Raw genomic sequence first — 124153 nt, 5'->3', positions numbered from 1 at the left:
ATTATAAAAAAAAAAAAAAGAAAACTTTAGCTTTGTGATTTTCTTTATTATACATCTGTTTTCTTTTCTTTTTTTTTTTTATTATTATTATTATTATTATTTTTTCCAGTGGGTTTTGTCATACATTGATATGAATCAGCCATAGATTTACATGTATTCCCAATCCCGATCCCCCCTCCCACCTCCCTCTCCACCCGATTCCTCTGGGTCTTCCCAGTGCACCAGGCCGGAGCACTTGTCTCGTGCATCCCACCTGGGCTGGTGTTTTCTTTTAAAATTAACTGCAAATCCTTTATTGCTATCAAACAGGAATCAATTTTTTTTTTTTTTTTTGGCTGCACCAGATGGCATGTAGGATCTTAGTTCCATGACCTGGGATTGAACCTGTGCTCCCTGCATTGGAAACTTGGAGTCTTAACCACTGGACCACAACTGAAGCCTCTATACATTTATTTTCCATCCTATTTATTCCCTCTCTTACCATCATCATTTCCTTTCTTCTACTTTTCTCAGTGTGTGTTACTTCAGTTTACACAGCATGTTTTGTTGAAGACACTATTCTTTCCCCATCATATATTTTTGGCTCCCTTGTCAAATACTAGTTGACTGTACATCCAAGGGTTTAATTCTGGGCTCTCTATTCTATTTCAATGGTCTGTGTGTCCATTTTAATGTCAGGCTATACTGTTTTTATTACTATAACTTTTTGCTATAGTTTGAAATCAGGAAGTGTGATACCTCTGGCTTTGTCCTTTCTCAGGGTTGCTTTGGGTATTCTGGGTCTTTTGTACTTTATGATTTTCTTTTTTTCTTTTTTGCTATCCAGGCTGGCTAGTCCTACCTTTATTCACTTAACACTTGGCATATTATCCCTTTGCATGGCTAAACTGCAATTCATCTGTTCTTTCTCTGAAAATTAAGACTGATTTTTTCTCTTCAGTGACATTTTTAATATGTCATCTTGGGCACATATGTGAGAATTTATTTAGAATGTTTTTAACTAGGATGGAAATCTGGGATTATCTGACTACCCAAAGGGGTATACACCAGTATTTAATATATTTTATAATTTTTTAACATACATAATATTTATAATCAAGACAAGTTTATAAGTTTCTCTCTTAGAATTTTGAAATAATTTTACTATTCCAAACCCTGGTGCCACAAACATTAGAGTAGAGATCTCTTTAGGCTCATGTAGGATTGTTCCTTTAAGACAGACATTGTCTTAGTTCCTTCAGGCCCCCAGAACCAAACACTATAAGTGGGATAGGTTATAAATAACAGAATTTTATATCTCACAGCTCTGCAGGCTGGGAAATCTGAGTTCAGGGTGCCAGCAAGGTCAAGTGCTGGTGAGAAACCTCTTCTTGTTTTGCAAACTGCCAACATCTCACTTGTGGCCTCATATGATAGAAAGGGAAGACCCTGGTCTCTTTGGTCCTTTATAAGGGCATTAACCTCATTCATAGGGGCTCCATCTTCAAGACCTAATCACTCCCAAAGGCTCCACTTCCTAATACCATCACATTAGGGATCAGGTTTCAACAGACACATTTTGTAGAGGCACAAACATTCAGAACATAGATATATAGATGTGGATTTTATTGTTGTTGTCAATCATGCAACATTTGCACTGTTAATTTTAATGAATGTGTTAACTGCTCAGCTGTGTCTGACTTTTTGCGACCTCGCGGACTGTAGGCTGCCAAATCCCTCTGACCATGGAATTTTCCAGGCAAGAATTCTGAAGTAGGTTGCTATTCCCTTCTCCAGGGTATCTTCCCAACCCAGAGATTGAACCCAGGTCTCCTGCATTGCAGGCATATTCTTTACCATCTGAGCCACAGATACAACCAACTTCATGATGTTACTAATAATATTTGAGAGGATCCATCCTCACAGCATCTTCTAGATCCTTTATTTACAAAACCAGACTACTACACTTGCCAATTTTGGGGAGAAATGTTTCATCATGTTGCTATCTGAATTTATATGTTTTTTCTTTAGGAAAAAAAAAGGTTATTTTAACAAATCTCCTGAGGTGTAATTAGCTTACCACAATTTCATTCTTTCTACATGTAAAATTTAATGTCTTAGTAAATTATAGATTTTTTCTTGTTTTAAATTTATTTTTTATTGAGGTAACATTAATTTAGGAGGAGAAGGGGATGACAGGATGAGATGGTTGGATGGCATCACTGACTCTATGGACATGAGTTTGAGTAAGCTCTGGGAGTTGCTGATGGACAGGGAAGCCTGGCGTGCTGCAGCCCATGGGTCTCCAAGAGTCGGACACAACTGAGCAACTGAACTGAAATGAACATTAATTTATAACACTATATAAGTTTTACATTAAAACCTTATATTTTTACTTTTGTGTATACTAGAGCATGCCAGAAATTTAGTTTCCATTCACCTTCATACAGTTGATCCCCTTTACCCATTTCACCCTCCTCCCACTTCTGGATACTTATACAAAGACTATGAAACACTATCTCAAAAAATACTGTATCCACATGTTTATCATAGTGATATTTGCAATAGTCAAGATATGGAAATAACCTAAGTGTCCACCAACAGATGAATGGATTAAAACAAGATGTGGTGTGTGGTGTATATATATATATATACCATACATATCATACTATATCAGCCATAAAAAAGGTGAAGTCTTGCCATTTGCAACCACATGGATGGACATTGAGGGTATGATGCCAAGTAAAATAAGTCAGATGGAGAAAGATATATATTGTATGACTTGACTCATATATGGAATGCAAAAACAAGCAAAACAAAATAAACAAAACATATCAAACAAAAATAAATGCTTAGATACAAAGAACAGAGTAGTGGTTACCAGTGGTGTGTTTTGATTGGCTAATTCAACTTATTTACATTGAGGGTGAATATTGATAGATGAGGACACAGTACTGTTATTTTATCTTTTGTTTTCTGGTTGTTTTCTGATCTCTATTGCTTCCCCTTTCCTTGTGTTTCTATCTGCCATTTTATTTATTTATTTATTTTTTTCATTTGTTTTTATTAGTCGGAGGCTAATTACTTTACAATATTGTAGTGGTTTTTGCCATACATTGACATGAATCAGCCATGGATTTACATGTGTTCCCCATCCTGATCCCCACTCCCACCTCCCTCCCCATCCCATCCCTCTGGGTCTTCCCAGTGCACCAGCCCTGAGCACTTGTCTCATGCATCCAGCCTGGGTTAGCGATCTGTTTCACACTTGGTAATATATATGTTTCGATGCTATTCTCTCGAAACATCCCACCCTTGCCTTCTCCCACAGAGTCCAAAAGTCTGTTCTATACATCTGTGTCTCTTTTTCTGTCCTGCATATAGGGTTATAATTACCATCTTTTAAAATTCCATATATATGCGTTAGTATACTGTATTGGTGTTTATCTTTCTGGCTTACTTCACTCTATATAATGGGCTCCAGTTTCATCCATCTCATTAGAACTGATTCAAATGTATTCTTTTAAATGGCTGAGTCTATCTGCCATTTTAATCTGGTGGCTTTATAGTATGTCTTCTTCAGTTCCCTCTTTTTTAATGTTTCATATCTCTGCTCTAGATTTATGTTTTGTGGCTACCATGAAGTTCGTATAAAACATATCGTAGATAAAATAGTCTTTTTTCTTGCTGATAGCATCTTATCTTCATTTACCTATTTGACTTCTGTACTTTTTCTCTTCCCTTTTCATAATTTTTGTTGTCTCGAAAGAGCCCCTTTGGTCTTGTGTTTGTTCCCAAGTTGAAGTAGCTACAGTTATTTTTCTGCCTTTCCCCTCTTTAGTCTTTATGCTGTGAGAAAACTGTGAAAACCCTGTTCTGATTACAGAGTTGCAATTTCCTGCTTCTATGTCTCACCTTACTCAGATTTGTTGCTTTTGGAAAGTAGCTCTTTGGCTCCCTCCCTGTTTGCCCACTTCTGTTCCTCTCCAACCTTAAAGGAACTTAATTAGAGGAATGAGATCAGGGAGCAGTTGAAACTGACTTACGCTGTCATGAACACACACCATGCCTTGTTTAACATGTACGAAGATTCCACTCTCTTGTATTTCAAAAAATACATATAAATAAATGTGGATGGAAGGAGGCAGCAGGGGTAGAAAACAAAGAGGACCAGGAAAGAATGAAGATAAGGCACTGGGATCAATCCTGGGGACTTCTGGGTGCAGGGTAGGGCCAAAGAAAACACCCAGGACTTTTTCTGCAGAGTCATTCAACCCAGAGCAAAGATCCTGGGAAAGCACTCTCGTTGTGAGGAATGAGCGCCGTGTAGCGGAAGGGAAAGCAACACTGCAAATCAACTATATCTCAATAAAACTAACAAATAAAGACTGCCAGGCCAGCAGCCACCAGAGGGGCATCTCTTCAATTAAAAACTCTAGAAGGAATAAAATAAGGGCCCATGGTCTGAAGTAGGAAACCTTTTCAAGCTGCGAAGAAGCTGGGACAGAAGGTTCTCGTCCGAGTGTCACGGTCTCTGCTCCAGCTCAGGAGACCTGCAGGGGCAGAGGAGAGGGCTGTTTCCATACCTACCTCTTCACGCTGCTTCTTCCCCCTTTCTGGGGCCTCCCCTGAGAGCTCTGCAGTAAGAAGGCGGAATCAGTCTTAAGCCTCTCTGAGCCACAGCTACCTCAGGCCATGGGCCTCTTATTTTATTATTTTTAGAATTTTTAATTGAAGAGATGCCCCTTTGGTGTCTGCTGGCCTGGCAGTCTTTATTTGTTAATTTTATTGAAATACAGTTGATTTACAGTGCTGTTTTCATTTCTGTTGTACAGCAAAGTGACCCAGGTATACACATATATACAGTTAAATTTTACTTTTCATTTATTTATGGTTGCACTGGATCTTCGTTGCAGGGCACAGGCTTTCTCTAGCTGTGGCTGGTGGGCTTCACACTGCAGTGGTTTCTCCTGTTGCAGAGCACAGGCTTGAGGGTGCATGGACAGTAGCTGTGGCATGCAGGCTTATTAGCCCTGTGGCATGTGGGAGCTTAGATCCCCAACCCCGGATTGAACCTATGTCCCCTGCATCGGGAGGTGGATTCTTAACCACTGGAGCAGCAGGGAAGACCCCACATACATACATTTTTTTTCCATTTATTTTTATTAGTTGGAGGCTAATTACTTTACAATATTGCAGTGGTTTTTGTCATACATTGACATGAATCAGCCATGGAGTTACATGTATTCCCCATCCCGATCCCCCCTCCCACCTCCCTCTCCACCTGATCCCTCTGGGTCTTCCCAGTGCACCAGGCCGGAGCACTTGTCTCATGCATCCAGCCTGGGCTGGTGATCTGTTTCACCAATATAATATACATGTTTTGATGCTGTTCTCTCGAAACATCCCACCCTCGCCTTCTCCCACAGAGTTCAAAAGTCTGTTCTGTACATCTGTGTCTCTTTTTCTGTTTTGCATATAGGGTTATCGTTACCATCTTTCTAAATTCCATATGTATGCATTAGTATACTGTATTGGTGTTTATCTTTCTGGCTTACTTCACTCTGTATAATGGGCTCCAGTTTCATCCATCTCATTAGAACTGATTCAAATGAATTCTTTTTAACGCCTGAGTAATATTCCATGGTGTATATGTACCACAGCTTCCTTATCCATTCGTCTGCTGATGGACATCTAGGTTGCTTCCATGTCCTGGCTATTATAAAGAGTGCTTCGATGAACATTGGGGTGCACGTGTCTCTTTCAGATCTGGTTTCCTCGGTGTGTATGCCCAGAAGTGGGAACTTAAGAGTATATCTACCTAAAGAAACAAAAGACCTATACATAGAAAACTATAAAACACTGATGAAAGAAATCAAAGAGGACACAAACAGATGGAGAAATATACCGTGTTCATGGATTGGAAGAATCAATATTGTCAAAATGGCTATACTACCCAAAGCAATCTATAGATTCAATGCAATCCCTATCAAGCTACCAACGGTATTTTTCACAGAACTAGAACAAATAATTTCACAATTTGTATGGAAATACATACATTTTTAAAATGTTCTTTTCCATTATGGTTTATCTCAGGATATAGAGTTTCCTGTGCTGTACAGTAGGATCTTGGTGTTTATCCATCCTGTCTATAATAGTTTGCATCTGCTAATCCCAAACTCCCACTCTCTCTTCTCCACCCCCTCCCCCTTGGCAAACACAAGTCTGTTCTCTTATTAACTGATGCAAAGCTTTACTGCAATCAGAATTCAGTCTTTCTCATTTTGTCTGTCTCCCAACTTGTCATCTCCACCACTGTTCCTAGGAGACCAAATCTCTCTCCGAAAGAAGATGAGAGGGCGTTACCTTGGCTGAAGCCCAAGTCTCCTAAGGAAGGAGAGGCAGGATACACACTCCCGGGATACAGTGTCTCAGCCCCTGACCACCCACTGAGATTTCTGGACAACACAGCTCGCATCACCGAATACCAGGGTGGAGAGGGGAGCAGATCCTGGAAGGCATATGACTAGGAAGCTCCCATCACACAAACCCAGCATCGTTTCATCAGCCTTAGGGTCTATTCTTGCATTTGCTCCAGAATTTCCATCTGAGATCTCCATGCATGCTAAACCTTCTCTTATCTCTACAGGCCATCACCTCTTATATTTCACCCATAAGTACTTTCTGTATTTCCAGAAAAGTTGATATCAACTACGCAAAGGTTGTATTGCGAGAACTTCATCGAGCAAAGCCATATTTCTTCCTCCAAACAATCAGCGGGGTGTCTCAGCTGCCAATAGGTCCCTTACCTCCTGACGTAGAAGAGCAGCCCCATTCCAAGGAAGAGGAGACCCAGAACACAGGCCCCGATTCCACTCAGCATCTTTTCTCGTGAAGATTCGTCCTGTGCCCCTGAGAAAAGAAGCCGGTTTCTGAGTGATTGTTATCCCAAATCCAACTTCTCTAATTGCGACTGGGGGGGAAGAAGCCTGCTCTGAAAAAACTGAAATAACTGGCCATTCCTAGAAAAGAGATGAAAATTCAAGCTGAGTTGCTACAAGGTTCAGGCAGTGAATCATTTAAATACCCTAGCCCTGATAGAAGGCCACACATCTTCGTCATCTGATGGATGAGCAGCCTGGGGCTGGATGAGGTGGGGAAGTCTGTCTCGGTTGACAGAACTAATAAAAGGCAGAGCTGGGACTGAACTTCCCGCAGGTCAGGAAAGTCCCTGGAGGGGGTGCACCCTTTCTCAGATCACAGTGAACAACTCAGGGCGAGAGTGTCTGAAGCACCAGCCCAGCTTGACACAGGGGACTGGTGCCCAGGACCGAAGAGGGACCATGACCTGTGAGGTCACAGGAGGCTCAAGCAGAAACATCGTCTTCCCTGCTTGTCAGGAGAACTGGCTCCCCAGGGGGCCCAGGCATTTACAGAAACCCATGGGATATCTGCAAACTATCGGAGGAGCTCCATCACAGGACGTCACAGGGCAACCCCAACAACCTCAGCTGAAGGAGAAGAGAACATGGAGCTCACGAACACTTGTGTGGGGAGAGCTGAAACCTGACATTCGGGGGTAAGTGGGCCCCCCGCTTGGTGGCTGAGAAACATGAGATCAGAGAGCTCCTCACTCCATTCCACTGTGACGGGGCTCGTCAGGCTGGGGTGCTCCACGTGGCAGGCATAGACCTCTCCACCCTGAGGAACTACTTCAAGCATCACCATGATCTGGAAGGTCCAGTCTCCGTTAGGGATCAGGCCGGTGGAGACCACCCCAGCCTCCTCTTCCCGGCCGTTCCGGAACCACCTGACCTCAACGTGGCCTGGGTAGAAGCCGTTCACAGAGCAGACCAGGAGGTTGTGCTGCCGCAGGGGCCGGGTCTTCGCAGGATACACGGTCACCGCGGGCTCCACTGGGAGAGGAAACGTAGCGGGGGTTAGTGCGGGAGACGGACTACGTCTCCTGACCAGGCTGCAGCCTCGGACAGGCCAGGCTGCCCATGTGGCTTAAGAGGACGTAGTGCCAGGAATATCGCTTGAATTTAACCCCGAAACCTCCAACCCCTATTAGAGTTGAGAGATGCTGAGGAAAGCTGTGGGGTTTCTTTTCATAGCTTGAAAGAGTTACTTATTGCCGAATTGTAGTATTTACACTTATTGCAGAACACAGGGTATATTCATTAAAAGTGTGATTTCTGTAACTAGGCTCTCCGGGTTCAAATTCAGGCTCTGCTTCTAACTGATTAGTTCTGGAAGCGTTTTAAAATTACTTTGTGCCTCAACTTTCTTATCTCCAAAGGAGGATAATGATACGAATTTACCTCTTTGAGTTAAATGAGTCATATATAAGATGGACTACTACTCAGCCCTAAAAAAGAAGGAAATAATACCATTTACAACAACATGGTGCCCCTAGAGAGAATCATACTAAGTTGTCAGTCAGAAAGAGAAGGACAAATATCACATGCTATCACTTATATGTGGAATCTAAAATATGACAAAATGAACTTATTTACGAGACAGAAACAGACACATGGACACAGAGAACAGACCTGTGGTTGCCAAGGCGGACGGGCTTGGGGGAGGGACGGAGTGGGAGTCTGGGGTTGGTAGATGAAAGTTATTATATATAGAACAGATAAACAACACAGTCTTATTGTGTAGCACAGAGAACTGTATTCAGTATCCTGTGATAAAGCATAATGGAAAAGAGTATTAAAAGAAGAATGTATGTAACTGAATCACTTTACTGTACAGCAGAGATTAACACAACATTGTAAAGCAACTATACTTCAGTAAAAAATACTGACCATCATATTTTAAAAAAAGACTTGATGGACCTAAACCATGTTAAGAAATGGCTGGGTTGTCCAGTGGTTAGGACTCTGCACTCTCACTGCCAAGGGCCAGGTTCAACCCCTGATCGAGGAACTAAAGTCCCACAGGTTGTGTGGAGTGGCCAAAAAAAGGCTGGAACTTAGTGCTCAATATATGTTAGCTACTCGTTGAATTTTTTTGTTTACTATGAAAGAAAATATGATTCAAAGCTTAAGGATAGATGTGAGAACAGCAGTGGGGCTGGTAGAGATGCAGAGCTGCCTCCATGGACGCACGCCTGAGAAGAGCATGGGACCTGCTCGTCCCCTGAGCAGCAGAGACGGACCACAGGGGCCGTTCTCCACGAGGGGTGCCTCAGGAAAACACCAGTCCTGCATAGGAAAAGCAACAAGGAGAGCTCATCATTTTAAAAGTTGTTACAGCTTTATACTCAGCTGATGAATCTCTCCTTTTGTCTCCTTTTTTTTTTTTTCTTTTAAAGATCTCACCAGACACCGAATCTGCCAGTGCCTTGATTTTGGACTTAGTCTCTAAAGCTGTGAGAAATAAATTTATGTTGTATTTAACATAAAAACAGTTTATGGGATTTTATTATAGTAGTATGACCTGATTACAGCTGTCTGACATTATATAAATGGCAGAGTAGGAGGACGCGTGCTCATCTTTTCCTGCGAGAACACCAAAAGTGCAACTAGCAGCTGAACAACTATCAACAGGAGGCTGTTGGAACCCACCAAAGAAAAGATACCCCACATCCAAGGACAAAGGAGAAGCCACAAGGAGATGGTAGGAGGGGCTCAATCAGAGACTCTTGGAGGATACAAACAAAACTTGTCCACACCAGGACCCAGGAAAAGGAGCAGTGGCCCCACAAGAGACTAAGCCAGCCCTGCCTGAGTGTTTGAGGGTCTCCTTCAGAGGCACAGCTCAGCAGTGGCCTCCCACGCGGACAGGGGCTCTGGCAGCAGCAGTCCTGGGAGGCATGGTGTGTGGCTTATGTCCACTTGGAGGAGGTCGCCATTAGCCCTATCCTTAGAGCCCATAGCCCTAGCACAGAGACTGCAGACTCCAGGACTGGGCTGCCTCAGGGAGTGAGCACAGCCCCAGCCATTAGCAGAAAACTGGATTAAAGATTTACTGAGCATGACCCTATCCATCAGAGCAAGACCCAGTTTTTCCCACAGCCAGTCTCTCCCGTCAGGGAGCTTGCACAAGCCTCTTATCATCATGCATCAGAGCTCAGACAGAATGAAAACTATAAACACAGAAAACTAACCAAAATGATCACATGGATCTCAGCTTGTGTAAGTCAATGAAACTGTGAGCCATGCTGTGCAAGGCCACCCAAGACAGACGGGCCATGCTGGAGTCCTGACAAAACAAGGTCCACTGGAGAAGGGAATGGCAAACCACTTCAGCACTCTTGCCTTGAGAACCCCATGAACAGTATTAAAGGCAGAAAGAATGACACTGAAAGATGAGCCCCCCCAGGTCAGAAGGTGTCCACTATGCTACTGGGGAAGAGTGGAGGAACAGTCTGAACTGTAGTGCTAAAAAAGACTTTTGACAGTCCTTTGGACAGCAGGGAGGTCAAACCAGTCCATCCTAAAAGAAATTAACCCTGAATTCTCATTGGAAGGACTGATGCCGAAGCTGAAGCTCCAATACTTTGGCCACCTGATGTGAACAGTTGGCTTGTTGGAAAAGATGCTGACACTGGGAGACTGAAGGCAGGAGGAGAAGGGGGTGACAGAGGATGAGATGGTTGGACAGCATCATTGACTCAACGGACATGAGTTTGAGCAAACACTGGACGATAGTGAAGGACAGAGAAGCCTGGTGTGCAGCAGTCCATAGGGTCGCAAAGAGTTGGACATGACTGAGTGACTGAACAACTACAATGTTTGGAATTGTTATCATTTTGGAATTCTCTCTCCTTCTAAACTGACATTTGTGATCAGAGTACGGCCTGGGACTCAACATCTGAAACAACGTCTAACACTATCAGGCCCTAGGTAAATACAATTATTTTAAAAGAAAGGAGAAGTGGAGGACACATTTGTACAGAACCACAAAATAGTAGATTTAAGATTGATGGTAAACCATTAGTCACAATTTTCCTGTTTCTATTTCAGTAAATAAAAACTGTTAAACTCTTAACATGGAAATATTAAACAGACTCTAATAGAAACCACAAACTGGAGAAAATGTTGACTCAAAATGTTAATAATCTTACTGCATAGAGAAGCCATAAAATTACTGAGAAAAACACATGGACCCCAGCGATAACAGATTAATAGATAGTGTTTGGAGCAGTCACTATAACTGGTAAAAAAAGTGTGATAAAATAGAACTTTAGAAATAAAAGAAATATAAGTTAAAAACAATAAGATATAAATTTCCAACTAAGTGGCAATATGGAAAATAAAATTTACAATGGGGAATGCCAGGTAAATTGTTTACAACCATACAAAGGGTTAATATGTAACTACCTAAGTACTATTAGCATTATAAACATGGTAATATTAGTATGTTAATATTAAGTAACAAAATTATATCCAAAAGTTGGCTTCACAATCATTTCAAATATGTAAACATGTACATACCAAGAAAGCAAAAAAGTAGTCGGAAATTTAGAACTAAAAGCAGCTTCAGAAAGGTCAGAGGGGTGTGGGAGGTTCCTCTCCACTGCACCCCTAGAAATTAGTGCCCCCACTAATTTATTCTCAACCCAACGCTCCTGCACACAGACACCAGCGCACTTACTGCGGAGGGTTTGGAGTGAGGGGGTGTGCCCAGAGCAGACTGGGGCTCTTCTCACAGTCTTCCAGTCCTTTTACATTCCTCAGCTCCCCCCCAAACCTCCCCCAAACCACGGACACCTTGAGGCCCCTTCCCGAATCTGCCCCCCCTTCAGCCAGCGTTTCCCTCCCCACTCCCCCAGCCTCCCTGGGTGGCAGAAGGTTTGGACCCCCGTCCCCCGCATGTTTTCCCACCTCGCCCCTCTCCCCCTCTCAGACCCCAGTCCGCTCCCCCACCACACCCCCTCTCCCCCCACCGCACACTGACAAAATCGCACACAAGCTTTCTGACAGCAGGCTCTCACACGGGGACCCCGTAGCCAACACTGTCCCCCACCATCCTACTCACCCACCGGACTTAGCCTAGCTCCATCTCTCTCTGTCTCTGTCTGTGTCTCTGTCTCGCTGTGTCTCTGTCTGTGTCTCTCTCTCCATCTCTCTCTCTGTCTGTCTCTGTGTCTCTGTCTGTGTCTGTCTCTCTGGGTCTCTGTGTCTCTGTCTCTCCATCTCTTTCTGTCTCTGTGTCTCTGTCTCTGTGTCTCTCTCTGTCTCTGTCTCTCTGTGTCTCTGTCAGTCTCTGTCTCTCTCTCCCTGTCTCTCTCCATCTCTGTCTCTGTGTCTCTGTCTCTCTCTGTCTCTCCGTCTATGTGTCTCTGTCTCTCCATCTCTGTCTCTGTCTCTCCATCTCTGTCTCTCTGTCTCCCCATCTCTCTCTGTCTGTCTCTTTCCATCTCTGTGTCTCTCTCTGTGTCTCTGTCTCTCTGTGTCTCTCCATCTCTGTCTCTCTGTCTCTCTGTGTCTCTGTCTCTCCATCTCTGTCTCCCTGTCTCTCTGTCTCTCTGTCTCTCCATCTCTGTCTCTCTGTCTCTGTCTCCACGTCTCTGTCTCTTTCTGTGTCTCTGTCTCTGCATCTCTGTCTCCGTCTCTGTCTCTCTGTCTCCCCGTCTCTGTCTCTGGGTCTCTCTGTCTCTCCATCTCTGTCTCTCTTTGTCTCTCTGTGTCTCTGTCTCTCCATATGTGTCTCTCTGTGTCTCTGTCTCTCCGTGTCTCTGTCTCTCCATCTCTGTCTCCCCATCTCTCTCTGTCTCTGCCTCTCCATCTCTGTCTCTCTGTGTCTCTGTCTCTCCATCTCTGTCTCTCTCTGTCTCTGTCTGTGTCTCTGTCTCTGCATCTCTGTCTCCATCTCTGTCTCTCTGTCTCCCCGTCTCTCTCTGTCTCCGTCTCTCCCGCACTCCCCTCCCCTGCACCGCCCTCTGCCCCGCCCCCGGCTCACCTCTCCTCTGCACCGTGAGGCTCGCAAAGAACCGGTAGTTGCTGGCGCAGAAGGTGCGCACGGCGGCGCGGGCTCGCTGCAGGGCGTCGGGCCAGCGGTTCCAGCGCTCGGCCGCCGGCCGCCCCATCTCGGTCCGCGCGCGGTACTCGCCCACAAGGCTGTCGAAGCGCACCTGCTCCTCGCGGTTGTAGATATACCTGTCCAGGAAGCGCACGTTCCCCGTGCCGTTGGCGAAGTGACACTCGGACTTGCCCTGCACCATGAAGAGCGCTGCGGGGCGGGAGCGCCCTGGTCAAGGGCGCCCGGGCCGCGGCGCAGCGACGGCCCCCAGCGGCTCCCCGGCCCGCGGAGCCCGGGTCCGCGTCCCCCGCCAGCCGCGCAGGGAACACGAGCTCTGCCCCTGAGCCGATCGGGCTCCTCTTGGCCACCCGGCTCGCCTGGCGTCGCCACGTGCGGCCTGGCCGGGGTCCCACCACCGCCTCCTCCTGGGACCCTCCACCACAGAGACACCCCCGCTGAGCCCCCCACGATCTCTGCCTCCCCGCGGCTGCCCCTTCCTCCTGTGAGTGCTTGGTCGGGAAGCCCGCCGGCAAACCCTCGCTGCCCCTGAGATTCCAGGAGGGGGAGAACGGGCACCGGCACTTGAGATTTAGTGAGAGGGATGGACAGAAACCAAATGCACAGCAATTTGTAGGGGAACGAGGAATGTCAGGATAACAGGGTGGGGCTCTATGAATGCTAGGAGGACCTAAGTTAGGTTAGGGCGTTGGAGGCAAGTCTCTGAAGACAGGTAAGGCGTGAGGTGTAAGGGGAAGTGGCTGAGAGCTCTAGGAAGATTGTGTGTGTTTAGGGGAAAAAGAGACACATTTTAAGTAGAAAAGTGGAAAAGAAGGAGAAGTGTGGAAAAGCTGAAAGAACTGATGAACTTCCTCAAGAAGACAGTTCACTGAAGCACGAAAAAGTGAGAGAAAGGAGGCTACAAGATGAGACTGGACAAATTACATGGAACCGGGCACTTGTAGGTAATATTAGGATTTTGACTTTATGCTAAATGTAATGAAAACTGTTGATGAGTTGTAGGAGATTAAAACTGTAACCCGAGGACAGGTCCCCCATTCCTTTTCCAAGTCTGGACAGCTCAGAAAGCCAGATTTTCTAAAAATTTGGTGCCACGATTCATTTGGCAATTCTGACCTGCTGAGGGAAAGGGTCAGCTGGGTCTCAGAGCTCTTATTGGTTACACATGGCTCTATAGCTTCACTGTGTATAAAGATACAGAGATACAAATATATACATACATACCATATGAGTGTATATATTTTAAATTTGGGGGGTCTTTTCTTAAATTGCAGTATCGTTGACTTACAATATTATATTAGTTCCAGGTGTACAACACAATGATTCAATACTGTTATAGATTATACTCCATTTAAAGTTATTACAAGATAATGGCTATATTTCCCCATGCTGTACTATATGTCTTTGTTGCTTATTTATTTTATACATAATACTTTGTATCTCTTAATACCATACCCTTGTCTGGCTCTTCCTGCCTTCCGGTTTCCCACTGGTAGCCACTAGTTCACACTTTGTGAGTCTGTTTCTGTTTTGTCATATACATTTGTTTGTTTTATGTTTTGGATTCCACTTCTAAGTGATAACAGAGCATTTGACTTTTTCTGTCTGATTCCTTCCACTAATCTTAATACTCTCTAGGTCCATCCATATTGTTGTAAATGGCAGAATTTCATTCTTTTTTATGACTGAGTAATATTCCATTGTATATGTACCACATTTTTATCCATTCATCTGTCAATGGACACTTAAGTTGCTTCCACATTTTGGGTATTGTAAATAATGCTGCAGTGAATGAACACTGGGATGCATGTTCTTTGGGATGCATGAACCTCTGCAATCTAATCTCTATGTGGTAGCTAGAATTATTAAAAAAAAAAAAATATATATATATATATAGGGCAGTGGTTCAGTGGCTAAGACCCTAAGCTTCCCATGCACAGGGCCAGCATTCACTCCTTGATTAGCCAGCTAGATCCCATGTGCCACAACTAAAATCCCACATGGTGCCACTAAAAAAAAGATCGTGCATGCTGCAACTACAGATCTGCATGCCGCTACAAAGATCGAAGATCCTACATGCCACAACTAAGATCCAGTGCAGCCAAATAAATAAATATTTAAAAAATATACAAATGGACTCACTTTGTAACTTCCCTTAGTAGCTTCCCTACAGTATCTCTGTAAATAAAAGTCAAATTTCTCATCATGGCCATTGGGGCCTAACATGATTTGGCTCCTCACTTTCTCTCCAACGTCATCTTATTCCACTCCCCCACCTGCTTTATCTGTTTCAGCTGCTCGAACCTTCTTTCTGCCCCTTAAACATAGCAAACATCTTCCCACATTTCTATCTTTCCCTTGGTTCCTGGAGTATTTGTCCTTTAGATGTTTCTCATGATTGTTTTCTTCTCATCATTTATTGGATGTCACTTTCTCAGGAAAAGCCCCCTAGACACTTGCACTGAAGTCAGATGGATACTCTCTCTCTCTCTCTCTCTCTCTATATATATATATATATATATATATATGTGGCTCAGACAGTAAAGAATCTGCCTGCAATGCAGCAGACCTGCGTTTCATCCCTGGGTCTAGAAGATCCCCTGGAGAAGGGAATGGCAACCCACTCCAGTATTCTTGCCTGGAGAATCCCAGGGACAGAGGGGCCTGGTGGGCTATAGTCCATAGTGTGGCAAAGAGTCAGACACACCCACACTCACTCATCACATATAATATATATATATATATATATATATATATACATATATATATGTATATATATGTATATATATATATATATATACACACAGAGCATTTACTACTGTTTCAAATGTTTCTCTTCGTTCCATGTTTATTGGGTTGTTGTCTTTCTTTCTCGTCATTGGGTAACTTCCATGATCTTAACGGACTTTTCTATATTATTCAAATAGAATTCACTAGTCTAGTACATAATAGTTGTTCAAAAAAGTATTTGTCATTTATGGTTTTGGGAATTAATCTTTGTGGGGTTTCTGGAAAGCAGGAAGGGGCTCCAACTCCAACACAGTTTTGTAATCATGACACCTTAGTTTCCCAAGCCAGAGTCGAACCTGTGCCCCCTGCAGTGGAAGGTGGAGTCTTAACCACTGGGTCACTGGGGAAGTCTCTATATCTTATGTCTCTTCTATATCCTGTGAGAAATTCAGACTAACTTCCTCTTTCTCTTCTTTCTACTGTAAAGAAACATTCACAGGTGATTTTAAGAGACAGGGAACTCTTCATGAAGTTTCATCTCATCCAACGGGTCTGTTATAGTGCTGAAGGTTTGTGCAAACTTTGGGAATTTTCAGTAATGTGGTGACATGGTTGGGGAAAGAATACAGAAAAATGGAGGGAGAGGTAATCAAAGATGGCTGATTATGGAAAACTGTTGGCATGATGAATGAACATATGAAAATTGGGCTCAAGACTCCAAGAGGTAATGAGTTCCCTTGACTTCCTTATTGGCTCTCAGCCCCATGGGATGGAAACAGCCTTGACACTCTCAGTATCCTGCTCAGGGTATTCGGTTTGAACCATATGAAATGGCTGGTATTTGACTATTTGGCGGTTATAAAGAAAGTGAAAGTGAAAGAAAGTGAAGTCGCTCAGTCATGTCCGACTCTTTGTGACCCCATGGACTGTAGCCTACCAGGCTCCTCCGACCATGGGATTCTCCAGGCAAGAATACTGGAGTGGGTTGCCATTTCCTTCTCCAGGGCATCTTCCCGACCTAGGGATCGAACCTGGGTCTCCTGCATTGCAGGCAGACACTTTAACCCCTGAGCCACCTAATTTAATATGGTCTATTCTATCCCGAGATTTCCAGGTAGCACTAGTGGTAAAGAACCCACCTGCCAATGCAGGACACATAAGAGATGCAGGTTTGACCCCTAGATTGGGAAGATCCCCTGCAGGAGGGCATGGCAATCCACTCCAGTATTCTCGCCTGGAGAATCCCTTGGACAGAGGAGCCTAGTGGGCTACGGCCTATAGGATCGCAGAGAGTCACACACAGCTGAGTGACTGAAGACGCACACATGCATTCTATACTAGTTGAATCTCTTCTTGTGGGTTCAGGCCAGATCAAGAGGAGATGGAGCAGAAACTGAGAGGGTAGGTTCAAAATAGTCGCAATAAACACTGACCTGTCCCAGGTTTTCAGTTCTTCCTGAGTTCTTTACGGCGTCACAGAATGCCCCTTAGATGGCCTTAACTACAGGGTCATTCCTAGTACTGAGGATCCCCACTCTAGTTCCAGAGTGCTTTACACTGCAGGAGAAATGAGAGAAAACTAACCCCAACTTGTGCCAGAGAACCTCCAGTCCAGGGACACGGGCCTTATAAACCGCGGGGTTTAGGGAGAAAGAAAGGGAGACAATAGATAACCAACAAGGACCTACTGTATAGCACAGGGGATCCTGCTTAATATTTTGTAATGACCTAAAGGGGAAAAGAATCTGAAAAAGAATATATATACTATGTATGCATATTATATATACACACACACACATATATATGTAACTGAACTGCTGTGCCGTATACCTGAAACCAACTCAATATTGTAAATCAACTCTGAAAAAGTGGAAGTGTTAGTTGCTCAGTTGTGTCTGACTCTTTGAAACCCCATGGACTGAAGCCTGCCAGGCTTCTCTGTCCATGGAATTCTCTAAGCAGGAATACTGGAGTGGGTTGCTATTCCCTTCTCCAGGGGATCTTCCCGACCTAGGGATCGAAGCAAGATCTCCTGCAATGCAGGCAGATTCCTTCTTGTCTGAGCTGCCGGGAAGCCCAGTATATACGTATCACATATATGTATGTATAGCTGAGTTGCTGACACAATATTGTAAATCAAAGATACTTCAACTGCAAAAAAGAGGAGACAGCGGGGAGGCCACTTGGTCCATCCTCACATACTGGGGAGCGGAAGCAGCTCACAGATCCCGTGCAGGACACAAGAAGGGTCTTCCAGGAGAGGTCTTTTTAATTCCTTCTGAATCCCCTTAACGTTTTCAGAGGATTGTTCCCATTTTCTGGTATAACTCAATAGAATAAATGGAATAACAAATGGGAATTATTTTGAAATTATTCATAATCATTACTAATCATTTTGAATTATTTTTGAAATTATTTCTAAATCCTCTCAAAACCTTGAGGGAATAGGAAGTGAGACTGAAGAGGTTTTATTAGAAGAGAGTTGAGAAGAAATAGATTATATGCATATATATGAAGGCTCCTTGGGCAGGTCTCCTAAAGAGGGCAAATATCCAGGTTCCTTTTGTTTGTGGAAGGAATGGAGGATTCATATGATAAAGATAGGGCTTCCCACGTGGCTCAGTGGGTAAAGAGTCTGCCTGCGATGCAGGAGATGTAGGAGACGTGAGTTCGATCCCTGGGTTGGGAAGATCCCCTGGAGGAGGGCATGGCAACCCACTCCAGTACTCTTGCTTGGAGAATCCCACGGATAGAGGAGCCTCGCAGGCTACAGTCCATGGGGTTGCAAAGAGACACGACGGAAGTGACTGAGCGTGCATGCAAGCGCTCATGATAAAGATAAGCAGTCACTGGAGAAGATGCTGAATTTTGAGGGATGTGGCCTGGACACAGAGGTAAAGCTAACTCCCTCCCTCCGCCTCCCTCCCCAGCAGCTCACCATCCAAGGTGGGCACTTACTTCGGTTACTTCCAGCCCAGGCCAGGAGCGGGCTCAGCACCATCAGTATCACTGGCAGAATCACTGTCCAGGAGCCTGGGGGGAACCAAAGGCACACCATGCAGGAGAAGAGAAGAAGGCAAAGTGCAGGGAAGCAGAAAAATCTCAGTGAGGACTAGGATCCCCCTCCACCCACATCTCAAATATTACCAACCTAGGAACTCATTGCTCTGTTCCTGGATTGGGTCGGCTCAGTATGGGCGAGCCAATCAGATTCATCCGCGGATAGCATCATCAGTTGCTGGTCAGATATTCAGTATGCAGTTCCTCTTTCGAATCCTTAGGAGGATTGTTTTAATTTCGTGCTTTAAAAGTTTGATCCGTTTGTAGTGGTAACATTTTAATTGGGGCCCTATCGTGAGCCAGCTCTGCTGGTCACCTAAAGTTTTTCAGGATCATCTCCCAGCGCTGCCTCTGCCTTGAGTGGCACCTCCAGAATACACATAAGAGAAAGCTGCTTATAGCGAGTGATCTGTGTGCAACGAAGGGTCTTGAAGCTACCTTTGCAGTGTGTGTTACTAACAGTGTAACGGGGTCCAGGTCCTAATCCCATCCTGCAGGGGCTCAGAGATAGGTCTCAAATCAGCAACTCTGCTTTAGAATAATTAGCATTTTATGTGAAAAAGTGATTAATCCCCTCCTCCCGGTTCCCATTTTTGACTCTCCTCTTTCGACTGGGGACATGCCCCCTTCTCTTGCTTTACCCGAAGCAGATACAAGCAGATGTTGCTCAGAACACATTGTAGAGTGTTCAGTAAACAGAACCCTATGGAAAAAACTATGAATTACCTCCTTTGAGGCAATCATATGACTTACATATATCATTCTACTTTTAGGTTAATGATTACATCTTATATTAATATATGCAGTATCTGTGATTTAGAATGGACTTGAAAGGAAAGCTGTCTATCTAAAGTTCTGCATTAATTCTTTTTCTACCACAATTCTGATAAACAGTCCATCTTTACGTGCTTTAATGTATCTAGTGACAGGAAACTCACCATGCTCCATAAAAATGACTAGAACTGGTACTTTCCTGGTGGCCCAGTGGCTAAGACTCCATGCTCCCAATGCAGGGGGCCCAGGTTTGATCCCTGTTGAGGGGACTAGATCCCACATGCCACAACTGAGAAGTCACATGCCATAACTAAAGATCCTGCTTGCCACAACTGAGACCCCATGCAGCCAAATAAATAAATGTATTTTTAAAATGACTGAAATTTATTGAGCAGTTTTTGAGCTGGCTTTCTGTATCATCTTTTTATTGAATTCTCACGTCATCTCAGTGATTGAATTACCCGAAGATGGACAGAATAAAATGGTGGAGAAGAACGACTTTTGCCAGGATGAAAATCTGGTGAGTGACACTCTCCAGACTCAACCAAGTTAAATGTGATCCCAAACCCCACAGGATCAGCTATTACTTCACAACAATTTACATTCAATTTCTGAAGAGAACAGGGTCCTTAGATTAAAACAATTTTTTCACTTCCTCTCAATGGAAATGTGAATCCACGAGAGGCCCATTTTAGTGAATGACAGCATTTTATATAAACTGAGGCAGTTGCAGTGTTGCAATTCTAGTTCCTCCAAAAGTTTCCCCTCATCTTCATTGTTACTTTCCTCTGGAAATGACAAACTTGGCATGGAACTCTTGTAATGACACTAGAGCTCTTGTCCAAGTCTCCTTCTTATTGAAGATAAAAGTGACCTTAACATTCCTAAATCCAGTCCATTGGTCTCAGTTATTATTCCAGATTTTTCAGCATGATGTAGTGCAAGTTTGAGCCCTGCAAAAGAGAATCAAATGGTGCCTCACTTACTTTGGGAAAAAGATTTCTTTCCCTGTGGAAAGTTCAAACTTTTCTTGGACAGGGAGAGCTTGAGGAGCAGTCACTATTGTCCCTGGACTTGAGGAGCATCTATGTCCCCAGGACCCCAGTGATAATTCAGTACTACCAGCAGTTGTGCAGTTGCCACCAGGAAACTATTAGGTTTAATTTGACAAACAGAGAATCATAATTTATTCAGAATTCACCAGTTGTGACAATGTGGAAAGCCTAACAGAGGTTCACCTTAGATGATAGGATAGAAGGAATGCCGAGGAAAAGTGATTCATTATCACAAACATACCAAAGCAGCGTGAAAGAGGGCACTACCAAAACCTATTCATATAAATCTGACACACAGTTTATAAAATCACACAAATTTCCTTTCAAAACGGATGGGTTGTATATATTTATGAGTAACCAGGATCTACTGCTTTAAATGTTATAAATCTCAACTTTTCTTCAATACTAATTAAACATAAGGACAATTCAGGTAAAACAATGCAGTAACTGTCACCACACCATCATCCCTAAGGTGATCTTGAGGCTGAACTTCTTCACTGAAAGCAGGAGGAGAAGCAATCCTGTTAAGCTCCAACTGTGTAAGAGAAGTCTCAAGCAACAGCTTATCTCCAAAGGAAAAGGCAGTTAATTTGCTTTCTGGAATAAAGTGGTTCTCAGTGTAGAAGTTCTAGTCTCTGCTCTCGATGCATGAGACCATACGCTTGCTTCTGTGGGCAATAAATCAACACTTGGGAACAAACAAGTGGCATCACATGCACAGACCTTCACTGAACAACAAGCAGGTGGAAGTTTGTATCATTACAGGATGCTTAGAGTCCCACTAACTGTCGCAGAATAGAATTCACTTGTAGGAAGCCTGGAAAGTTGCAACACATCTGGGAAAAATGGGTTCTTCATTATCGGCAAGCTAGTTAGCATATAGAATCTCTCTCTCTTCTCCAAGTAGTTTAATATATTCTCTGTAGTTTTCAGAAGCTATCAGCCCTAAGCTGGAAACTAAAGTGAGAAGCAGGTCAGTGGTTCCTTTATTTAAGGAAAAATATTAATCACAGGGAATGGATCAACAGGTCCCATTTCTTCTTACCAAGGAAGACACGCATCCTCCACAGAAGACGGTGTCATTTACAGGCTGCATCAGCCCTCAGCAGGCTTAAAAGGATGCTTTCCAGTGAGATTTTAGCGATGCCCTCCATTAGGAACTTTTAAAAAGTATTTGTTTTTATTTATTTATTTGGTTGTGCCAGGTCTTAGCTGTGGCATGTGAATCCAGTTTCCTGACCAGGGATGGAACCCATGCCCCCTGCATTGGGAGCTTGGAATCTTAGCCACTGGACCACCAGGAAGATGCTTAAAGATGATCCGGGGACAAAAAAACCAAACAAAAAACCAACAAACTAACTACAACCGCAGCAACAACAATAAAAAAAAAACCCCTTTTCTGCGCCAATAAGTGTCGCGTGCCGCCTGCTGGCCGCCGGGCCCAGAACCGGACACCTGCTGGAGAAGCTTGCGGAGCCGCGCCCGCCGCCGACCGAGGGGCGCGAAGCGGCGACGACGCGAGGGGGCTTCAGAGCACGAAGCCGAGACCCCCGAGCTGCCGCTGGGGAGGTGGTGCGAGCGGAAACCCGGAGCGCTAACGGGAGAGACCCAGCCCCCACGCCCCCGGCGTCCTGGCGCTCTGGACCCGGCGAGCCCCGGAGCAGGGCGGACGCCCTCTGGTTCTTGGGAGCTCGGCGGCGGGCGGGGCGTGGTGTGCGGCGCGGGTCGTGGAACTTCTTTTAGAGAATGAGGCTGCAGATGGTCAGGCTTCCCAGCTCCTTCTGTCAGGCCGAATGCCTTGGGTCTTAGGAGGGGGGCGCTGATGAGGACGGGGTACCCAGGGCATCTTTCAGAGCAGCACTGGGTAAATGTGCACCATGGAAAATGTCCGCTGCCCATTTTTAATGTGTTTTTTTCCCCCTATTGAGTTGTATGGATTTTAAAATATATTTTGGATATTAACCCCTTTATCAGATACATGATTTTTCTCTCATTCGGTAGGTTGCCTTTGCTGTGCAAGAATTTTTTAGTTTGATGTAGTTCTACTTGTTTATTTTTATTTTTGTTGCTTTTGGGGTCAGATTTAAAAAAAATCATCATCAAGACCTATGTCGAGAAGCTTAACACCTACATTGACTTTTAGGAGTCTGTGGTTTCAGGTCTTGCATTCAAGTCTTTAACCGATTTTGAGTTAATTTTTGTGTATGGTGTTATTATTGATAGTTGTCTAGTTTCATTCTTTTGCATGTGGCTGTCCGGTTCTCCTTACACCATTTACTGAAGAGACTGTCCTTTCCCCATCGTGTATTGGCTCTTTTGTTTTAAACTAATTGACTGCAGCCATGAAATTAAAAGACACTCCTTGGAAGAAAAGCTATGACAAACCTAGACAGCATATTAAAAAGCAGAAACATTACTTTGCCGACAAAGGTCCGTATAGTCACAGCTATGTTTTTTCCAGGAGTCATGTATGGATATGAGAGTTGGACCATAAAGAAAGCTGAGTGTTGAAGAATTGATGCTTTTGAACTGTGGTGTCTGAGAAGACTCTTGAGAGTCCCTTGGACTGCAAGGAGATCAAACCAGTCCATCCTAAAGGAAATCAGTCCTGAATATTCATTGGAAGGACTGATGCTGAAGCTGAAGCTCCAATAGTTTGGCCACCTGATGCGAAGAACTGACTCATTTGAAAAGACCCTGATGCTGGGAAAGATTGAGGGCAGGAGGAGAAGGGGACGGCAGAGGATGAGATGGTTGGATGGCATCACCAACTTGATGGACAGGAGTTTGACCAAGCTCTGGGAGTTGGTGATGGACAGGAAAGCCTGGCATGCTGCAGTCCATGGGGTCACAAAGAGTCGGACACAACTGAGCGACTGAACCGAACTGAATTGACCATGTATGTGTGAATTTATTTCTGGGCTCTCTATTGTGTTCCATTGATCAGTTTTTATACTAATTCCATGCTGATTACCACAGCTTTGTAATGTGGTTTGAAATAAAGCCTGGAGGCACTATTGCTCTTACTGCATCTTCCATACTTCATGGGCTTCCCAGGTGGTGCTAGTGGTAAAGAACCTCCCTGCCAATGCAGGAGATGTAAGAGACACAAGTTCAATCCCTGGGTTGGGAAGATCCCCTGGAGGACAGCATGGCAACCCACTCCAGTATTCTTGCCTGGAGAATCCCACGGACAGAGGAGTCTGGAGGGCTACAGTCCATGGGGTTGCACAGTGTCAGACATGACTGAAGTGACTTAGCACGCATGCACATACTTTGTAATGTCTCATTTCACAAAATGTTAAGAATGAAAGGGGCTTTAGGGACTATCCAGCCAATTTCAGCCTCCACTTACTATAAATACAAATAATATCATAATGCAAATACAGCAAATCCCCTATGTACAGACCTTTAAGTTTTGAACTTTCAAAGATGCAAACATTCCTTCCATCACAGTCAGGCTTTAGTGAAATTGCAGCTTGTCCTGTCTCCTATTGCTGAACCTTCCGCTCTACCATCTCCCACCTTCCCTCCCTCCTCGTAACTCTTCCTGCCTGTTCACTTGATGCCAGCCCGTGTATGTAAGCCAGCTGTTGTCCTGTACTGCAGTCCTTTTCAAAGGACTGTACTGTAAGATTAAAAATGTTTTATCTTTGTGTTTGTTTTTTCATGTATTATTTGTGTGATAAGTATTACAAACATATTACTGTACAGTACTATATAGCCAATTTTGCTAGTTGGGCATCTAGGGTAACTTTGTTGGACTTAGGAACATATTCAGAACATGAACAGAACCTGCTCGTGTGTAGGAGACTTACTAGAGTCTGAGGAGTGCATCTTTCCCAGCCAAGGTCACCCGCTGAGGCCTCCTCACGTCCAGTTCAGACAGTGGTTCCCTTCTAATTTACACTTCCCTAAATATCACTTGGCATGCATGTTCAGAAGCATTTATAGGGAATGTTAAATATTTACACAAAAGCATAATGAAGAGAGAGCAGCTGGTAGATCTCAGTGGCTTATCTTCAGGGAACGTAGGCACGGGGAGCCTTAATCTAAATGGAAAGTTTATTAGCAGCACCCCTAAGAACTCTGCCGATAAAACAACCCCTGTACAGTTCTGAAAAGGGCCCTTCCCCAGCAGGGAACCTTGACGCCCTGGAGCCCCACATCCCTTCCCCCCACATCTGACACCATCAGTGCTTGAAAGATGCTGTCACATTTTCTCTCTGCAGGAATCCCAAGAAACCTGCAGAGATGTGGCCTCATGCTGGGTTTCCACACTTTGCACTTTTAGTTAACTTCTGTGTAGGTGCTAGCTCAGAAGGCAGTGGCCTGGGCCAGCTCCCTCCAGAGACAGAAAGGCTCGCCGACAGCCAGGGCCTGGGCGGCAGACAGAAGCATCCTGGGGCCGGGCCGGGCCACGAAGCACATGGGATCTTAGTTCCCTGACCAGGGATCGAACTCAAGCCCCCTGCCTCAGAAGCTTGGGGTTTAAACAACACGAGACCGCCAGGAAAGTCCCTAACGGGCTTCTTTGTAAATTTTATGTGCTTTTTCCAGCACTGGGTCTCCAGGGCTGCACAAGCTTTTCTCTAGTTGTGGCAAGCGGGGGCTACTCGATTGTGGCGCGGGCTTCTCACTATGGCTGCGTCTCTTGCTGCAGAGCGCCGGCTCCAGGGCGGCGGGTTCAGTCGTGGCCCGAGGGCTGTGTGGCTCTTGGGCTTAGCTGTCCTGTGGCATGCGGGATCTTCCTGGATCATGGATCAAAAAACCCGTGTCTCCTGCAGTGGCAGGAGGATTTGTCACCACTGAGCCACCAGGGAAGCCTCCTTCACAGGTTTTGTTTGTTTGGAAACCTCTTGTAAATCCAGGAGACTTGATGGGTCAAGTAAGGGCCAGTTGTATTCTGAGTGAGTGTCTGGGCTCAGCCAACGCTATTTCCACCAAGGACGAGGCACGCTTTGCTTATCTCACTGTTTATTGTTTTGCTCCCAAAGCCTGAACCCTCAGCTGTGTTCAGGAGGAAAAGGTGATGCTTTGTCTAGGATAGAGATATGGTGCTGCTATTTGATTTTCAGATACACATGAAAGATCAGTGTTAGCCGAGACTTGGAACGGATGTGTGTCTGAGGTGCAGGAGTGATCTAAGTCCTTGTTTCTCAACACGGTCCACAGACCAGCAGCATCGGCGTTGCATGCGGGCCCTCACCCCAGCCAGACCCAGAGTCAGGGTGCACTTCGGTCAGAGACGTGTATGCAGATTCGTTTGACAGCGAGCCTGCCCTAGGATCATTCAGATAAATAAAAGCAGACCAGCAGGTGAAGTTGAGAAAAGTGGATGGACTAGATGAACTAGGGGTTGGGGGTAGGTGAGAGGTGTGTGTGTGAAGATGTGGGTGGGCAATGGCTGTCTGCCAGGCCTGCTGAGCCGGTCTGAGTGGATTCACCAGTGTGCACACAGCACCTGAGTTACTTGCCTGTAATTCACCATGTGATCACTGACCCAGCACGGTGATGGTGTGGAATAAAAGGAAAATTCATGTCTGGGGGTCACTGCTGCCCTCCTCACAGCGCTTGAGGGCTCCTGGGGAGGCCAGGCATCTGGTTCTCATCACTGTGCTTCTTTCTAGAAAGAGCTGAGGATGGAGCATGATGAAGAAATCACTTTCTGGCGTACTTGGGCTAATTTGAAAAAAAAAAAAAAAATCCACCACTATCTGATTAGTTGCAGAACTCACACTTTCAAGAGTTTTCACAATGCCAATTCCATTCTTTTATTTCCTCATACCACAAACATTTTACTGCCTTTTTACAACCTGAATTTACATAAGCAAATTGCAAAGGAAAAACAGGCATTCTTTTATCCTCCAAAATGCATGTATGAAATATAGCACAAACTCTAGTACATAAACAGGTTTAGCTGAAGCTTTATGGCAATTTCTTAAAATGAGCATGACAGTTTAAATATTTATGCCTGTAAAGGTCTGCATAATCTACTATACATAGTTATTTCAGAAGCAGTTAAGACATTTAATTAATTGGGAAAAAATGTCAACAACAAAGCTCTAACAATTGTGTGCAACTTATTTACAATTAAACATTTAGGGTCCTGATTCACAAAACTTAGTGCATATCATGATTTTTGCAGAGAAGCTAAGTAGTATGCAGAATATTCCTTGGGTAAAATCTAGAATGAATGGCTTTTAGAAGAATGTTTGTAATATGCTTATTGGAAACTACAGAAAAAGTAACAAAAACTTCAGCAACTGCATTTGATGTGAAAATTTAAGTAGACAGCAGCAATCAGAAAAAAAACAGAGGCCACAAGAGAAGAGCTGGTTGCATTTTTGATATTAGTTTTGTTATGTACAAGGAGAAAACCGATACTCCCCATTTTTTTCCTTAAAAAAAAAAACAAACCCCAATAATCACTACATGTGAACTCAGAGTCTTTCTTCTTCCAGAGTTGTCTTTAAACTTAACACCAAAATTAGCAAATGTGGATAAAAAGTACCATCAGTTCAGTGGGTTTTGTTTTAGTAGGGAAAGCCTGGGACAGGGTTACCAAGGGATTAGCTATTCAAATTACGAGAGAATTGTCACAGATAAGGCGCCAGAACCCCAAGCTTCCCCTTGAAGCACTTTGGTGGATTCAAAAGTGATTTTACACATATGCCAAAGGAGGTGATGCAAAGGAAATGAGCAGGACAACCTGTTCTTAAGGTAAAGTGACAGGATGTTCAGTGAATCAGGTACCAGGTTAATGTCTTAAAAAAAAAAAAAGCCAAAATTTACAGTAAACATTTTAAACTCTGGAATGCAGATATAGTACAGTTACCGGTAAGTTACATTTACAAAACTGCTTCAGACAGTAGTTGCTCCAGAGTCAGAATTGAAAAATGTACAAGCCAGCTCACGAGAACCTTAGATACAATGTTATTAAAATACATTGTTAATCATAAAAATACTTTACTATGTACATGTACACTGTATAAACTCTAGGCCTGCTTAGACCCACTTCTGCCAGGGCAGCGCGCTATTACCACCCGCTCTTCACACAGCCGGTCCAGCCGTCAGATCTCCGGGAACGCGGGGAAGGGCTTCTCGTCCTGCAGGGTGTCTAGGTGGGAGAGTCGGTTTTGCTTCCACTGTACCTTACTTTCCTAAATGCTGGTCCGAGTAACTCTGGGCACTCACATGATTCGTTTGCGATTTGATTACACTTTAGAAGAAGGCTATAGTTCATCTGGTCAGTTATTACACTGTCCTGCTTGTAGTCGGGATGCTTTGAGATAAACTCCCTCATCCATTTGGCAACTGTCATTAATTCTCCTGGGGGAGAAAAATAAATTTTTTTAAAATGACAACTTAGTAGTATTTTTTTATTTGTTGGGTTTGGTTTTTATCTTTAGTAAGCTGACACTTAGCGGCTAGACAACACAACCCTGAAGAAGAATCAAGAGTGGCGTCTGGGCCGAGCCACACAGCCGGGGCTGGGAACAAGACGTTTTTCACCTTGTTTGAAGAACTCCTCCTGGGCAGGGTTTCATGTTGCAGGCAGGCAGCGAGAACACACGTGTCCTGCTGCTATGAGACCTGTGAGGTGCCACCCATACGGGGACGCCGCCCGCCCTAAGACACAGGAGCCCATGCATGTTGACTAGTCTGTGTCCTCCCATCCAGCCAGGCCTGCCAGTGTCAGAGACTGCCCTGGACGGGGGGCTCTGCGTTCCCCAGAGCGACCTGATCAGAGAGGGACACAGAATAGTGAGTAGATGCGCTCAGAGAGAAACCCGCAGAGACAGCACTTGGGGGGTTATCCTCTTGGCTCTGGAAACCTTACAGAAGCCTCAAGCAAAATACACAAGCCGCTGTCCTTACTCACAGCTGACGGCTCCCTGGCCACCGGGATCTCAAAGCTGAGAAAGCAGGGGTCCCTGGGCGCCCCTACAGGGAGGCAGGCTAGAGGGCCTGAGTTCAAGCTGTGTACTTAGTTAGTTCACCTTCGAACTGGCTTAGACTCACTATAGAGAGTCCGGGATGCTGCAGAGCGCGCACAGTTGAGTATTAATGACAAACTACCCACATACAGTATTTTATCACCTAAAACGCCATCGGGTTATAGATACAAGACTCGTTTATGAACCAGTAAGAGAAAATGTGCTGCTGATTCAAAGGTGACTGTCAAAGACAACAAGGTGTATGTAACTGCAGAGATGGCACTATCTGGAAAAGTGCATTGATTTAGGATGGTGCATACTTTAATAAAAGACCACTTTAAAAACTGAATATTTTAAGACTGTGAGGTTCTGCCTGTGTTAACGAGATTTTTTTGTTTTAAAAGAAAGAAAAGCAAAGGATGCCATACCAGATGCTCTCTTCTTGATCAGCTTCAAGTAGTTCAGAATGCTGCATCTGGTGTCCACATCCACCTCCATGTTCTCCAGGTAGGAGTTCAGGATGGGGATCAGCCCGGGGAACACACCTTCCTGCGAGGAGCAGGGCGCGGTCAGGCAGGGGCGCTTGGGGTTGGGGGGCGGATCTGGGCAGGCAGTCGGGGCACAGGCCAAAGCGGGCCCTACCTTGCCATTGATGATGGTGTCGATGGTCATGAGCATGTACTCCTCGGCCGCTGGCTCTGCGCTGCCTGCGGCCTTGCCGCAGCCGTCCACCACGGCGTTGCCACCTGCTGGAGGGGCGCAGGGCGTGTTAGCAACCGGTGTGGCCTCCGGGGACCCCAGAAATGCAAGAAAAGGCGGTACCTTTGCAAATGTCTTTTCTGAAATAAAACAGTCCCTGCAGGACGGCATCTCGCTTCTGGGCGACCTTCATGTTCTCATCAACCTAAGGAGGAAAACCATCGCGGCCACGTCAAAATGTTCCCGAATCGGGGACACTCCTGCTCCCACGGGGGTGGGGCCGCGGACCCGCCTGTGATGAACCCTCCCACCCCTCAGCGCCGGCTGCGGCCGGAGAGGCTGCACAGTCACGTGGGGTCATGTCCCTCAACCCCAGCCTGGGATGCGCTTTTCTATAATGGGGCAACTCGAAGAGACTCGCGCCTTAGAAATCCACGTGAAACTTACACGTGTGGAGGCTGCCTGGGAAAGCCTGGGGGGGCGATGTACGGTGCTGGGGAGGCACGGGGCGGTCCCGGCTCACAGCTGGAGGGAAGCGCAGAGGCCCTGCTGCCTTGGGGGTGGGAGGTCCTCTGTCCTCCCTGCCCCCAGGGCTTTGCTGCCTCACCCCACCACCTGGCAGTAGGCAGGCCGCCAACGCTGCCTGCCCGCCTGGGGCTCTGCCCACTCCCTCGGGAGCTCCAGCTCCCTCTTCGTGAATTCTTCATTTATTTCAATCAATATAATGAAATCGTAGGGGACACTCCAATATACAAAATGGACACAAGTCAGAGGTCACAGTGGAAGGGATGGCTGGGACAAAGTCTTGGATCCCTCAGCTTTGCCCTTCACACCCATTAATTCCTACAGTTATTTTTTTTTTTAAAGGTACATATGACCTTCAGATTAATATAGATAGTTCTAGGAACATGTTCAAATAATAATCTTCATACGTCTGGCTTAAATCCTAGTCAACACTTGTATTTTTCTTAGTCTTGACAAAAAGTCACAAAGATCAACAGCTGTAATTTCTGCTTTTAGAAATTCCTTTTTCAGTCTATTTTTACTACTGCTCTTTAGATTCTTAATTTGACTACTTAGGTTTATTTTTAATCTTTCTGTTAAAGCATTTAAAGCTACGGTTTTTTCCTTGAGCCCAGCTTTGCCAGCATCATTTTCCTATACAACCTACAGTTCTAATTTTGATTTAATGTAGAATCTATTAGGAAAACAACTTAAAATTTCCAACAGTTAAATTTTTCCTGAACATTTTCTTGATGAGTTTCGGTGGAAACGTGACTTACTCTATTTTCCTTGATTAACTTTTGATATTCTTCCTCAGGGCATTCAAAAGGCGTGTGTGGTGTGAGATCTGTGGTACAAGTGACAAGCCAAGCTTGTGGAGCGTGTCGTTTACGTCCCCTGTGGCTTTTCTCTTCCTCTGAGTGTGTGACCTGTCAGTTACTGGGTAACAGGACAACTTCTCTGGTAAGTGGTCTACTCCACCGTCCCGACACGGCCTTGGGACGGCCCGCGGTCCCCTCTGCACCTGCACACCGGGCCGCGGAGGACAAGCGGTCCAGGTGAAAACGCTGCCAGGCGCTGCAAGTGACTGCGCGCTCACCCGGACCAGCATCTTGCCCTCTGCGCTTCGGTGCCCTTAGAGTCGTTTATGCTCCTGAGAAGCTATGCTTTCTGGTCAGAAAAAACAAGAATCGTGGCTCTAATGATCCTGGATGAGCAAGTGGACAAACTTGCTTTCTGTATCTCATTTAAGACTTTCTCATATTTCTCTGTTACAACTTTGCCATTCCTGTATTCTTTTTAAAAGGCCATTATGGAGCACTTTACTGTCAACATCTGTCCTTGTTTTAGGTGTATCTTATGCAAATTACACTATTTTAGATCACTGCTTTCAGTATTTGAATAGGAAAATATAGTCTATTCAAATTTGTCTTCATCTTATTTTCACCATCGTGTGCTCTCTTGGGCATACTGTCTTACCATGCCCATAGCCCGAGACCTACTTCTGTGGCATTGGAAGTTTTCTTTGTCCTTTCCCCACCCCCTTTAGCTAGGAGATTAGAGGCGACAAATCCTATTTCTAACCATTAAGTGTTTCTTCTTACTTTCAGACAGTTCAGTCGCTCAGTCGTGTCCGACTCTTTGTGACCCCATGAACTGCAGCACGCCAGGCTTCCCTGTCCACCACCAACTCCCGGAGTTTACTCAAACTCATGTCCATTGAGTTGGTGATGCCATCCAACCATCTCATCCTCTGTTGTCCCCTTCTCCTCCTGCCTTCAATCTTTCCCAGCATCAGGGTCTTTTCCAATGAGTCAGCTCTTTGCATCAGGTGGCCAAAGTATTGGAGTTTCAACTTCAGCATCAGTCCTTCCAATGAATATTCAGGACTGATTTCCTTTAGGATGGACTGGTTGGATCTCCTTGCAGTCCAAGGGACTCTCAAGAGTCTTCTCCAACACCACAGTTCAAAAGCATCAATTCTTCGGTGCTCAGCTTTCTTCACGGTCCAAGTCTCACATCCATACATGACTACTGGAAAAACCAAAGCCTTGACTAGATGGACAAGTAGTTTCGAAATTCTTTCTCCAGATGTCAGCCATTAAGAAGCATCTACTATTCCCCTCCTTCCACTGACCCCTTGCTAGATAAGATTTCTGGCTGACTCTGAGCCCTAACTTAATCTTTTTTGTTATAATCACTCGGAATTTAAAGACTAGCTCAGATGCCAGAGATGTTCACAGTTCTAGTTCTTTACCTTCAGGATTCTGGAGACTTCTCTCCATCTGTTCCAGCGTTTAATGTTGTAGATGAGAAATGAGACCAACTGATTTTTCTTCTTTTTGGCAGAAAGCTAAGTAGCCTAATTTCCTCTCCTTTCTGGACAACTGAACTTTTTTTTTGAGATTCTTTCTAGATTTCGGTTCTTCTTTATCTATTTCTGTCTCATCCTTAATGGATTCTTACTCGGGGAAAATTATATTCATTTATTGTATCTCACATCTCTTTTGTGTAGACCATTCTCTTCTTCTAATTATTAGACAAACGCTGAACTTTTCAAAGAATTTCTCTCTTGCTTTTCCCATGATTTCCGTTTCTCTGCTGTCCTACAGGGATGAATCTCACTTTGGTTCCCGAAATCAGTGACTTTGACCTTCAACCACACCCGCTTACTGGGGAGCATGCTGAGTTTTAAAAGTGTGGTGACCACGTCCTTTTTTCTGAGAACTCCTCTCATCTCCAAAAGTTCTTTGATCCACAGGGCTTGTTTATTTAAGATGCAACTCTTCTCTAGGATTTCTTCAGGGGCACTAGTGAGAATTTCTTTAAAAATTCTTTCCAGTTTCCAAATTAACCGTGTTCCACTGAGGATAATACACTTTGGGGGTCCATGGTCTCTTCTCTTTAAGACTATTGAAAGTTCTCAAGTTTCTCCTGCCTTTCAGGTGTCTATACCTGACCCTGGAACAACGCAAGTCCCCCTACATGAAGGTGCTCTTCAGCAGTAAACATCACAGTACCCAACGATCTGCAGGTCGAATTCTCGGATACAGAGGAACCGACTGTTAGTTACATGTAGTTTTCTGACTGTGTGAGGTCAGGGTCCCCAATGCCTGTGTTGTCCAAGGGTCCAGTGTATTTACATTCATAAGCAAAGGCTTAATTAGACCGGCAGCTCTCGTGGACCCATCACATGGTCTGATCTCCCCAGGGGGTGCCCCACACGGCTAACAGGGGTCCGCAGAGTCCTGCCGGTCACCTTGGGCCTGGGTGCAGAGGGCAGGCAGGGTCAGCCTGACCTCCAGACTTCTTCAGGGTGCGTGTGTGCACCGGCGGGAGTGGCCCCCACGGAGAAAGGGAGAACGGCGTGTGGGGGCAGGTGCTGGTCCTCCTCCATGCTCGCCGGGACAAGCAGTGTGCCCCGCAGACCCCACTCTGCCCGCAGCCACTCCCAGCCCCGCTCCATGCCCAGTCCTTCAGCCAGGAGCCCAAGGCCTCCACACTCGCTTGACTATGGCCCCAGGGCCTGCGGCGTTGCAGCCTTAGAGCCTGGAGCGGTTTCAAGGCCCCAAACGGCTTCCACAAAGCTCCGTCTTGGTCTTAGTCGGGCTGGGGCGGATTCAGGTCTGTTTTTCTGATGGTGCCCTGCCATCCTCATTCCCCAGAAACCTCCCTAGCTCAGCTCCTCTGAGGCACCCCCTCCCTGCACTGAGCAAGGTCGTGACCGGCCTGGGAGGTGACAGGATGGAACACACTGGGGGCACCCCTCCCACCACCACCTTAAATCCAAAGTCTAGACATTAGTGGTTATTCAAATGTAACCCTAAATGTCCTTCAAATGGGCCGAGTAAGGAGCTACCATCAGCGCTTTTTTCCAGGAGTCTCCACCAAAACGGTCCCCAAATCTGTAGTATAAACTTTAGTTTGAAAGTAAAAAAAACAGGGTGGAAGGGGAACACTCTTTCTAAGGAAGAACAGGTCTAAGTGAGGTCAGAGTTGAAACAAGTATTATACATACAGGAGCATCAGATGATAATCCAGATACCCACAGCCAGCCCTAAGCTGAAAACCATCCTTACCTTCGACAGCGGGATGAGAAAGTCCAGCTTGTAGGACAGGATGACCCTGGTGAGCAGCACCACAAACACCACGTATGCGGAGTTCTCGAAGTCTGTCAGCTGAACCTGGATGTGGGGCCAAGACGTCAGGGACCCCCTGTGCCAGCGGCTCCTCCCGAGGGGCCCCCGCGGGTCACAGCATTCCCATGCACCTCCCAACCCCCACTGGGGCCGGAAGCCTCTGCCCACAGTCTACTCCCAGAAAGCAGTCCTCCCGAACCGCTGGGCTCGCATGTGACATGCACACACATGTGATCTGTGCTGCTGTCTGGGTAACCCGGGCCTCTGGTGCACGCGCGCACATGTGCACACACACACACACGTGCGCTCGATCTGTGCTGCTGTCTGGGTAACCCGAGCCTCCGGTGCATGCCCGTGCACACGTGCACACACATACACACACACACACGCGCGCGCGTGATCTGTGCTGCTGTCTGGGTAACCCAAGACTCTGGGGAGGGTACAGGTGGGTGGGTGGCGGTCAGGTGGGAATAGGTTCAACTGAGTTGGTTCCTGCCCATAGCCCGCGTACCTCCATGGGCCGGAATTCCACTCTCCACCCAATGTCAGAATTTGGAGGCGGCGGCTTGAATCGCATTGTCTGCCAATTTGTGGACTGAATATTCTGTAATCAAAAAGCAGAGAATAAAGCCAATTTTCCACATATCTGGGGAGATCCTAAGGTGATTTCATACTTAACATGTGGAGCAGACTATTTACTGTGTACACCCTTCGATTTACAAAGGAAACTAAACAGCGAGCGTTTAACAGAAGTGAGGTGACACATCGACTCTGCAAGTAGCGGTCATGTTCTTATTTTTTAAAGCATTCGCTGCAGGTACCTCAAAGTGGTCGGACTCGTTGGCATCATCCAGGTGGATTTTCTCTTCAAACAGAGTCAGCGGGTCTCTGATGAAGAGGTGTGCCACGTGCTGGGCCAGCAGGTGGTCGAGGCCTGCGGAGAGGTCACACCAGGCTCACTCCAGAGCCGCTCTCCACGCCCCGGGGACGGCAGACAGCTCGGGGGGTTGAAGAAAGGCAGCTAGGAGCTTAGGAGACGCTGGGTTGTGCAGGATTCTTGTGTCGCCCCGAGTTTATCCTGCAGACCCGAGGGGAGTGTCGGAGTTGTGTTCACCCCTTAAACGATGCCCGTGGGGATCTCAGGGACACACCTCCAAAGTCAGTTCTTTTTGCTACAAGTTAAGCTCTCACAAGTATTTGGGACTTGAAACTTTAGGGAAAACAGCCTCATAAGAAAAGTTCAGAGACCTCACATTAAAAATAGAAGCCAGATGGGAGTCAGCAAAGGAGTTTAAGAGAGTGTTGAAGAACTAAAGGCTTACAGTCAAATCTAGACAAGGGGAATGGAGGCTTACCTTCCTGCAACAGCTGTTCGTAGATTTCTTTGTCTTTTGTCAGGTCAATGTCATTGTATTTCTCACCGCACTCAGATAAGTAACTGTCTATTGAATCATATCGGGACTTACTGATCCTATAGTGGTTGTTCTTCAGTGGCTAAAATTGAAAAAATGCAAATGAATGCCATATAAAGTGATGTGGAAATAAACTAATATCCCAAGTAATTATATTAGAAGCTTATATACTTTATAAACAATTACCTAAAAGTGTCCAACCTGAACATGAGATCCTGAAAAATAGCTATTAACTCTGAAAAGTATTAGAATTAAAAAAAAAAAATTTTGGAGACAAGACAATTTAATCTGTTCTCAGATCTGAGTTAAATATGTATACATATATATATTCCTTTTTTTTTTTTTAACAAGTGGATCACCATTATTATTAAGACTAGAAAATGCCCATGTTGAGAGCAAAAATATAAACCCACAGTGTATTCTTGCCTGGAAAACCCCAGGCATAGAGGAGCCTAGTGGGCTATAGTCCACGGGGCTGCAGAGAGCCAGACATGACTGAGCCACTAACACTTTCATAATGTAAACCAAAAAATTTGGTTTAAACCATTAAAATTTCTGCCTTAAACTTATTTCTACTCAGAAAGCATGGTCAACAATTTATGAACAATTACATAGAGACCAAGGCAGCAGCGGTGCAGCCCTGGTCAAGACCACGAGACTCGCCTGTGAGGACCCTCTACTAACACGCACATCTGCGTCTCAGCTCTGGGCTTTCTCTGCTCACTGGGTCTGTGGGTGGGCAGGGCTGAGTGAGTATTTTTAAAAAGCTCTAGAGGCGGTTCTGATGCACACTCTTGGCTGGAGAGATGCAGGGTCAGAGTTCAACATGCAAACAAGAGGCATAAACCTACCCTTCTTAGGCAAAACTCACCCTTTGTAAGGGGCCAGGGACTCTGACAACAGATCACGCTTTCCCCAGCAGAGAAAGCGCCATAGACAAAGCACTCTGGTAGCGCCAAAAAGCTTTCTGGTAAAAACAGCCGTCAGCACTGACTTCCAAAATAAAGAAAAACTGTTCTACCAATTTTAGAGGGCAAACATACACAGATCTCAACAAATGATGGAGATTAACTTGGCACCGCCCTCCCCCCTCCAACCAAACCACATTTCCCACGTTCTCACCCCAGACACACCATAAAGCCACAGACAGGCTGATAAGCTGTCAGCTTCTTCCATGTGTGACTAACCCACTCAGGATAAAATCGGTTTAAAGGAGACTTCAACACTGTGAGTGGTGACAAGACCCCCACTTCACCTGCTGGATTCAAAAGGCTAATAAGGAAAAGCGTTCCCACCTCCAGTCCTCTCTCCTCCCGAGTTCTATCATCTACAGATGCAGAAATCACGCCCCAGCGACAATCAATGTCTGACACATAGCCTCGGTAAAAAGGCGACGCAGCGCTCAAAGCCATCTAGGAACAAACAGAAGTCAGCATCTGCAAGGTCAAAGTGTCACCAACACGCTGAAGAAGGCTCCGTGCAGTTACCCCTGGTCTAGAAGCACCAGCTTACGCCAACCCCTGCGGGCTCTAGCACATGTACTGCGCCTGCCTGCTCCTGGGGAAGGACAGTGGGAGTGACTCCAGCCCTGGCCTCCGCTTCCTTGAATCATCCTCTCTAGACGGTGAGGACAGGCGGGATGAGAGAAGGAAGACAGCTACACTTGAACTGGACGTTTAACGCATAAATGCCTCGCTAGCTAAAGCACTGCTAAACTCTTCAGCTTAGCTCTTCAGTATGAGCTCCACGTCTGCAAACTAGTTGTGTTAGTTCAGTTCTAAATGAAGTCTTAACTGGACTTAAATAGCACAGGGTCAGCAAATTTTGCACATGCAGTCTTTATCTGATACAAAAGAGTAGTTAAAATTATGTGTGATTTCTACTTACAACAATTGGGCAAATGGTAGCCAACTGATCATAAAGGTATCTGGCCTCAGATATGCTGCAGGCTTGGAACGTTACCTGTTTAAGAATCACAGATTATTAAACAATAATACAAAATCACCACCATCCTCCCCAAGGAGCCAGTCCGAGAAGGAAGGTTGTTGCTCATGGCATGTGAGGTCATTCCACTGATCCCAACACTGAAGCCAGTTTTAAAAGCTGCCTGGAATGAACTTGTCTAGAATATGGCTTTAATCATGTTTGCATGGGATATAAATAATCATGTTCTAATGTTAAGTATGATTAAGAAGTCAGCAAAGAAAAATAGGACCTATGTTAACAGAGAAGTTCAGCCAGGCACTTCTCTTCTACAGCTGGCTACCCATGTCCGGCTGGCTGCGGGCTTGTATAAATTTTGGTACAAAAGGAGAATCTGCAGATGCGAATAATGGACTTCAAAGCTCCCCACTGTGACACAATGGGGAACAGCCTGGAAGGGGACAGGACTGTAGGAAGAAAGAGAAGGCAGTTAAAACACTTCAGCTGCCCAGGAAGAACTGTGGGCTGGTGGAGGAGGCACAAAGGGCCACAGCGGGCCTGGAGCCGGTGGGCACAGACGAGAGGAGACCTGGGTTTGGGCCCGGGTGGTCCTCAGATGGTGGGGAGCCGCAGCACTGGGACACGGCGGGCGTACTGAGCCACGGAGAGACCAGGAGACCTGTAAGCAGGCTTTCTTCTCAGTTTTTTGATTAGTGCCTCTTAGATGGTCTAGTACACACTACATTTACAGGCAAATTCTGGAAAAGTCAACCCTAGAAAAATATGCTTAAGAAAACCGGCAGCTGGAATTCAATAACCAAGTTACAACCGTGATACGGCTTACAGCTTAGTTATTTTAAGTACATTTAAGAGCTGGCTTCCTTACCCCAGGATCGACAGAGCCACAGCCAAACCAAAGAGGACATCACTGCCGTAACGATGGAAAAGGAAAAAAGAATTCTTAACACCTTAAAAAGGTATGAATATATGAATGGTTTTGGCTTCTGGTATCCTTTCAAAGTATCAGATAAAGAAAAGAAGCAATTTCCCCTCAGGAAAATGAGGAGTGGGAAAAAAAGAAGAAAAATTGATTTTAGAAAACTAAATACCTAAATTTTCTCTAGTATCCAGTGTTGAAATCAGAATTTTTTGGGGGGTGGGGGGAGGAAGGGAGCCTATCATAACATGCATGAACTTATTAAATGATTCCTTAAAAGTCCCCTAAGAGTCAAGAATTTGAATATGGTTAAAATACTTTTTGTTCTGTACAGTGAGTTGCTAAAAAACCTTAAAACAATACTTTGAAATCATTTTGCCCTGCTTTCTTGTAATGGGTAGTTTCTAGGGTTCCACTTAAGAGATAACAGAGAGACTTCTGTGGAGATTGGTAGAATATGTTTCATTTTCCACTTACTCACATTAGCTGGGCTAAAGACTTTTAAGTGTATTACTGAAAGTGGGGTGGCTGGACACACCATTTAGAAAAAGAAAACAACTTTAAACCCATGACAATGCTTAAATTGGATGGAAAACTGTATCTACAAGCAATAAAAATGTAAACTACCTATCATCAGGACATATTTGTTTGTATAAACACTGTATCAAAGCAAAGAATGATCCCTTTGGAATGGGGTAACAGTGCAGTCTTAGGCAAAACACCTGGGTTTAAAAGTAAAGCAACGAAAAAAGGCAACTGGCCCTCCAATAGCACTGCTACAATTTTAAAGCCATGCACTGTTAAGTTCTAGAGTTTAATGGCTCTCTTCAGAAATATTTGTAATTAAGATAGTTAAGCAGATATGCAGTTAAAAGTCAAAAGGTCTCCTTTTTTATGCCGTGTGCCTAGCTGGAAGGAAACTCATGCCCTAGGTTTGTTCGGCAGACACGCTTTATACCACTTACATCAGTGAGTCGGGAAGAACGGGGGCGGGGGGGGGGGGGGGGATGAGATCCTCGGCCATGGTTACTTAAACACACTTAGCATGGATACATCTGACTGTCACATTCAATTCTGATTATACATAGCTGTAAAAATGAACGCATCTGAGATCCAGGTGCAGGCAGGCATGCCTCTGTGCGAAGCTGCCCGAGACGGTGGGACAGAGGGTCACCAGCTGTGTGTGCAGGGCAGGGCCACCTCGCGTGGGGCCAGGCTTCACGGTGTTCCAGCCAGCTAAGTCATCGAAACTGGACACAATCTCCTTGAATAATAATGAGGCTCCCCTTTTTATCGGAGATTTTCAGTTTGAAACATCTAGTTTTGTGCCACTCCTACTTCTGTTCTGACATTTTATTTTTTATTTTTTTTTTCATTTTATTTTTTAATATTTTTATTTACTTATTTTTGGCTGCTCTGGGCCTTCGCTGCTGTGCATGGGCTTCTCATGGCAGCGGCTTCTCGTGTTGCGGGGCACAGGCTCGAGGCGCACAGGCTCAGCTGCCCTGAGGAGTGTGGGATCTTCCCGGACTAGGATCGAACTTGTGTCCCCCTGCGTTGGCAGGCGAATTCTTAACCTGGTCTTTAACCTTAAGGTGGTCTTTTCCTGGACCACCAGGAAGGTCCCGACATGATTTTAAACAAACTGAAGATTGAAACCAGTACTGCTGTTACTAAAAACAAGAGTATGAGCTCAGTCAGACTTAGAAGGGGCCGCAATATAAACTCTTCTTTTATGATGAGAAAACCGAGGCCAGAAGAAGGGAAAGGAGCTAGCCCAGTGCCCGAGAGATGACAGCTGAAGCCTGGATGGGGGCTCGCGGGCAGCCGCAGGGATCCCCCGCAGATCTCCTATGGGATGGGGAACCATCGCTGCCACAGGCACCAGCAATCAGATTAGACCCGGGGGGCAGTTTTAATCATGTCATTAAAAGAGAGGCTCTTCTACGTCCTGTGAAACAGCCAGGGGCAAGGCAAACCGGGGCTGTTAAATATTTATTCTTTTTATACCACTATACAGCCTTATAGGAAGATAGAAGTTTAAAGTCCAAACAATCCTTCCCTTGGACCATAAACTCCCTGGGGTGCATCCAGGGTTCATTTTCAGAAATTAAGATCTGAGCGGTGTTTACAATCTCAAAGCTAACCCATCACTAGATGGCAGCAAAAATTAGGCACAGAAAGAGCTGAGACAGTGACCCTGGAACATTCCACGTGTTAAGTTCATGAGCAGCTGTGTCTTTGCAGTGAGCTGAAGATTTTGCAAATTCTGTTCAGAGATACCTTCCAATGAATTTACTAACATAACCTCAGTGGGTTTCAGAAAGATGTCACTAGTTACAATAATATTTCAACCTGAGGAAAATTTTAAAAACAAAACATGCGCATCTCAAGAAAAGAAGGTAATGAACAGAAATGGGGGGCAGCTCGCCTCTCTGGGTCTTTGCACGGTACCTGCAGGCAGCAGTTGCCCATCCCGAAGCCCATGGCATCCATGTAAATGTGGTCGGGCTTAGCAGCCTTCGCGGCCTCCTCGTCCTCAGGAAAAGTCTCTATAAATGGAGCTGGGGTGTTCTTGTCCTTAAAGACTATAGTGATAAAACCAGAGAGAAAGAGGAGACAGCAGGGCGTGAGTGACAGTCAGCATCCGCAGCGGGCAGGGCCGCCCCCTCCCCGCCTGCGGACTCACTGGGCACGTTGATGACCACTTTCTCGCCCCTCCGGTGACGGATGTTCCTGGTGAGCGTGCTGAAACAGATGACAAACGTCCTGAGCGGGCCGCCCAAAAACCCTCATGCAGAAGAAGAATTTGATAATACAGCGCTACGCTGTAGGAGGAGGCCGGCTCCTCCCTCAGACAAGTCCCCTAAGGCAGCCCTACAGAAAAATCACAGGCGCCCAGACAGAGGGATTTCCTGCAGCCTCGCCTGCGGGCTCCTGCTTGAGAACGTCACCCTCTCTGCTGTCCAAGCCCCCATCCCAGACTCTGTGTGACTGACCAAACCGAGCTCAAGTGTTCAAGGTCTGCCGTGGTCTGGCCTCATGCTACGTTTCTAACATTTTCCATGTTAAGTCCAAAACCTGAGCCGAGCTGAGGTCCTCACATTGCCTGCGCCTCACGGGACCCCGGTACCTCATTGCTACCCCCATCCAACCTGCGCCTTAACACCATCTAATGGCCCACCTTGTCTGACCCAGAAGACCCCAGGCACGCTATGGCTGTGAGCACTGAACATGTGGCCAGTCCTTAAAAAAGTGCTCTGAGAGCAAACTCACAGCAGATTTTGAAGACTTGGTTTAGAAATAAAGTAAAACTTACTAGTAATTTAAAAATACTGATTACAAGTTGGATGTGTGTGTCATTAGTCACTCAACTGTGTCTAATCTGTGACCCCACGGACTGTAACCCGCCAGGCTCCTCTGTCCGTGGGATTCTCCAGGCAAGAAGATGGAGTGGGTAGCCATGCCCTTCTCCAGGGGACCTTCCGGACCAGAGTCAAGCCTAGGTCTCCCGCCTTACAGGCAGAGTCCTTACCGTCTGAGCCACAAGGGAAGCCCTCTAGTTGGATATAGCTATAAATGTAATTTATTTTTTTATTACTTCTTTAACGTGGCTACTAAATTACTATTAAAATGACATGTGTGGCTCGCACTATGGTTTCACCAGGCAGGGCCGCTGTCCGCGTGGCGTAACGCCTCCGCTCTCGGGAGGCCTGCCTTTGACCCCTCGGTCAGAAGCACCCTCTTCTGTCGGGTGTTGCCACCTTTGGACATAACCTTCCTTTTCTTGCAGCTGACCATCTCCATGTTGTCCTTGGCGCACTCTAGCCCTAACACCGGGAACTAAGCTCCTGTGTCCTCCTCTTCCTCAAAGACTCCGCGCGTGGCATGTGTGCAGACGTGTTACAGGAATGGACCCTGAGCTGCCACAGGTCCCTAACTCTAGGTCAGGAGCCCGGGTTCAGGACAACAGGTGAGACTCAAAGGGACAAACCTGAGACCAGACCGGTGCGGGCCCTAAAGCAACCTGAAACCCTGGAGTTAGAACTACAGAGCAGAAGGTAGCACGTGCCTATCACACACACAGGCGTTGGACGCGTGTCCCTTATAGTCAAGGGACACGAGCGGGGTGAGGAGATCACAGACACTGGAGGTAAAGATAAAAACAACAAGAGAGCTTCTCAAACAGGTGTTAACAGACCTGGGATTGAAATGAATTTGCAGCTAAGTGAACAACTTTAGGATGACTTGGAAAATGGGCAGATCCAGCCCTGAAACAAGAGGCAAGGGCCGTGCAGCTGCGGGGGACGGAGGGTGTGAACCGGCGCGTCTGCTGGCTTCTGCGGAGCTCAGGAAGCCCGCGGGAGGGTCTGGGGGGACGCACCCCAGGGCAGGGCCGGCGCTGAGCCTCGGGCACTCACCTGAAGCGCGGGTGCTTGTTGATCGCTTCATCGGGGAAGAAGAGGGACTTGGAAGCGCCTCCTTCCACCGGGCTGGGTTTGAACTCGGGCAGCGTGAACCCAGGGCAGCCTAATCTACAACAAATTGAAGAACTAAAGAGATAGAATGTGTCTCCAAGGATTAACAACTCGCAAGTGCAATGTTGGCCTTTTTCAGGGGGTCCAGGTGCTCTACCAACCCTGGGCCCCTTGCAACCAGCCCGTTGAAACCTGTCTTGCTCATCAAGCTCTTCTCTTGTGATCGCAGCCTTGGGGTGATTTTATCAGAAGCCTCCGTCCACCCAGGGTCTGCAGGGCCCAAGTCACAGGGCCTCAGCTATTTCCCCCAGGAGCTTCTGTCTTGAGGCATGCTCCTGTGCCGATGTCAGCCCTGCACACCCTCACTTCCCGGCAGCGTGGGTGGGTGCCCTGGGAAGGGCCTCCTGTTTCCTGCCTCTGCCCAGCACCTCCGGAACCCCTCCGGATCAGGCAGGTCCCCCACGGGTGACCCCGTTTGCCCCCAGGTTTCCCCCTGGAGGCTGAAATCGAATCCTCTTATCTCACCTGACCTAAAGAAGTGCTTTAATTCCAACACAGAAACAAAGGTCCACATTCTCCCCTAAACGTAAAGCTCAAATTCCACATCACGGGCAGCGACGTGCTTTAATTCCAACACAGAAACAAAGGTCCACATTCTCCCCTAAACGTAAAGCTCAAATTCCACATCACGGGCAGCGACGTCACCAGCCCTCCCAAGTTTAAGGTCACTGCTGAGTGTGCTGGGGCGGGGGGGGGGGGGCGGGCATGGGGACCCACGGAGCAGGGCAGCAGCTGCTGGGGGTGCGCAGGGCCAGGGTGGGGAACTTCTGGCCTGAGCGCCAAACCTAGCTGGTGCCTTCTTTATTTTCAGCCTCATCTTTAATAAAAACCGGTTGCCCACAACCACCTTGTGAAGAACAGTGAAGCTGCCCATCATATCTGGAACAGCCCCAGATGTGATGGGGTCTCGGGAGGGTTCCTGCAGGAGCCTGCGTTATCCACCACGAGCCTGAAGCCTTAGGAGAAGCCCTTGCAGAGACTGACAGACTGAGACCTGGGGATTCTCTGCTGGCCAGGATCGGGCCGGAGCGGGGAGGTGAGCGCCAGGGTGCTGGGCGGGAAGTGGGCGGCTGGGGCTCAGACCTGCACGCCCAGCAGGGCTTCCCTCTAGACGACCATCCCACCATCCGATGCGCCTCCAGGGGTGGGGACGCCCTCCACCTGCCCTGCCGGGCGAGCACCCGCAGGCAGAGGACCTGGACTTCTGGTCGCGTCAGTCTGAGTAACTGATGTGTAAACAGTCATATGACCACTGGGTCACAGGGCCACACTACAGTTGCACACGTTTATGAACAGAGAATCCCCCTGTTTACGCTGATAAAACCCCAGTCTTCTCTCTTGATCCCCAAACAAAACCTTCCTCATTGTTTAACTGTGGATTTAAGGTAAGGCTTTTACAAACCAATAATTATTACTCTTGTTTTGCTTACAAATCCAAAAATACCCTCCCATCATAAAAGATAAACTTTAAAAAAAAATTAGATTTTTAGAATAAAACATATTCCTTGCTCAACTTTTCTCCGTTCATAATGTCAGAAAAAGATATTCTCTAAAATATTTGATGAGCTGCTTCAATAAGGCCTCGATTGTTTTGATGTGATCATGGAGATTTTAAAAGAGAAAATTCCCTTTAAGTGTCCTAAGACCCACCCTGGCCCTGAGCACTGTGTTCACAGTGGACATTTACCAGGAAAAGGAAAAAAGGTATAAAAATAGTTCCGCATGTTCCAGGCTTTGGATACCAATCCTCAGAGCACTTCTGAACTTTGGGGAGGTAAGCATACTTTGCCACAACCTGAGAGATCTCTCGCAGAGATAACCAGATTTACGATTTGGTAGAACTGCATTCTTGTGTACAGGTCCTACACAAAACCCTGTGACATTTATGTACCTCATTCTAAGCCAAGGACTGAATCCCACTGACTTTATATTCACTCTTGTGAACTTTTAGCCATAACTGGATTTGACGAGAAATCCTAACTTGTTTCAGCGTGATCCGAACACGACCCGCCGGCTCCTGTGTTCTTCGTGTGTATCGCCCATCCCAGGAGCACTGAGGCCGACCCCCGATCTGATCTGGGGGGCGGCGCACGCCCTTCCTTATACAGTGCTCCCTCCCCTCGGCCTGGGGAGTGTGTGGCCCTCGGGTCCTCCCGCAGTCCCCCCACCCCGCCCCCCCCCGGAGGCTAGCATGGGACCTGGCCTGCGGCTCTGACATTAGATGCTATCAGATGCGGCGTGACGCAGATAAACGGCCCAGACTGTGAGAGCTGTGGGTCAAGTGCTAGGTTGTGGTCTGCTCTCCGGACACCGGATGCTCTGAAACGCCGGCTGCGCGCGTTGACGCAGGCACTAACCTGGGAAAGGACGTGATCGTGCAGAGGGCCTGGTTTTCCCGCAGGAGGGATGTGGCCTCTTTGCGCCGTTTCCTCATGTTGTCCTCAACCGTGTTGAACTCAGACATGGTCCCGCCATACGGCTGCCCCGGTGTCCCCTCGATCATGTAGCTCCCATATTCTGGTCTCCAAAGGGTCGGATGGCTGCGGAGGAGACAAGTTTCCGGGTCCCTCTTATTCTTCTGCGGCAGTCTGCTCCCTTTTGAGTTTTGAAAAAGCGGCTTCCAAAAATTTAGAAACCAAGTATACAAGAAGCCAAGAATGCTTTATGGCTCCCAGAGCCTGTTAACCTTCCATAGCTCTTTAATTGTGTAAGGGCTACAAGTGCTGGGTCCAAAATATTTATAAATAACTGAGCTGCACGCAGGGCATGCGCTGTCCAAGACAAACAAGCCCGTCCACTCTGCGCGGAAGGGTGTGAGGGCTGAAGGCTCCTTCAGTTTAACGCTGGGCTCCAAACTCAAACCCAGACTCCCAAAATTTAGTGGGCAGAGAAATGAACACGCCCCCTTCACCTCTGTCTACTGAAATAAAGAAATATTTAAAAAAAAAATCTTTCCAGCCAAACAAAATCCATCTGCAAGTTTTCTCTGGCACCATGGTTTGTGATCTTGGGAACATGTCACCAATTTTTTTCTTTTTTTTTTAATATTTAAATAGTAAACAGACTTTATGTGGCATTTACTCTTCTAAGCTCTCACTAATGTATTTAGAGTGTCAGTACCCTAAGAGGCACCCCTGATTTACCGAAGAGGAAACTGAGGCACAGAGAAGCTAAGCCCCTCACCTAAGGTGCTCAGCTATTAAGTAGAGGGAGCAGGATTTGAACCCAGGCAACTGGGAACCAGAGCCTGAGCCCTAAACTGCTGGGATCCCGTCTCCTGTACGTGGAGGAAAGATGTCACTCCAGTGGTCCTAATAATTTCAGAAACTCGAAAACAAGCCTCCTGTCCATCAGCTTACTTTGGGTTTGTCCTTTCCCCTTTTTCTTGCAGAGTTTCAAGAAGTTCCTCTCCAGATAGGACCAATTGGGCTTTTTTCTTTTCATGATCGAAAGACACCAACATGTACTCCACCTATTGAGAATAAAGGAGAGCAAAATGAATGTTCCTCCATCCAGATTTGTGCCTGATGTGACCTTCAGGAGAGAGAGAAGCAGGGAGGTTGGGAAGGGTCACAGGGAGCCGGCTCTCATATGACGTGAAACCCGGAGAGAGCGGCCGACAGAGGTCTGGGAGGAGGACCCAAGCTCACACTCGAGTCCGTCTTCTCCTGTTTTACGTAGTCCCTCATAGAAAGGTCAACACGCCCACTGTGACAAACTACTTCGAGAGAGAAATTTTGAAAATAAGATTTTGTAAATCGTGGCTCCAAGAAGCAGTTGCATTTTACAATGTATTTCCTCAGTGGACTTACTATAAATTTATGAAAGGGGTTACCTGGGCATACTCATCAAGGTAGATGATACTTCCTCACTGGTAGGTTACTTAATCATCCCATTATAAGCCCTGCTAGTGGACAGTTAAATCATAATCAAACATATCAATATAGAAGTGTTAGCGTAAGAGTTTTGGCAATTTCTTTTTTAAAAAATAGACATTTCTTCATTACTTTTATTTTTTATTATTTATTTGGCTGCACTGGGTCTTAGTTGTGGCAGGCGGGATCTTTAGCTGCAGCATGCAAACGTTTAGTTGGGGCACATGGGATCTAGTTCCCTGACCAGGGATTGAGCCCTGGTCCCCTGCTTTGGGAGCGTGGAGTCTTTGCCACTGGACTGCGAGGGAAGACACTTGGCAATTTTGTTTTGGTTTTTCAAGAGTAAATTAAGGCCACTTCCCCACTCTGAAGTGACACAGAATTTACAATTCAAGGGGCACTAGTGCATTTGTAACAATACCTGGTGGAATTCTGATAAAAATCAAGAGTGAAATACCAAAGTAAGACTTTTCTGGGCTGAGTATAAATAGAACCTGCTTTTGTTTTCCCTGAAACTGTGTGCTGTAAGTCATGAGAGCTGGTATTAATTATGAAGGTTGTGAACCACTCTTTCTGGTTAAAACTAGACACACATCGTTCGTAAGTAAGTGAAAAGATTGGAGCTGGAAGGTTCAGCGGGACACGCGACAGCGCCGTTTGCACAAGGCCCCAGACTTGTGCCTTGAGGCAGCCGGCTCTCCAGAGTTACTGTGTCCGGCTTATCATAAAAGAGGCACGCAACAATGCACCCATTATTGGCCTTATCCACCTGACATTCTGCATGTAAATCCAGATCCCAGCCTTAAAAACAAACCAAAGTCGGGAAGCCCAGCAGCAGGCCTGGGGCGGGGGGTGGGGCTGGTCTGCTCCCCTTGGGGGGCGGGGGGCGGGGGGCGGTGGGGGGGGGGGGCTCTGGCCTGTGCCTAATTCACAGGGACCAGCTGCCCCAGCCTTGCAAGGTGCCTGAGTCAGACATCCCTATCAGAGAAATGGTCCCATTCAAAAGACTGTTTGGCCCTTCAGCTAAAAAATACAAAAGGGAAAAAATGTTAGTAACCATAGGGAAACAGCTTGACAGGCTTAAATGACAACAAAAAAATAAACTTTAAATTAACTTTTATTAGTTGCTGTTATGGACTGAATGAGTGTCCTGCACCCCCAACCATATGTTGAAGCCCTTCAACCTGATGTGACTGCATTTAGAAGTGAGGCCTTGTGGGGGTGGGGGTGTACCTAGGTCAGGAGAGTGGGGCCCTTGTGATGGGACCTGTGACCTTCTAAGAATTGATGAGGAAGACAGGTTCTGTCCCCCATGCAAGGACAAAAACGAGAAGGTGGCCGACCACAAGCCGGGAAGAGGGCCCTCACCCAGAACTAAAACTATTCGCATTTTTTACCTTAGACTGTCTGACCTCCAGAACTGTGAGAAATAAATGTCTGTTGCTTAAGCCACCCAGGCTGTGGTATCTGTTACAGCAGCCCGAATGGATCGAGACAGCTGTCTTATTGATGAGTTCAAGTCCCTACTCTTGCTTCTCTATTACGAATTTTTTTAGTTCAAAAAAATGAGTAAGATGGCTTGATTTACGTACATGAACCAGAAACTTGAGATCTGCACCTGTACACTCAATGTTCAAATGCTGGGAAGCTGCAGGCTGCAGAATCTGGAATTGCTCTCAACATTTACAAGTTTTCAGGTAACACCTACAGATTCGGGACTCCTGAAAAGCTAAAACCTGATGGAACAGGACTTAGTTAGGTCTCAGGGGGGATATATGAAAATATCCTAAATATGATATTTATGAGTATGAGAAACAACTTTACCTTTAAACAAGCACAACGAGAAGTGGCCTGCTAGGAACCTCTGGATCCTCATCTTACTCACCACGCATGGTAGGCACGATCACCCACTTCGCAGATGGACAAAGAGGCTCAGAGGGGCTGAGCGGCCCGCCCAGGGCAGCGAGTGTCAGCAGCGGTCTGAACCCGGGCCTGCCTGGTCTCAAGGACCACAGAGGATTTCAATCTTGGATAAGGATGGGGATAAGCTTTCTAAAAGAACTGTTGTAAGGTGTGAGGCAGGGAAAGGTTCTAATACTGGCTGCAAATCTCTCAGACTGAATTATACCTCCACTTTATGAAGTAGGCCTGATGTTACATCATAGAAGCAGAGCTCACACAGTTCCAGGTAGAGATCTAAACTGATGGGTTGGCTTGCCTCTTTAGGCCCAGCTCAGATTGCCGTTGCTCTGTGCTGCATTCTGAGCCCCCCACCGTCCCTGCCGCCACCCCGCCCCCACCCTCCAAGCCCCCCGCCGCCCCCCCGGCCCGGGGTAGAAGGAATCCTCCTCCTTTGATCACTGGTTCCAACACATCTGCCTTGCACCATCTGTTGGGGTGAAGTTATCTTCTTAACGAGATAACATGTTTCTTCCGGAAACAGAGATGAAGAGATACTCCCCTGTTGACTGGGTTCCTACTGTCTGTCTATTCATCAAAATGAGCAAGAACTTTGGTACCAATTTATACAACCTATATTGCAATTACTTTTGTTAGTTTCCTGGTTTTGAAATCATTGAAATCCTCAGTTTTCAGAATCACACTTGGCCCAGAAGTTTAAAACTTGGGTAGGGCAGAGAACAGAAAGCTCAAATTTGGTTTGAGTTTTAAATATCAGCCAAATGGGTGACATTTAAAATGCTAACAAACCAAACCCTCCTTAATTAACAAATAATCACCCATGATCTCATTAAGCAAGTGAAACAGAAAAACAGAATATTTACAAGAGGAAGAGAAACTTTTGGATAAAATTGACTTATTTTGGGGATAACATCTAAGTTCAGTTAGAAGGCCTAGAATTCCCTGAACATTTTATAAACTCAAATTTAAGGCTTTCTAAATTATCCCCTACAACCTCCTCCATTTTTCCGCATCAGGGCTCAAAAAGCTTCTTTAGCCTCTCAGCTTTTTGTTCACTTATTTACGCCTTCCTCCATCCCAATATATGTACGTTTATCTCCAATTCTAGTTCATACAAGCCCTCAAATAAACAACTCGTTCTTTAGGAGCCAAGCTAGAACTGTAAGGGAGTTTGGTTCAGTTAACAAAAGTGACACAGTAGAAGAATGCTTTCCCAATATAAAATACCTAAAGCCACAGGGAGTTAATTATTTCCGGATTTTTGTCCCCATCCTAAACTTCCTATTTTCATACAAAAGATGAGAGAAAAAGACAAAATCACAGGGAAAACAAAACAGGACATCGCGGCCCTTCTGTACACAACATGATTCTAAGGACTGGCCTCTGCCTCCTAACTTCAAATAGCATCTACGCTGGCGTGGTGCCGGGTCTCCCTGCGTGCACGGCACGCAACACGGCTCTAAGAGCAGACACCCAAGGAGCATTATGAATGGGTACAGAGCGACGACGACGAATTCAAATCTGCACCATTAGCATATCATTTGGAAGGAGCAAAAATAGCCATCTGTTCTCTGAACAGATTACAACTCCCTGCAAATAATTTAAGGCACTACTATTTGGTGTCCATCAGCTGTCTCTTTAAATGTAAGGAGAACAGGACCAACAGAAATGCCCAATTAGTTTTTGAGACATTCTACTTAAAATGTGCACTGCATCTTCTACAAATAAAATTAAAATCCTTTAAATTTCTATTGCTAAAAGACTGAATGTCATCCCACCAGGATAAAAGTCACTAATATTTCTGAGCTGCTGAATCAAAGACAAAGGCACATTCAAAAGACTATTACGTGGTTTACTAATGATAGAGGGTTGCTAGGAAGGACCTGGACACGGTATAGCCTTCCAGCCATTCAACGCAGGTCTGCACAAGCGGGAGGGGCTGTGTGTTCACCTGAAATTAGGCCAATAAAAACAAAGAACTTTAATTGAGGGTGATGTAAGTCAATGCTGAATACAGACAGTGAAATGCTTGTGGCATTAAAGCTCAAGTTAACAGTACTGTTAACATAATATTAAAATGCTGACATTTTTAGAATTCAAGTCATTAAATGGCACTAACTAGTTTAAAATTAAAATGTTCTTTTCTTTTTTTTTTTTAAAGGCATTCTGATACTCTACCATGAAGGTAAGGGTTTCAGGAAGCTCAGAATTTGAGGAATATTAAGTTTTAAATTTCTGCTTCCCAGAGATGAAAACAGTGCTTGATTCGGAATCTAGATCTATAAGACTCAGAATCAGCTATAGGCAATTTCCTATTTAGGGAGACAGTACTTTAGAGAAAATTCCTCTGTCAATTTCTGTGTACATTAGAAAAAAGGAATTTTCAAATCTCTTTGAAACAAAGTTATACAAAGGTCCCTGGGCCCTGGGCCACCACTCTAAGCGTCTAACCGATCATGTGCCTGACGTCTGAAGAGAGGGAACCCGTCACCACATCCTTGGGGACAATGAGGTCCTAACTGCTTCCCAGGCACTGGGAGAGGACTCCACTGCTATACACCTGTTCCCAGGAGGTCAGGCCAAGGAGGGCAGGGTGGGAGGAACTTAGACAGCCACAATTCAGGACTCAGGGCCAGCTCCTCCTGTTCACCTGCCCAGGCAGGGGGTACTCTTGATTCCTACTGGAACCACCTGCTGTTTCTAAGAAACCTGGTTTTCTCCTTACACTGATCTACTGAACAAGCCTGAAGCCATCCTGTGATCAGGCTCTAAGCAGCCGATGACCCCTGAGCGCCGAAACGCAGCGTCCTGCAGCCCCCACTCCAAGTTCTTTGACTCAAGTCCTATCTTCGGCAAGTGCTGGGAGCAACGCAGCTGCAGAGCCAGGAGGATGACTCCTGTTCTCAAGCTCAGGTGGGGCCTGAAATGACAGTCAATAACCCAAGGGAGCTAAACGGTCTGGGCAGGAGCTCAGGACGACCATCAGAGCTGGGCCTGTGTTAACAGGAGGTCCGGTCCCGCCTGAGGGATCAGAAGGCTTCCCGGGGCAAGGGGTTGGCCAGGCAAAGGAGGGGGTCCTCATAAATACAGCCCCCCACCCGACAACTACCCTGACTGCAGTGTAATCTCCTGGCTGGCTGCCCAGAGACACAGATAAACTGAGCACACCCCCCAGGGTACCACGCCCGATAGCCCCACCGCTAGATCATAAACTGCTTTAAAGCAAGAGACCATGTCTTCTGCCCAGGAGATGGTTCCCTCACACAGCAAATATTAATGACCAATGTTTCTGAGCACTTTCAACCACCCAGCTGGATGGCACCCAAGGACGTGCCAGGCACGGCAATGCCACTTGGTTTCAGAACCACCTGTGGTGAAACAGCGAAGACCTGGGCAACGAGATCCGAACAGCTGTGCTTGGAACGGTGGATGGACTTGAGGTGACCGCCACAAGTCCAGGAACCACCTGTAAATGGTGATATTTTAGACTGTAACTGTAGAGATGTTCTTTTAAAAACTGTCCTATTTTCCCCAAAAGGAAACGTTTTAGGAGCTCACTCTAAAGTTACATCAGGGAACTATACTCAGTATTTCGTGATAACCTCTAAGGGAAAAGAATCTGAAAAAAAAAAAAACATAAACATATATGTACGTGTGTGTATGTCTATACATATATGTGTGTATATATATGTACATATAACTGAACCACTCTGTTGTACACCCGAAACACGACATTGTAAATCAACTATTCTTCAATAGAAAAAAAAAAGAAGAAACACACAGGCCAAAAATAAATAAAGTTACATCCAACTCTTAGAATATCTGTTGTATTTTGACTTCTTCCCTACTATGAAATGCCGTTTCATACCACGGAATGACACAGCGTGCACACCAGGGAAGTTTACACAAAATAAAGTGACCTTGGCCTGGTCTTCCGCTGGCGTGTCTCAGACCTGGACTTCAGCTAACAAAGCAAGAGGCTCTCTATTTATAATACGTTAATCTCAAATATAACACTGCATAAAATGACGAATTTCCCATATGATTAAGTCAAGTTACTTCCTTGAATCACTACCAAAACAAATTCTTCCCAGGCCAAGATTAAGATATGAGGCCTTGGTGAAAAACTTTTAAGATTCAGGACGAGCAGGGAAAACTGTGATGGATCTCAGAAAGGGGACGAGACCTTTCAGTAAAGGGGGAAAAAAATTTTAAAAAGCCATCCTCTTCTTTATTGGAGACACTAGGCAGGTGCGACTTCTTGGATTTAAAATTAAATAAAAATTTCAGTTCCCAAGTTCTTAACTGGATATTGCAAACAATTCAATTACTGCAGCAAGTGGTACTGGACAGCACTGGACTTAAACTTGAAAGAACCCACCTCCCGGAATTATATCTGGACACACTTACTGATGCATTGCTGCTGGTTCAAAGGGAATCCTGCATGCAGATTGGCTCTTTCCTGTCCTACAAATGGTGTGAGACCTCTACCTTCTGGCCTCTGAACTAACACTGGCTGATTTTTTTTTTTTTTAAACCATGCCACTACATGTCAGGCATATGGTTTTAATCTTCTGATGGTTGGATGGCATCACTGACTCAATGGATATGAGTTTGAGCAAACTCTGGGAGATGGTGAAGGGCAGGGAAGCCTGGCGTGCTGCAGTCCACGGGGCGCAAAGAGTCAGACACGACTGAGCGACTGAACAACAAGTGAAGGCCAAACTAAGGCACTCCTACCTTATTTCTGAACCAAACTGGCAGAACCCAACTGGTCTGCTCTTACCAATTAAAACTCAGAAAAGACAGCACATTGTGTGAAGTCATCAAAGGGGATGTTTGCTGCGGCCACCAACATCGGTACTCTGCAACTTAGAAACCTAAGCCAGAAGACACTTCCTCCTAAAGAGACAATATTGTGAATATAAATAGTTCTCGTGTGCTGGGCTTAGTTGCTCAGCTGTGTCTGACTCCCCCATGAACAGTAGCCCGCCAGGCTCCTCTATGGGGATTCTCCAGGCAAGAATACTAGAGTGGGTTGCCATGCCCTTCTCCAGGGGATCTTCCCAACCCAGGGATCAAACCCAGGTCTCCTGCGTTGCAGGCAGATTGTTTACAGCCTGAGCCCCCAGGAAAGCACACAAGTAGTTCTTATTTATCTCAAAACACCTGCAGGCTAGAACCTTCCCGATTCTGAGGTTCCTTGGCTCTTTCCCGAGAACGGGGTCCTGGTCACCAAGTGGCTGACAAGAGAGGGTGCCGTGGACATGCTCTGCAGGAGCAGCTGGGGAGAGGGCAGAGAGGGAAAACTGATGGATCTCATCAAGGGGACGACACCTTTCAGTAAAGGGCAAAAAACACACCATCCTCTCCTTCACTGTAGACAGCAGGCACGTGTGACTTCTTGGATTCAAGGGGTGAGGGCCCCTGGAGGAAGCTCACGAGGTGCAGGGGAGCTCCGAGCTCGGGAGGGCGGGCTCTGGGCTCCAGGCGAGAGAGGGACAAAGCAAGCTGGCTGCTGTGAGCGTGCTTAGCGGTGAACTTGGCCCCAGTTCAGGGACCACCGTGGAGACAGGAGAAATTCAGGGGTTTCGTTCTCAGGAACTGGTGGTCGGTTAACCCACCCGACAAAGGAAGGGGCGATGCTTTCTAAGGAGACTGAGAGCTGGTGCTGAAACAGGACGTCCAGCTCCGAAGTCACTGCTGTGTTCAGAGGGCCCCCTAGGCCCCCAGGATTCCAGACCCAAGTCAAATGTCCTTCCATCTCAGGGAGGGTCTCTCATAACTGCATCTCACAGAGGTGGTGCCTGGACGCTGTGGCAGGTCCCACCAGCAGCTCTGACCTGCTGAAGACGGGGTCTGGGGGACGGAGATACGCCAACCCAAGCCCCTTCCCACCAAGCCTGGAATTCACGGGCAAAGGTTACAATCTCAGATACATCAGAGCTCCTGACTTGGGGTGCTGACGCTGGCCTGCTGCCTTGGCATAACTATCAGGTGAGGTCAGCCTGATCCCCAGAGAGGCTCATCGGTGTCTGCGCTTTTCCCAGGGCTGGACTGCCGGCAGAAGATTGGCTGAGAAGGCTGCAGCCACATCACTAAACCTGTTAACATCTGCCCTGTGGACAGAGAAACCGACTGCACCTTCTCCATGCTTCGGACCTGGAAGCACACTGGCGTTTCATCGGGAGGGAGTCTCAGCCATCTGGGAACCAAAGGCACGCTGCACAGCCGCTCTCAATGCTCGAGACCCTCACCAAAGCAGCCCCGCCCCCGGCGCCCACCCCTGCCCCTTCCACCTCCAGCCTCGGCTCGGAGCCTCATTTAAATCTGAGTAAGGGCTGTATTTTTTTTTTCTTGTATAAAACGAGGATAACACCTACCTCAGGGGGTCACTAGTGAGGATGACAAAGAATAGTGCCTGTCTAGTGCCTAAAGCAGAAGTGAGTCGACTATATCCGCCTGTGTTAACCTGTGTTGCTGGGGATTACTTTCTAAGGTCTCTCACATACTGAGGCAGAATGGTGTCTTGCAAGTGTTCTTAGGGGGCCATGATGGCCTGTAATCAACATTACCAAAAAGTCTTGAAACAGAGCAGAATATCACAAGTATTTCACCCTAACGCTGCTTCCCGTGGCATTTATCTTGGGTACTCGGGGTCTCAGTAAAAGGAAAGCCTTCTGGCACAACACCCACTAGCACTGTGAAAGCAGGCTCGGATCAAGTCACTCCCCTCCCGACCACTGCCAAGGTCTGAAACTCAGAGGGAGGCAGCACCACGCCATGCGGCCGCCCTGCTGCTCCAGCCCACTCCCTCCTCTCCAGTCCCGCCCCCCAGTGACCGCTGGCCTTGATGCTCCTGGCAACCAACCACTTCAGGGCCTGGACGGCACCTCTGCTATCTGCTTGGAAAGCTCTGGCTGCAGGCCTTCGGGAAGCTGGCTCCAGTCAGGCTCTGGTCAAGGACCCACTCTTCAGAGGACCCTTGGCTGACGCCCAACACCAGGACCCCTCTTGGCCCCACGTCCAAGGGCGCCACGCACACTTGGGCCTGGTGAAGTTGTGGAAGGTGGTTACCCTGGCCAGGGCAGTCGCAATTTCCCCTCTCTCCTCACAAGCATCACAATCATGGACATTCAGACATTGTTTTAATCTCTGGAAAATACAGAAAAAACCCACCGTGTCCCTTCCAAATCCAAACTACTATTTCTGTAGTCACACGCTTCCAGAAACTCTCACAGTATAGGATCATCTCTTTTTCTTTTCCTCTCAAAGGCAAGACACTGCATATTCTGTATTGCCAGGAAGGGAGTTTCTTTTCAAATGCACTGTCTTGCTACCCAAGGCTCACCCTTTCTAGCACATGATCTCTTAAATTGCACGCATACATCAGTGGAAATCTTTCTAAAGCTGATTCCGTCTTCTTGTGCTACAACAGGAAGACACTGGACACACTGCCATTTATTAAGGCTTCAGACTCCGGGCAATTTCATTTCTTTAACGAGACTGGTAACAGAGCAAGGACCTGGGAGGCAGGCACCAGCTACTGCGCTTAGATCTGCTTCTCCAAACTGCTCTTGGCATTGGTCTCTCACTTCTGCTTCAACTGGCTTTTGCTAGTTCATCCTGAGTGGAGGAAGGAGATGACCAGCATGCAGGAATAGTGTATAAAGTGGGTGATCTCTGGGTGAGGGCTTGGGACAGGCTTCCAGGAGTAAAGTGCACGCCCTCTGTGCTGCATACTTGCTTCCTAGCTGTGGCTGTTTGCATTCTGGGGCCAGCAGTTCCTGACCCCTGGGTCCCTCTCACCCAGCCAGAGTGGCCCTGGGCCGAGGCAGCATTGCAGGCTGTGTTGGACGGCGCGCCTTCCAAGCGCCCAACTTGTGTAAACACGTGAACACTTGAGCGGGAAATGAGGGGCGTGCTCCCAAATAACCTCTCTAGGTTGCTCTGAGGCTTCCAGGGCTCAGCATATTCTTTCAAACAAAAACCGTTTTTAAATTTAAAAAAATGTAAACGTTCGTGGAGGCTCTGGCCTCTGGGGTTTGTTTAAAAACACTGCTTCTTCAGCACGCAGTTCAAAAAGAAGTTAACTGAATCCACAGGACCGAAAAACGGGCCTGGGGCATGGGAGACAAGACAGTGGGTTTGTGTGAACATCGATGTAATTAGGAACATCTGGTTTGGGGGTTCTTTTTGTAATCTTGTTGTGGAAATAAGTTTAATTACTAAATCCTGACCGTAGCAGACACACACATCTAAGGACACTGAGAGCTCTCCAAACAGCATCCAGCTAAATGGAGCCACGGCTATAGGAACTCTCCAAAAACACACCGACACAGGGAGCCAACCTTTCTGGATGCTTATAGAAGGTGTGTTCTTTTGGCTGGACATCTAATGCTTATGATTCCTTAATTTCTCAAACAAATCTGAGAAACTCAGCCTTTAAGGGGCGGCGATTCAGGGTCATCGTTCTAAGTTACTCAATCCTTTATGATCAGTTTCAGTATACAGTCCCCTTGGCTACTAAGTTCAGTGACTAAAACGCATACCCTTTCCGAGCTCAATTCTATTTCTTTCTGAGACTCATAATCAAGATTTCAAGGACCCTACAAGCTGTGAAAACACGCACGGGCTTTGTGCCATTTATCTTGGCAGGAAACCAATTCTTGCTCTTTTCCCAAGTTCCTAATATGTTCGGGATCGGTCGCTGCCAAAGCCTCTGGTCCCTGCCTAACCAGTCAATTCGGGCTCACTTCCGTTCCCATCCCCAGACCCCCTTGAAAGCCTGCCACCCTCCCTGCCCCCAGGGTGACCCACTGCCCCCGCTGTCATTCTTGGGGCCCCACACACGCCCGGGTGCTTTGTGGGGGTCCATGGGGTTCAGGGGCGCTGGCCAGGCTTCCTCTCTGGGTCAGGCATCTCGCCCTCCTCAGTTCTAGCCCTGTCTGCAGGTCTGCGGCCGCCCTACCACACACACACACACACGGCCAGCCCAGACGGTGCCCCGGCTTCCTCTGCACGTCTCCCCAGTGTCTCTGCTACACCAGCACGGGGCTCCTTCACCTGGAGAGCCCCAACCCAGAGGGCCCAAGCAGCTCCCCAGGAACCAGCCCCTGGCCCCCACTCCAGGTTACGCTCTCTCCCCTCCCCCAGTGACGAGGCGCCCTCTGCAGTGGGAGCTCCAGGCCTCCAGTTACCTTCCCAGGCAATGTTCCCACCCGCTCCGAAGGGACCCGGGTTTCCCTGGTGGCTCAGCTGGTGAAGAATCCACCTGCAATGCGGGAGACCCGGGTTCGATCCCTGGGCTGGGAAGATCCCCTGGAGAAGGGACAGTGTTCTGGCCTGGAGAGTTCCACGGACTGTATAGTCCATGGGGTCGCAAAGAGTTGGACAGGACTGAGCAATTTCACTTCACTTCTGAAGGGACCCAGGATTTGTCTCCCTGCACCACCATCCCTAGACTGACATTCCTAATGTCAGGCGCTGCCGCAATGCAAGGCCCATCACAGAGGCCCTCCTACAGCCTCAGCCTCTACCCTCCCCCTGTGCCCTGCTCTGGCCCCACGCCATGGCAGAGACCCTCAGCTTCAGGAGCTCCACAGGGGCACGTCTGGACACGCCCCTCCCTGGCCCCCTGGCCACCTCCATCCGAGATCCTCCCAGAAGGCCCCCCATTCCACCCCCATCTCTAAGGCTCCCAGGACTTGCAGGTAGAGAGCAAACTTCTCCCTCCTCCCTGTGCCCCCACTGCCCCCCACCAGCACGCCACTGGAGCTCTTCCAGGGCAGAGCGCGCCTCCCTTTCCTCGGTTTCTCTCTTCAAGCCCATGACCGACCACAGGAAGTCCGTAATAAACAGGTCACTTGACAAATGCATAAAAGTCATCCATCATGGAAATAAAGCCATAGTGTTTTGCCACACGTAAGTGAAGCTGAAGTCTTAGCTTATCTGAAAGAAACATTCTGCAATATCATCTTGCTTTTTTAAACAGAACCATTGTGAGGCTCAAAGAGGTTTATGTAGGAAATTAAAAGTTTCTAGAAACCTAATATCAATGGGTTTGTAATTAGATTACTTTTTCCAGTAGCCAGTAAAACATGTTCTCTTTGAAAAATGCTAAAACCCAGAAAGGTAACAGGATAAGGAAATGAAATGGATTCTATCATCTCCTGTACACATTTCCTGATTTTCGTAAGTTATGTGGAGTTTTTTTCTGAAACAGTTAAATATCTGAAAAGATACAGCTGAAATTGTAGGGCTTCCCTGGTGGCTCAGTGGTAAAGAATCTGCCCACCAATGCAGGGGACACGCGTTAGATCCCTGGGCTGGGGAGACCCCACAGGCCACGCAGCAGCTAAGCCTGCACACGACTGAGCCTGCACCCTAGGGCCCAGGAGCCGCAACTACTGGGCCCGCATGCGGCAACTGCTTAAGCCCTTGTGCCCTGGAGTCTGTGTTCTGCGACAAGGGAAGCCCCCGCACCGCAACTCCAGAGGAGCCCAGTGGCCTGAGGGCTTTCTCCAGTTTTGCAGAGCGGGGACTCCTTGCTAGCTTGGTGCACAGGCCATTGCGGGGGCTTCTCTTGCTGAGGAGCACAGGCTCCCGGGCCCGCCGGCTTCAGTGACTGCAGCGCGGGCCCTGGAGCACAGGCTTAGGAGTTGTGGCGCACGGGCTTGGCTGCTCCGAGGCATGTGGGGTCTTCCCAGACCAGGGAACGAACTCGTGTCTCCTGCACTGGCGGGCAGATTCTTTACCACTGAGCCACCAGGGAAGCCCGATAAGTTATTAAAAAAAACAAAAAAATTGTAGGGGCTTCCCTGGAGGCGCAGTGGCCTGCTTCCAATGTGGGGGCACAGGTTCAATCCCTGGTCAGGGAACTAAGAACCCACAAGGCATGCAGTGCGACCAGAAGGTTTCTGTTTTTCTGAATTGTACGTGTTGCACTCAGACGCTTCAGTCATGTCCGACTCTTTGTGACCCTATGGACCATGGCCCACCAGGCTCCTCTGTCCATGGGATTCTCCAGGCAAGGATACTAAAGTGGGTTGTCATGCCCTCCTCCTTTGGATTGTATATATACACATACACATATATATACACAAGTAAGCACCCAATTCAAAACCAAATGATAGAAGTTTTTGATTAGTCTTACAGATGAGGAAATTGTGGTCCTCACGTTCTGTACCGAAGATCACACAACTGTTTGGAAGAAGACCTGAGCTGTGCTCCCACCTTGAAGTTAGCCCATTCTTACACACATATGCAAACTTTAAAATAATTGTGTTTTAACCAAATATGAACAGTGATACTAAGTGATGAACATTACAGCATAAAGGCAAAGAAAATCCTGACTAAACATTTGGCTAAATCTAGGTTGCTGGAGATGGAAGCAGGAGGGCTAGCTTCTGGACGAAGTTTATAGACAAAGGAGAGCAAAGCTGAAGGAAAAACAAAAAAGGTGCAGCAAAGACTTCCAGCTCTGATCAAGATGGAGTAGTAGTGATCAATTTTACCCTCCCACATGAAACAACAACAAAAAGAGAGGGAAAATACATGAAAGGATTTTCAAGACACTGGACTTTAGAAAACATAGGGCAGAGATACCTGTGATACAAGGAAAATGTGTGAGTGAGTGAGACCGACGAATGCCCCAGCTTCCGGCCTGCAGAGAGGCATTAGACCCTGGGCAGGAAGGTGAGGCAGAGCCTGTTGGGGAAGGCGGCTCCCTGAACTGAAGGCAGAGAGCTGAAGGTCTGAGCGAACCAAGTCAACTAGAGGTCACAGGACCAAAGAGAGCTGCGCAAACAACCCCGGAGGTCTGCAGAGGGTGCACATCACGGACTCGGCGCTGACCAGGTCTGCATGTGAGAGGCAAGGACCCACAGCTGGGACAGGGTGCCTTCCCACCAGCCAGAACGGAGTGACTCCTAGCTCAGGGCACTGCAGCAAGTCCTCCCGAAGGCCTTGCCTCAGCAGAAGGGAATAACTAGCCCTAAGCTGAGACTTCTCGGCCCAATAAATTGTAAAAAAAAGACCTGAAAGGATTAAATGTGCTTAGTCACTCACAGTTGTGTCCGACTCTTTGCGTCTCTTTGGACTGTAGCCCGTTGGGCTCCTCTGTCCATTGGATTTTTCAGGCAAGAATACTGGAGTGGGTTGCCATTTCCTTCTCCAGAGGATCTTCCTGACCCAGGACTGAACTTGCGTCTCCTGCATTGCATGTGGATTCTTTACTGGTTGAGCTATCAAACCATCTCCAAATAATGATATTTCAGAACAAAGCTTTTAGGAAAATACAAATATCAAGCACCCAAGAAGGATCCAAAGATTATCTGTCATGCAAAGAAGCAGGGGAACCTACTGAAAATAAAGAGGGAAAAAAGAAATCAATTGAATCTTACCTTAAATGACAAAGATAGAATTAGCAAAAACATTAAAACAGTTACTAGAACTGTACGCCGTATGTTCAAAAAACAGTTTTAGCAAGGTTGCAGGATACAATATAAATACACAAAATTCATTTTATTTTAATATATTAGCAACAATCAGAAATTGTAACTTAAAGATAATGCAATTTACAATAAAAAATATGCAACCGATAAATCTGACAAAAGACACAAAAGACTTGTCCACTGAAAACTACAAAACACATTGAGAGAAAAACAAAGACGTGGAGAGATGTCCCTGGGTTGGAAGCATCATTGTTAAGATGTCAGTTCTCCCCAAATGATCTATAAATTCGATGCAATCACAGACAAAATCTGAGCAGGGTTCGTTTTGGGTAGGAACTGCCAAGCTGTGCTAAAATTCATGTGGAAATTCAAAGAATCTAAAAAGATCAAAACAAGATGAAAAAGAGCAAAGTTGGAGAGTTAACAGTACTTGGTCTCAAAACTTATTGTAAATTGTAGCAATAAAAAAGAGTGTGGTATTGACATAAAGAATAGATCAATGAACAGTGCACAGAGTCCAGAAATGAAACCACACATGCACAGGCAACTGACAGTGAAAGAATGTTCAAAGACCTTCAGCAACGGAGAAAGGATTTTTCAACAGGCGGTGCCAGAGCACTGTGCAAAAGCAACCAAACCCCGAAATCCACACCCGGCATCATATACAAAAATTAACTCCAAAAGGGTCACAGACCTAAATGTAAAACTAGCGAAAGATTTCCTTGATACCAGACCAAAAATATGATCCTTAAAAAAAAAAAAAAGGACAAATTAGATTTCATCAAAACCAACAACTTCTGATCCTCAAAAGACACAATTAAGAGAATAAAAATAGACTGGGAACACAAATGCGCAAAGCATGTACCTGATATAAGACCTACATCCAGAATACGAAGAGCTCTCAAAATGCAGTAATAAGAAAACAACTCAAACAGACAAATTATTTCAACACACTTCACCAAGAAAAGATAAATACACAGATGGCAAACAGGCACATGGAAAAGTGCTCAACATCAGCAGTCTTAGAGAAACGCAAATAAAAAATACAATAAAATACCACCACACATCAATTAGAATGGCTAAAATTAAAGAGACTAATAGTAAGTGTTGACAAGGATGTGGATGAGCTGGAACTAGCATATTCTGACGATGGGAATGCAAAACGGTACAATCACTCTGGAGAAGTTTGGTAGTTTCCTTCAAGAGTTAACGTACATCACTCCTACAGAATAAACAAGATAGATGAAGGCATAAGTCCATACAAAGACTTGAACCTTTACTTTCATGGTTTTGTTTGTAATAGCTAAAAACTGGATACAATTCAAACAGTGAAAAGATAAACAAATTATCGTGTATACTTAACAGTGGAATACTACTCAGGAATGAAAAGGAACCAACCACTGATACATCCAACAACACAAATGAGTCTCAGAACAAAAGCTAGACTGAAAAGTACATGCTGTGTGATTTCCTAGATATAAAACTAGGAAATGCAAATTGAGCTATGGTGACAGAAAGCAGGTAAGCGGTTGCCTACAGAAGTGAGGGACAGAAAGCGAGTTATGAAGAGACACAAGGATGTTTCTGAAGATGATGCATCTTCATTATGTTGACTGTAGGGGCTGTTTCATAGGTGTATGTGTATATATATATAGTTTATACATATATCAAGACTTAGTAAATTGTACAGTCTAAATATGTGCAGCTTATGTCAATTATATCTAAATAATGCTGTTAAAATACACCTAACTTGGTCAAATGTATAAACAGAGAATATGAATAAGCAAGCTCATTAGGATAATGGTCTATCCAGTTGATGCAATAGCAGTAATGCCCCATATAACAACATACTCAAATGCCTCGGGCGTCGAAAGAAACTTTCAGAAACACAAATTCCGTGTGAGAGGCTCAAATTAATATTCTGCCATCTTTTCTTAAGATATGGGGTCTTACACTGAACTTTACTGAGGTTGCTCCTTCAAAATGAAGCTACCCACAGAGTTCTTGTAAGTACATTTGCTAACACCACTTCTAGACATTTCTGGAAGTGGCACCACTAGAAACGGTATCCTGGACATTCCTCTTCATGGAGAGGAATTCAACAGGGATATGATGGGGTGTTAGTAACTCGTTCAGAAGTCTGGAAACATCCTCAAGGTGAGCCGGGTGTACAGAAGGAATAAATCTTTCCTTCCATTGTGTTTTCCTCATGCCTTTAAGGTACAGCAGAGCTTCTATGTATCCAAAGATCCCTGCATGCTAATCCTGCAGTTCACTACACAGACACCACCAGCAGGCACAGAACCTCTCACCGTCTCACCTTTATTACACTGCTCGCTGGCCTGGAATGACTTCCCTTTTCTTTATCTAGATAATTCCCTAGGGCAGCTTCCCAATGACGTGCTGAAGCAGAAGAATCACCTGAGGGGTTGTGAGTCACATGTCTGCAAAGGGCACAAGGGAACTTCTGGAGAGCATCAAAGTGTTATATACAATATATATGTTTCATATTTTAAATTTTGACTGCGGTAGGCTGTATACACTTCTTAAAAGTCACTGAGCTCTACATTTAAAATGGGTATGTATTATTATATGTAAACTATAATTTAATGAAACTGGTTTAAAAAGAAAGTCCACATAAAACTGTACAACACAAAATGAACAAGGGGAAAAAAATCCCAAAGTGAGATGGACACCAGAGGAGGTACCCAAACTCAATTCCTAACATACAAGAAATTGACCCTTGAACCAGGAGGGGGTCAGCGATGCTGACTCTACCCATAGCCTGACATATGCATGTTAACTTTACAGTCTGGATCACGTAGATCATATTTACTGAAAAAATAAAAATAAAAATAATAATAATCCATGTATACAGTGGACCGGTGCAGCTCAAATCCAGCTCAAAACCTCAACTGTACACACAGGGTCAGTGATCTGGTTCTCTAATCTTCAAAAATGAACCTCTTGGTTGAAAAAGGTAATTATGGGGGGAAAAAAATCACCAGAAGGCTCCAACCATGTTTCACTCTTTTCCCTGGATTTCATCGCTGAGCTTTAAAATGTCAGTAAATGCTGTTAATGCCCATGATGATAGTAAGAGAGGGAAAGATACAGAAACTGCACTTCATGTGCAGAGAACACACGATGACTGATGGACTCTGCATGACTCTCAGAGGAATTTGTGCTCAAAACCATACTCTAAGAAGTCAGTGTCAAATAATGCATTTAAAAAATACAATTTAAATTCTGAAATGCAGTTCAGAAATACAATAAACCATGACTAAGTTTATGGAACACCATTATATGTGAACAGCACATTTCAGTTAAAAACCCACAAAAATGGAATGCCTCATTCCCCAAAGACCATGGCTATTTAAATGAGACATTTTAAATGAGGTATCTTGGATATTTAAACATTTCCAAGTACATAACTTAAGCTACCATTTATGAGTCTTACTTAAAAGACTAGGCACTGACTTGTAAGCCATTTCACCAACATTATGTCATTTAATCTTACTAACTCTATAAGGAAGGTATTACTCTCTCTGTTTTATAGATGACAAAACTGAGGTTGAGAAAGGTTAAGCGACTTGTCCAAAGCAACACAGAACCTTCAATCGGATTCAAATGACTATGCTTTTGTCCATTCTAGATTTATAATTCAGGATGTTACTTTTGCTATAAAATCATAAGCTTACTAACAAGCTATGCATTTTCTAATTAGTCATGTAAGCATCCTCAACCTACACAGTAATTTGAAGTTCAATGAGTGATATGCCAGCCCTTTATAAATCGATCTCATGGTTTTATGCATGATACCAATGCACTCATAAATATTAAAGATGTATTTTCCTCTTAAAAGTTCACATGCACTTATATCTGCTAATTAGAGGACAACTGACCTTCTTTCCTTTGAAAGTCACTATAATACTGGGTCAAAAAAAAAAAAAAACACACTCAGAAAAACGTATGTTTCCTTTAAAACGTTTTTCTGATACCTCTCTAACCAGGAGAGTTTGAAGAAATTTGATGAAATCTCATACATTGTAAATAATCCAAAACCTGGTATAATGTGTTTAAGAAAGGTACCTGGAGTCAGACAGATTTCAATTCCGATAATGCCTGTGCCACCAAGTAGCTGAAAAGGCTGGCAGGTAGCTGACGCTAGAGGGATATTGGAGTCGTGTTTACTGCAGCATGTGCAGCTTTTATAAACTTCCTACGTTTGTCTTTTAACGTGCATACTCCAAGTTATAAACAAAATCTGTACCTAAATGTTGTGTGTGGGCTGGGGAGAGAGAAGTGCTTTTTTTGGGGGGGCATAAAAGAAGGCTTAATAGACATCAGGGCCCCCAGGAACACCCATCTCAACTTCCCCAGACCCCCATCCTGGGCCTGCATGAAGTATCTTCTCTGTACCTGGGAGTTAGAACTTTGATTCCCCCCAGAAACAGCAAGATCACTGGTGGCTGGGGTTGGGACCTACCACTTTCAAGGCGAAACCTGCACCTGTAAGCTGACCTGGGAATCTGTCTGTTTCTAAGGTTCTCACGGGAAAATAATCCTGAGCTCCAAAAAGCCAGCACACACATTTGCACGATACAACCCCTTTCGCCAGCCTTCTCTCTCTCCAATCAGCAGTCTAAAGATGAGCTATGCCCAGGGGGATTTCAAAGAGAAGCAACTCTCTCTCGTTCCAAAGGAGAAAACTGAGGCTCATGACCACATGGGCTGTTGGCAGGCCTTGGAATACAACACAAGGGCCGCTCCAAGTGCAAGTTCTTTCCAATAACCACTACCAAACACTGCCCTAGCACCAGGCATTTCCAAGATGGCAGGCTCTCCTTCCAACCATGGGCTTAGGCTCCTTTTTTCTTTTTTTTAATCCAAGTCCATGGTCCTGTAAGCACAACACCAAAACCTCCAGAAAGAGCAGAATTTGGTATCACACCAACACAGCCCAACCTATCAAGTCCCAAACACCCCTTTCTGTCTGGTGGGGCCAACTTGCATCTCCGGGGCCACAGTCCCCACCACACCCTTCCCCACTTTTATCTGCCTGGCCTGATTCCTGGTTGTTGCCTAGGCTTCTGCATACAGACAAGCTCCCCTGCGGGCTGACCCTGCCTGCAGACGTCACTCAGTACTTGCGACAGGGAGCTCCCACCAAGTGCAAGGATCAGTGCTAACAGGGTTAACTTCCGTCCTGCTCTCAGTACCCCACCTCACACAGAGGTCTGCCATGATCAGTGTGGGACCCTGACCTCCAAACTCCTTTAGCTGCAACCACAGTAATACTTTACTGCAATACAGGCACCCAACATACCACCCCCCACACACTCAAATTATTCAGGTTTGACATAATATCCTTGCTATGTATGATAAACTGATACTCTTCATCCTACTCTTCATTTTTTACAGTCTCGGAGAGACAAAAATCTAGCGGAGGAGGAAAGACCATAAAATACACACAATACATAAATGAAAATACAGTCATCCCTCAGTATCCATGAGGGGCTGGTTCCAGGACCCACCAGACACCACAATCCACAGATGCTCAAGGCCCATAGTTAGCCTTCCATTCAGCATCTGTGGATTCAACCAACCTCGAATCAGGTCATGTATCCTTTTCGACAAAAAAATCTGTTATAAAAAAAATCAGATTCCTAAAATCTTCTATGTTTATTTCTCAACCTACTAACGGATCATGAGCTCCAGTTTGAAAAATAATTTTCGGTAACATAACAGTGATTACCTTTATATAATGCCAGAGGTACACAAACACCAGCAAATACTTAGGTATGAGATCCCGCACCCCCCTCCCCTCCCACCTGGCAACCCTCAAGTCACATCTCTCTGCCCAAAGATGCAGAGGTACCACAAAGGAGAATCAGCATTTGGATGCCCCAGGTCAAGGAGAAGAGAGGACGGACCTGGAGCAGACTAAGGTGTCAGTCAAGTGCCATTCCAGGAGGAGGAAGAGTGCGGCTTTTCTCTTCCTCACCTGGGAAGTCTACACACTCTCAAGTCTTCCCCTTAGGTCAGGCTGCCCTTTTCCCAACTGGACTATCAGTGCTGGCAGGCAGGAATTTCTTTGCGAAAATCCTACACTCTACCCAGACATGACTGAAGCACAATTTAAAGTAATAATAAATGATCAGTGGGTTATTTCTTAAATCTAAGATAACTTTCCTAATTTGTGGTTTCTGTTAAACAGTAAACTCTTCATTGCTAAGGACACTGGTTTGTTAGCGGGGAAAAAGGAAAGGGAGATGTGGGAGGGAAAAAAAAAATCTAGAGAGAACACAAGAAGAGATCATAAATACATACAATACACAAATACATAAAATGTCGGATGCTGTTAAAAACAAAACCAAGGAGCTTGAGACTAAAACTGAAGAATTATCACCAAATATATACTGTACCCCTCTTCTGTCCAATAAAGTATGGCAAGCCATATAGTAGAAATATGAGTTACAAGTCAAGTTACTTTTCTAGCTTACAAGAGCACAATTCCTTCAACTACTATGAGAGACAGAGGCATTTTCAGATCACAGAAAAACTAACTTTTTGCAAGGAGACAGATCTGGCACTGGTGTAGCAGCACCCTGACACTTAGTTCAAGAGTGATAACACCGCCGAGAAGATAAATAATTTACACCTGAGCAAGCCATGGAGCGTAAAACACGAAAAACAGGTGGACCTTTTGAGAAGTCACTTGATTCAAACTGTATATACAAGCGATTCTTAAAAACAGGAAGACAAGGAAGGCACAGAAAGCTTTGGCAGAAAAGACTCTTAACAGGAGGTAGTGCTTTCCAGATCCTTCCAATAAATAATGGTTCAACACTGAAAATCTAGAGGCATTTCACCTGGAAGCCCACACATGGGGAAGCACGGATTCGGAAAGTTTACAGGCTAAATCTGAGCCATGGAAAGGCACTAACAAATCCTAATTCTGAAGCTCTCCGAGTTTCCATAATTTGTTTTAATTTACACCTATAAAGTTGTGGTCGAGGGGTGGTTGATGAGAAGCTGGAGACTTAAAAGGTACCTGGATGAGGTGGGGAGGAAATGAAATCCTTTAGACCTGATCCCGAAAAGCAACCGGCCTTCTGAAACCAACCTAGTCCCCTTCACGTTAGTGGCATTCTGAGACGGGACGGGGACAGTGGATCAGTAGGCGGCGGCGGCAGACACCCCAGCCTGAAAACTCCTCCAGGGACACGGTGTCACACTCTGGCACGCTCACGCCTTCCCAGAGCCCGCTCCGCGTTTGCTGAATGGAGAGGAACCCCAAATGAATGAATGGGAGAGAGAGGTCTGGCTAGAGGCTCTGAGCGGGCAGGGCCCTGGACAGCGCCGGGCGCCCGCGGGCGCGGGGGGACCCTCGAGGCAGCGCGGCGCAGGGCGCGGACCGAGGGGGCCGGGGCCTCGCCGAACAAAGGGGCGCGGGGCGGCGGGGGGCCGGGCGCTCACCTCATCGCCCCACTTGAGCACGTCCTTGTGTCGGTCCTTGACGGCGTGGTAGATGTGCAGGAACTGGAGAATCCCGTGCCGCCGCACGTGGTCGGCGTGGCGCTGGGTCTCCTCCCAGCTCAGCGGCGAGCCCTGGGACAGCAGCCCCATGGCCGCCCCCTCTCTCCGCCCTCCGGGCAGGCGGCGGCCGCTCCGGGCTCGGGGCGTGCGGCGCGGGCCGGACGCTCAGCTGCCCGCAGAAGGCGGCGGCGGCACAGCCCCGGGGTGGGGTTGGGGGGGGGGCGCCCTCGGGCCCCAGCCGGCAGAGGGAGGGTCCGGTCCCCTCCGGCTCCCAGGCGCGGGGTCCTCGCCGCCCCGGGGACCGATCCAGGGGTCGGGCGCACCGCGCGGGCGGCGGCGGCGGCGGCCCCGAGGCCGGGCTGGCTGGCTGGCCCTCCGCCCGACCCCTCGCCCGTTCTGGCTCCCGCACCGCTCCTGCTTCGAGGCGGCGGCGGCTGGCGCTTCTCTTTGCCGGTGTCGTGCACTAGCTCCTTCCTACTTGTGACCAAAACCTGCGCCGCCGAGCATGCCCAGTGCTCCAGTCCGCCGGTCGGCCGCTCCCGGGCGCGAGAAGCCGCTCCGGATTTTATAGGCTGCGGAAGGGGCGGGGAAAGGGGCGGGCCCGGTGAGGGGGCGGGGCCGAGCCCCCGCGGAGACTCGGGGGCCCGGGGTAGGCGTGCGGAGGCGTGGTTAGGGCGGAGTCCAGGGGGAGCTTCCGCGGAGGCCGCGGTCTGCCTGGCTTTAGGCAAATGATCTCTGTGAAATTCCTTTTTTTGTAATCCGAAAAGAGAAACTGAGTTGGGGAAGAAAGTTGATTATCCGAGCTAATGAAGAATCCACCAGATTATTTTTTAGGTGAGAAAGGCCTCACACTTATAAAAACAGGGTGAGAGCATTATGGTGTGGCAAGAAAATTTGTCTGTAGGCTTTAAGACGTGAACATATTAAGTATTTGTATAGTCTCTAACTATTTGATGACATAGGTTCTTTGGATGGCACAGACACCATTCATCGCAACCACAGGGTTGCAAGTCACCCATCAAGCGATTAAAACGACGTTCCTGTGAGCTTACCATGGAGGTGGAAGATATTAGGAACTTCTGGAGTGGCCCAATCTTGGAGGGAAAGGGAAGGAATGAGGTACGTCGCCACCAAATAATTGTTCAAATAATGTGTTAACAGAGAGATGAGATGACAGATGAGGCTAAAAGTGACAGCAGCTAGATCATACACATACTGAGACCAGAAAGTGTGTACTTACTGTGCCAGCTTCCCTTACACCACAACTAACATTTAGTGAGCACTGTGTGGATCACAACAAACTGTGGAAAAGTCTTCAAGAGATGGGAATACCAAACCACCTGACCTACCTCCTGAGAAATCTGTATGCAGGTCAAGAAGCAACAGTTAGAACTGGACCTGGAACAATAGACTGGTTCCAAATTGGGAAGGGGGTACGTCAAGGCTGTATACTGTCACTCTGCTTATTTAACTTATATGCTGAGTACATCATGAGAAATGCTGGACTCGATGAAGCACTAGCTGGACTCAAGATTGCCAGGAGAAATATCAATAACCTCAGATATGCAGACGACATCACCCTTATGGTAGAAAGCGAAGAAGAACTAAAGAACCTCTTGATGAAAGTGAAAGAGGAGAGTGAAAAAATTGGCTTAAAGCTCAACACTCAGAAAACTGAGAGCATGGCATCTGGTCCCATCACTTCATGGCAAATAGATGGGGAAACAATGGAAACAGAGACTTTATTTTTGGAGACTCCAGAATCACTGCAGATGGTGACTGCAGCCATGAAATTAAAAGACGCTTGCTTCTTGCAAGAAAAGTTATGACCAACCTAGACATCATATGAAAAAGCAGAGACATTACTTTGCCAACAAAGGTCTGCCTAGTCAAAGCTATGGTTTTTCCAGTAGTCATGTATGGATGTGAGAGTGGACTATAAGAAAGCTGAGTGCCAAAGAATTGATGCTTTTGAACTGTGGTGTTGAAGACTCTTGAGAGTCCCTTGGACTGCAAGGAGATCCAACCAGTCCATCCTAAAGGAAATCAGTTCTGAATATTCATTGGAAGAACTGATGCTAAAGCTGAAACTCCAATACTTTGGTCACCTGATGTGAAGAACTGGCTCATTTGAAAAGACCCTGATGCTGGGAAAGACTCAAGGTGGGAGGAGAAGGGGATGACAGAGGATGAGATGGTTGGATGGCATCACGGACTCAATGGACATAAGTTTGAGTAAACTCTGGGGAGTTGGGCATGGCAGGGAGGCCTGGCATGCTGCAGTCCATAGGGTCACAAATGAAGGAGTCTTTTGGGCCTAGAAAAGAGAACAACAGTCTCAAAGGCCCCTTGCTGAATCATCTAACTTTGGAGAAAACAAAGCATAACTTTAGTTCCATCCTGATGCTCCAGGCCAGCTGCATCTATCTGGAACTTATCACCCCCTGTCCAAAAACCTACCACCCCCTACACCCACCCAGAAGACTTATCACCCCCTGCCCAACTACAAGTGTCATCTCAACAAAAGAATACTCAAAATATCCCGTCTGATTGACGTTTCCCTTATCGCTTCCACAAACCTCACTATAAGTATGAAGCCTCCCTGATCCCTTTGGGCGCTCAGCCTGGTCGTTAGGCCGACTGTCGCCCCTCCTTGCCTGAATAAAGGTAACCTACTTCTGTTGAGGTCGTCTTTCCTTTTCTGCCTCGCAGGAACCATGCCTTACAACAAAGAGTTGGACATGACTGAGCAACTGAACTGAACACTTACTGATTGCCAAATGGATAAGTGATCATAGGGGTCTCTTCTCCCCACCCTTCATATTGGACTTGCCCATCTCAGAGTCTGGGGACATGAATATCCAAGGTCTGGCTGTAATGTCCACAGGGATGTGTGTGTGTGTGTGTGTGTGTGTGTGTGTGTGTGTGTGTGTGTGTGGAGTGTGAGTGGGGATGTGAGGGTATTTGAAGCTCAGAAGAGAATGTTTCAATCATCTGTTTCAACAGCTGGTTTAAAAATCAAGCCTCATTCTACTTTGTCCATAGCCCAATCTTCCTTGTGCTCTCCCCACCAATCACAAGACCTGTGTGGTTCTGACTTTCTGCTGTTTTTCTCTGGTTGGAATTCTCCACTTGACACAATCCTATTCTTTCGCTGGGTCCCAGTTACTCTTCTCTGTATTTTGGTTGCATTTGTACATATCACTGTTTCTACATTATGATAGAATCACCACGCTAGATAGTGACTTCCTCTGGGATAGAGTTGATTCAGGCCTCTTGTATCTTTAGCACTAAAAAAGTGCTTGGTGTAACTGGAAGGAAGGCGGTATGGGGATGGGGAGGAAGGGATAGTGTTGGTCACTGTTTCACATCCAAGCCAGGCATCCAAAGGATCATTTTGTAATTCTTATAATCTGATCTCACTTATGCATACCCTGGCATTGTTCAGTACAATAGCCATTAGCCACATGTGGCTGAGCACTTGAAATGTGGCTAATTGGAAAAAGTGAATTTTACTTTGATTTTAATCCATTAAAATAGAAATTTTTAAACTGATGTCCTATGTGGCTACTGGAAAACTTCTAAGTAAATCTGGAACAGATTGGGAGTGTGAAATCCACTTTTTCATCTGTTAATTTTGTGAACTCTAAATACAGAGCAAGTATTTCCAAAGAAAATTTAGTGGACTGGAGATGGCTTGCGAGGGTAAGACACATACCAGATTCAAGGTGACACACACAAAGAACGTAAATATCTCATTAGTGATTTTATTTTGATTACATGTTGCAACAGTAATATTTTCAATATGTTATATTACTTAAATTAATTGACCTCCAGGGTGCCTTGTAAAGACCAAGGGAAATTAACGACATTCATTCTCCTCCATTAGTATTTTGCATTTTTTGGTTTACTTCTCGAGTTTGTTTCGTAGATTGCACCACGGTTGGCTTTCGACTTCTGGGGGTGGGTTCTCAGCGGACAGCCCCACACAGAACGTTCAGGGCTTTAACGATGGCTAGGACGAAAAGAAGGCTCTTGTAGCCTGCAGAATCAGCCTTCTCCAAAGGCGGATTCCGGGTCAGTTCTGCAGAAGAGAGCAAGACCCACTGGGCCAGAACCCGCTGACTCTACGGACACCGCATCCCGCCCTGCAGGAGCCGGGTCCAGCCGCAAGCCGCGCCCCCAAGGCCGCGCGGAAAACCCGGGCTCCGGAGCCCGGCGCGGCGCGGCGGCTCTCTGCGCAGGCTCCGAGGGCCGGCGGGTCGCGCGGGGAGGCGGCGCGGGCGCTGCACGCCGCGCCGTTGTTGTGGTCCGGCCCCCGGCACGTGACCGCGGCCCGCCCCCGCGCGCGGCACCGCCTCCCCGTGACTCAGCACTTCATGCCGGCTCGGTCCCCGGGGTCAACCCGGGAGAGGCTGCGCGGGGTCCGAGTGTGCTCCGCCGCTCCCGCCCCAGAGGCGGCGGTGGTCGCGAGTGTAGCCGCTACCCTCGCAGTCTCTTCGTTTTTCCGGCCTCCGGGCAAAGAGAAAAAATATATAGTGTTTCCCTGCAGCCAGATCGCTCTGGGTTTCCCCTGAGTCAGCAGCTCCGCCGAGAACCCGCAGCTGGCCTTGCGTGAGGCGATGAGGGAAGCAGAGGGCCGTGCTTAGGGGTCTCTGAGCCTCAAGTCGTTTGCAGGTGACCTGTCCAGTCCTTACTGCTCCGTTTGGCCTGAGCATCCGCTAGATGGTCTCTTGGGTGGTGTCATTTCAGCTCAGTCCAGTCGCTCAGTCGTGTCGAACTCTTTGCGACCCCATGGACTGCAGCAGGCCAGGCCTCCGTGTCCATCACCAATTCCCGGAGCTTGCTCAGACTCATGTCCATCGAGTCGGTGATGCCATCCAACCATCTCATCCTCTGTCGTCAATACCTTACTCTTTCTGCCTGCTTTCTACCAAGCTCTTTGATCTGGAAGTCTATGAAACAGCCAGCCCTGGTTGTTTCCTTGTTCTTGGATGAGACTGCAGAGATCCAGTGAACAGGTCGTTGCTATGCAGAGTTGAACTGCAGTGTGAATTTCAAAACCTGTGCACTTCCTGCTGCATCTCGAATCCTGCCTGAAGCTGAGGGCCTCCTTCCGCGGGACTCTTCTTGGGTCTTGATACCACCCACCACAGCCTTCCTGTTTCGACAAACCTCTCCCCCAAAGACCTGGTCTGCCAGTGAGGGGCTTAAGATTTTCTTCCTTTTTACTTAATTATTGGTAGAAAATAAACACACAATGCTATTTCTTAACTTCAGCATACATGATGCAAATGATGTGGAAAGGATTTTTCCCCTGCAACTGCATGGTGTTCAGAATTTGAATTGATTATAGCGAAGGGAGGGAAAGGGGCAGGACACAGCTTTTGAAAGAAGCTCAGAAGAGAATGTGGTATCTGGTTTTAGGACCGAATGAAGCTCAGGTTCTTGATGTCTCATCGCAGAAAGAATTCAGTGAGAGACAAAGTGATAGGTAAGAAGTGGGTTTATTCAGATTCAGAGAGAAGCAGACTCCATATACAGAGTGTGGGCCATCACAGAGGGTGCATGTGGCTGTGAAATGTGGCATGGTTGGTTTTTACAGGCTGGGTAATTTCATATGCTAATGAGTGGGAGAACTAGTCCAGCTATTTTTGGGAGGGGGCAGAGATTTCCAGGATTTGGGCCACCGCCCCCTCCTTGGTCTTTGACAGGGCCTTGGAACTGTCATGGCGCCTCTGGGTGTGTCATTTCACTTGATGATTGAGGACCAAGGTCTAGTCTTGTCTGCCATCTTGGTCCCATTTGATTCTGATCGGTTTATGTCATGTCCTTGGGCTACGTCCTTCTTTCAAAAGCTGTGTCCTGCCCCTTTCCCTCCGGTTACAAAAGGATGTCTTTAGAAGCAGGATGTCTCAGGAGAGGGACTTCCCTGGTGGTCCAGTGGTCCATACTCTGTGCCCCTAATGCAGGGGGTTGGTGTTGGATCCCTCGTCAGGGAGCTGGATCCCACCTGTGCATCCTGCACGTGACAACGAAGGTTCCTTGTGCGGCAGATAAATTTTAAAAAAAGAAAAAAATTATCTCTCAGGAGACATGACTTGATGAAATCCAGAACACATGTAAAGAAGTTAATTTTTTTCTTTCTTTTTTTTTTTTTAAATAGTATCATCTTCTTATGAGATGCTGGGGAAGATGTATGGGATGGGCAACATGGTAGCTCAGTTCAGTAGACTCACTTTCACTGGAGTGCAGTTAAAGTAACACAGTTTTTTATGATGGACACTTCCAAACAAGCACAAAAGTAGCGAGAACGTAGTGTCCTCTACCTATTACCCATCTTCAGTGTTACTGCACGGCTACTCTTGTTTTGGGTATTCCCATTAGAGCAGATCTTACTGAAAATGATTTCCAGTGATGAACTCTAAATGAGCCCTTGCCTCTAAGAAAGAAAGAGGAGCATAGGGATGAGAGTGATCCAGGAAGCTGGGAAGGAGTGAGCAGTTGGCTAATCTCTTACTGGAAATCAGTTTCCTTCCTTCAGAAATTGGAGACGGTTGACGTTAACCGGTGGTTTTTATTCCAAATGTTCTAACTATTGTTATAAATTATGGGACCATGAGTTTAAATCAAAGCCAAAAACAAAGCCAAAAAGCAGTGCTTGTCACATGTAATATAAACTATTTCACAATAGCTGGAATGGATAATTGTTGTGGTCAAAGTAGGCCCACTGTCAAAAGGAGTGTAAGGTCTTTCAAGCATGTATTTACCCTTTTAAAGATCCATAATGTTAGTCTACACCCTTTTCTTCCCATTTCACTTACACTGGTTCACATTCTAGGTTAGATGACATCAAATAATTCACCTTTGTCACACAGCAACCCATCATTTGTGGATGACGTGATGTGAAAAGGTGCTAACCATAATTACACATACATAAAAAGGCAATTGTACTAAATATTGAGCAATTTTGCTTTGATAACATCAATTCCTAAAAGAAAAAAAAGGAATAATGTAATTTTTCTTCCTGAAGGTATTTTTCCATACACAATACCCCTGCCATTCGTTGTAGTACTTAGGCTAAAATGGAATAGTTACCTTTGGTGGGGGAGAATCAACTCATCTAAGATGTACCTTATCTGGGACTTCTTGATGGTCCAGTGGCTAAGACTTCACACTCCCAATGCAGGGGACCAATTTTAACCCCTGGTCATGGGTCTAGATCTGTAACTAAAGTTCTTACATGCTGCAATGAAGACCTGGTATAACTAAATAAGTAAGTGTTTTTTTTTAAAAAAAAAAATGCAACTTATCCTATAAGTGCACAGGGCAGCCTCACACAATCATCCAACTCAAAATGTCAGCAGTGAGAAACCTTGGTCTATGTGGATCAGGATTAATCCTGAGTGTTACATGGGTGCTTTTTCTTAAATCTTTGCAAGGGTTTCTAAGTTCATCAGAATGGTTAGTTGAAACAAACTGAGTATATGCAAAGGTTAGTATCTTTATTTGCAGTTACCATGAACACAAATATGTACAATGGTCTAGTACATTCTTGGTCTGTAATGGACTTACGGAAGCCACAGTAGGAGGGAGAGGGTAGGGCCCTTACTTTTATCCTGTTTCTGGTTTCCTCATGGCCTCTAACTGCTCTAACTCTGGTCTGCTCTCCATAGCATCTTATTTTCTGTTCATGTGAGATGTTATATACCTGTACCAATATTAACATTAAACTTAATCCCCCATCTAGATTTCTTGAAAATTCAGTTTTAAAGAATGGAAACTCATTAGCTCCCTTAAAAGCTCTTTTCCTACTAGACAGGAAGTATGGTACATGTGTGATCTGGCCACCCAAGATACAAAGGTTCTTTTCTCTTTTTTTAAAAAAAAACTTTTGGCCACACTGTGCAGCACGTGGGATCTTAGTGACCAGGAATTGAACCCTTGCCCCCTGCAGCAAGGGGGGAGTCTTCACCAGGATGTCCCCAGGATGGCTGTTCTCTAGCCTCCTGTCCATCCCCTGCTCCACCAGCGTCTACTCCACCTACACCATTCTCACAGGACTGACTTCCTACATACTTGCCCCTAGCCCAGCTAGTGACTGTCCTAACTTTAGATTAGAACATCTCCATCATGATAGTTTATCAGAAGGGCGGTGGAGGGGTGTGCCTCTCTGCTTGCTTCCCTGGTAATCTATGAGCCAAGCTGACACCAATCCCTCTATAACTGGTAACCTGCCCCAGCACACATACCCCTCCTACTCCCACCCCCAACCCCCATCAAAAACTGCCACGTGGTGGGGTGTTGCTCCAGGACCTTGCTTCCCACGTTCGAGCTCCCCCATTCATTAAACCATTGATGTCTCTGTTGCTGACTCTGGGCTCTTTCTTCAGTTTCAAAGTTGGCCTTCAGGACTTGTAGGCCTGCTGGTTGCAGCCTGACAGCATCCTGGAAGAAAGCTTGGCTTGAGAATTGGAATCCCAGCTCTGCCTACCTTTAACCCTGGGCAATAGTTTGCTGATTGATTGTAAAGATTGAAAATAACATGCAAAGCGTCTGACACATGTTAGGTAGGGGCTCTTGAAATGTTTATTTCTTTTGCATCAGCCAAGACAGGGGAGGAATTTCAGGAGGACCAGCACTATTATATTCAAGGACCAGTGAGTTCACAAAGCATCTTACAAGCCATGGATGCTTCCTTTCTGGAAAGACCAGTGGATACTGGGCTTTTCAGGAACAACAGCCTGTAAACACTGGGATTCAAAGCTCTCCACTGGCCACTGAAAGTTGCTTCTCTGACACTTTCATTTTTAAGGTTTTTTGATTTCTTGTAGTGTCTTTTTTGGGAAGGGTGATTCAGTCAAACCTCCATGGGCTTCTTCTACCATATTTCTCCCCAGGAAGAAGCCTGGACAAAGTAGGGATCAGTTTGCTACTCAGCAGCTGCCTTCATGGTGGCAGATGGGGGTGTTGTAAGGACGTCAAGGAGGGCAGGTCACAGCTCATGTGGCAGCGTGAGCCAGTGAGTTCACAAAAAGAGTTGTCATGAAGCGTCACTTGGGATGGGCAGCCCTGCCCTGCTTCACATTTATTCCTGCCCCAAAAGCCAAATAAAACAGGACCTGATCTGGGTGACCAGAGCCTGCTGTCAGGTCACATCTCCCTGTGGGTGGCAGCATCCTTTGCAGTAAGAATAGTCTCCTTTTCAAGGTGGCCTGGTGGCTCAGATGGTGAAGAATTTGTCTGCAATGCAGAAGACCCAGGTTTGATCCCTGGTTTGGGAAGATTCCCCCCACCCAGGAGAAGGGAATGGCATCCCACTCCAGTGTTCCTGCCTGGAGAATTCCATGGACAGAGGAGCCTGGCAGGCTACAGTCCACGGTGTTGCAAAGAGTTGGAAGCAACTGAGTGACTAACAGTTTCAATTTTCAATGTCATAAAAAAGTTTGGGAACAACTTCTGTAGGTAGGAGCCCATTCACAGAAGAGGAGGCTGAGGCTCACAGATTATTCCATCCTCAAAGGCCACACTTAGAAACAGCAAGGAAATAGCAAAACTAGGGTGTGATACCAGGCCTCTTTGCCTTCAAAGTCCAAGTTCATTCCTCACACTGCTAAAAACAAAACTGAGTAAACAGTAATACCTAAATCTTGAATAGGCCTTGATGGCCTACCAAGTGCTTTGACAGAAGAAAAGGGGAGTTAAGGGCGAGAAGGAATGAACATATGTCATATAGCTACACGCAGCCAGTGCTTTCCATCAACCACTTTAGTTAATGTTCTTAACAGTGTGGATTTCTGATTCACAGAACTTATAGTAGATGGCCTGGCTTTGTTTTACAAATTTAAGATGCTCATTCATCATTTTCTCTCTATGCCCCACTAGTTCTAAGAATAAGCAGTACTAATTACTTATATGTGTGTATGACAAGGTAGCTTTCACATATTTTTTACATCTCATTTGGTTCTTAAATCACCCCTGTGGAGTTGGGCAATTTTACAAGGAGGAAACTGAGGCCGAGATGGTACCTATCTTGCCCCAAAGTGGCACCACTAGCATCAGGCCAGGCTGGGAACGCTTAATCACTGCTCCAACTATGCCAGCACCTGCAGGGGACATTGATTCTTGAGTGTTTCTGCACGAACCCAGTGCTTCAAGACTTGCAGTTCAGTGGGGTGAGGGATAGAGTAGGGGATTGGGATAGATACATACACATTACCATATACAAAACAAGTAGCTAATAAAAATCTACTTTGTATATGTGGTGCAGCAGAAACTTATGCAACATCGTAAATCAACTATACTCAATAAAAATTAAAAGAAGATAGCTTTGAAGTTTAGCAGATAGCTTCCTCCTATCCTCCCTTTTCAAAACATTCCCAATCCACAGGAAAAAAATAAAAGTAAATAAATAGAAGAAGAGGAAGAAAAACAACCAAACTGTTCTCAATCAATTGTCTTTCAAGAACAAACGCAAAAGGAAGGCTGGCCCAGGAAATAGCTTTCTTCTCTGTGTGGAGAAGCCGCTGGCCTGGGGCAGGTGGTGAGGTCATCATCTCTCCTCATCAGGTGATGGCTTGGCTGCTCAGATGCAGCCCATCTTTCCCCAAAGTCTTTCCTAACTGTACCCTCAGCTGACTCCTGCCTGCAGACCGACTTCACACGTGGGCTGTCTTAATATACAAGCCCCCTTTTTCACCAGATTATATAATCTTACAGAATTTTAATATGACTTCCTTTTATTTTTTTGACTCCCTTTTAGAGATGGGGAAACTGAGCTGGAGGAAAGTTCAATGATATAACTTGCAATTTAAACCTGGGTCTTTGACAGAACATTCAGGACCTTTCTTGCCCCAAGAGTGATGCCTTCATTTCACATGGTAGAGACTTTCAGAATCAGATAATCATCTTCAGTCGCTCCAGAGTAGACAAAAGAAACTCTTAAACTCGACATCTTTAGTTTGTGTACATTTCTTTTTTTTCTCTCTATTTTAATTTCTTTGTCCAGGACATTTGGGTATTGGAAGAATTGCTTAAGTCATGTGCTGCTGGAGGAAGATAGGGAGAAAGACTGGATAAGCAATAACAGTACCGTGGAAACTGCTAGAAGACCCTCAAGAAATGATTTCTTTTTAAAGGAAAATATTCAATAAGTATGCTTCTTAAAGTAAACCCATAAGTGTAAAATAGGCCACTCCTTTTCAGTACTATTCACTGAAACTCACGGTAATTGAAAATTTCTCTGTCCAGGGATGTCTCTCAAGCACACAAACCAAGCCCTTTTTTTCTGTCGAGGAAAACCAAATGTAACTTGTGTGAGAGCTCATGAGCCATTTTCAGGGTCATGGCCCCGCAGTTGCAGATGTGTGTGTTGGGGGAAATTCAGCAGGCTTTCTGAGTCATAAGTAAAATGCAAGGGTGACAAGTAATTATTTATTTTTGTCTGTGCTGGGTCTCCACGGCCGCACGTGGCTTTCGGCGGTCTCGGTGAGCGGGGGCTGCTCCCAAGCTGCAGTGCCTGGGCTTCTCACTGGGGCGTCCTCTCTTGTTGTGGGGCCCTGGCTCCAGGCAACAGGCTCAGTATTTGCAGCACGTGGGATCCTCCAAGACCAGGGATCAAACCTGTGTCCCCACGGCTAGATTTAAAATGGATAAGCAACAAGGAACTCTGCTCAGTGTTATGTGGCAGCCTGGATGGGAGGGGAGCCTGGGGGAAAATGGATGTATGTTTGTGTGTGGCTGCGTCACCTCTGCTGTCCACCTGAAACTCACAACATTGTTAATTGGCTATACTCCAGTACAAAATAGAAGGTTAAAAAAGGTTAAAAATTGCAGGGGTGATAGCAAGAGCTAAAACCTTGGGTGTGAGAATTTGTCCTTGAAAGTAAGATTCTTACTGAAGTTAAATTTAGCTGCTATCTTCTTTTCACTGTGCAAAACAAATACCTAAGAAATCTTTTACAGATATCTTTTAATATTTAAGAACATGAATTAAATATGTCTACAAACTAGCTCTGAAATGAGTACCAATGTTGATCTGGGTTGCAAAGAACTTTCGGGATGTTTAGATGATACACAGTTATATAATGGAGGCAATATTCTGCCAGTCGGATTAAATGTGTGCTTAGTTATTTAACAAATATTTACTAGCTACTCATTCTATGCAGGTACTGTTCCTGTCTTTGAATGAACGGGAAGGACCACATTTCTGTTCTCATGAACTTTCCTTCTAGAGGGAGAAGACAGACAATAAACAGGAGAAGAGATGTGATGAATTTTAGGTGCCATTTTGAAGAAAGTAATAGAGAACAGTAATTGTTACTGTGATGATTTATGTATGCTAGATCTTCTTGTGGTTAGTTTTAAAAGATTTAACTACCAGTCCTGTGACTTTGCAGGCCAAAAAAGCTGCCAGCTCTAGAGAATGTTCCTTTGCTCCTGCCTGGGCTTCCCGGGTGGCGCTAGTGGTAAAGAAGCTGCCTGCCAACGTAGGAGACTTAACAGACGTGGGTTCGATCCCTGGGTCGGGAAGATCCCCCGGAGGAGGCCATGGCAACCCACTCCAGTATGCTTGCCTGGAGAATCCCATGGACAGAGGAGCCTCGTGGGCGACAGTCCGTGGGGTCACAAAGAGTCGGACACGACTAAAGCGACTTAGCATGCACACACCTCCTGGGGTAAACTCTATTAGTTGAAGTAGAGAGTTTTTTTTCCTCCGTTTTCCTTCAGGTAGGGCATAGTTTCCTTCTTAAATTTCTTCAAAATGAGATAATCATTGTAATTGCTATTGAAAGACAAGATGCTTTAGTTACCTTTGATAGTTTGTTATGAATCTCTAGATCTTAGAAGCATAGTATTTAAACAGTTCCTAAAACCTAAAGTATTCATGAAAGATTTATGGTGAGATTTAAGTATGCCAAAATAGGGTCAAAACATCAAAGAATATTTGATTTGAAGTTCATTAAATTGACTCAACATGTTACATGGGTCAAGTTTTTTTTTTTTTTTTTTCATTTACTTGGGTTGAAAATGATAATTAACGGCATTGCTTTGCTAACATTAGACTCTGCTCTTCTGCATTGAGACCACAAGAGAGAAAGTTCCTTTCCCCTGGGCTGGAGGCGTCTAAGCTGTGAAACCAGAGGGAAAAGTACAAATCGTGCCATTTTTCAGATATTTGGTACTTTTGATGATGTCAAATTTGTAAGAAACAAGTAATTTAATCCATATTATATTATGGCCAAGTTTGTTTATAAATCCTGTGTTTTTTTTTTTTTTTTCTCATAAGAAACAAACATAAATTGTGCTTCTTCAAGATGGAACCCCCAGCAAGAGTTTTCTCTTTTATCCATATTTGTATTTTATAGTTGTAAAAAGGAGATTCAGGTCACCCCGTTTTAACTAGGGTAATATGTTCTGAGGTTTCTGAGTTTTTGTTTTCAAGTTATGGCTAGTTTATATCGTTGTGGGGCTGTTTTATATTCAGATGATTATACGGTAGTTTATTTAAAAGGTAAAGAGAAATGCCAACGTAAGCCTTCAAATATTTACTTCAATTTTTTAAAGTCTGTTAACATTAATTCAGGTAACATGTTATTGCATGATTAATGAAAGCTGAGTTTCTTTTAACCATATTTAGAAAGAAGACTGTTGAAATTAAAAAAAAAAAACAATGTCTATTATGTTTTGTTTCCTCTGAGGCTCGTAGTTTAGTAATCGCCTTAGTATTGCAATCCAGAGTCACAGAGGAAGGGAATAAAAACTGGTGTATAACATGAGGAGTAATCAGGAAAAGGCAGAGAAGGAAAGAATTGAGGGAAAAGTGAAAGAAGAAAGGGAAGAGATTCACTTGGCTGTTCGGCAGAAACTAAGACAATATTGTAAAGCAACTATACTCCAATAAAGATTACAAAGAAAGAAAAAGGGACGAAAGAAAGAAAGAAAAACCATCCAGGGAGAGCCTGGAGCAGCGTCTTAGGTTCCTCCCCGACTAGCTCATTCTTTCAGAAACTAGTGTGCTAGTGACAGAAGTTGGGGAAAATACAGATGGAGATGCAGACGTGAACAGACCTGTGGACACAATGGGGAAGGAGAGAGTGGGGCCGACTGAGAGGGGCCTGGAGACACATCCATCACCGTAGAAAATGAGAGCCAGTGGGATGTGCTGCGTGATGCAGGGAGCTCAGCCCAGTGCTCCGTGACAACCTAGAGGGGTGGGGTGGGGAGGGGGATGGAGGGAGGTTCAGGAAGGAGGGGACACGTGTGCACCTGTGGCTCATTCATGCTGAGGTGTGGCGGGAACCAGCACAATACAGTAACGCAATTATCCTCCAATAAAATTTTTCTTAAAAAAAAGTAAGGAAAGAAATTGCAAATGATAGCAGTTCCAGCCACCGAGTTATTGTGAGGTTTAAGCAGCATAACATATATGAAAGGGCCTCAAAAAAATTCTCTGCAGAAGAAGGTTCTCTGCAGGGACTACAGGCAGACCTCTGAGAGATTAGGAGTGGGTTTGGTTCAGAGCATCACAATAAAGCAAATATCAACACAGTGAGCCACATAAATATTTTGGTTTCCACTGCATATAAAAGTCACATTTACATTATACTGTAGTCTATTAAGAGCAACAGCACTGTGTCTTAAAAAATGTAAATTTTTAAGTTAAAAAATACTTTATTTCTAAAATAATACATAACCATCATCTGAGCCTTAAGCAGGTTTTAGTAGTAACATCGAAGATCACTGAACATAGATCACTATAATAAACATAATAATAATGAAATAGTGTAAGCTTTTGAAAGAATTAAAAAAAAAATGAGATGCAGAGACATGAAGTGAGCAAATGCTACTGAAGAAATGGCGTGAATAGGCTTGCTTGATGTGGGGTTGCCACAAACCTTCAATTTGTGAAAAATGCAGCATCTTCAAAGTGCAATAAAAAGAGGAGTGCCTTTATTAATAGAAGATATGGGCCTATTTACCATCTTATTTCTAAAACTATGTTTGAGGTCTTTTAAGGGGCCTCCAAGCCGATCTCCGGCACAGAGAGTAAGGTGGACTTCCTTTATCTTGTGAGAAAGCTTGCAACGTCTCGGTACTCACACTGGCTGCATATAGGATAGAGGAGCAGGACAGGATCTCTTTGATTAGTGTCTATTGTTAACAAAAAAGGAACCAAAGCTATAGTTGTGCATATTTAAGATACAGTATCTCATTGGGAAGATAGTGGGTAGGTGATTTATTCTATAAGACTGGAACAGGTGAAAGAAGCCGATTCATCTAGTTCAAGGCCAGGACCAATAACTATGGAGGCTGCACTGCATTCACTGAGGCCATAGTTTGTGCCTGTGACTGGGTTCAAACTCATAAGCATCCTTTCATTTAATTCTCATGACCATCACGTGGGGCCTGGCAATAACAACTCCGCGTGGCAGTTGGAAAAAGCAATCTTTAGGGATTTAAGCATAGTTAAAAGTTACCTATCAAGTAAACGGCAGAATTCAAATTCAAATCCAGGTGTTCACCGCCTTGCTTCTCCGCTTCAGCTCTCTGGACACCCCTGCTCTTTCCCAGGGCAGAGGGGAATCAAAGGCAAGGGGCCCAGGGCTCTCCTGCAGAGTCAGCTCTTGGCCCTGTGGGTGTCGGAGTCAGAGGTGTTTTTTCCTCATCCCGTCCCCATGTTCTGTAGCATTTCTAGAGAGTGTCTGTGTCCCTTCTCCCGTCTTGGGATGGTGGCACCATCCTTAAGGGCAGCTCTCTTTAACTGCTGCTTCTCAGAGATGGTCTCCTAGTTCCAGAGGTTGGTGGACACTTTGCAGGGGTTAACGGAGGAGCTCAGAAGTGTTGAGAAAGAGGGATACATTAGGAATTTGGGAGTAACACCACTGTATATAAGATAGATAACCAACAAGGACCTCCTATAGAGCACACGGAACTCTACTCAATAATTTGTAATATCTATATGGGAAATGGAGAAGGAAATTGCAACCCACTCCAGTGCAAAGAATCTGAAAAAGAATATATTCTGAATCACTTTGCTCTACATTTGAAACAAAATATTGGAAACCAACTGTACTTCAATAATTTTTTTTTTTTTTTTTAAGGGAAAGAGGCAGGAAAAGGAGTAAGGTTAGGGTAGTGGGGAAATATGAAGAGAGCTAATGAGTAGTTGTTAATTGCCTACTGGGTGCCCTGGACTGTGCTAGGTGCTGGGACAAAGAAGTAAAGAAAAGGCAGGGTAGTTCTCTCTCCATTTACAGCCAGGTTGGGTAGAAAGAAAGTGGTGTTAAGAGATGTATGAGTTAATGCATACCTTTAAATCATGGGCTTCCCTGCTGGCTCAGACAGTAAGGAATCTGCCTGCAATGCGGGGGACTCGAGTTTGGTCAGTGGGTTGGAAGATCCCCTGGAGGAGGGAATGGTGACCCACTCCAGTATTCATGCCTGGAGTATTCCACAGAGGAGCTGTTGTCCCTGGAGTCACTAAGAGTCAGACACAACTGAGTGACTGACACCTTCATGACAGTAAAGGAGAGCTATGGCAAGGAATAAGGAGAGGAGGATACAGTTAAGATGGGAGATAGTTTCAGAAAAGACCTCTGTGAGATAGTGATATTTAAAACAAGATATTTATAAACTGATTCTGAAATACTTGTATACTGATGATTCTAGAATAATATAACTATTAACCTTTGATGGAAGTTATGAGGACTAGTAGGAAATGCATTTATTTTTATTACATATGCATGGTATAGCTTTTAAGAGGAAATCGCAGCTATGAGGAAATCGCAGCTCTAAGGAAATATTTCTATATCTGCTATAATCATAAATTTTAAGGAACTCTTATTTTATTATTTTCATATTACCTGGAGTGAGCCATAATAAAATATCAATCGTTTTGTGAAAAGAGTTTTGTTTTCCTCCTATCCTCCAATTAACCGAAGTTTGATTATACATCCTCCTATACATATAATAGCAATTATCTTCTCACCATTTCATATATCTTTTTTATGATTTAAAAACTATATATTTTATTTGTATACTTATTTTTGGCTGAGCTGGGTCTTGGTTGCTTTGTGCAGGCTTTCTCTAGCTTCAGCAAGCAGGGGCTGCTCTCTGTCGCCGTGTGCGAGCTTCTCGTTGATGTGACTCCTCCTCTGAGCACAGGCTCCAGGCACCCAGGCTTCATTAGATGCAGTTGTGGTGCATAGGCTTAGCTGCTCTGAGGCATGTGGGATCTTCCTGGACCAGGGATCGAACCTGTGTCCCCTGCATTGGCAAGCAGATTCCTATCTATTGCGCCTCCAGGGAAGTCCTAATATACCTGCTTTAATATTAATACTCTACAGTATGTGGGCTACATCTCATTTTTAATTCTTATTTATATAACCACATAGTGTTTTGCTACCAATAAAATGTTAGTTAAATAATTGGTTTAGGATATATCTACATTTTCATGGAGACTAAATAGACAAAATTTTAGCAACATTTAATGGTCAAATAAAGCAGTTAGAAAGCTTTTCCAAAAAAATCCACAATATATAGTCTTGCTGTACCTTTTGATTATGAATTATCACCTTATTTCCTATTGAAAATTACTCCTTTTAAATAGTGTGACTTATAATAGAGTGCATTATAAGTTATACACGGGTTGTTTACTGTGAAACTGTGAAGAGGGTCAGTGCCTCTAGTCCCATCCTTATTCAAGGGTCAAATGAAACAGCATCTTAGAATTGGCAAAATATGGCATGATGTACATGGTGATTTCAGCAGCAAGTCTTGCTTCCATCCACCTGGGGTATACAATGAAATGTCATTAATTAAAAACTTGTATCAGAGTATAATTGATTATAATGTGTTAGTTTCAGTTGTACAGTGAAATGAACCAATTATACGTATACACACAGCCACTCTTTCTTAAGATTCCTTTCCTGTGGAGGTCACTACAGAGTACTAAGTAGTTTCTCCTGTGCTGTACAGTAGGTCCTGACTACTTACCCATTTTATATATAGTAGTGTGTGATATTAATTGTAATATTAATTTTATATGTAGTGTGTGATATTAATTTTTAATATCCAATTTGTCATGAGTCTTCACCCCAGGATGCAACTGGTTGACCTCAGCCCCTGCACCCTGCCTCACATTCCCACTTGTGTTTCTGACATCCCTGGAAGAAGTGCCGAACCCCAGGTTTACAGGCCGCCCCTCTCCTGTCTCCAGAACGGACTCACAACTCTCTCTCCAGGTCTGTCTGGGCCCCGTCTTCTGCATCCTCCGGCATCAGGGATGCTCTCCAGAGCCTTCCCAGGTCTGCAGAGAGAGGAAGGTCCCAGGATGCTGCCGCCAGCATCGTGTGGTCGTCGGAATCTCGGTGACATCCCAGTGTGGAGGTTGAGACGTCCCTGGGGCCCAGCTCTGCTGGAAGCCAGGTGAGTCCAGGCCATTTAGGGGTGCCCCTGCCCACGCCTCTTTACCTCACTGCTGCCTGGGGCCCCCATCCCTCCTTTTTGCCCATCCTCCTTCCGGAGACTAGTCTCCTTAGAATGTCCAGACAGTTCCTTCTTAACAAGGAAACGCTGCAGCAGCCTCCTTTCCCCCCAAAAGGCATCAAGTCATTTAAAAAAAAATTCAGAAAAGACAGTTGGCAAGAACAATGGGGACTACGATAGTTGATGCCCCATTTTAAAATCAGGGAACTCAACAGAGAAGATCGGAGGTTGAATGACTTGTCCAAAGTCACAGACCTATGAAAATAAGGCAGGGGATGATAGCTCCAGAATCTCTATCAGTTCAGTTCAGTTGTGTCCGACTCTTTGTGACCCCATGGACTGCAGCATGACAGGCTTCCCTGCCCATTGCCAACTCCTGGAGCTTGCTCAAACTCATGTCCATCCAGTCGGTGATGCTGTTCAACCATCTCATCCTCTGTCATCCCCTTCTCCTCCCTCCTTCAGTCTTGCCCGTCTCTCTGTGCCACCACCCATAAGAAGACTGAGTTTTCTTTGTCCTCCTGCCTGTTTTTGCCTCTTGCTAAGTCTATCAGCTTCAGGAGGCAGGGTAAGTCCAGGGAAGCACACCTTTCCTCAATGCAATGGATTGAAATCCGTATTCCATGTTGCTGTCCTTGTTTCGGGCATAAAACTGGGGCAGTGTCCTAACAAAACGGCATCTGAACATGTTTTTCAGTGTTTACCTTGCATTTTTCTTTCTTTTATCCCATTTGATATATGTGCTCACATGCTTTTAAAAAACGGAAGCTCCGGACAACTGAGAAGTAACAGTTACAAATGTGATGACATCTTTTCCTATAAAATCATTCCCACAGTTTTAAGTGAGTTTGGATTTTTTTAAAAAATCAGTTTTCTTCCTTGAGAGAACCAGGGAATTGAAACACAGTTCATTCATTCATTTCAACCTTTCTTTTCTTCCCTCCCACCCTTTCTGCCTTCTTCCCTCACTGATCATTCAGGAAACACTTGCAATATTCGAGACACAGTGCTAAGCATGGGATACAGAGATGAATACCATTGGTAGGTTTCCTAGGATACTACACTGCAAAGAACTGGATCTTTAGAGCTACAGTAAATTTAAAAAACAAACAAACAAACAAAAAACCCAAGCCCTCTAGTACAAATTAGAAAAGGATAATTATTTAAGCAAAATTCTGATAAAGTGCTATGTTTTTTGTTTCTGTTTTGTTTTATACATATATTTTTCTCCATTGGAAGAAAGGGTCACTGGAGAGGCATCAGTGAAGCTGTTGTCTGGGCTTGACTTTGAAAGACCAGTGAAGAATTGTTATGTAGAGGTTGGGACACAGACACGGAGTTGGGGGCAGTAGGACCATTAGGAACTACATCATGTAAGAGAATGGGCTGCTTGTAATCCAAGTGAATATTCCATTTTGATGGAATGTTAGATTTTGAAGGTGAATGATAAAAAATATTTTAAAAGTAGGTCAAATCCAAATCTAGAAAACCTAAAATGCCTGTCTAAAGACTTGGGACTTTGTTTTGTCCTATATTGTACTAAAGTTGAGCCAATTGTAATCCTCAGTTTATGGCAAAGTTTGGTCACTGGTCTGTGCTAGACTCTTGTGCTTCATTCATTCATTTTTATTACCTTTTATCCCCACTCCTACCAATGGCAACCATGCTAATGCACTAGATAGTCATACTTTTTTGTATGTGTTTTCATGATATAAATACTATTGTGTGTAAGCTTTTTAAAATACCCTTCATTGTGGAAGATTTCAAATGTCAACAAACTCCTATGCATCATCCATTTGTAATAATAATCAATTAGTGATTAGTGATTACTTATCTTATCTATAGCCCCATCTCCTTTAGCAATCCCTCCTGTCAGATTATTTTGAGAAAAATAACAGACATGATGTTAATATTATTTCATCTGTAAATATTTCAGTATGAATCTTTAAAAGAAAGACTTTTGAGGGGGAAACATAACTTCACTGCTATTATCTTGCTTAAAAAATCAGTGAAAATTTCTTAATTATTTCTTCAACAAGTGGTGTTTATATTTCCCCAATATTTCTGAAAATATTTGAGGAGATGGAAATTATTAAAATCTAGAAATTTGGAGGAGGAGCCTGCAGAGCAGAAATGAGAGCTCTGAGGAGCGGGTGCTACTCTTGGGAAGTCAAGGTGAGTTTGGAGTTGGGGAGAGTGGGGAGGGCCGGCGGGGTGGGGGATGTTGGGAGCCCCGCAAACCAGGGTCAACTGTTGCTGCTGGCACAACTCCACTGCTGGGAAAAAGAAGGCTTGGGGTGGTGGTAACATTTCCCTTTTTGACTTTCCAGTTCTTCACAACCTGGCTACCAATTCCTTGATTATGTTCAGCTCTCACAGTTAGCAACAGCTGTGTGTTTCTGCGTCCTGATTGGATTCCACCTGATGGATGTCAGCTCATCTCCCTTTGGCTTCTCCTCTCCACCACTGCCTTGATATTATCTAGGGTTTTAGCTCTGGATTACTATAAACATGTATTTTTATGTTAAGCTTTCTTTTCTTTGCTCATTTAACATTTTTCTTTGTTTTTATGGAGTATGATTGTTTTACAATGTTGTGTTGGATTTCTGCCGTACAGCCAAGTGAGTCAGCCATACGGATACATGTCTCCCTCTGTTTTGGATTTCCTTCCCGTTCAGGTCATCACAGCACTGAGTAGGGTTCCCTGAGCTACACAGCGGTTCTCATTAGTTATCTACTTTATGCATAGTATCAGTAGTGTATATAGGTCAGCCCCAGTCTTCCAGTTCACCCCTCCCCCCACTTTTAGCTCATTTTTTTAAAAGTAAAAAATTGGGGTCTGTGTTTCGTATATCTTTTTTTTTCAGACTAAATTTTAACTTCTGGTAACTTTTTTTTGTTGTTCATTTTAACAGCTGAACTGAGGTATAGTAGACATACAGGACACCTTACAAAAAGCTAGGGAGAAAGGGAAAGATATATCCAACTGAATGCAGAGTTCCAGAAAATAGCAAGGAGAGATAAGAAGGCCTTCTTCAATGAACAATGCAAAGAAATAGAGGAGAACAATAGGATGGGAAAGACTAGAGATCTCTTCAAGAAAATTGGAGCTATCAAAGGAGCATATCATATAAGGATGGGCATGATAAAGGACAGGTAAGGACCTAACAGGGGCGGAAGAGATTAAGAAGAGGTGGCAAGAATACACAGAAGAACTGTACAAAAAAGCTCTTAATGACCCAGATAACCATGATGGTGTGGTCACTCACCTAGAGCTAGACATCCTGGAGTGTGAAGTCAAGTGGGCCTTAGGAAGCATTACTACCAACAAAGCTAGTGGAGGTGATGGAATTCCAGCTGAGGTATTTACAAATCCTAAAAGATGATACTGTGAAAGTCCTGCACTCAACATGTCAGCAAGCTTGGAAAACTCAGTAGTGGCCACAGGACTGGAAAAGGTCAATTTTCATCCAAATTCCAAAGGATAGTGCTAAAGAATGTTCAAACTATGAGATAATTGCACTCACTTCCCATGCTGGTAAGGTAATGCACAAAATCCTTTAAGTTAGGCTTCAGTATTTCCTGAATCGAGAACTTCCAAATGTACAGCTGGATTTAGAAAAGGCAGAGGAACCAGAGATCAAATTGCCAACATTTGTTGGATCATAGAGAGAGCAAGGGAATTCCAAAAAACATCTACTTCTGTTTCATTGACTATGCTAAAACCTTTGACTGTGTGAATTACAACCAGCTGTGGAACATTCCTAAAGAGATGGGAATACCAGACCATCTTACCTGTCTCCTGAGAAACCTGTATGCAGGTCAAGAAGCAACAGTTAGAATAGACTTTGAACAACGGACTGGTTCAATATTGGGAAAGGAGTACAAAAAGGCTATGTGTTGTCACCCTTTTATTTAACTTATATGTAGAGTACATCATGAGAAATACCAGGCTGGATAAGTCACAAGCTGGAATCAAGATTGATGGGAGAAATATCAACAACCTCAGACATGCAGATGATATCACTTAATGGCAGAAAGTGAAGAGAAACAACAGAACCTCTTCATGAAGGTTAAAGAAGAGAGTGAAATAGCTGGTTTAAAGCTCAACATACAAAAATCTGAGATCATGGCATCTGGTTCCGTCACTTCATGGCAAATAGATGGGGAAACAATGGAAACAGTGACAAATTCTCTCTTCTTGGGCTCCAAAATCACTGCAGGTGGTGACTACAGCCATGAAATTAGAAGATGATTACTTCTTGGGAAAAAAGCTAAAACTAGATACCATATTAAAAAGCAAAGACATCACTTTGCCAGCAAAGGTCTGTATAGTCAAAGCTATGGTTTTTCCAGTAGTCATGTATGGATGTTAGAGCTGGACCATAAAGAAGGCTGAGCACCGAAGAATTGATGCTTTTGAACTGTGGTGTTGGAGAAGACTCTTAAGAGTCCATTGGGCAGCAAGGAGACCAAACCAGTCAATCCTAAAGGAAATCAACCTTAAATACTCATTGGAAGGACTGATGCTGAAGCCGAAGCTCCAATACTTTGGCCACCTGATGCAAAGAACCAATTCATTGGAAAAGACCCTGATGCTGGGAAAGATTGAAGGCAAAATGAGAAGGGGGCAACAGAGAATGAGATGATTGGATAGCATCACCAATTCAATGGACATGAACTTGGGCAAACTCTGGGAGATAGTGAGGGACAGGGAGGCCTGGTGTGCTGCAGTCCATGGGGTTGCAAAGAGTCAGACATGCATTAGTGACTGAAAAACAGCAACAAAGACATACAGGAAACTGCAAGTATTCAAAGTGTACATTTTAATAAGTTTTACACATGTATATAGTCATGAAATCATTACTATAATCTTGATAATATCACAATAATGAGTATATTCATCTCCCCTAAAAGTTTTCTCCTGTTGTTTTGTGATCCTGCTGTCATTTCTTCCAGCCCTTCTTCCCCATCTCCAGGCAACCACTTGCTTGCTTTTTATCACAGTAGATTAGCTGCATTTTTAGGATTTAATATAAATCAAATACTATGAACTTTTTCTGTTTATCTCATTTAGCATAATTATTTTGAGGTTTATTTATGTTATTTTGTGTATCAATAGTTTATTCTTTTGCATTGCTGGGTAGTATTCCATTCTATAAATGTACTTTGTTTATCCACTCCCTAGTTAATGGATATTTGGATTGTTTGCGGTTTGGGCTATTACCAATAAGTTTGCTGAGAACACTTGACAAGTCTTTGTATGGATATATGTTTTCTTTTTCTTTGAATAATACACTGGGGTGGAATTGCTGGGTCAGATGGAAGGTGTATGTTGAACTTTTTAAGAAACTGCTGAACTACTTTCCAAAGTTCCTGACCCAACCAGCAGTCCATGAGAGTTCCAGTTCCTCTATATGCTTGGCAACACTTGGTATGGTTAGTATGTGGAGGCATTTCATTATGGTTTTATTTTGCATTTCCCTAAAGACTAATTGTGTTGAGCATCTTTTCATGTGCTTATCTCTCTTCTTGGGTAAAGTGTCTGCTCAAGATAGACCACAATTTGAGCCATAAGACAAGTCTCAACCCATTTTAAAAGATTCACATCATATAAAGTGTGTTTCAGACCACAGTGGAGTTAAATTAGAAGTCAACAACAGAATATCTGGAGAATCTCCAGATCTTTGGATCTAGTATTGCTGTTAAGAAATCTGATTCTTGTAGCTTCATAGAAGATGCTCTTTCCCTCTGGAAGTGCTTAGAATTTTCTTTATCTTTTATGTGCTATATTTCCCAATATTGTTTCTGCGTTCTTAATCTCTCTTATTTGGCACTCAGTTGCTTCCATCTGAGTTCTTTCGCCTTTCTTTAATTCAGGGCTATTTATTTTTATTATTTCCTTAAATATCCCCCCCCCCCCTTTAAATTATCTCTCCTTTGGATTCCTATTTTCAGTATGTCAGTATGTCTGCTTTCTATCTTCCATGCTTCTTAACTTTTTATTTCCATATTTGTTTCTTTATCCTATTTTTCCTGCCTCCCAGGAGATTTCCTCAGTCTGCTCTTTTGGTTTTGCAGTTTAGCTGCATTCAGCTTGCTATTTATTCCATCTACAATTCTTTAAGTATTATTTCTTTTTGTATAGTTAATGCTTCCATTTGGCGCTCTCTCTCTCTCTCTTTTTTTTTTTTTTAACTTTTTTCTCGCTTCAACAGTTACCAGTATCTTTTTGGCAGCATTGGTTGTTGCTTATTTTAAATTCTTAATCTGCCTGTTCTAGCATTTCTGCTCGATATGATCTATGTTGTAAAGTTTCTGGTTTTCCTTTTATAGTGGTTCTAACCTTGGTTATTTAGGTTGTGAACCCATGTTCCCCTAGACTTATCAGACCAGAACGAGGCACCAAGGCTCAGGCTCTGGTTTACGGCTTCCTTTTGGCTTTAAGAAGCGGTTAGAAGGTGAGCCCCAGGGGGAGAGTCCTTTCCGCCGGAACTGCAGACCACCGCTCCCCTGTTGCCTCTGTCCAACTAAGCACTCCTCAGGCGAGGGGTCTCCTTGTAAGTGTTACAGGGAGAAGACGGCTCCCTCGGGTGTGATCTGACAGCTCTTATGCAGGCTGGCGAGGCGGCTGGGAGGAGTGGGTGCTCCGGCAGCTGCCCAGCACCCCCCACCATGCGGGCTCTTTGTACCTCCTGAGTCCTAACGGGGTGGGCCACGGTCAGACGAAACCCGGGCAAGGCTGGGCAGAAGCCAACAGCGCTCGCTCACCTGTCCCTCGGCCTCTGCAGCCTCCACCCACAGCTGGAGCTGGTCTTTGGTCTCCCCAGAGATCCCTCACAGTTTTGAAGATGAACATGTTCCTCTCTCCTGTAGCTTTCGGAGAACTGAGTCCCTGTGGCCTGTCTCTGCTAAACATCTTGTCTGCACTGCATGGGGTGGCAGTCGGGGGTAGGTTATTGAGTGCTTCTGAGTTTTGCGTTAAGAAAATTATTATCACAGCAGAGTACAATAGAAAGAGGAAGGAAATAGAGTCTAGGTAAGCAGGAATAACAACAGCCTGTTGAGATGAGAAGATATTTTTTTTTCCTGTATAAATAATTTACTTGTTAGTTGAGCCCAAACTTGAAGCTATTGTTTTATTTTGCCTTTTTTTTTTTTTTTTTCTAAATATGTTTGCTTTTAGCTTTTGTTGTTGTTGCTGAGTGAATTGCAAACTAAGCACTGAGAGAAATTCAAGATGTTAAAGTGAAAAAGGAAGCTAAATGAGGCCAGATTGGAGAACAAATTGTTATTATTTTAAACTTATGGACCACCCAGGCTATGGCAAATTCTATTTAAGAAAATACAGAAACATGATTCCTTCCACTTAACTAACAATTTCAGGAAATATATATCACATTTTGCATGTGTTTTAGTCCACATACTGCCAATATTTAAGCTTGTTTAATTTGAGGAATTTCCTCTTAGTTTTCTTTCCCTTAATTTTTTTTTTTTTTTTTTTGAGAGTGGTTCTCTTTCTCTTTTTAAAAAACTAGAGGCTATGAACAAATGATATTGTGTATGTTCATTATTATTGGGCTGAAAGTTGGTAACTAGAACACCATCTTTATGCTTCATAGAGCTGTTACCCCTTGCATCTTTTCAGAGTGTTTGCCTTTGCTCTAGAGTAACTGGCTAGTCATTATGTTTATTTTAGACTAAAATCAAATAAATCAGTTTGAACTGTAACATGTAAGGTTTATGTTAACCATGAACATAGGAATAATGTTCAATCATGAGACTATTTTTCTTTTGCCTATCAAACTACCAAAAATTACACATAAAAATATTTAGTAGTAAGAATTCTCATAAAATGCTGATGAGAACGTCACTTCTGCTCACAGGAAGGACACCTGTGGACACAGCTGTGGCGGCCTCTGAGTCGCAGGTGACCCTACCCCCACCGCATCCCATAGACAGCGTTTTTCTCAAACTTTAACATACCCCAGAGTCACCTAGAAAGCTTGTTAAGACTTTGGATTACTGGGCCCCATGCCCACATCTCTGATTCAGTAAGTCTGGGGTGAGGCCTGAGACTGCGTTCTAACAAGTTCCCAGGTAACGGTGACACTGGTCGTCTAGCATCGACTTTAAGGATCGCTGCCGTATGCCAGGGGTCCTCGACCCTGGCTATACCTGAGGATCTTAAAAAGAATACTGGGGGGCCTTCTCTGGTGGTTCAGTGGTTAAGAAACTGCCTTGCAGTTTGGGGGACGTGGGTGTGATCCCTGATCGGGGAACTAAGCTCCCACATGCTATGGAGCAATTAAGCCCATGGGCCGCAGCTAGGGAGTCTGCGCACGGTAAGGAAAGATCTCACGTGCTACAACTAAGACCCAATGCAGCCAAATAAATAATAACTAAATTTAAAAATTGAAAAAAATCTATTCAAAGGAAAAAAAAAAAGAATGCTGGGATTTCCCTGGAAGTCCAGTGGTTAGGACAGTGCACTTCACTTGCAGGGGGCATGGTTTTGATTTCTGGTCAGAGAATTATCCCACATGCTATGGAGCGTGGCCAAAAATAAAAATTGATGCAAAAAAAACCATGATAAATTAAAAAAAAAAGCTGCTTTTGTTGTCAGAGACTATCAATGTTCATGTCTACTCCCAGGGATTCTAGTGTAATGGTTGAGAGGTAGACTGGGTATCTGTATCTTATGAAAGCTCTTCAGGAGATTCTGAGGGGCACTTCAGGTTGAGAACCACAGCCTATTCTCAATTTCCTCGATTATCCAGAGGCACTATTAGAGTTGCTGTTTAATGTCCAGTCAAGCCTTCAACATTAAGGTGTTATCAAGATATTTTAATCTAAATTGGCACGCCCGTTGGTTGTGATCACACCAAAATGTAAGTCATTAAGTGTTTATCGTCTCTCTGCTTTTAAATATTTGCCCATGATTTCTCTCCTCTAGTTCAGTCTCTCCTCTCTCTTCTCCTCACTGCCTCATCCCTCTTTCATCTTCCTGTTGCTTCCTCTAGAATTCTTCATTATTCTCTAGAGTTATTAATGATCTCTTCTCCTTCAGCCTCTCTACCACTTTTAAAACTTTGTCTCCTTGCTTTATCTGTAACTTGTTTCTGAACATAATGCTTTTCTTTTCCTTTTTTAATTTACTTTTTGGCAGCACTGCACAGCAGGGGGATCTTAGTTCCCCAACTAGGGATTAAACTCATGCCTCCTGCAATGGTATCATGGATTCTTTTTTTTTTAAAGTATTTTATTTTTTAACAATTTATTTATTTGTCTGTGCCGGGTCTTTACTGCAGCACATGGGATCTTTAGTTGAGGCATGTGGGATCTAGTTCCCTGACCAGGGATTGAACCTGGGCCCCTCTGCATCGGGAACACAGTCTTAGTCACTGGACCACAGGGAAGTCCCGGTATCATGGATTCTTAACCGTTTGGACCACCAGGGAAGTCCAATAGCGCTTTTCTTGCAGCTGTTCCAGATGCAGGCTGCATTTATGAAAGGAGACTCTGTTTGGGGCATTTTGCACAGAATCCTGAGATGGGTAAGCTATGCCCCAAGACCCCCGAAATTGCCTTTCCTATATACCTTATTTTACCCTTAACACTTTAATCCTTAGGCTGGGCATGGGTGACAATGTTACTATGTTTCCTCAGATATTCCTGTTTTACTGTGGAAAAGTTTCAGATACCTTCAGAATAGGTTATGTGCCTTATGCCAGGAATCAGCTTCCTATTAAAGTATAATTGACAACATGATTCTGCTACATGTATCAAGACTCTTGAACATATTTATACCCTTTGACACTTTGGATAGAGAGGTGCACACCCGGGCCAAGCCCTCTCGTCTATTTCTCTCCTTCATGTGTGGAAAGCAAACTGTCTCCCCATTTTTTTCCATTCACCTCATGATCCTGAAATTCAATTCTCCCAGAGCTGTAGTTTTCACTGGGAGCAAGTCCAGGGTTGTTAGGAGAAGAGATGTTGATGTGTTTATTCACAAACACGCGTTTTAAAAAACTGTGTGTCGCTGGCCTGGGGGGTTTTGTTTCCACACTCTTTCTGCCTGCACAGGATCTGGGTACAGTTTGGCTGGCATTTCCGAGAAGTGAGAGGAGCCCGAAGGGTGTGTTTAAGCCATGGCGGTTAATTCTTTCTCTGATAAAGACAGACCTGTTCTGGCCAATGCACGGGAAGATAGGAGACACAGTGGGCTGGTGATAAGGGCAAAAGGCTAGGAAACTCAGAGTAAGAATTTTTTTTTTTACTTACTAGGCTTGTGATTGTGAGCCATTTACTTAGTTTGTGTTAGCCTCAGTTTTCTTACTTGTGAAATGGGAACCAGTGTGTCTATTTTACTTTCCTCACAGAATGACTGACTGTGAGGATGAAATAATCGAATGTGTGTGCAAGTGCTTTGGAGTAGTAAAGTCCCATAGGGACTTCCCCGATAGTCCATGCTCCCAATGCAAGTGGCCCTGCTTAGGAAACTGGAGCCCATGTGCTGTAACGAAGACCTGGGATAATAATTAATTATTAAGATAATAATTAAAGATAATAAAGATAATGGTTAAGATAAACTGTAGCTTTTGGCATTATAAAATGATTGAATGAAGATGAGTAAAAATGTCATAAACTTACTAGAAGTGAGATAAGAGATTTTGAAAATATGCTACTTAAACAATACCAAATATTTTACTATCCAAATAAAAACAGCCATCTCCTAAGCCCTTTTCCTTTTAGAATAAAGACTCTTGACTTTCAAAATATTACCCAGATTCTAGCTCGATATGGGAATGGTTTAGGTGTTCTACTCTGCCTACCAAGAATAATCTTTTTTATTTCACTTTAAAAAAAGAGACCAGCAAGTTTTAACATGGTGCCTGTGACGATGTTAATTGTCTGGAATATCTCAATTTCTAGGGACCTCGCTGGTCATAAGGCCCTCACAAACCATAATGTTTGTGGTCCCTTTAAGTCTTCAAACCAAAAATTCTCAACCAGTATCTCCTTTTGGAGGGCAAGGGATATGAATATTCCTCCTAAGGAACATATGTCCCTTACATTTTTCCTGTGTGACAGTTCTCAAATCTGGCCCTCTTTCATCACCTCTAAAGCCATCCTCTTAACCTGGGCTTGCTTATCTTTTGCCTGGATATTTCCTGAGCCTTCCATATTGCCAGCAGGAGGAGGTTCTGTGCTCACACTTTGGCCTCGCTTCCGAGTGGTGCTTAATTATTTACTCATTCCTCACTGATTTCTATGCAGTTTCCTTCTCGTTAAGCTAAATCCACCCTTTGCCTGTATGTCTCCAGGCCAAACACAGAATTTTGCTCATTTTAGGTTGTCAGTTCAGTTCAGTCGCATCTGACTCCTGGCAACCCCATGCACCGCAGCACGCCAGGCCTCCCTGTCCATCACCAACTCCCAGAGTTTACTCAAACTTGTGTCCATTGAGTTGGTGATGCCATCCAACCATCTCATCCTCTGCATCCCCTTCTCCTCCTGCCTTCAATCTTTCCCAGAATCAGGGTCTTTTCAAATGAGTCAGCTCTTCGCATCAGGTGGCCAAAGTATTAGCGTTTTAGTGTTGACATCAGTCCTTCTAATGAACACCCAGGACTGGTCTCCTTTAGGATGGACTGGTTGGATCTCCTTGCAGTCCAAGGGACTCTCAGTACATGTTAAATCCAACTGAATAATTTTCTTGACCAAACTTGCAGTATAAACTGGACTCTCTGTGAGCAAACATAAGTGTCCTTGCCCCTGTTGATATAAAACATGAGTTTAGAGTTTTCAGTGTAAATCCTGGAAAACAAACCACCTCGGTGAGATGGAAGACCAGTGATATGGGAGGTAAGAGGGTGACCATATCCTTCACCCCAGGACTCAGGAGAACACTCTGGGTTTCTCCTCTTGGAGAGATGGTCCAGGATCCCAGCAGAGAGGCTGGAGTTTGGCATGTTTAGAGGTGACAGTTGGCGATGTGCTTGTGAGGACAGGGTTGTCTCTGTACTGTTCACTGTTGTTTCTATACCAGCACCCAGAACAGCACCTGACATGAAGCAGACACTCAATAACTATTTGCTAATGGCATGCATAAATGAAGACCAGATGATCCATGTGTTGTTAAATGCAGCAAAAAGTTTGAAAAAGCTCAGGGCTAACATGAAGTCATACAAGCATTCTGGAAAATGCTACATTTGGGGAAATGGAAAGTGAAAGTTGCTCAGTCATGTCTGACTCTTTGTGACCCCATGGACTGTACATGGAACTCTCCAGGCCAGAACACTGGAGTGGGTAGCCTTTCCCTTTTCCAGCGGATCCTCCCAACCCAGGGATTGAACCCAGGTCTCCCGCATTGCGGTGGATTCTTTACCAGCTGAGCCACCAGGGAAGCCCAAGAATACTGGAGTGGGTAGGCTTTCCGTTCTCCAGGGGATCTTCCCAACCCAGGAATCGAACCGGGGTCTCCTGCATTGCAGGCGGATTCTTTACCAACTGAGCTATCAGGGAAGCCCTGGGGAAATGCAGGAATCTGTCTTTTTTGGAGTTCCTTGGTTCCTCCCAACAAAACACCATTGTTGGCTTCCTACCTCCCAAATTCCCATCGAAATTCCAGAGTGAGCACGTGAAGAGGGAGACTCCAAGTTGACACTGTCCACGTGCCAAAAACATGCCATGGTTTCTGTAGGGTCCTGTGTGATTATGCATTAGATGCCCATGAGCACTGTTGTTCTGAAAGCACTATGTGTCTGGGATGCAAATGGAAAAAGACCTGGCGGAACCCTCTGAGGGAGGCAGGCACCAAGGCATGTTATTTGGCCTCCCTCCTCTGTTGCATGGGGCTTCCCCAGTGGCACAGCAGGAAAGAATCAACCTGCAATGCAGGAGACACTGGAGATGCGGGTTCGATGTCTGGGTTGGGAAGGTGCCCTTTAGGAGGAAATGGCAACCCACTCCAGTACTCTTGTCTGGAGAATGCCATGGACAGAGGAGCCTGGCAGGGTACAGTCCGTGGGGTCGCAAAAGAGTTGGACTCTGTGGCATGCTTTATGAATTCCCAAAGTCTTCACCAGCATCCACCCAGAGGCCACATCCTCAGTGTCCTCTGCAGGGTACCCTTCCCTGTTCCATCAGGAGGCTGTGATTGCTGCTGCTCCTCTGTCTTCACTCCAGTCCATGAAGAGAGGAGAGGGTGACAGTGACATCCAGCCTAGGAGGCGTGGGGATGAGCTGGAAGGATGTGCTTCTCAGGAGACCACCCCTAGAGGCACCCATGCGGGGCGGGGAGAAGCTGAGCAGGATTATAGGCAAAGAACTGCCGTGACCCCGGTGGTAATGGGAAAGAGGTGTTGGGGAAACACTGAAACTCTGACCAGGCAAGACAGTAGCCACTTGCGTGAGTTTTCTTAACAGCAGGACGTCTTGGTCAGGAGCACAGAACTAACAGACTGCCAACAACTGGAAGAAATTGGGAGAAGTCGAAAGGAGAGAGATGATGCCAGCTCATATGTCCTACCAACCCACCAGAATCCTCGCTGGAATCCATCTTGACGGAGAGATGCGCACACCACCAGGAAGGACCCTGAGTCACGATGACTGGCCAGAGACGACCCGGAAACCTACCCAGTTACCATGATGCCTGCACGTGTGAGCCACGTGCGGAAGAGCTCTCCTGGGTTCTCTGACCTCCTCCTGCTCTCTGACCAGGGTCCTTCCCAATGGAGTCTCTTGTTTTGTCAGTCCGTGTGTCTCCTCTGACCATTCATTTCCAAGTGTTAAACGAGAGCCCATTCTTTGGTCCTGGAAGGGGTCCCGCTTCCTGCAACAGAGTTACAGGAAGCTGGAAGGTTTAGATGGAGGGCTCTCCTTGCTGGTATCCAGAGGAAAGCTGGGCATGCGGTAACCTGGAAGGGACTGTGATACAGGCAGAATGGAGAGATATGTCTGAACACATGGTCTGAATCCTTCATAACTCTACCAGAAAGTCTCCTTCCTTCCCTGCCATTGCCTTCCACACTGTAGAGTCAAAACCAGAGGCCCGGGAGAAGAGGCAGGACACAGCTGGTCTCTAAAAGTCACTCCCTGTGAGCTGGAGTCTCTCTGGTTCACTGATTTCTCCCAAGGCCCATATGGCTGTCACCAGAGAAGAGCAATTTTATGGCTCATTGACGAGTACATGAACCTACCTCAACCCACATGTTTTGAGGAAGTACGTTTTCTTTCTCTTTGGAAGGAGTTCCCTTTCAATGTTTTGTTTCCTTAGGGATTGTTTCTTGTGATAAAACGCAGTAGTCAAAGATCACCAGAAACAAATCAATATTTCAACAAAGTTAGGTTTATTTCATTCTCTTCCTTGTCCCCTCCCTCCTGAGAGATTGTATTAAACCACAGAAACATGATGAATAAGGATCATTTACAAGTATATTGTTTCTCAGTGCCCAACAGGTGATACAAAGGATGAACTGCTGTCCTGAAAGAGGATTCTGACCAGGGACAGAATCTGACTAACCCTACACAGCGTGCCTTCTGGAAAGGTCAGGTTTCTGCCTTCCCCAAGGTCAGTTTCCTTTACCTCTTTCAGGCAAGGGCTGTCAAAGATCAGCATATAATGAATGATGTGCCTGGCAAGTAAATGTGTTTCTAATATGGACAACCTTGAAAGAAAATGTAGTAGCAGATTTTTTTCCCTTTAGTTCTTTCATCTGTTATGTGTATCAACAATACACACAAAAAGTCCAGAGTCCAGAAACCAATAAAATTAAGCTGAAAAGTATCCCTCAGTATATTACTGTACAGCCTCATTTTATGTGATTCCCCCCCCACTTTATTCTTAGAAAGTCATGAAATTCAAGATCTGTGAGAGTCAAAAAAAAAAAAAAAAAGATCTGTGAGAGTCAGCAGTCCTTATGCTTTTTTCTTGTTTGTTTTTTTTTTAGTTGAATTAACTTTTTAAAATTAAAAAAGTGTTTATTTATTTATTTATTTATTTACTGCACTGTGTCGAATCTTTGTTGTGGAATGGGACACATGGGTGCTCCTTGTGGGATCTTAATGCTCCGACCAGGGATTGAACCTGTGTCCTCTGCATTGCAAAGTGATTCTTAACCATTGGACCACCACAGAAGTCCCTTCTTGTTGTTTTGATGTTAGTAGATTTAGGAAACAAGCTATTCATTCATTCAGATGAAGTTACCATGCTGTTGGGCATACAGAATAGAGACAGATATGGACCTGGCCTCTTAGGAATTCAAAGCCCCAGGACACCCTTCCTTCACTGTGCTTTAGCACCACCTCTGAAACAAAGCAGCAGCAGAATACTTCTCTTTTGAATATATGGCATGTACATGACTCACTGTATTTATGACTCTTTAAATGAATTAAGAGGAAGTTCCTAGGGTATTGTGCAGATTAAGCAAAAGGTAGTTGTGATAGGTTGCAAAAATAGCCATAAATTATTTCATCCTCATACGCATCCCCTTTTGCAATGTGAATTTATGGTCTTCCCCTCAAGAAGTTAATTCTGTTTCTCCACCCAGTAAATCTGGGCTTGGACGTGTGACTTGCTTGGCCAGCAGGACAGAACAAATGGACTGTGAGTAGAGACTTGAAAAATGCTTGTGCGTCAGGCTCGCTCTCCTGCTGCACTTGGAGCAGTGTGGACGAGCTGGAGCTCCCTTGCTGGATGGAGAGAGACACAGGGCCATGGACACATCACTCCAGCAAACATATGTCACCCACCTGAGCTGTGATGGCAGCCACCCTAGACCACACAGCTCCAGCTGCCCCCACCAACTACCATTAGATGCCTGAGCAAGCCGGCACACACCAGTTGGGCAGACTCAGCCTGGCAATCCCCACTGGCAAGCTTGTGTTGAATTCTTTCTAACCAACAGAATTGTGCAAAGTAATAAATTTATTATTTTAAGTCACATTTTGGGGTGCTGTTCTGCAGCAAAAGCAATTGATACAATCCAATTTTTTAATCTTTTAACACAAAAATATTTAATTTAACCTATCCTAACTAAAGGCTTAGGATGAGTTCAGAAAGTAAAAGTTTAAGTAATCTATACTGTAAAATTTCTTAAGACTGCCTGTCAATTTTATTGACATTTTTACCTGAGGATTTAAACAATTGAGAGAGATCCTAAAAAAAAAAGATGCTTTATAGAGGTGTGATTGATATACAAAAAGCTGGAGATGTTTAAGGTATACAACTTGATGTGTTTGGGAATTGGCAGAGATTGTTATTGTTTATTATTATTATTATTTGTAGTACTGGTCCAAAATTGAAACTGGCTAGGGGTAAGATTTCCAGTTAATAGAGGTATAGAATCACAGCTTATTGTCCCAGCTTTTACTCTGACTCTGCCCAATATACTGCAAATCAATGTTTACTTCATGAGTGGTATTTAGTGTTTTTCAATTAAAAACCAAGCCGTGTTTTTAATATGGAAATTACTATGATGAGTTATACCCACTGTCTATCCATCGCTCACTCCCTCTATGTGTTGGCAGTCAGGCTGCGTTCCAGGACGTGGTAGTTAGCATCCTTGGATATAAGCCCGTGGATGCAGCAGTTGTGTCTGTGCTCTGCTGCCTGCTACTGCTCCATCCTCTGGAATCTGGTTTCACTCTATTACAGCAAGGAGGGCCTCTGCTCACGGTCACAGCTCTGTGCTGCTAAATCCAGTGGACTCTTCCAACTTCTATTTTCACATCTTAGCCGATGTGCCCTGATGGCCAGTTCCTTCTTGAAGTATGTTCTTCTTGTAGCTTCCGTCACACTGTCATCTTCTGGTTTTCTTCCTACTGCCCTTAATATGCCGTAGCCTCCTTTGAGGGCTCTTTTGTATCCCTTCATCCTTTAAATATTGATGTTCCTTCAGGGTCTGTCCTGGGTCACCTTCTATTTTTATTACATACACTCTTCCCCCAGCAATCTCATCCCTTACACATGTTCTTGTCTTCTATGCAAATCTCTTCTGAATTAATGTCTCTATTTGAAATCTCTCCTGAGCATCAGAAGTCAAGCCATTCACTGAGCAGCTTCTCTCTGATGGCTCAGTCTCAGCCTGTCCCAGACTGAAGGCTGAATCCTTCTCCCCTCCCCCTTGCCACACGCTGTTTCCTTTTGCCCCCACCCACCCAATTCATCAGCTCCTTATAGGGACCAAACCAGTGAGCAACACTACCGTCCTTGTGATTACTGAGGAGAGCAACCATCTTTAACTTCTCCCTTGCCTCTACCACAGTCCTAAATTAATAGGCTAATCCTGTCCATTCCTCCCTCTCAATAGCCCTTAAATAAATCCAGTTCTCTTTAGCTCTCTCTCTCTCCAGTTCAGAGAATGTGTGCTCCCAAATCACCTGTCTCTATGCCAGCCAAGTCCCAGAATGCCAGACACTTGAGTCCATTGTCCTTTTCATTTTGCCAGGTAGTACCTGCCTTGAAGCTGCAAAGAAAAGTGTGCTGGATGACTTAGTCTGAAAAGGCCAGAGGGCTTGGAAATGTGAGTGTGTGTATGTGAAATCTTATTTGCTTAATAATTTGATCCAGGGAGGAGCCAAGATGGCGGAGGAATAGGACGGGGAGACCACTTTCTCCCCTACAAATTCATTGAAAGAACAACTGAACCCTGAGCAAACTTCACAAGACAACTTCTGATCGCTAGCAGAGGACATCAGGCACCCAGAAAAGCAGCCCATTGTCTTCGAAAGGATGTAGGACAAAATATAAAAGATAAAAAGAGAGACAAAAGAGCTAGGGACGGAGACCCGTCCTGGGAAGGGAGTCTTATTAGAGGAAGTTTCCAAACACCAGGAAACCCTCGCACTGGCAGGTCTGGGGGAAGTTTTCGAATCTCGGAGGGCAGCCTAACTGGGAGGAAAAATAAATGAAACCCACAGATTACGTGCCTAAAAGCAACTCCCAGCAGAGAAGTACCCCAGACTCCCGCATCCACCACCAGCAAGCGGGGGCTGAAAAGAGAGGAGCGGGCGGCATTTCTTAGGGTAAGGACCAGGCCCGAAGGCCCTGAGGGCAACTGGAGGGAGCTAACGTGAGACAGCAACTTAAACTGTGGGACAGCAAAAGAGAGAGAGAAAATTAACCGGCCTGAACACACTGCCGGCCGTTCGCAGAACAAAGGGACTGAGCAACTCCAGAGAAGAGCTATCCGGTGGCGGACCGGCCCATCCCCGCTGCAGGCAGGAGGCAGGGGGGGAGGGGAAAGGGGCAAACTCGGCCCCAGAGATGGCACCCCCTACCACAAAGCAAACAGGCCTCCAGTTTCTATCTAAAGACTTCCTGAGTTTCTGGATGGTCGACATCCGCCGGGAGGGTCACGGCTAAACACAAGGCACACGCACCCGACTAGCGCGGGTGGAAACTGAGGCTGGGACCGTGGAGGGGAGAAGGCGCACCGCACCTGGGGAGAGTGCGCCCGTCAAGCTCCTGGCTGCCTGAGCTGCTCAGGCGGGGAAGGCACAAAACGCAGGCTTAACCGCGTCTGCGCTTTTGTGGAGTACCTGAAAACTGGAACCGCACGCAACGCAGGGCCCGCTCCATATAGAGCAGCCGGGAGCCTGAGCAGTGTAGATGGGGAGAGCACACACCGGTGAGCGGGGCAAACCCAGGGTGGCCGGAACACTGTGAGTGCTCCCCACACACAGCGATATCTGTCTGCAGCGCCCCCCCTCCCCGCAGCAGGACTGAACTAGCGAACCTGAACAAGAGACCACCTCCGCCTGCCTGTGTCAGGGCGGAAATTAGACACCGAAGAGACTGGCAAACAGAAGCCAAATAAACAAAGGGAACCACTTCAGAAGGGACCAGTGCAACAGATTAAAATCCCTGTAGGTAACACCGACTACACCGGAAGGGGCCTATAGATATCGGGAAGTGTAAGCTGGAACGAGGAGCTATCTGAAACTGAACTGAACCCACACTGACCCCAACAGCTCCAGAGAAATTCCTAGATATATTTTTACCTTTTCTTTTCCTTTTCTTTTTTCTCTTTTATTTTCTTTTAAAATTCCCTATTACGGCCCCATTACTCCTTAACGTTCATTTTCATATATTTTTACGATTTTTTTGATTAGGAAAAAAAATTTTTTTCTTTTTTTCTCTTATTTTTCTTTTAAAGTCTTCTATTACTCCTCTATTACTCCTTAATTTTCATTTTCATTTCACTATAACCTTGCAAAAAAAAAAAAAGAGAAGCCCGATTTTTAAACCAAACTTCATATATATTTCTAAAATTTTTTGTGTTTTTGTTTTTAATATTGTATTTTTAAGAATCTAACCTCTACTCTAGATTTTTAATCTTTGTTTTTCAGTATGTGATATAAATTTTGGACATTTAAGAATCCAATATTCAGTTCCCATTTTTATTCAAGAGTGTGTTGATTATTCTCTCCCAATCTTGACTCTTTGTTTTCTACCTCAGAACACCTCTATTTCCTCCTTTCCCCTTCTCTTCCTAATCCAATTCTGTGAATCTCTGTGGGTGTCTGGGCTATGGAGAACACTTTGGGAACAGAGAACTGCATAGATCAGTCTCTCTCCTCTTGAGTCCCCCTTTTTCTCCTCCTGCTCATCTCTATCTCCCTTCTCCCTCTCCTCTTCTTCATGTAACTCTGTGAAACTCTCTGGGTGTCCCTCACAGTGGAGAATCTTTTCATCATTAACCTAGAAGTTTTATTATCAGTGCTGTATAGTTGGAGAAGTCTTGAGACTACTGGAAGAATAAACAGAGGCAGGAGATTTCAGCCTAAAACCTGAGAACACCAGAAAACTCCTGACTACACGGAACATTAAGTAATAAGAGACCATCCAAAAGCCTCCATACCTACACTGAAACCAACCACCACCCAAGAGCCAATAAGTTCCAGAGCAAGACATACCACGCAAATTCTCCAGCAACGCAGGAACATAGCCCTGAGCGTCAACATACAGGCTGCCCAAAGTCACACCTAACACATAGACCCATCTCAAAACTCATTACTGGACACCCCATTGCACTCCAGAGAGAAGAAATCCAGTTCCACGCACCAGAACACCGACACAAGCTTCCCTAACCAGGAAACCTTGACAAGCCAATCATCCAACCCCACCCACTGGGTGAAACCTCCACAATAAAAAGGAACCACAGACCTCCAGAATACAGAACGCCCACTCCAGACACAGCAATATAAACAAGATGAAAAGGCAGAGAAATACCCAACAGGTAAAGAAACATGAAAAATGCCCACCAAGTCAAACAAAAGAGGAGGAGATAGGGAATCTACCTGAAAAAGAATTTAGAATAATGGTAATAAAAATGATCCAAAATCTTGAAAACAAAATGGAGTTACAGATAAATAGCCTGGAGACAAAGATTGAGAAGATGCAAGAAATGTTTAATAAGGACCTAGAAGAAATAAAAAAGAGTCAGTTAAAAATGAATAATGCAATAAATGAGATCAAGAACACTCTGGAGGGAAGCAAGAGTAGAATAACGGAGACAGAAGATAGGATAAGTGAGGTAGAAGATAAAATGGTGGAAATAAATGAAGCAGAGAGGAAAAAAGAAAAAAGAATCAAAAGAAATGAGGACAACCTCAGGGACCTCTGGGACAATGTGAAATGCCCCAACATTCGAATCATAGGAGTCCTAGAAGAAGAAGACAAAAAGAAAGGCCATGAGAAAATACTCGAGGAGATAATAGCTGAAAATTTCCCTAAAATGGGGAAGGAAATAGTTACACAAATCTAAGAAACCCAGAGAGTCCCAAACAGGATAAACCCAAGGCGAAACACCCCAAGACAAATATTAATCAAATTAACAAAGATCAAACACAAAGAACAAATATTAAAAGCAGCAAGGGAGAAACACCAAATAACACACAAAGGGATTCCCATAAGGATAACAGCTGATCTATCAATAGAAACCCTTTAGGCCAGAAGGGAATGGCAGGACATACTTAAAGTAATGAAAGAGAATAACCTACAACCTAGATTACTGTTCCCAGCAAGGATCTCATTCAGATATGAAGGAGAATTAAAAAGCTTTACAGACAAGCAAAAGCTGAGAGAATTCAGCACCACCAAACCAACTCTTCAACAAATGCTAAAGGATCTTCCCTAGACAGGAAACACAGAAAGGTTGTATAAACGTGAACCCAAAACAACAAAGTAAATGGCAGCGGGACCATACCTATAAATAATTACCTTAAATGTAAATGGGTTGAATGCTCCAACCAAAAAACAAAGACTGGCTGAATGGATACAAAAACAAGACCCCTATATATGCTGTCTACAAGAGACCCACCTCAAAACAAGGGACACATACAGACTAAAAGTGAAGGGCTGGAAAAAAATATTTCACACAAACGGAGACCAAAAGAAAGCAGGAGTCGCAATACTCATATCAGATAAAATAGACTTTCAAATAAAGGCTGTGAAAAGAGACAAAGAAGGACACTACATAATGATCAAAGGATTAATCCAAGAAGAAGATATAAGAATTATAAATATATATGCACCCAACATAGGAGCACCGCAATATGTAAGGCAAATGCTAGCGAGTATGAAAGAGGAAATTAATAGTAACACAATAATAGTGGAAGACTTTAATACCCCACTCACAACTATGGATAGATCAACTAAACAGAAAATTAACAAGGAAACACAAACTTAAATGACACAATGGACCAGCTAGACCTAATTGATATCTATAGGACATTTCACCCCAAAACAATCAACTTCACCTTTTTCTCAAGTGCACACGGAACCTTCTCCAGAATAGATCACATCCTGGGCCATAAATCTAGTCTTGGTAAATTCAAAAAAACTGAAATCATTCCAGTCATCTTTTCTGACCACAGTGCAGTAAGATTAGATCTCAATTACAGGAAAAAAATTATTAAAAATTCAAACATATGGAGGCTAAATAACATGCTTCTGAATAACCAACAAATCATAGAAGAAATCAAAAAAGAAATCAAAATATGCATAGAAATGAATGAAAATGAAAACACAACAACCCAAAACCTATGGGACACTGTAAAAGCAGTGCTAAGGGGAAGGTTCATAGCATTACAGGCTTACCTCAAGAAACAAGAAAAAAAGTCAAATAAATAACCTAACTCTACACCTAAAGCAACTAGAGAAGGAAGAAATGAAGAACCCCAGGGTTAGTAGAAAGAAAGAAATCTTAAAAATTCTTGCAGAAATAAATGCAAAAGAAACTAAAGAGACCATAGCAAAAATCAACAAAGCTAAAAGCTGTTTTTTTTGAAAAAATAAACAAAATTGACAAGCCATTAGCAAGACTCATTAAGAAACAAAGGGAGAAGAACCAAATTAACAAAATTAGACATGAAAATGGAGAGATCACAACAGACAACACTGAAATACAAAGGATCATAAGAGACTACTACCAGCAGCTCTATGCCAATAAAATTGACAACTTGGAAGAAATGGACAAATTCTTAGAAAAGTATAACTTTCCAAAACTGAACCAGGAAGAAATAGAAGATCTTAACAGACCCATTACAAGCAAGGAAATCGAAATAGTAATCAGAAATCTTCCACAAACAAAAGCCCAGGACCAGATGGCTTCACAGCTGAATTCTACCAAAAATTTAGAGAAGAGCTAACACCTATCTTACTCAAACTCTTCCAGAAAATTGCAGAAGAAGGTAAACTTCCAAACTCATTTTATGAGGCCACCATTACCCTAATTCCAAAACCAGACAAAGATGCCACAAAAAAAGAAAACTACAGGCCAATATCACTGATGAACATAGATGCAAAAATCCTTAACAAAATCCTAGCAAACAGAATCCAACAACATATTAAAAAAATCATACACCGTGACCAAGTGGGCTTTATCCCAGGAATGCAAGGATTCTTTAATATCCGCAAATCAATCAATGTATTACACCACATTAACAAATTGAAAGATAAAAACCATATGATTATCTCAATAGATGCAGAGAAAGCCTTTGACAAAATTCAACATCCATTTATGATAAAAACTCTCCAGAAAGCAGGAATAGAAGAAACATACCTCAACATAATAAAAGCTATATATGACAAACTCACAGCAAGCATCACCCTCAATGGTGAAAAATTGAAGGCATTTCCCCTAAAATCAGGAACAAGACAAGGGTGCCCACTCTCACCACTACTATTCAACACAGTGTTGGAAGTTTTGGCCACAGCAATCAGAGCAGAAAAAGAAGTAAAAGGAATCCAGACAGGAAAAGAAGAAGTGAAACTCTCGCTGTTTGCAGATGACATGATCCTCTACATAGAAAACCCTAAAGACTCTACCAGAAAATTACTAGAGCTAATCAACGAATATAGTAAATTTGCAGGATATAAAATTAACACACAGAAATCCCTTGCATTCCTATACACTAACAATGAGAAAACAGAAAGAGAAATTAAGGAAACAATACCATTCACCATTGCAACAAAAAGAATAAGATACTTAGGAGTATATCTACCTAAAGAAACAAAAGACCTATACATAGAAAACTATAAAACACTGATGAAAGAAATCAAAGAGGACACAAACAGATGGAGAAACATACCGTGTTCATAGATTGGAAGAATCGATATTGTCAAAATGCTATTCTACCCAAAGCAATCTGTAGATTCAATGCAATCCCTATTAAGCTACCAACGGTATTTTTCACAGAACTAGAACAAATAATTTCTCAATTTGTATGGAAATACAAAAAACCTCGAATAGCCAAAGTAATCTTGAGAAAGAAGAATGGAACTGGAGGAATCAACCTGCCTGACTTCAGACTATACTACAAAGCCACAGTCATCAAGACAGTATGGTACTGGCACAAAGACAGAAATATAGATCAATGGAACAGAATAGAAAGCCCAGAGATAAAGCCATGAACCTATGGACACCTTATCTTCAACAAAGGAGGCAAGGACATACAATGGAAAAAAGACAACCTCTTTAACAAGTGGTGCTGGGAAAACTGGTCAACCACTTGTAAAAGAATGAAACTAGAACACTTTCTAACACCATACACAAAAATAAGCTCAAAGATTAAAGATCTAAATGTAAGACCAGAAACTGTAAAACTTCTAGAGGAGAACATAGGCAAAACACTCTCTGACATAAATCACAGCAGGATCCTCTATGACCCACCTCCCAGAATATTGGAAATAAAACCAAAAATAAACAAATGGGACCTAATTAAACTTAAAAGCTTTTGCACAAGAAAGGAAACTATAAATGAGGTGAAAAGACAGCCTTCAGAATGGGAGAAAATAATAGCAAACGAAGCAACAGACAAAGGATTGATCTCAAAAATATACAAGTAACTCCTGCAGCTCAATTCCAGAAAAATAAATGACCCAATCAAAAAATGGGCCAAGGAACTAAACAGACATTTCTCCAGAGAAGACATACAGATGGCTAACAAACACATGAAAAGGAGCTCAACATCACTCATTATCAGAGAAATGCAAATCAAAACCACAATGAGGTACCATTACACACCAGTCAGGATGGCTGCTATCCAAAAGTCTACAAGCAATAAATGCTGGAGAGGGTGTGGAGAAAAGGGAACCCGCTTACACTGTTGGTGGGAATGCAAACTAGTACAGCTGCTATGGAGAACAGTGTGGAGATTCCTTAAAAAACTGGAAATAGAACTGCCATGTGACCCAGCAATCCCACTTCTGGGGATACACACTGAGGAAACCAGATCTGAAAGAGACAAGTGCACCCCAATGTTCATCACAGCACTGTTTATAATAGCCGAGACATGGAAGCAACCTAGATGCCCATCAGCAGATGAATGGATAAGGAAGCTGTGGTACATATACACCATGGAATATTACTCAGCCATTAAAAAGAATTCATTTGAATCAATTCTAATGAGATGGATGAAACTGGAGCCCATTATACAGAGTGAAATAAGCTAGAAAGATAAAGACCATTACAGTATACTAACACATATATATGGAATTTAGAAAGATGGTAATGATAACCCTATATGCTAAACAGAAAAAGAGACACAGATGTACAGAACAGAATTTTGGACTCTGTGGGAGAAGGCGAGGGTGGGGTGTTTTGAGAGATCAGCACTGAAACATGTATATTATCTAGGGTGAGGCAGATCACCAGCCCAGGTTGGATACATGAGACAAGTGCTCGGGCCTTGTGCACTGGGAAGACCCAGAGGGATCGGGTGGAGAGGGAAGTGGGAGGGGGGAATCAGGATGGGGAATACATGTAAATCCATGGCTGATTCATGTCAATGTATGACAAAAACCACTACAATATTGTAAAGTAATTAGCCTCCAACTAATAAAAATAAATGAAAAAAAAAATTGATCCAACTGCATCTATAGTAATTTCTAGAGCTTCTAAATTTCTCCATTTACTTTCTAGAGCTTCTGATCTACTTTATAGCTGATAGTAATCATACTCTGTGCTGTGCTTAGTCGCTCAATGGTGTCCGACTCTGCGACCCCATGGGCTGCAGTCCACCAGGCTCCTCTGTCCATGGGGATTCTCCAGGCAAGGATACAGGAGTGGGTTGCCTTGCACTCCTCCAGGGGATCTTCCCTACCCGGGATCCCACCCAGGTCTCCTGCATTACAGGTATATTCTTTACCAGCTGAGCTACCCTGGAAGTCCAATCGTATTCTACTTAGCAGCTAATAGTATATTACTAATACTATAGGTAGTATATTATTAACTTATTACTAATGTGTAGTAGTATACTATAGGATAGCTATAGTTAATAGCATATATTGCTTTTTTCCCTTCATAATTTTAGCTTTTAATTGCCTATGTTGAAGCTCAAATGTTTGTTTCCTAATTTCTCACTTTCTTGAAAGTTGTTTCTTCCAGTCTGCTGGAATTTTTCATCCCCGTATTTGCTTGGCATTTTTTTTACCCACAAGCTGTCTAGTGGACACTGCAGGATTATGATTCTATAAGTAAAATCAAGAGCAATCTTTCAGCTATTTGATGACTTCTCATTACTTACAGGTTTTTTTTTTAAACTCTGAAAAATGCTCATTTATTTTTACAATTTCCATTTTTTTCTTGCTCAAGGGATAATTAAAATCCAGAGGACATCTTTTGAAACTTTTCTTATGTAGATTCACTAATATTTTGGACTGAGTAAGATGATGGGTTGTGGGAATATCTTGATGATTCTTTTTGTTTTCATACATTTTAAACCGTGTATCGGGTGCCATTTTGCCTTTTTCTACTGTTCAGGCAACTCACCGCAAAAGACCCTGATGCTGGGAAAGATTGAAGGCAAAAGGAGAAGAGGGTGACAGAGGATGAGATGGTTGGATAGCTTCATCGATTTGCTGGACATGAACCTGGGCAAACTCTGGGATATAGGGAGGGACAGGGAGGCCTGGCGTGCTGCAGTCCATGGGGATGCAAAGAGTCAGACACGGCTTAGCGACTGAACAACCGCAACAATTGGGTACTATGTGTTGATAGGCCTGTAGAAGGTGGTAGTGCAATTTGACAGCTGGATGAGGGCTGGAATTCAGATGCATGGCATGTCAGGATAGGTGTTTGTTCTCAGTGGGTATGTAGGGCACCTCTTGGGCCCCATCTGGCATCTCCAGCCAGAGGTACAGGTGACCTGGCAGTATCTGGACTCAGCTGTCCTTTGAGCCTCTGGCTGGCCTGTGACCTCTCTGTTCCTGCTGTCGGGGAGGTTTCCAGGAACTCCCTGGGACGTGGGGACAGAGGCACATCTCAGCTCTAGGAGCATGACACTCCGTGCGGCTGTTTTTGACCACAGAGGGATGGGAGCCACGGTATGGTGTGAATAAATGCACTTTACTTGACTTTTTGATCCTCACTCTCCTGCTCCCTCAAGCATAGGGAAAAGTATTTACATAATAATTAATAGTCTTCAGTGTGGCGAGGATTAAATAAGATAAAGTGGGTACAGGTCTACCAAATAGTAGATACTCAATAAATGTGAATTTTCCTCTCTGTTCCTACACTTACAAAATTGTGATAATGAATGTCATTATTTTGTTTAGCTCTTTTTGTTGTTTTTACTACTAGGCTTGAAAAATAATTCAAAGAAAATAATCTTTTAAACTCAGAACTCTTGAAAAGTTGAAATTAATACTAACCAACGACCAATAACTATAGCTAAGAAGTACAGCTGAGATGGGGGTATCTCTGGTAGCTCAGCTGGTAAAGAATCCACCTGCAATGCAGGAGACCCTGGTTCAATTCCTGGGTAGGGACGTTCCCTTGGTGAAGGATTAGGCTACCCACTCCAGTATTCTTGGGCTTTCTTGGTGGCTCAGTTGGTGAAGAATCCACCTGCAATATGGGAGACCTGGATTTGATCCTGGGCTGGGAAAAATCCCTTGGAGGAGAGCATGGCCACCTATTTTTGTAATCTTGACTGGAGAATCCCCTTGGACAGAGGAGCCTGGCGGGCTGAAGTCCATGGGGTCGCAGAGTCGGACACGATTGGACAGCTAAGCACAGCACTGAACATAGCTGAATGTCCTGTGTGTGGTCAGAAAAACCTAGAGTCTAGTTCTGGTCCCACTGATGACTTGGCAACTCAACTACAACGGAATGACTATCTGCTTCAAGTTGGAAGATTTGTGGTGACTCACACAACATCGGATGAGGAAATAGGCTTGTCCCAGCTCCTAGCAACTGTTGGTGAAGGGAAGGAAGAAAGAGGGAGAAAAAAAATGTTTTAATAGTAACACAGTCAAGATGAAATTTGTTCCTAGCTTTCACTTCAAGTAGGAAGTGATTCTAATAACAAAAATTGGCTTGAAACCTCCCCACCCACTTAGTCCTGGCTACAAAATGATGCTCTGCTGAAAGTATCCTGTGCCTCCAGATGCCACAGAAGCAGGGTCAGAGCTCAGCGATTCACAGCCAGGGATGGACAAAGCCTTTCCTCATGGCCAGCCGATACTAACTCAGTCTTCAAAGAATTCCTGTGAATAAGCCAAGAAGTAAAGCTAACTCTTAGAAAGATCACTCCTAAAGATCCCAAAGCAAGAAACAGGTATCTCAGTGACAGAGTGGCATAAGCATATTGTGTGTTACATGGTGAAACCAGACTGAACCCTAACTAGTCTCTTCACTAAGAATATTTGGAAGGAGGAGCTAACGAGGATATCAAAACAGACGCTGTGTCCTTTGGAGTTTGTTGTACGTGTTTATGGAGAATGAACTGCGTATAAACCTCAGGATTGGGAGACTTCTCTGGCAGTCTAGTCGTTGGGATTTTGCCTTCCAATGCACAGGTTGCGGGTTTGATCTCTGTTCCAGGAGCTGCTGCTGCTGCTGCTGAGTTGCTTCAGTTGTGTCCGACTCTGTGCGACCCCATAGACGGCAGCCCACCAGGCTCCCCTATCCCTGGGATTCTCCAGGCATGAACACTGGAGTGGGTTGCCATTTCCTTCTCCAATGCATGAAAGTGAGAAGTGAAAGTGAAGTCGCTCAATCGTGTCCGACTCTTCACCACACCATGGACTGCAGCCTACCAGGTTCCTCCATCCATGGGATTTTCCAGGCAAGAGTACTGGAGTGGGGTGCCATTGCCTTCTCCCGGTTCCAGGAGCTAGGATCCCACATACCTCGTGGCCAAAAAACCAAAACATAAAACAAGCAGTATTGTAACAAATGGACCATTAAAAACATGGTCCACATTAAAAAAAAAAAATCTTTATATGACAGGATTTATATGACCCAATCTCAGGACTGGGTGTCATTTCCTTCACCCACCAATTGCTTTCTTTCTTTGAGAATTCTGAGTTAATTATTTTGGGGGTTATTTTCTTTTTTTTTTGCTCTTTTTTTTTAATTTTGGTGAAAGAACTATATAACATTCAATGTTTCATCTTAACAACTTTTGAGTGTTAAGTATATTCACATTGTTGTGCAAACAGGTTTCTAGAACTTTTTCATCTTGCAACACTGAAATTCTACACCCAGGAAACACCAATTCCTCCCTCTCAGTCCTTGGCAACCGCCTTTCTACTTTTTATTTCTATATTTTTGACTTCTTTAGACATCTTATGTGAGTGGAAACACACAATATTTGTCCTTTTGTGACTGGCTTATTTCTCTTAGCATAATGTCTCCAGGTTCATCTATGATTTAGCATGTGACTCTTTAGCAGGGGTTCACTCTTTTCAAGGCTGCAGAATCTTCCGTTGCTTGTTCAGACCATATTTTCTTTATCCATTCATCTGTTATTGGACATTTAGGTTGCTACCACCTCTTGACTATCGTGAATAGTGCTGCCATCAACGTAGGGATGTATCTTTTTGAATTATGGTTTTCTCTGACTATATGCCTAAGAGTGAAATTGCTAGGTCATATGGTAGTTCTCTTTTAATTTTTCATAATGGCTGCACCATTTTAAATTCCTACCAATAGTACATAAGCGTTCCAATTTCTTTCCATCCTCATCAACACATAATTTTCTGTTCTTTTTGCAGTGGCCCTCCTACTTGGTATGAGCTACCTACCAGGTATCTTATGGTTTTGATCTGGGTTTGTCTTATGACTAATGATGCTGAGCATCTTTTTGTATGCTTGTTCACCATTCTTTTGTCTTCTTTGGAACATTGCCTATTCAAGTCCTTTCCCCATTTTTTACTTAGACTACTTGTTTCTGTTGTTGTTCCTTACATTTTCTGGATATCAGCTTGTATATATGTCAGATATATAATTTGAAAATATTTTCTCCCATTTTATTGGTTGACTTTTCATTCTAGTGATTGCTTCCTTTGATACACAGAGTTTTTAAGTTTGATATCTTCCCATTGTCTATTTTTGCTTTTGTTGCCTGTGCTTTTGATGTCATGTCCAAGAAATCATTGCCAAATCCAAGGTCCTGAAGCTTTCCCCCTATATTTTCTTTTATGACTTTTACAGTTTTAGGTCTCATGTTTAAGTCTTTAATCCATTTTAAATTAATTTTTGCATTTGATGTAGGGAAGCCCTCAACTTCATCCTTTTGCATGTGGATATCCAGGTTTTCCAGAATCAGTTGTTGAAGAGACTATCCTTTCCCTATTGGGTAATGTTGTTGCAAATTATTTGGTCATACATGTAAGGGTTTGGGCTTCCCTGGTGGCTCAGTGGTAAAGAACCTGCCTGCAACCCAGGAAATGCAGGTTCAGTCCCTGGATCGAGAAGATACCATGGAGGACAGCATGGGAACCCACTCCAGTGTTCCTGCCTGGAGCATCCCATGGACACAGAAGCCAGCGGGCTATGGTATATAGGGTTGCAAAGAGCTGGACACAGCTGCAGCTACTGAGCACGCTCATAAGGATTGGCTTCTGGGCTTTCTGTCTGCTCAGTTGGTTGATATGGAACCAATAGTCTATGGTCTATATGGTCTCACGCTAGTACCACTTCATCTTAATTACTGTTGCTACACAGCATGGTTTGAAATCAGAAGTGCAAGGCCTCCAGCTTTGTTATTTTTAAAGATTATTTTGGCTATTCAGAGTCCCTAGATTCCTTATGAATTTTAGGATGGTTGTTTCTTTTCCTGCTAAGAGTGCCATTGGGGTTTTGATAGGGATTGAACTGAGTCTGTAGATCACTTTGGGTAGAATGGACAGTACAATACTCTTTAGTCTTGCCACTCATGAGAAATTTTGCTACTATAATAAATGGGATTATTTTCTTAATTTCTTTTTCAGATAGGCTATTGCTAGTGTATAGAAATGCAAGTGATTTTTGTATATTGATTTTTTTTTATCCTGCAACTTTGCTGTAATCTTTTATTCATTGAGACAGTTTTGTTTGTATATGTATGTGTGGAGTGTTTAGGATCTTCCACGTGTAAGATTATGTCATTTGCAAACTGAGATAATTTTACTTCTTTGCCAATTTAAACGCTTTTTATTTCTTTTACTTGTTTGCTTTCAAGTTTCCAATGTTGAGATTAAGATTCCAGCCTATGGTGCAACAGAGGCTGAAGAAAAACCAGGACCCTTGCTCTTCCACAGCCATCTTTGTACAAACAAGAGAGAAGCCAGCCACTTCCTCCAGGAAGCTCAGCCTGCACCTGGGTATGTGCGTGGAGAGGAGAGCACAGGGTGAATTTTGACCCCTCTCACCCCCCATCGAATATTCTTGGGTAGTGGTCACGTGAATCACTTCAAATCCTCGTGACCTCTCCTCTGATTCTAGCTGCAGGTGCAGGGACCAGTTCTGAGCAGGCTTCCCTGGATACTGCCACCTCTGCAACCCAGGCCTCTTTGTTTCTTGTTTGGGGGCTTTAGTGATTCTCTTCTTGGGGGCATCCATAGGAGCCTTCTTGGCACTCACACGTGTGCAAGGCTGGGGGTGGGGAGGAGTAACAGAGAGGACGAGAGGGTGGAGAGAATAATGGTCCACGAGGCAGCCCTTGACCTGTGGGGCTGGGGGTCAGTGAGCAAATGCTCTGCTATCTCCACAAGCCCCTGTGGAAGTGTCTTTTCTTTATATATATATATATACACATATTTATATACATTTATTTATTTGGCTACACTGGATCGTAGTTGCAGCATGCAGCATGCAAATTCTTAGTTGGGGCCCGCAGGATCCTTCGTTGCAACATGCAGGATCTAGTTCCCTGTTCTGGGAACCCGGGCTCCCTGCATTGGGAGCCCAGAGTCTTAGCCACTGGACCACTAGGGAAGTCCCTCCATGGAAGTTTCTGAGACATGTTTCATAAGAGTCATCAAAGGGCTCCTCAGGATAGAGCAGCTGATGGTCTGAGCTGCGCCTTGGGGGACCCTCCGTAAGGCCTGTTTGTACCCCTGCGGGCAGCAGTCCTGACTGTGACCTCTGACCTCACTGTTTCCGGTTATGCCTCAGAGAGACTCATTTGTTGCGGAGGCTTTACATTTTGCATAACCGGTTCACATCTCTGAGTTCTAGCATCCTCTTTATAAAATGAAAGTGAAAGCATTTAATAAATGTATTCAAATGTGAAGCTCAAAATGCTTTTTATCATTAAATATAAATCGCTATGTTGTCACACCTCACATCCACTACCATATAAATGAATACTTGCCTTTGTAAATAAAAAGTCATTTATACAGATCTCTAGACTCAGGATAATGGGCAGTGAGTGTTTCAGGCTGAGCTGCTGATTCTAGAGAAAGCGCACTGCTAATTCCTCTTTTTATCTTTATGGAGGCAGCAGGATTGTTGAACTCGGCCGCCTGACCTGGCCTCCATCGTGGCCAGAAGTTTATGCCAACTCTGATCCCTCGGTCTGTGCGGTTTGGCCTGCCTGCCTGTGTCCCATTTTAAGCAGCGCTCATTCTAGATGGGATTTTGAAAATTTTTGGAGCCTGATGATGCCAATCAGGAGAAGGCAGCTTCGATCTCTTCCCCCAACCCGGCCCCCAGCACCACTCTGCATCCCACCCTCAACGGAGTCTCCCCTCTGCCAGTACGTCTACAGTTACTACTTTGTGGCACCGAAAAGCACCTGTATTTAGACACTGCTATATCGGACTTTTATTTTCAGTCTCAGAAACAGCTTGTCATTCACAGATGAAAGAAAACACTGAATAAAACCTCCTTTCTTTCTACATTACAATATGACTGAATTACCGTCACTCACTGAAATATCCCTGCTCTTCATTTGATGCCAAATATTTCACAACTGGAGTCAACCTAGTATCAGAGAAAATTGTTTTTATCTGCATATCATAACCCAAGAAGACTGTGTTAGTGACTTCACATCGTCATGCCTTTGGAAATGGCGTGTAGGCCCAGTTCTGTTCCTGCCACTTCATTCCTAGTTTATGAAAGCTTCTAGTTTATAAATGGGACTGTTGGACTAGACACACCATCTTCTCTAAACTTCTGTGAGTGTCTCCTTTGCGTCTGGATCAGCTGAGCATATCCCTGGGTTAAGATATTGGGAGTAGTGTGTCTTCCTTCCTTACATCTCATTTGTCCTTCCATCCTCCCTTCTGATTGCTTGAAAGTCATAGCAGTACTTTGCTCTAACTCTTACCGTGGCATATCGTCCTGGGTGTCAAAACTTTCCTCAGTCAAGGCACTATAAACATGCCACGGGTCATCCCCCTGTACTCCTGTTCAAGGACTCCATTAAATGCAGAGTCTTCCAGCTGAGGTTCAAATGTCCCGACTTCTCTGTAGTAAGGTAATGCAGTAGTGAGCGTGGCGATGATTTTCATCCAGTGCCCTCCCTTCTTTCGTCCACTTCCACGGTCACAGACTGGACTTCTGCTGAGTGTTCAGTGAGAACGAGGCAGGGACTGCAGGAGGGGCTGATGCAGGCCACAGTGGTTTCGCCAGGTGAGAAACGCCTTCATGTCGTGTCTGTTAGTCGTGGGGTTGCGATGCCGAGGGGCGATGGTTGACTTGAGGGCATGTGCTGCCCAGGCTGGATGGCCGGAACAGCAGACATCTATTTCTCACAGTTCTGGAGGCTAGAAGTTGAAGATCAAGGTGTTGGCAGGCTTGGGGTCTTCCGAGGCCTCCACCATCGGCTTGGAGACGGCCGCCTTCTCGCCGAGTCCCCGCGTGGTCTTTCTTCTGTGTGTGCACTTCTGTGGCTCTTGGGTGCCCAGATTTCCTCTTATAAGGACATCAAACCAGACTGGATTAGGGCCTACCCTGTCAGCCTCGCTTTAACTTAGTCACCCTAACTCCAACCCAGTCACATTCTGACTTACTGAGGATTAGGGCTTCAACACAAGAAGTTTGGGGAACATAATTCAGTCCATAACCCTCTCCATGTACTGGGTGAGCTAAAGTAGTAGCTCTAGGAACTTCATGAGAATAAAATTGTGATAAGAAAATAGCATTTTATAAAAATTTGTATTGGAAAAAGTATGCTGAATTATTTAAAATTTTCTAATTCATTCCATGTGTGTTGTGTTACACTAGGTGCCTCAGAAGGAAGGAGTACCAGGGTCAATAGTTATTCGATAGGTGTTGGTCAGGCTGATTTTTTTCCTACTTGTTCTAGTCAACTGCTGAAAGGAATTCAAGTTTCTGGTTATCACTGTGGATTTCTCTACTTCTTCCTTTAGTTTTGTTGCTTTTCACTTCATATGTTTTGAAACTTTAATATTAGAGGCATACATATTCAGGATTATGTCTTCCTGATGGACTGATTCTTTTATTGTTATGAAATGCTTCTCTGTCTTGAAGTCTACCTTGACTGATTTGAATATGGTCACACCAGCTTTCTTATACTTACTGTTGCATGATATATCTTTTCCCTTCAATGTGTTTATGTCCTTGTCTTCAAATTGCATCCTTTATAAATAGCATATTACTCAATCTTGCATTTTAAATTCAGCCTGGCAGTCAGCCCTTTAATTGGGGAATATAGTCCATTGACATTTCGTGTAGTTGTTGAAATGATTGGATTAAGGTCAACCAATTCATACTGTTTTATGTTTGTCATGTGTTTATTAGTTATGAAAATATGGTAACACATTTACAGGAGGCTTGGTAAATACAGAACAAGGTTAATATAGTTCCAGTATATATTGCAATTATTTTTAAGTAGAAAAATTAAGATTTTTAGTTGAAGTTTCAATATTAAACTCTCAAAAATGAATAGAATGAATATACAGAGAAGTAGAAGGATACAGTAGACCTAAAAAGCACTGTGAACCAGTTCAACATAATTAAGATTTAGACAATTCTCACACAACAGTAGGATACACATTCTATTCAAGTTCCCACAGACTATAAACTAGAAGACACTGGAACATATCCAGGGACATAAGACAAGGTGCACAAATTTGATGGTTTAAAGGTATGGAAATCCTAGTGTCTATTCTCTTATCAGTGTGGAATTATGTTAGAGATCAATATCAAAAGATATTTGAAAATAGCCTACACATTTTCAAGTGCAATGTTACGTGTTTTTGTTACTCTGTTACTCCTTTTGTTATTGAATCAGGCTGACACACAGCAAACCAAAATGATGGGATGCTGAGGTTTGGAGGAGAGAGGGTTTATTTGCAAGGCAGCCAAGCAAGGAGATGGGAGAGCAACTCTCAGAACTGCCTCCCTGAAGGCAAGGGGCTCAGGGCATTAATGGAATGAAGAATAAAGAAACAGGACAGTCTGAGGCTTAGGGAGCAAGGGAAAAGATGAGGTATTCGTCATTCTGCACAGGTGCACTAAGCTACGGGGTTCTGCATATTAAAAAGTGAAGGCATTTACCACAGTCTGAGAGTGGATTTTTGTCCCACTGATGTCAAAAGGTCACCAACTGGACATACACATGCCCAGCTGGAGGGTCAGTGGTCATATCCAGTCTCAACCAACTAAGTTACAGCTTGACATAGCTGACTCCAAGTTCCTGGAAAACAACAGAGGCAAATATCTTGTTGTTTGGACTGTGTGCTGCCTGGAGGACATGCAAGTCTTAAAAACAACCTTGATTAGTAGAGGGGGGTAAAATGATTTTGCCTGCAACTTCACTTTCCCACTTTTTGTTGAATTGAATATTTTAACATAATTTTAAAAATTTCTTCTATGTTTTGAAAACTCACAGTCCATTTTAAGTTAGTACTTCATGTAAAATGGGAGAAATTTACAAGGGTACAATTTCTTTTACTCCATCTTTGAGCTAATGTTGTCATATATTTTACCACTTGGACTTTATAAACCCCATACACTACAACAATACTACTTTTGCTTTAAACATTTATCTTTTAAAGAAACGAAGAGAAAAACAATAGCCTTTTAGTATACTTTTGTTGTTCAGTCACTCAATCGTGTCCAACTCTTTGCGACCCTTTGGACTGCAGCACGTCAGGCTTCCCTGACATTCCACCAACTCTCAGAGCTTGCTTGAATTCATGTCCATTGAGTCAGTGATGCCATCCACCCTCTGTTACCCCTTTCTCCTCCTGCCTTCAATCTTTCTGCATCAGGGTCTTTTTCAGTGAGTTGGCTGTTTGCATCAGGAGGCCAAAGTATTGGAGCTTCATCTTCAGCATCAGCCCTTCCAATGAATATTCAGGGTTGATTTCCTTTAGGATTGACTGGTTTGACTAGTCTTGCTAGTCAAGAGACTTTTTGAGAGTCTTCTCCAACACCACAGTTCAAAAGCATCAACTCTTTGACCTTCTATAAAGAAGGTCCAGCTCTCACATCCATACTGGAAAAACCATAGCTTTGACTATCTGGACCATTGTCGGCAAAGTGATGTCTCTGCTTTTTAATTCTATGTCTAGTTTTTTCATAGCTTTTCTTCCAAAGAACAAGTGCTATTTAATTTTAAATCTGCAGTCATAGTCTGCAGTGATTTTGGGTCAAAGAAAATAATCTGTTACAGCTTCCATTGTTTCCCCATCTACATGCCATGAAGTGATTGGACCAGATGCCATGATCTTAGTTTTCCACATGCTGAGTTTTAAGCCAGCTTTTTCACTCTCCTCTTTCACCTTCATCAAGAGGCTCTTTAGTTCCATTTTGCTTTCTGCCATTAGAGAGTTGTCATCTGCATATCTGAGGTTATTGATATTTCTCCTGGCAATCTTGAGTCCAGCTTGAGCTTCAACCAGCCTGGCATTTTGCATGATGTACTCTGAATATAAGTCAAATAAGCAGGGTGACAATATATACCCTTGACATACTCCTTTCCCAATTTTGAATCAATCTATTGTTCCATGTCCAGTTCTAACTGTTGCTTACAAATTTGCATACAAATTTCTCAGGGGTAGGTAAGGTGGTCTGATATTCCTATTTCTTGAATTTCCCACAGTTTGTTGTGATCCACACAGTCAAAGTCTTTAGCAAAGTCAATGAAGTAGAAGTAGATGTTTTTCTGGAACTCTGTTGCTTTTTCTATGATCCAATGGATGTTGGCAATTTGATCTTTGGTTCTTCTGCCTTTTCTAAATCCAGCTTGAACATCTGGAAGTTCACAGTTCATGTACTGCTGAAGCCTAACTTGAAGGATTTTGAGCATTTATCTTGATAGCATGTGAAATGAGTGCAATTGGGCAGTAGTTTGAACATTCTTTGGCATTGTCCTTCTTTGAGATTGGAATGAAAACTGACTTTTCCAGTCCTGTGGCCACTGCTGAGTTATCCAGATTTGCTAGTATATTGAGTCACAGCATTATCTGTTAGTATTTGAAATAGCTCAGCTGGAA

At 44.6% G+C, this 124153-nt stretch overlaps 2 protein-coding genes across 7 annotated transcripts; both read right to left on the bottom strand.

The window, feature by feature from the left end:
- Positions 1–3200: 3200 nt before the first annotated feature.
- Positions 3201–18837, bottom strand: LOC133059368 (DLA class II histocompatibility antigen, DR-1 beta chain-like). 5 transcript variants are annotated; one of them, XR_009693541.1, is made up of 6 exons: positions 18661–18837; positions 12895–13164; positions 7614–7895; positions 6789–6891; positions 5538–5800; positions 3201–4532 (listed from the first exon to the last, which is right to left on the bottom strand). XR_009693541.1 is itself a non-coding variant. In XM_061146379.1 (6 exons), exons 1-6 carry the CDS (start codon positions 18758–18760, stop codon positions 4505–4507), a joined length of 699 nt encoding a protein of 232 aa, XP_061002362.1. In that variant the 5' UTR covers positions 18761–18837; the 3' UTR covers positions 3201–4504. The 5 variants fall into 5 exon arrangements, 4 of the variants coding, with proteins under 4 accessions (XP_061002362.1, XP_061002360.1, XP_061002363.1 ...); XM_061146379.1 differs by lacking the exon at positions 5538–5800 and having other exon boundaries at positions 7614–7710; positions 7795–7895; XM_061146377.1 differs by lacking the exon at positions 5538–5800.
- A 7503-nt stretch (positions 18838–26340) lies between these two features.
- On the bottom strand, positions 26341–68618 carry GCLC (glutamate-cysteine ligase catalytic subunit). 2 transcript variants are annotated; one of them, XM_061146375.1, is made up of 16 exons: positions 68416–68616; positions 46043–46155; positions 45041–45223; positions 42567–42680; positions 40835–40893; positions 40600–40733; positions 37173–37247; positions 36581–36697; positions 35229–35367; positions 34695–34807; positions 34385–34477; positions 33814–33918; positions 29354–29435; positions 29174–29280; positions 28960–29080; positions 26341–27923 (listed from the first exon to the last, which is right to left on the bottom strand). In XM_061146375.1, exons 1-16 carry the CDS (start codon positions 68563–68565, stop codon positions 27712–27714), a joined length of 1917 nt encoding a protein of 638 aa, XP_061002358.1. In that variant the 5' UTR covers positions 68566–68616; the 3' UTR covers positions 26341–27711. The 2 variants fall into 2 exon arrangements, with proteins under 2 accessions (XP_061002358.1, XP_061002359.1); XM_061146376.1 differs by lacking the exon at positions 36581–36697 and having other exon boundaries at positions 68416–68618.
- Positions 68619–124153: the final 55535 nt, after the last annotated feature.

The sequence above is a fragment of the Dama dama genome, chromosome 7, assembly GCF_033118175.1.
Source record: "Dama dama isolate Ldn47 chromosome 7, ASM3311817v1, whole genome shotgun sequence".
Lineage (NCBI taxonomy): Eukaryota > Metazoa > Chordata > Mammalia > Artiodactyla > Cervidae > Dama > Dama dama.
Note: the sequence above shows the minus strand (reverse complement) of the source record. Positions and strands in the feature narration are given on the sequence as shown.

What these genes read in the sequence shown, in the direction of transcription:
- LOC133059368 (XM_061146377.1), bottom strand. Translation starts at nt 18,760, where the DNA reads ATGGTGTGCCTTTGGTTCCCCCCAGGCTCCTGGACAGTGATTCTGCCA. An exon ending in CTGGGCTGGAAGTAACCGAA is followed by an intron (nt 13,165 to 18,660) that starts GTAAGTGCCCAC and finishes CCCGCCCCGCAG; the next exon opens with CGCTCTTCATGGTGCAGGGC. An exon ending in CCCCGTCACAGTGGAATGGA is followed by an intron (nt 6,892 to 7,613) that starts GTGAGGAGCTCT and finishes TTCTTTTCTCAG; the next exon opens with GGGCACAGGACGAATCTTCA.
- GCLC (XM_061146375.1), bottom strand. Translation starts at nt 68,565, where the DNA reads ATGGGGCTGCTGTCCCAGGGCTCGCCGCTGAGCTGGGAGGAGACCCAG. An exon ending in GGGAGGAGAGAGGACTGGAG is followed by an intron (nt 35,368 to 36,580) that starts GTGGGAACGCTT and finishes TTTCAATTTTAG; the next exon opens with CCACTGAAGAACAACCACTA. An exon ending in CGAACAGCTGTTGCAGGAAG is followed by an intron (nt 34,808 to 35,228) that starts GTAAGCCTCCAT and finishes ACCTCTCCGCAG; the next exon opens with GCCTCGACCACCTGCTGGCC.